Source organism: Dendrobates tinctorius, unplaced genomic scaffold, assembly GCF_039654945.1.
Source record: "Dendrobates tinctorius isolate UK_male_01 unplaced genomic scaffold, ASM3965494v1 ptg000196l, whole genome shotgun sequence".
Classification (NCBI taxonomy): Eukaryota; Metazoa; Chordata; class Amphibia; order Anura; family Dendrobatidae; genus Dendrobates; species Dendrobates tinctorius.
The window spans coordinates 10163136-10307314 of NW_027361863.1; the positions used below are offsets into that span (position 1 = coordinate 10163136).

Consider the following 144179-nt stretch of genomic DNA (forward strand, 5'->3'; position numbering starts at 1 on the left):
CTAATGTCTAAGAAGTCTAGTTTCACATAATCATATTTATGTCAGTCGTATATTGAAGGAATTATTTAACAGCCATGAAATCCTCCAACTGCCGCACCGTCCCTCGCCAAAATAACATCAATATAGCGTAGCCAATGTAGGACACGGTCGGCGGCCTCCACACCCGTGTCCCCAAACACCAACCTCTCCCAGAACCCCAAAAAGAGGTTGGCGCGGGTGCACAGGCCGCCCAACGCTTCTGCTGGTAAAACTGATCTTTAAAAACAAAAAAATTATGCATGAGGACAAAGTGCAGCAGTTCGAGGATTAGCTCACATAGAGGGCCGTCCAGGTCGGAGGCCTCGAGGAAAAAGCGGACCACCCGTAGGCCGTCTTCATGCTTGATGCAGGTATACAGTGCCTCAACATCAGCGGTCACCATTAAAGTCCCTGCATCTACACAGACTCCGTCAACCCTAGTCAGGACGTCCGTTGTGTCTTTCACAAAGGAGGGTAAGGTCTCCACCAATCCCTTGAGATAATGATTTATAAATTTACAAATAGGGTCACATAACCCATCAATTCCTGACACAATCGGACGTCCCGGAGGGTTGACGGAGTCTTTGTGTATTTTGGGTAGTAAGTAGAAGTTTGGTATTTTTGGGAAAGTAACAGTTAATCCTTCCAGCACTTTTTTTATTAATGATTCCCAAGTCAAAGGCTCTAAGGAGAATTTTTTGGAGAGCCACCGAAAAAGAGGCCATCGGGCTGTGACTAAGCTTGCTGTACACCTCACCATCCCGAAGTTGTCGAAATGCCTCCCGTTCATACTTAGCCACTGGCCAAATCATTGTAGAGCACATAAAAATGTCCCTTTTCTGTCCGCTCCCCTACTATTGGGTGAACCCACTTTTGTCTTGCTTTTTTTCTTCTCTGCTGCTGCACCTAAAAAAAAAATATAGCGTTTAGTACACAAAACAGTGATAAACCAAAGGCTGTGTTCATTTAACGCATCCAATACATAGCGGCATTACTGCTGTTACAGATGCATTTACGCACCCATATGCTGCCATAGACAAGCGCATTGCTAACGCATGACATAATTTGGCTAGGTTGACATTGCATTATGGCAGTCCTTTCAACACATGCGTTAAACTGAATGTGCTAACGCAACTTCTTTATGATTGCATTATGCGCTCACGCTAGCAGTGACGGCACAGCATTGTGAACCCAGCATTTGCAATGTTGTCATTCTGCGCCAAAACCCTCACACGCGGTCTGCAGCATCTGAGGGGCCGTATGTCATTGCTGTTGCACATGCACTAGTGGAATCACATAACGCACATATCTACTTTTGCTTATTTGCGGTGTGTGGTGATTGAAGATATTCAGCAAGGACTCAAGAATACGAATTCTATCAGCCCTGCGGAGCCGTAGAAGGGCACTGTGCGCTCTGCTGGCTGCTCAGTGCGCTGGGCGCTCTGCTCATGATTTTCCCATCCACTCATTTTGTTCGTCAAGATGGAGATTGGAAGAAGGGGCTGGACAAGGAACTGACATTTTTTTTTTCTCCAGTCGTTTGTAGAAACTTTATATGTCTTCATTCACTCAAAAACCGCTGACAAAACAGCTGGAAAAACCGCAGCAAAACCGCAGAAAGGAGACCTGCGGTTTCTGCCAAGACCTGCGTTTTTCAATGAAAAAAAAAACGCAGTTGAATCTGCACTGTGTGCACATTGCCTTAACCTGCGGATTTACCTGCAGTTTTTTTTTTTTTTACAAATTCACAGCGCTCAAAAGTACGTGTGCACACAGCCTAAAAGGTAATCACACTTCGCGATCCCGACCAGCGATATGACGCGGTCAGGATCGCTGGTGCATCGCTAAGTGGTCGCTAGTGAGCTGCCACACAGGCAGATCTCACCAGCGACATAACAGGGGTCGGGGGTCGCTACTTACCTGTCAGACGAGGAGATCCTGATGTCCACCCACCCGCGTTCACACGTCGCTCGTCTGCGCCACAGGAAGCTGATGACGAGAAACGGCCCAGGACGTTCTCGCGCGATCAGCGATAATCAGCGGGGTAGCCGGTCGGAGGTAAGTATCAGACATAGCGATATCGCTAGCAATATCGCTGCTACGTCACAAAACCAGTGACGTTATAGCGATATTGCTAGCGATATCGCTTAGTGTGACGGGGCCTTAACAGTCTGCATAGGGCACAAGTAGCATTGTATGCGAATTTTACAAAGATAAGGATCTGCAAACTTCCTCTGAAAAGCCCCCCAAATTCACAATAGTTATGTCTGTCAAAAGATCCTTTGGCATACAGTGTTCTTGATCTTCCACACTGCTTAATCCTTTGTCTACTCGTTAGGCTTTTCGGTATTCTGTTAATATACACTGCAAATATGAACTGTTGCAGTGGTGACATCGTAGAAGTTTGCTTGCTCCCCACAAAATATTCAGTGCGGATATCCTCCTTTCAGTGCTCAGAAGGAATGGACTTTGCCCTTCATAAACACTACTAATTCGTGGTGCGTCCCCTGCACTGTCATTAGCACTAGATCCTCCAACATGGGTGTACACAGTGTATGTATGAATTTTCCAAGGAAGAATGAATGAAAATCCCTCAAACAAGAATTGAAAGACTCTTTGCTGGCTACAAAAAGCATTTATGAGCTGTGATACTAATGCTACTAATGCAGGGTGCCCAAACTATTGCATCAGCCCATTTTCTTTTTTGTAATTTTTAAAATGTAAAAAATAAAAATATTTTTCTTTTTGCCTAAAATACAAAGGAAATGTGCCATCTTTAACTTAAGTAAGGCCTTTTAGAGACCATTTAATCTTCCACTCGCTTAACTGTTCACAATAACAGTAATTTTGACCAGGGGTGCCCAAACTTTTACATGCCACTGTCGCGCTAGTGAGTTTAGGCAGTGCTGCCATACAAGCTCCTGAAACTCAATACAGAGCTCAAAAATATAAGCCTTCTTACGGTTTTTTTAAAATCCAAGTGAACAAAACAGATCTGCAAAACCCTCAAATTTAGTCATCGGTCCGTAATATTTCTAATGTTCTTATTTAAATATCAGTCTTCTTGTCGCCACTAATTTCTTTTTCTCCGCATCCTATGAGTTTTTTCTAAACACTGCACTGAAGTCATATCCCAGAGTCGCTGCTTAGCCGTTTTGTGAGGACCCGGGAAACTTAAAACAGACGGCTCCCAATTCTCTCTTGCGCCAAGAGTTATATTGTGCCGTTCTGAAAAGCAAGTTGAACCCGACTCTAAAATACCTACTGTGTCAGGACAATTTGGAACATGGAAGTGTCTTTATTTTTATACAATAGACTGGTGAGTCTTGGAAAAAAGATCACTTTGAGACCATAATGCTGATGGCTGAGCTACTCAAGTAGCCTAAGTATTCTCGAACATTCTTTAACAGAATGCCAATTACCAACTATTAAACGGAGTCCTCTTCATAAAAGGTTCCTTCATCCTAAAAAAAGACACATATAAAAGCAAATTTCCAATTTAACCACATATTTAGAGTAGCAATCATTGGTACTTTGAGTTACACGAAGAGCAAACAAAACCAGTGTGTATTTTTTTTGTTTTTTACAAGCTCAAAACGTTAAAATGTTTTTCATTTGCAGATACACAAGTAAACAAAAAATCCTTTAGCAATGCATTTTCAGAAATAGGACAAGTCAATTTGGTGTTGAAAAAAAAAATCTTTATAGTAAATCAAAGCAAGGAAAAGCTTCAACAAATATATCAATTGATTTATATATAAATACAGAGTACACCAGACGTTTAATTTACTTCTACTACATTTTAAATACCCCGAATCAAAAGTCGATAAAACCTTAACGTATTTTCACAGTATCTGTACAGTCGTGTTAAAAAAAAAAACAAACAAACAAAACATCTAAAACCCACGCCTACTAAAATGACACTGCAATACAAAAATATTTTAACAGCTCAATATCCCTGAACCTTTTCTTAGAGATGGCTCTGTACACAGCATGTTTTCCATTAACATAACAGATAAAACACACAAAAAAAGGAGTTGACGATGTGCAATAGAAGGCATGTACTGCCACAATTAATACAGAACACATTATTGTCATACTATACAGAATTGGTTGTGAATAAATTAGCACAATTTTCTATGTGAGCACAGAAGAGTATTTGCACAAAATAGTGTGTCTTGCGATACCATTAACCGTTTAACCCCACTGTCAGATAATACAAAACACAGAAAAACCACGCATAAGACTGAGTAATATTGTGTAGTACATCACTCTTGTACTTCAATCTCTTCACGTGATGGTGAATCATACAAAGCAACCTCGAATGTATAGAAAGTCAAGCAAACAGAGATTATGGCTGGTAAACTGGATGGATCCTTGCCTATAATCTAACAAAATCCAAAATGGCTTGACTGGCAGCACTAAACGACCACAAAACAGTTAATCTTTACCTATTGGCGGTCACTTAAAAGTTTGTCCACCATTTTTACATTCATGGCCTAGCCTTAGGATAGGTAAAAAAAAGTCTGATCAGCCGGGGTCCTACCCTCCTGTCGATCAGCTGTTATGGATGTGGGTCCTACACCCCCCACCGATCAGCAGTTATTGGTGTCGGCCAGGGCTTGGTACTGCACAACTGCTTCCTATTCAAATCAATAGAAGACAGATGTGTAGTACCCTGCCAGCTTAGCGAGTAATTCCAGCTGAAAGTCGGGGATGGTGGGTGTCGGACCCCGGCCAATCAGACATTGATGACCTGTTCTTAAAACAGGCCGTAAAAGTAGTGGAAACCTCTTTAAGGGCATGTGCACACGCTGTGGATTCTGTTGCGGATCCGCAAGCAATGTACAGTACCATGTTAGCCAATGGGATTTCAAAACCGCAGTACCCATGGTGTGGATTTTTTCACGCGGATTTGCCGCGGTTTTAAATCCGCAGCATGTCAATTCTTTCTGCAGATTCCGCAGTGGTTTGCCACCTGTTTCATTGTCCAGGTGTCAAACCGCAAGGGAAAACTGCTGGCAAATTCGCAGTTAAACCACAGGTCACTTTACCTGCGGTTTTACCTGCAAATCCGCAGGTGAATCTGCAGCGTGGGCACTCACCCCAATAGCCTGCTTAAAGAAGACCACCACAGTAACAGTGCATAGAGCCATCTGTACTAGATCATTCAGTGCACACAGTTTGCGATAGTTCTTGGCAGCACAAGTCGATAATTTTACGATGATCTTTTGCTGCGGGTGATTGGCAGCATGTTTACACAGAAATGTTAGTGTAAATGCAAGTTTCATTAAAGTAAACAAAAAAAAAAAAAAATCTAATAAAAAGTTTCTTCAACACAATTACCCTAAACCATTCAACCTTTACATGCTAGAGTTTGTGTAATATACAATTAATTACCGCACAGGTTTATCTACACTGTTTATCCTAAATTGACCAGAAGGACAAACTAAAGAATTTAATGCTTAAAGAAACTCAATGTAAGATGTGCTAAGAAACACTACCGAGGTAAGTTAACACAGAATTTTGCATTGAGATAATGGATTTGAAGTGTGAAATTGTCTGTTTAAGAGAGTCAACATTTTGTGTTGTGTTCCCTTTTACAATTCTGATCTCTTTTGCTAATGGAACTGTAGTAACAAAAAGGAAGAGACACTTGGCAGCACTTTATTAAATGGGCTACACAGAGCTTTCTGGAGCCAAAAGTATTGCAATGATTATAAAACTGCTCCCCTAAAAAAAATAATGATAAAACATTTAGCAGTTTAAGTGCTGCAAAAAGCATTATCAGATACATAGATGCAGTCTTAAAAAAAAATAAATAAAAATATGGATCATAAAATCTCTAGTTTTCAACACAGGCAAAAATGACTGATGTTCTCAAGCAGAACTAAGCCTCTTTGAGACATTTTGTAAAAAATGTGGCAGAATATAAATGTTTGAATGGCCTAAGACTAGCAGATCACTGAATGGATGAAAAACAGAGCATAGTTTGAAGAGTCAACACAAAAAAATACTAATGAAATATCAGTTTTGTTGTTCTTTTCAATACAACTGGCTTTCTGAATATTACAATTTTCTTTATGGCTTCATTTTATCAAAAGGGCGTGGGCACTGTTTGTCTAAGGAGCGTAAAGTAGTAAGGCTCTCCAAGCAAAAAATCAAGTTTTAAAACACCAGTGCAAAGTCTGCAATTCACCAAGCACTAAGTGTCACTTTAGTTTATTGTATTGCATGTGCTCTACCTGCAGCCAATATTTGCCTGGCATAGTAAATCCACAATAAGAAAACAAGTAATTTTCCTTTACAAAAACATTTCAGTAGAGTCTGTTGGATTTACCAACTACAGTCTTTTTTTTACCCATAATAAAAAAGCCATTACTCTACTCATAACGCTTACAAAGTCTTTAAAAAAAAAAACAAAAAAAAAAAAACGGTGTTCTAAAATCCACCTTTCCTGATAAACTGCTGGATACTAAAATGTGTGCTGAGCGGGTCTAAACCTTTAAAAAAAAATTTTTTCCCCCAAAATTAATGCTGACAGATTTTCAGTTATAAGTTCATATATGTGCAAATTCAATTAAATTCAAGTGAGTGCAAATTAAGTGTACTATAAATAGAATATTAGAGACTTAGATGCATATGCGATAAGAATTATTGACCTGACAACAAACCTGTTTCAAAAAGACATACGTATTTAAAAAAAAAAAAAAAAAAAAAAAAAAATTGGAAAAACAAGTGTACTAAAAAACTAAAAGAAGCATATAAAACAGCCACTAAAATTATCTCACATGCAAAATAACGTTGAGTGAAGGGAGCTGATACCTTTTACGACCCTTTCCTATCCCAAAGATGCTTCTTTATCCAATGATTAAGCCGTTAAAAATTTGTCTCCATTTTCATTGATTTTTGGTTACCGTAATTTAGAAAAAAAAAAATGGAAGCACCGTTACTCTTTATGAGCCAAACAAACATCTCAAATTATTGCAGATAATTTTTTTTCTTATGTACACTAAAAAGCAAACATTGTGTGCCTGATTTTTTTTTTCTTTTTAAATCGGTACAAGTGCTTGTGCGTCAAGTATAATATGCAAGGCTCATCATATGGAAGGGCTTTTAAAATAAAAAAAAAAGATAAATAAGGCACTGTACTTTTAACATTCAAGGTTAAAAAGAATAAAAACCCAAAATAGAAAAATAACTTAAATCCTGAGCACCAGAGGGAACGAAACTAAAAGCTAACTTCCTTACAATCCAAGCCTCACAATGCCTATGCAATCTGGAAGATCTTTAAGGGGTTGCTACAGCTTATATAAAAGAATACAATTAATGCAAAAAAAAAAATAAAAAAAAAAAATGTACAAATGGTACGCAGCTAACAAATTCTAGTTTGTCATTTAAATTCAAGTGATCGTCTTTTGCGAGTGGAAGGCTCCGGCTGTAACCTTTGTTTGCACTGCCTTACCTGGGGTGCTACATTTGTTTTGCTTTTTACAGACACAGTGCATATTTTACGCAGTTCCTTTAGCCTATGTGAAGATGACAAACTAGCGATTTTAGTGGAATCTGAAAAATTTGGGGAAACTTGTCTTAGCTTAGCTGATCTTGTCATACGCATTTGAACAAATTGTGATTTAAGGGATTGTTTTTGCATAGGAGTTTTTGCTTTTCCATTCCTTAAACTTGTCTTAAAGACACCAGCCCTTCCCACTTGTTTCTTTGGAGCCTGTGAATTGGAAGTAATGTCCGTTTTACTTAATTTACTGACTTTTGTTTTTGGAGATCCATTTTTGTTGCCATGAAGTCTGTTTTTAAGATGTCCCCGCTTTGCTTCAATTTTTCTTTTTTTAGTCGGCTGTGGAACAGATTCGATCAAGGAGTCATTTTTGGAATGTCTTCTGTTTTTTTGACTTTTCATTTTTTTGGAGTTTGGAACTTTTTGCAAGCTCGATTCTGATGTGGATCTCTCTTTTCCGTTTTCATCATTGCCTACCTTTTTTCTATTTTTCACACACAAATTGTTTTTGTTCACTGTACAAAACTTATATTTTAAATTTTCCATCAATCTGTTGTATTTTGGTGGAAGATCAACAGGACTAGTCTTATTAGCTTCATCATGTGATTCTTGCTTTTGACCATCATTAAGTCCTTTAACAGTCCAATTGGGAACCTGATCAAGTGGTACACTGCTGTCCTCTATCAATTTCTTCACTGAATTTTCAGTTTTAGGGTCATTGCGTGCTGGACAAACTGAAGCAAATTTCTTCAGATGTTTTTTTAACCGCTGAGCTTGCAAAATGTGAGGATACAGACTTTGGCTTGGATACTTTGGTGATGGAATCATTGGCAGCTGATGTTCCTCAGGAAGGCGAGTGTTTAATTTCTTCACAATCACTAAAGACTTGGTTTCTGTGGTTTCCATGAACCACCCACAAATATCTGATAATTTAAAAGAATTCATAAACAACATTTGCATTGGAGAACATTTCTGTGCATCTTGAATGCTCTTGGGTCTCCGAACCCTTTTCTTTGTTTTCCAAATCTCTTTTAGTTTGTCTGATTTATTTTTGGATTTTACCACATTCGCCATTTCTCTTTCCAGTGGTATCCAGTTTTTGTGGACAGTTGTGTACTTATCGTTAAAACTAGAAATACGCTCCTGATTTTCTTCTTCGGAACACCAGTCTAAAAATTTGGGTCTATTTATTTGGTTATTACAGTCATCTATTTTTTTATTTTCTGTGGACAGGTTTTTTAGTTTACCAGATTTGCAGTGCATCATTTTATCCTTTACTGTAACATGCTTATTGCTACTCTTGGGTTTAGAGATGGAATTTGAGTTTTCTATAATTTCTTTTTCACATCTCTTAAATTGCAACTGACAAGTATGTTTTAAGCTTGTTGCACTAGACTTGCATTGTGTCTTCACCATTTTCAGGCAATTGTGATTTTTTTCTCTTGCTAAAGACACCATTCGCTTACCAGAACCGGTTTTAAAACATATCTTGAGGTTTTCCAATATCTTAAAGGGGGGCGAACAATTTAAGATCTTTTCATAAACTAATGGTTTTCCCTCTCGACAATGACTATTTATAGACATTGCAAAATAATTTTCATCATTAATGGTCTCATCAACAAGGGAAAGATTGGCAGTGGCACGTGGTGCATCATCTGCTCTTAATTCCACAGACCTCTGCGTGGCGTTTGTCTCTTTAGTATAGGATATTTGAACTTGAAGGGAAGAAATTTTCTGAAAATTGGGGTCACTAGCGGCTTCATGACTCCTAAGACATCTGTCAGTTGGGGCAGGTGATTTTTTGTGCCTCTTTGTTTGTGTGAGACGCCGATTTGCTTTTTTGTTGCATACTGAAGAACTGTGAATTTCATCCAGACTAACATCATCCAACTTGCTTTCCCAATTAACCACTTCGATTTTCAAGGGCTTCTTAAAAGTATAATTTCTGTTACATTCAGTTGAAGATACAGAATCACAGTGCTTAAGATCATACTTTGAATCATTTTCTTCTAGTTTCACAGTAATATTTCCATCAATTTTTAAACATCTATTTAAAGGATCATGAACATGTCCACTAGGCCGTAACGCGTCGGGTGTAGGGCACTGCAATTCATCAAGTAAAGGCTGTACAATAGCCATATTCTCTGGCACTATTTCAGTCATCTTAATTTTCACAGAATCGTTAAGATGAACACTTTGACCAACTATAACATTTTCTGATTTTTTTACATTTATGCATTCTACATTTTCTTTGACCACACCTTGGGTAGCACGGTCATTCAAGTTGATTATAATATCAGAACCAAGATCATCTTGTAAAGTTTTAGAAATTTGACTTTCAAAATTTTCTTTGGGTACATAATCTGAAGACATCTCTAACTGCTGGTCAGAAGAAAAAGCAGGATCAGTAACTTCTTCTGTAGAGTCTTCAGGTAAAATCTTAGCATCACCAACACTGGAAGAGCCGACGTTTGAGAGATTTTTGTCTGTCGTGCTATTTGGGAATGAAGATGAATGTGTGGTGGAAAAACTAGCATGACTATATTGTAACGGAGCAGAAGCTTCTTCCATTAATGTATTATGCGGAGAACACTCAGGTGCGTGGTCAGAAAGCACATGATTATTTTTTAATGAAACAATTACTTCCATGTCTAATGATGGGATACCTGAACTGTCTTCTTGGTTGCAAGAATTTATGGAATGGGAAACCTCAAAATCTGGATCTGTAACCAAGTTAGCTACATCTTTTTTAAGATCATCCACAGATAAAGAATTGTCATCTGTATTTATTACAGAATTCGGTTTCATCTTTGGAATTTCATCAGCGTGTTCATTAAAAGAAATTTCAGTGTGGTTACTGAAAACATGTGTTTTTTCAGACTCCTTTTGTTTAAGTGATAACACATCTACCAAAGAATCCGAGACCTGCTCTACTGGCTCTTTAGCCATTTTCAGACTTTGATCACAATTTTCTGTTTCACTGCTACAAGAATTGAGTGTAATCTCAGCCATTTCATGATTTTGTGGTTTAGGTTCAGAAGTCTCTATTTCTATTATTTTCTCTTCTGCATTTTTCAGTGATAAAATATTCGTGGAAGGTAGTGTCTCAATCAAGCCATTATGAATAATTAATGCTTCAGAAGTATGTAATGCAGAGTTTTCTCGGTCCTCAACTTTTGAGCTCCTCACCAAGGTGCGAACAGTCGACAATTCACAGCAGTCGCCACTGAACAAATATCCTCGGGTACTTTTTCTTGCAGTGTTCCGAGGACACGCTACAGTCTTGTGGTTTTCAAAGTGGCATTCAGTCGTAACAGGCTCACTAATGTAAACGACATCACATTGCTTGTCGCAATCATTCGTCATCAAGACTCGATTATTCTTACAGTTAATGTTATTTAAGCGTTTATTTTCGTGCAACTTTATTTTTTGAAAAGAGGACACAGAATGGCCAGCAAAATCCTGAAACGGGCTTTCGTAATGGTTTCCAAGCTTTTTTGTTGCTGCTGTAGTTGCAGAGTTATCCTGCTTTAATTTACAGTCATAGCAGTCAGAATGTGTTTGCTTAGGTGTAATGTATTGTGTGTTTTCTTTATTTGCAATTTGTTTGAGGTTTGTAGGGAGTTCAGACCCTGGGGAATCATTGAGCATGTTTAATGCAGAGTGACTATTTGAGAGAACGCAGTGTTCTAAGAAAACAGTCTGACTGACGTCAGATATTTTCGCAAAAGCGGTTTCCCTCTTTTCTTCTGTGGTTGGAATACCTAAAGGGTTATATATAATTGTTTGGCCCGTAGCATGAGATATATTAGCATGATCCTCTTTGTAATCTGAGGAAATCGGTATCTTCGAGAGATAACCTGAACAATGTGACTTCTTTCCACTGTGGTAGTCGTCCTCATGTGGATTTGTTGGAGTATTTATAGGAACTTGGCAATTTAAACAAGATTCTGAGTAAGATTTGTTTATCGCAACTAGGGAAAGGTCTGCTTTTCTATCAGAACAGGAATGATCGTAGTCGCCTATATTATCATGACTTTCAATCTTAGAAACTGAGGCATTTCGACTTTGAGATTTCATTATGGGTTCTTCAGTGCATAAATTGTTCAACACAACAATAAACTGCTTTTGGTGATGTGAACACAGCTTGGCCATGAACATTTCCAGTGATAAACTTGAATTGTTAAGGTCTATTGCTTTTTTCTCTGTATCCTGAGTGCTGGAAAAAAAAAAAAAAAAAAAAATTAAACATTTAGTGAGATTACAAATTAAAGTCAACACATTCTTAGCAAATGTTTCTGACTGGCCAAACTGCATTGCGGTAATGCTTTGTAAAGGCTTGTAAAAACACCATACAAGGATCTAACCTGCAAAATTTCAAGCTCATTTAGAAAAACATCCTTCAACATTCCAGGATCAGTAGTAGGATTCCTTAAAATAAAATTTTACAGTCCACATGCCTGCATATCATACATAAATTTACCACAAGGCATTTCCAAGGAGAACGAATAGACTAAGCAAACAGCAAAAAGCTTAATGTATACTTGAAGAATAAGGGTACGTGCACACGCTGCGGAATCCGCACGGATTTTGCAAAAACCGCAGATAATCCACAGGTCCAAAGACCTGCAGATTATCTGCGGTTTTGCCTGCGGTTTGGTCCTGCGGATTCACCATCTCCACAATGGTGGAGATAGGTTTCCACAGAAAGAATTGACATGCAATTCTTTCTGCGGATTCAAAACCGCAGCAAATCCGCGCGGATTTTTCCGCAGCGTCGGCACAGCGTTTTTTTTTTCCCATTCATTTGAATGGTACTGTACACCGCAGCTAAAACCGCTGCGGAAACGCAGCGGAATCCGCAGCGTGTGCACACAGCCTTAGAAGTCAGCTAGAGATTATTGTTGACTATCAGAAAAATAATTGGCTCCGTTTAGTAGATACAAAGCAATGCTGTTCTTTAACAAATAGAATTGGAAATGTTTTTCATACATTTTCATAATTTTGACCCCAGGCAGTAGAAGGAACACAAACACATGGCACGCTTGTGTAGTATTAGCAAGAACCATTTTACAACTTACATACCGATAGGAAATTTAATAATATATATTACTCCTTTGAAGCTCTGGTTTTTATCCAGCAACAGTGATTCCAGTGATAGGAGCACTTGGAGCAGTGACCCCTTAAGTTGCAAAAATGGCTGCAACAGATCCCAGGAGCAACATCGGAAATCTCTGTCCATAAAAGTGCAATGCTGGGAGAGAACAAAGATCCTGCGCAGAACCCTCAAACTCCCAGGCTTCTAGTTGAGGACCCGAGAATGAGAAAAGACAACATAGACCACCCCCATTGGGGGGTGAGAAGGAAGTTTTAGTACAAATGCGATTTTACCAATTTCTAATCCTTGCTTATGATAGGCTCAACATCCCAATACGCAAGAATTGCTTTTCTATGGCCAAAATAGTGTAAATGTAAAGTGAAAAATGCACAAATTGCTGTGCACAAATAAAACGTTCTTGATAGTCCAGCAATTAAGCTGTCCACCTTTGGTAACCTGACTCACACTGACTCTTCCAAGACCAGTTAGCATACAGTCTTCCTAGGTAACGCATATAAATGACTACAGGTCAATACAGTTACAGCGATACCAAACGTCACAGATTTTTCCAATTGCATGTGTGTGTGTGTGGGGGATGAACTAAAAAAAAAAAGTTCTGCTTTGTGTTTTCATTTTATTTCATTTCAGACTTATTTTTCTTTCGATGTAGCTGTTTGATGACATTTTTTGCACAATGAGCTGACTTGTTGATATAAATTGCGGGTGTGAATTTTAAATCTGTTTTTACTACATTTATTTTAGGGAGGAGGAAAGGCTGAAAAAACAATGCAATATTGGCATTTATTTTTAATCTAGTTATGGAGTTTACCGCTCATGTTAATTTTATATATTTTCGTATAGAATAAAAACATTTACAAAACATGGTCATACCCAAAATGTAGGGGGGTAAATATACAGTTCTGGCAAAAATTAAGAGACCACTTTCCAAATGTTCAGATTGTCTGATTTTTCTTTTTATAGGTATATTTTTGAGTAAAATGTTCTTTAACATCTGACATGTCTCCGAATTTCCAAGCAATAATTTTTTTTTTCTGAAAAAGAGAAATGGTCAAAATTAAAAAAACAAAAAACCCAGTGCTTTTAGACCTCAAAAGTTCATAATCATCTAGAAACAACAATACTAATGTTTTAACTCAGGATGAGTTCAGAAAACAATATTTTGTGGAATAGCCATGATTTTTAAATCACAGCTTTCATGCGTCTTGGCATCCTTTCCACCAGTCTATCACACTGCTTCTGGTGTAAAAATGTAAGCAGTTCTTCTTTGTTTGATGGCTTGTGACTATCCATCATCCTCTTGATTACATTCCAGAGGTTTTCAATGGGGTTCAGGTCTGGAGAATGGACTGCCCATGACAGGGATTAGATGTGGTGGTCTCTTAATTTTTGCCAGAGCTGTATATCTATATACACAAACGCGCAAGTTTTAACCACTTATCCCCCGGAGCTTTTTTCAGTTTTGTTTTTCGCTCCCCTTCTTCCCAGAGCCATAACTTTTCTAGTTTTCTGGCAATATGGCCATATAAGGGCTTATTTTTTCCAGGACGAGTTGTACTTTTCAACGACACCATTGGTTTTACTGTCGTACACTAGAAAACGGGAAAAAAAATTTCCAAGGTTCACTAAATGCTAAAACAGACCTGCCATTATGATTCTCCAGGTCATTACGAGCTCATAGACACTGAACATGCCTAGGCTCTTTTTTATCTAAGTGGTGAAAAAAAATTCCAAACTTTGCCAAAAATCAAACAAAAAAAAAACCACTTGATTGCGGGGTGAAGAGATATTTAAAAAGTCAAGATTGATCTGATAATTCTGCTTTTGCCAATTTGTAACACTTCTTATCAATGTAACCACTGATCTCTGGCAATTATACAAGTGCTGAAATTAAATAAAATCATGTTGAAAGATAGCAAAGTGATTACAAGCAAGATTGCTTTATTAGCCAACAACCTGTAGAATACATCTAAAGCAGCCCGCCTGCCACAGGGTGAATTCACTCCAAATATCAGTGGTTATTTTTTATGTTGTAAAAAGTGGTGTAATTTATATAGTGTTACTTTTCATTTCTTTCAAAAGGAAAAGCTTTGACGGGCTTCTGGCATGCGCTTAACACATGGTCTTAAAAGCTATGCACATTTACAATTAATGCAGCGCTCTGGTGTTTGTTCAATGCTGTATCCTCTATAGTTATAAATATATGGTCATGTCATGACAAGGAACAGTATATAAAGGAAAGGAAAGAAAGATATGTAGTCTGATTTGCCCATCAGGTAAACACATTGTTATTCTGCTCAATCTACAGATATGTTGACATTGTGGAAATGTTCTGTAATGAACATTCTTTTAGAGAAGGGGGGGGATTATATCAGCTGTCCGCCCCAAACAAAAAAAAAAAAAAAGTATTTGTACAGCATTGCATTAGTTTAGACTAAAATACATGTTTATGGGTATACACTACCTACCTGTCATACCCAGCAGAGCTAGGTATCCCAACTTATCCTGGGACAAAGTGCAGCTGACAATCTCCCATATAAACATATATAGGCAGTCCTGGGGTTACAAGTTTGTTCATAAACCAAATTTGTATGAACAGGGACAGCAAAAAAAAAAAGCCTTCAAACAAATACTGACCTCTGAAGCTTCCCCACTTCCTGCAGCATTGTCCTTGCGGTGGGCCTGGACTTCTCGCTGTGCCCAGGCCTCGGAAGTTACTGTGCGTTATAAAGTTGCAGCACGTCTTGACGTCACAATCTTGAAGTGACCTCTGAGACCTGGATGCAGCTGGAAGTACTGGCCTAAGGTGAAGAGACCGGAGATGCGATGCGAGAAGGCAAAAAAAAAAAAAAAAGCAGCCCAGACAGTGGGCAGAAGTTGTTTTTTTGGCATCCGAAGAGGTGAAAGATTAGCCATCTTACGTTCACAACTGCTTGCACCATACTATCAAATATTTTGAAAAGTCCTTCTGTACCAAGACACTAAGTCAATTACCCATTTCTGTAAAGCAGAACTAATTTGACAGGAATATCCCTTGTAATGACCTCTCATACATTTATGGCATGTGTGAATGTGAAGTAGATGTGGATCCCCTCACCCCCAGTGGGACCAGCAGATATCATGAGGCCCTGATGCACACAGCTGCCAGCTGCTCGGGAATCCTTATTCATTTGTATGAGAATTCCAACCAACTACAAGCAGCATACGTGGAGGCCCCACTCTCGAGATAGATGTGGGGGTCCAAAAAATGCAATCCTCATATACTATACATTTATTCCACATACTGTGGTGATTCCGTAAGAGTAGGATTTTAGAATATCTATTAGGTCTCAAAATATACCTTCAGAATTCAGAGTAAAGAGTTTTTTTTCTGACTGATATTCCAGTCATTGCTTGCATCGATGACGGTCAAACTGTTGGGAGCAGAAATACTCATTGGTACTTTTACGCTAAAGGCTACGTTCACATGTTCAGTATTCGTGATGAGCAAGTATACTCTTTGCTCGGGTTTTCCCCAAGCATGATCGGTATTTTGGCGTGCTCGGAGAATTAGTGTTTGTCGAAGCAGCTGCATGATTTGCGGCTGCTAGACCGCCTAAATACATGTGGGGATTCCCTAACAAACTGGCAATCCCTACATGTATTCAGGCTGTCTAGCAGCTGCAAATCATGTGCCTGAGTCGACAAACACTAATTCTCCGAGCACGCCAAAAGACTCAATCACCAGAGCAACAAGTACACTCGCTCATCACTAATTACTATGTGTAAGGCTGGTTTCACACTAGCATTTTTAGCGCAGCACATCGTGCGCGTACATGCGCATGCATCCTGAGCCCCTATCTTTAACATGGGTGCACATGGTCTAGCGTTTTGTGCATGCTTTTTTTGTAGTACGCGCCTAGGCGAGCCGGACGCACCCTGTTGCATTTTTTGTACGTCCAATCTGTGTAAAAAAAAAAATAAAAAATGCATGCGCACAAATGTGCAAAAGAAAAAAAAAAAAAAAAATCACATTACTGTCTATGGGAACGCTGGTGTGCGCATGGATATGCGCACGCCTGCGTTTAAAATCGCATGCGGTTTAAGACTTACCATGGCTAGAAACTGGTTAAAACGCATGCGCATAAAATAAGCAAACGCATACAAAACGCATGATGCGTTTTTTTGCATGCGTTTCTATTGCGCACGATGCGCAGCGCTAAAAAACGCTAGTGTGAAAGTAGCCTAAGCCAAAATCACGAGCGAAACAATCACAGGCAAAGCATAATACATGTGACTTTACTTAAGCATTTTTCATCCACTCCTGGTCTTGGTTTACAAATACTGAACATGGCCTTATACAGTTTGTAATATTTTTGGTCTTAGATTTGTCTTCCTATGATCAGAACCCATTGCCTACTAGATAGAAACGTTTTTCTGGCTGGAATATCTCTATAAAAAGGACAACGTAAGAACCATTGCTTTTAGATAAACACTTGACAATTTTCTGATACATAATATATTGTCAATAAACTATTGAAAACTTAGAAGTATTTTTTGTTGGATCAAACATCACCTACTCAAGATAAAAAGATAAGAGATTATCTGAGGTGATGTGACCCTCACTTAATCTCCGAATGAATGGACGGTTCAGAATGCTTGCTACAGTTCCATTCCAAGTCTATGTGGCTGACAAATACAGCTCTTAGCTAGCCATCTGTCAGTGCTGTAGACTGAATATAGTGGCAGCAAGAATGCTTGACCGTCATTATTTAAAGTTGGGAACATGGGGCACCATGATTGTAAAAGACCCAGTACTGGATCCTGAGGGATTAATCACTTCTCACCCCCTATGAACTAATGTGCTGATCACAAAAAATGAAAAAAAAACAAAACTTAAACGGCACAGTCAGATAGCCGTAGAAATAGGACATGGATTGGAGCAATGCAAGGACTGGCTAGCGGCTCTCCTGGTCAGTGACAGCTTCATGTATTTCCATCCAGCTGTCACACTCAGGTCGGGAGAGCTGCCGTCTAGTCTCCGCACTGTGTTCGTATCTCAGTCTGATTTACCATATTTTTTGGACTATAAGACACACTTTTTACCCAAAAAATTTGGGAGGAAAATGGGGGGTGAGCCTTATAGACCGAACACAGGCTAACCTGGGGGTGGCGGCAGTGGTGTAGCAGCTGAACCAGCGGCGGCAGACTGCACCTGAGCAGGGTCCCTTCCTCAGGATGCCGAGAGCAGAAGTGTGGCAACGCCACGGCCCGTTGTTCCCTGCAGCCATCTTCCTGAAGCCGTGGGCAGCCTGAGGCAGCACGTGCGCAGATTGAGATCTCTGCATTCCTCGGCTTCAGGAAAATGGCAGCCAGAGGCGGAGCGTGCGCAGATCGAGATTGCGGCGACCTTTTTCCTTTAGCCAAGGGACGCTGAGATCTCAATCAGCGCACGCGTGGTTTTAGGAAGATGGCCACCGAGAAACTGGTTAATGCCCTCGGCTCTGCTCGCTGTGGACACCGGGCCACGGGGTCGCCACATTTCTGCCACCAGCATCCTGAGGAAGGGACCCTGCTCCATGCTCTGCCTCTCCATCGACACCAGACCCGCACAGCATCGCACCCCTGGATTGCCCCACTTCTGCCGCCGCCGGCTCTCTGAGGAAGGGACCATATGCCTCCTGTGACCCCGCTGTACCGCCACCTCCTGTGACCCCACTGTACCGCCGCTGACCCTCAGGTAAGATACCTTATATTCGGACAATAAGACAGACCCCCATCTTATAAAAATCTTTTTTCTGCTATTTTCCACCCCAAAATTTGTGGTGCGTTTTATGGTCCGGTGTGTCTTGTAGTCTGAAAAATACAGTACATGGCAGTCAGACTGCACCCCAAAAAGAAATTTTAACATGGACTCCAAAGCAGTGAAATAAACCAGCTATCTGAAATAAACACTAAATCAAAGCATGTTAAAAATACATAAAGAACAGAGGACATTTTTTTTCACAACAAATTTATTAGAAGAATAGTGGTTTTGAAAAGTCTAGCATCCAGTGAGAACTACCATACACAACATTACAGCTGGGAATGTATTTTTTTTTGTAGTTTTTAAAATGACATGGTCAAATAATACAATGGAACCATTAAATTTTACACATGCACGACGACAGAATCAGCGCTTTCAACATACAATGCAGAAATAAAAAATTAATAAAATGAACCACATGGATTTTTTTCTTTTTTAAAGTACTTATCACATACATTAAAGACATCTTATTTAGTCCAGTCAAAATTAGAACTGCATTAAAAAAAAAAAAAAAAAAAAAAATTATGTAGTGCAATCAAACAAAAAGTAATTGTGATCATAAGTGCTCTACTACATAAGACATTGATCATAGCAAGAATGAAAAAAAAGTTAAAATCACAGTACAAAAAAAAAAAATTTTTGTAAATAAATATAAACTACAGTACAAGAGAAATATTAAATTATACAATTCTGTCAAACTGTAAACAGCATATTGAAATGAGGTCAATAAGTGTGTAGGAGGGGGTTCCTGTTTAAACACAGGTTTTCCAATTACCATAAATTAAATATATAAAAACAATTAAAAAAACTAAAAAGTAGTCATCACGTGGAAAATAAATTCGAGTTTCGTAGCAGATGTAGAGTATCAGGCCTTGCTTTTAAAGAGAAAATTGAGGAATAACTGAAATTCGTCAAGCCTTAAGTGGTTTTCCTAAGCAAATGAGTAAATTGTCAAAATAGGTTCAACTCGATTTAAATAGTTTCTCATTTGCATCGTTCAAAAGAAGCTAGACAAAAATTTAAGCTCCTTTTGATTTATGCTTACATCTTCAGATAGTCTTTTTTTTTATTTAAAAAACAGGAACCCCCGTGCTATCTGTTCAGTAGTCACTGAATATACAGAATGCCACTATACGTGTCTGAGGCACTGTGTGCTGAGGAGATATAATATGCAGCTTTTATAAACCGTTTGGCTGAGTTATACCTGGATACCTGAAGTGAGGCGGTTTTTTTTTTTTTTTTAAACTTGACATTCATCAAGGATGTGCTACAAGCACGTCAAAAGAAGGAAACAAAAATAAAAATAAAATACAAATCACTGCTAAAATTTCAGTAGAGAGTACAAGTACCTGAATCAAGTGAGTAGTGAGTAAGTAGAGTGTCCCTGAGGGTTTTAAGCAGTGTGTACATATGTTGAATTCCTAAGTTTAACATTTTAGCCTGAAAGCAACAGCAGAAAAAAGCAATCCCAGCAATCCCAACAAGCAGAGGCTACAATTTATGCAGAAAAAAAAAAAAAAAAAAAAAAAACCACGTTTATTTTGTACAAGTTGTTTCTTTTGTTTTTTTTTTTTTTGCTTTTTTAACTTCCTAGCAGCAGTCAACTGCTGTACAAATACTTCCCACCTGTAATCTCAACACATGGGAGTCAGATAAAACATTTATTTTAAAAATTATATAAACATTTATTTCCTGAAAAATTCTCAGTTTACAATCAAATGCATTCATGGGCTAGAAATACTTCTGCAACGGCATTTCTGTATGCTGGTAGAATTATTAAACTAGTCTAGTCATTACAAGAAAGGGAAATAAACAAAACGAAACTCAAAAGTGCGGGAATTTCAACATTTCATGTGCATTAAATATCAAATATTTTTTTTCCACAAAAAAAATAAATAAAACCAAAACAAGAAAATAAAAAACTGAAAAGTGGAAATTAAGAATTTTAACCGCATATTAATGCGTATAAAGTACTGGATTTATCAAGAGATATTCACTGTAATTTGGCATAAAAAGAGTTGTGCCAATACGGACATAATATCAGCTATGTACTTAAAGCTTTATATGTAATTAAAAAGGATTAAAGTGTTATTGCCAGCTCCAAGATCCTATCCCAATATCTAGTAGGAAAAATATTATATTAGCAATTGCCTTTAATTAGAAATGTAGTATAGTTCTTCTGTTCTTAATTTTGCCACAAAAAAATGGGAAACCTTACTGACTCGTGTATAAGCCGAGGGTGGAATCCATAGACTATGCCCCCATATGCTGCTCCATAGAATATGCCCCCATATGCTGCTCCACAGATTATGCCCCCATATGCTGCTCCATAGATTATGCCCCCATATGCTGCTCCATAGATTATGCCCCCATATGCTGCTCCATAGATTATGCCCCCATATGCTGCCCCATAGATTATGCCCACCATATGCTGCCCCACAGATTATGCCCACCATATGCTGCCCCACAGATTATGCCCACCATATGCTGCCCCATAGAATATTCCCCCATAAGCTGCCCCATAGAATATTCCCCCATAAGCTGCCCCATAGAATATTCCCCCATAAGCTGCCCCATATGCTGCAGAAAAAAAAAAAAAAGCCATACTCTCCTCTCCTGGGTCCATCGCCGCTGTCTGACGCTTCTTGTGTCAGTGACTGTTCAGCCAGCAGAGGGGCGGAGCGCACTAACCACGTCACCGCGCCCCCTGCTGCCTAAACGTCACTGACACAGGATGCAGCAGAGACAGCTGTGAGCAGCGATGGACCGGGGTACAGGTGAATATCGCTATACTCACCCATCCTGCCGCGGTTTCTGCAGCCTCGCTTGCTTCTCCACTGTCTCCCTTCCCTTCTTCAGCGGTCACGTGGTGCCGCTCATTACCACTCATGAATATGCGCATATTCATGAGTGGTAATGAGCGGCACCACGTGACCGCTGAAGATAGGGAGACAGTGGAGAAGTAAGCGAGGCCGCAGAGACCACGGCACGACAGGTAAGTATGATCTCTGACACCCCTGCTCCCCCTCCCCGCCGACCCCCAGGTATATGACCCGTGTATAAGCCGAGAGGAGGACTTTCAGCCCCAAAAAATGGGCTGAAAATCTCGGCTTATACACGAGTATATACGGTAACTTTCACTATGTGAGGGGAGGTAATTATAGATAGTGCAGCACGGTGGCTCAGTGGTTAGCCCTGCAGCGCTGGGGTCCTGGGTTCTATCTCAATATATGGTAGGTGTATTAAAGTACATTTCTAATTGGAACTATTTGCGCATATTAATACACCTACCACATATTGGGATAGGCTCTTGGAGATGGGAACACCCCATTAACGCGTGCATCTAATATATGGAAGTGATACTATGACTTTTTTGGCGCATACACTCAGAAGGTATGCGCTGATAACGTGAGCAATCAGAAAGAAGCCTGTTAATAGTGATCCCAATGTATTAAAAATAAAAAAATAAAAATATATACACATACTGCATTTTTCTTTGCAGTAGCTCTCTGTATAATAATGATGAAAAAAGTGCAGTCTACTGCACTCTCCTGTACATTTTGCTGGGCATACCAGCTAGACCGAAAAAACACACTTTTGGCCTTCATCTAGTGAATGGGGTCATATGGACAAGTTATAGTATTACATTATGTCAGGACAATGCATACCAGAAAAACAAACAGAATGTGCACCAAGGGCAACTTCTTTAGGTCAAATTCACATATGGTATAGCTGTTTGCGTTTTATTTTTCCTTTTGCCCAGAAACTAAAGTGGATCCTACATCATCTTCTAATATTCTTACTATTAATTATAATGGGTAATTCACATAGCTGCCCAAACTGAGTTTGGGGGGGTTCTGACGAGGTATTAACAACCTCACTGGAGGAAAATGTGGTAGGAAAACTGGTAAAAGTCAGTCATACAAAGCAGGGTTGTGGAGTCTAAGTCTGTGTCCATTTTGGTGGAGACTAGAGATGAGCGACTTTGCCTTTTTTAGGGACGAGTCGGGTTTCATGAAACCCGACTTTCTCAAAAGTCAAGAAATCGGCCGACTATCGGGAAAAGTCGAAGGTCCCACTGAAACATGAAACCCAATGCAAGTCAATGGGGAAGTAAAGTCGGAAGGGAGAGGAGGAGGACAGTAAACACACCTACATGCCGGACCGCTTTTTTAAAGTGCGCAAAATCTCTCTCTCTCCGTTGCACATGTCATCTCGTTGCCCACAGTGTACGTCCTTGCTCAGTGGCTGAAAAAGAGTCACGTGCAAGCATTCTGGGAAATCAGACTTTGGCGCTCGTTTTGCTGACAGCATGGCCAACTTCACGCTGTGGTCGGGTTTCGGTCGGCGAAACCCGACCTTGCTATAAGTCGGCGACTTATGAATCTGGCCGACCTGTTTCGCTCAACTCTAGTGGAGACTGTATAAAATAGACAGACTTAAAATATATAATAATTTGGGTATAGTAGTTCAATCCAGTATGTGCTGAATATTTTTTCAGAAAAATTTGGTAAGGTTAGGAAAACATCCTATTCCTGATCTAAAGATTTTAACTTTTAGTTGATAAATCCGTTCTACACTTTATGCACATAATCAGTAGTGAAGCATGTATGAGGGAGTCGGAGTCCGGGAAATTGAGGAGAAGGAGGTTTAGCTTACCAACAAATATTGAAAGTCATACCAAAGAGCCCACACAAATTTGATACGAATCGGGAAGAAGAGAAAAAAAGAAAAAACTACTCAAAGTTTTATAAATAGGGCATTCAGTATGAATGAATTCAGTATGCTGTACTATTCAATTGCACCACAAAGTTTGGGGCATATTTAAGAAAGTAAATACACCAATGTATTTGGTGAACTTCTAGATTATTACGTTTCAGGCTTGGACTACATTTCTCCACTTGGAAAGGATACGGCTTTTGCAGTAGAAATTACAAAATTATGCCATTTTGGGGTTCTTTTTTAAGGAAATTAAACAAGTTAAGTATTCAAAAAGGTACAGCATTATAAAAACATAAACCTGAAAATTTTACTTGTGGGTATTTATCAAAGAAGTAATTCTTACAGTATTCAAACAATCAAAAAAAAAAAAAAAATCAAGAAAGGATCTAGACAATTAAATATAACAGTGATAATCTCAGTGATAACTCCAGTGAAGAATATATATTAGAAAAAGGTGCTTCTAAATCTCCTCTCTAATGCAACAGGAACTGACAAGTGCTTTCTAAAAACCATCTAAAAATCCTTTACACGAAAACGGGAATGGAAAAAAAAAAATATAAAAAATATATATATATATATATATATATATATATATATATATATATATATATATCAGCATTTATTAAACTTGTTAGTAAAATGCCATACAAGATTGCAGTGTTATTTTCTTCCTGTGCACATGATACATATTCATACAACTGCTGAACTGCCTTACCCCCTCACCCGCTTTTTCAAAATGAGTACAAATATTAAGATTATTAAACACTTTACATAAGCGTAGCGCAACAAGCTGCAATCTAGTAGTAAATAGACATTTTTTTTGGCAAATACACCTGTGTAAGCACATCTAGCATTGGTCCACTGACAGAATCTGAAGAAAAATTTTAAAAATAAAAAAAAATATAAAATCCTACCGATTAAATAACCAATAGTCCATAATTAGGAGGATGAGCTGATGCGTTAATACTTACATGCTAGACAATTCAGTGACACAGCAATACATTCCCTTGCCTGCATATGGCTCTGTCGTAAAAACGGCTTTATTGAAATTGCACTGCTCTCCCTTTAGCAAGAGATTTAATTTTTTTTTAATTTATTTTATTTAATTTTTATTTTTTTAAAACAACTCCATTAACTTGTTCACTTGAACTAAACCTAAGCTACAGGTTTTTAAAAATAAAGTTAACTTTGAGGTATGGAATTTATCTGTACATAAAAATAATTCAATTTAGTGATTTTAAAGAAAACAAACAAAAAAAAGTGACAGTACGGAACTAAAATATTTACAGCAGGTTGCTAACCAGTAAAATGATCTATCGACCACAATAACCATCAATGAATGGGGGAAGGAGGAAAAAAAAAATCCTACAACAAAGGCATAGTAGGCATTGCAAAACTATATACTTACAATTCACAGGTAAGATGGCAAAGCTGATGTGGAATTAGTCATACAATGTTGGACACTGCAGACAGACATTATCAAAAGCAGAGTATGAACAACTATGTACTCAAGAGGTATTTGGTGTTCCAATATGGTGGTTGTTGTCATACAGTAAGCCAGACTCGTGCATCACTTATGAATCACTTAAAAAGGTCAAAAAGGTAGATACTGTTGTAATTTAAAAAAAAAAAAAAACAACTATATAATTAGAATTGGGTCTATTATGGCTCAGAATAATAATTTAAAAACCCTTTCCACTGTTGCAGTTACATTGCATATTTCAGTCACACTGATTTAAATCAGTGTTAAAACTAAAAAAAGATTATTTTTTTAGGGGGGGTGAGGGCTACTTCTAGAGAAGTACTACTTTGTAATACAAAAAAGCATTGCAAGTAAACAGAATCCGAAAAGGTAACTATGTTATGAATAAGATTTGTGTACAGAATTCCCAAGATCGGAGCATTATAGGGACGAAGGGATGGGGGGCGCATGTACATTGAAGTAGGAATGTTTAAACTAATGTGTCATAAAACAAGGTGCACCTGAATATTAAGACTGAAACTTTACAAAGTCTACAAGATAAAATAGAATTCTTTTGAAATAAAATCAGCAGCTTTTTTCTTTTTAAAAGGGTTATGAAATATTAAAGGGACCATTAAAACTCATTTTACAGAGAAGGGACTTGATGAATTTTTTCATAAAGCATTTGCAAAAAAAATAATCCATACACTACCATTAGGTTTATGACTATGAAAAGCCACGGCAGTATGGCAAGCAAAACACCCCATATAATTGGTCTTCCACGTGATGTCCGTTGAACGCTTATTGGGTAACCGTGTGGTACAAGGATGTTTCCAGACACCGCCATTACTGCATACAGTCAAATTACTGTGTTTTAACACGTTTGATAAAGGGGCTTAATCCAAGCAGAAAATAGATAGGATTTATTTTATTTTGCAGTTATTTGAGCCCTGGAACCCCCTTTAACTTTGCTTCGCAAATTAAATTAGTGCTTAAAAAAAAAGTTTATATATGCATCTGCAAAAATCAGAAGTGCCCTGTAAATAATCGCTTAGCTTCTCAAACAAGTTTACCTGAAAGTTTAGTTTCATATCCTAGTGGAATGCTTATAATCAGACAAAATGCAATACAATCTTCAGGTCAAAGGATAGTTAAGTGGTATTGAAAAGGTTTTACGTGTTTGGTATACATGTTAGACAAAAAGACCCAAATGAGCTAGAGATATATCTATCTATATTCTAAACTCCAATTACTACACATGTATCATTTTGACATTGAAAGGTAGGCACACAGTTTCGCCAGGGCTCGATTGTCAGAGTATCTTGTTGGCAGTAATGTAAGTAAAGTTAAGACTTCCTGAGGTTAAACTATTGTAGTGAAGTTCCAATTAACAGTTAAGAAATCGCAGGATTTGAGTGATTTTTCTGCAGTTCAACAGGGCAGATAAAGTTGAAAAAATGTTTAAGCAAGTAGCAGCTCAAGTGGTAAGTTTTTAATTTTCTTTTAGGACATCTGAATAATGTAAATTTATGAGAAAGTGAGATCCTAGCAATATGCTACTGCTGGGAGTCTGACTTTGGAATCCAAACCTGAGAATGAAGGGGCCACAAATGCTGGTTTAGTGCCAGACCCCTTCACTGTACCGCTGGGTCCTGGCTCCTTGCGTAGCTAAGTGGCTGGGACTGAAGCTAGGAGTGGCACACACAAATGTAACATCATATTTGAAGATGGAACTTTACCTCCTAGAGGAGTTTCAGTGAGGTTTTTTTTTTTTTAATCATCACTGCTGTTTTGAAGCAGTTCATGTCAAACATGAACCAAGGGGGGGGGAAAGGATGGATAAGGCCTTTGACATTTTTAATTCATTTTGAATACACATGAGGCTACAGTCAGTGTTTCCAGTTTTTACATCAGTCACAAAACCAGTCTGTGTCACCCGTTTGGAGAAACCCACCTCCCCCTCAAAGACAGTAAACTGACCAAACCTATTTTCCACCAATGACACCTCACAACAGATCAGTTAAAAACAGATGAAAAACTGATAGAAACTAGATGTAAATTTAGCTTTTTATCCAATTTTGAATGATCCTCAGATTGTCCTATTCTCATCAGATTTGGCTAAATGCTGCGGTCACACTATCAGTATTTGTAAGTCAAAACCATGAATGGGTCAAACATGCAAAATTTGTGCACGTGTTTTTATGATACTATTGCTATGAATGTTCCACTCCTGGTTTTGGCTTACAAATGCCGATGTAAAACACTGGCCAAATACGGAGCGTGTTACCGTCTGCCAATACACACAAGACTAAAAAAATAAATAAATAAAAAGGATGTGTGAATGGTTCAGTTACACTTCATGGTTCAGTGTGCTGCCCGTTTTATAAACCAGAACACAGACAGATGGGGAGGGAGAGGTAACATCCCAATGCATACAGTTAAGGATGTACTTTATGTTTGACGCTTCTACAAGAAGGTTTGCCAATTCTTATAAGCCCTAAGTTAAAAACTATTCATTGCACATTTCAGTGGATGGTATCAGGCAGGGGTTCTCACCAAATTAGACCTCAAAATCACCTTCCTAATCCAGACTAAGCACTATACCCTATACAAGTCAGTCGAGACCCAATTGAGCCTAGGCAGATCATTGTAAATAATGTGATGGAGGTCTTGTTAGAAAAGACCCCTTTTAAATTTATAGCATTGGTATTAGGTAAAAAAACAAAATGTGAGCCTACCCTTTAATGTATAATGTACAAGGATAAATGTTAACATTACAGTGCAGTCATTACGTGTCAACGTAAACTGCCTATTTTTTTTTTTTTATAAAGAATAAACCTATTAAACATTTACCACTGCATACGAGTATAAAGCATAGCAACTGAAGGAAAGAAAAAGAAATCTAGTGTTAATATAAGCTTTTACAAATGGTGCAAATCTTTACAGAGCAGTTTTGGTGAGAAACAAGCTCAGAGTGGAGTGTTTAAAACGTATGGAGAGCAGAGAGTAAAAAAACAAAAACGTATCTCTCTAATATATATATATATATATATATATATATATATATATATATATATATATATATATATATATATATATATATTACAAAAAGTACAAAACTGTGTGGTTCATGGAGGAGTGCTTATAAAGAACAGTTACCTGAAGAGGCTGTAAATGCTGCAGCTCAAGATAATCTACACCGGACAATGATTGACTCAGCTTACACAATGAATATTATACAGTAAAAATCAATCCTAGCAAACATGCTAGACCCAAGGAGTGCCCATCATTCCTGAAATCTGAGGAATAATTATGAGGTTGTACTGTTATGAAACGATATGCACCAGATAAATATCACAGTAGTTAAAAGTGTGTATGAGACCCCTGAAACCTACAAATGTAGAAACCACACAGTTTAGTAACTATAAATCAGGTAGGAGTGTACATATCCGGATATTTAAAAAAAAAAAAAAAAAAATATACAAAAAAAATAATGAGGACTGTGGGTAAACCAACATCTCCAGAAAGAGCTAGTCTCTGTGATAAGGCTACTACAGAAAAACTCTACCATCACTTTGCCACATAGATTTAGTGTTCATCTGGCAACTGGTATAGTTTTGAAGGTAGTGTGTACAAGATCCTCCCTGTAAGTAATATGGCAGGTAAGCCAAGATTGGGGGTAGGGGGAAAGCAGTGTAGTGTAAAATTAACCATGTAATCTATCTAAACCTACAGAAGAAAAATTCCATCTTCAGTTGCAATGAAATGTTTTCAATGGTCATTGCTGGAGTGTTATGAGGATATATGTGTACTGACACATACATAAAATTTCATTTCACAAGGAAAAAAAATTTTTTTTCTTGTTTTCAAAAAACACACGCACACCTGTTCAGATGCCTCCATGCTTCCTGGCTGGACAGGACGAGCACTGCCCTGATCAAGGAGAATCTTTAAACTTAAGAAATGTAAAGCTCTAGTAATACTCTCATTTGTAGGTTAGAAACGTACTGCCGTGAGGCCTACCCATACCCACATGTTGTGCTCTCTGCACACTGCCACTTTGAACTAAAGCCTTTCCTTTTGCATTCTCCGAAAAAAGTAACAACCTCCAAAAGTTACGCGAGGTACATTCAATTTTTCAGAAATAATCATTTTGGCATAAAACACTTAAAATCAGACTTCTAGGAAATGAATTGTTTAAATATCTTTAGACTGCTTTTTTTACCCCTAGACATTGGTAGTATATATTTAAGTAACTCCTGAAATTTTTAAAGTGGACTTGTGTTAAAATAAAAAAAAAAAAAAAATTTTTTTTTTTTTTTAAATAGACATCAAGAACACAATACATGCAGGCTCCATAGCAACGAGTCCATATTCACATGTATAGGTTCTCTTGCTGAGGTAACAATTCGCTATTGAAAATAAAGAGCATGCGTAAAGGCCAAATAAAGTATTCGAGGGTTGTACCGGGCATGAGGAATTGACAAATCTGCCTGATTTTTAGCACTGAATTTGCACCTGTAGAGGTCTGTTAGGAAACTGCCTTAACGTTTCACACAATAAGTTAAGCAGGTGTAAAGTGTGCTGTGCATCAGAAGACAGAAGTGCAGGCCCAGTTTGGTTACAACTCATTTCCTAAACTTAGGACTTTACAACATGCCTATTCATCTTTAGATTCATTTGCACTTGGCGATGTCTCCACCTCTTCCTGAGGTTCCAGTTCACTTTTTACTACAACATCTTGTTCTTCCAACCTCATTAGTTTCAGCTTTTTCTTTGGAGGATTTTTTAATGTGCCTAACCGCTCTTTAACTTTGTACTCCAGTGTGCTATGAGGAATCCCATAAATGCTTTGAGCTTTGGAGACACTCATTTTGCCATTCATGACCACGGCAATCGCTTCCTCCAGTATCTCACTGTTATACTGTCTGTATCTCCCTCGTTTTTTTCTTGGTTGTTTAGAGCCAGGGTCTCCTTCCTGATCTGAGGTGGAATATGGCTGTCCAGAGGTAGACTGCTCAACATCTGAGCTCCAGGAATCAGTGGTAGTATCCAATAAATTCCTTCGATTTTGCTTTGGAAGGATAGTCCTTAATTTTTTGCTAAGTGCACTCTCAGTTTGTGAACCCATAACCAAAGAGTTGTAATTGTAAAGATCCCCACTGCGGGACTCCCAAGACAAATCCATGCCTCGGACCTGTGGAATTTTTAAATCAACTGGTGAAGAAAGGCCCAATTCCTTTTTAATTTCATGCTTGTTGTGAACATTTTTTTGAAAAGCATTTGCATTTTCTGTGAGAATAGGCAGGTCACTGATGTTGCTGAGTGCGCCATTACCCCTATACTTCACACGGCCAAAATTTAATTCGTAGTGCGGTTTTGCCCAAGAAGCTTCCCTGGATAAGATCAAATGTTGTCCTTGATTCTGCAGTCCAGACGAACCATGGCTGGCAGCTGCTGAAAATTTTCTGCTATGCAATTCCTCACTAATCTGCAAGGAGCGAGCCAATGGCACTTTTAGAGGTGTGGAGTGGCCATAAGTTTCCCTGGTTGCATCCAGCAAACTTCTTGGAGGCACCCCATCACCACTGCGCAGAAGTCCATCTGGACGGTGCAGGCTGGGTCTCCCAGGTCGCCTAATTGGATGGAAGGAAACTGATGTGAGCAGAACTTGCACAGGTAAGGAGGGATGGGTGAATGGGGCCACTCCTTTATTAGAAGGCCTTGCTTGGGTAACATCACTTTTTTGTATTCTAACATTATCTCAGCATCAGTGTGTGTTTAACAAAAATAAAACTAGGTTCACAGAAAATAAATGAAATTTTGTGGGCAACAAAAAAAACAAACAAAAAAAAAATCACTTGATCTTTGGTTGGGTTCACAAATTGTTGTAGGAAAAAGGAAAAAATAAAATCAAAAAGATTTTGCGCAACGGTCTGTGAGTAGCACTTTAGTTATCAATAAGAAGGTAGTGGTCAATCCCTTTAAGGTGTATACACAAGTGATTTATGTGACGTTACCACTAAACAAGTACAGTAATAAAAGAGTAAGCCACTTGGTACATAATGCAATCTTCTAAAATAATACTAACACAGTGCCTGCTGCTCACATCATCTTACAGAAAACCAAAAAACACATTAATAGCCCATGTGTAAAGACAATGGGGCTTCAACTACTTTAAAATGATTTTATTCTCAAGAATAAAATAAGAGAAAAAATGGCCTTACAATTTGAGGTCTGCACTTTAACATGTGCTATTTATAGTCAAATATTGTGCACTGGGCAGATCTATAATTTGGGAAAAGCAAACAAACACCAAAAAACCAACAAATCATTAAGTCTAAGTTGTGCTTACTGCATCAGTCAGACCATTTTTCCTCTTGACAGAACAGATTTGATAGGTGACAATAGGCATGATTTAGATGGTGATTGATTATAGATTTTAAGATGTGATTTAAAACATTGAAATGTAAGATACATATTTGGATAGAAAAAATATATATAGAGCATATGGATGCTTTCTACAGCCACATCTAAACCAGTTACATGCTGTCCCAATTGAATCCCAAACACATGGCTAAAATACCACAGCTCTATATAGTTAAAAAAAAAATGTAAAAATGAAATTTTATTTAATACAGCTAGAACTATAAAATCTGTACAAATGATTTCTAAAACTTGATAAAAGGTTATGAAAAAAAAAAAGCCACACTAAATATAATGAAAATGCAGGGTTGAATTTCCGGATTTAAAAGTTATGAAACCACAATTATTTGGTAAAATAGTTAATAAAAAAAAAAAAAAAAAAATTTTTACAAAATAAAAATAAATGGAAAATGCTCATTAAAGTGCTTAGGCAATACGAAAATTCATAGATATTAAATCTGTCAAACCCAGATTTCCTCCTTTTTTATAAGTGCCCAAACAATTCTTACAATCATTGCAAGCTTATCCTGCAGATTTATATGAAATTGGTCATACAATGAATGGGAACAAAGTATATGATTTCATGAACACGACACTAATTTAAAGAGTGAATTTCATTGCTTTAAAAAGATGGAAGGTATAATCACTTTAGTTTAGAAATTTAATATGATTTAGTTCAGAGCAATTAAAAGAATATAGTGTATGTGATGAGTTGATGATGCTTACCCATTCCCTATATTGTTTGAGGTACTTGGAGAAATAGAGGAGTTCAGGCTACCAGAACAAGGACTCTTTTTAGTGGACAAGTCAAGCACTCCATCTGCTGAAACAGAACCAAGACAAAACAACATTAACTTTTCTTTATTACTATAGGTGATTGCCATCATTACTAAAGGCAGTAAACAATGAGTCATTGCTAGAGAACAAGTAGAGAGAAGGGAACACCTAGCATTAACCGGTCTTATTTATTGTGAATTAGCCACACTCCACGCACTGTAGATAATCAAGTGACATACAGGAAAGTTTCACTAATTTATTGCACACAGTCTTGTTTTATTATTGAATACTTTTACACATTTAGGTTTATACAACATTTGAGTAAAGCAGAATTCACACCTGCATTTGGAACACAAACCGATTTCATGTCCAAAACGTATCTGTTGCATAACTGATGCAGAGGCAAAAGGGCTTGATTGATTTCCACGGAGATGGGGGGGGGGGGTGTCATAATTTTGTTATGTGTCCACTCTTTGAATGGAATAAAAAGTTTAGCCAGAACTTTTTTTTCCCCCCGTTTTAACAACGGACAGTGGACTTCAGATGCACTGTATAGTAGCCATCTGATCATTTGCATCAGTCATATAAACAATCTCATCTGGATGTCAATTCTGTTTGTTCCTGAACCAGGTATACAGACGTCCCCAATAGATGTGAAACCCATCTAACTTCACCAACTCCATCATATACCTCTGACAGCATTTAGCATCAATTACATAACAATACTAATTATATTAACTAGTCAGACACATTAGATTTTACACCAAAACAAAAAGCAGGTAAAACTTAGAATCATAACAGAGGACCACAATTTGCAGGGAGCTCAGAAGCGGTTTTCATATTGTTAGGCAACACAACAACTTCATTTCTGCACCTTCCTATTTGTTGCAAAAATTCCACACACCTGAAGCTTGCAAATTCCATTTATATGTATGCAAATCTCAAACCTGCCCAGGGTGAGACTACTTTTAGGGGACCACCAGTGCAATACACATATATTGTTTTAGTGGGTTTAAAGTGCAGAATTTTGGTTAGCGAAAAATAGTTTTGCTGCAGCTAAAGAGCAATAAAAACCAGACACTCGAGACGTGAAACCAGAGTCATTGAAACAAATCTATGCAAACTAAGATACCTTGCTCACAGGGTTCTTGCAAATGGGCCTTCTTGACAGTGAGGTCTAAGGGAGAATCTTGGTCAGCCATCAGAAGCTTGCTAAGCACAGGATTCTGGGTAGTGGCAGGGGGAGGTGAACTTTGTCCGGAGGGTGATTTCGGCAAGCTTTGGTTCTTTGTGCTGTTGGGCGAGCTTGAATCCTGAGTAGAGCTATTCTTTGAGGTATATTCAGCAGCAAACTGTCGAATCATTCGCTGCATGATCTCACGAGCAACTAGGGGAATATTGGGATCAGAGATCTTAGGACTGTCTAGATTTATCAGGGGAAAGAAAAAAAAAAAAAAAATTTAGAGACTTTAATTTACATAGTTTCTAACATTAAACATGTATGAAAATACATTTTATAGTGCAAGTCTAAAAATTATATATGACAATTTTTGCTCATTTTTAATCTAATGTTTAAGACCTAAGATTATTTTAAAATATTAATTCTCTTAAGCATGATATCACTTAAACTTCCTAGTGGAGATTCAGCCATGAATTAAAAACCTATACAGTACAAGGTAGGACTGGTTACTATGGATGCACTACTTGACAAAGCTGATAGTACTGAAGATTAAAACTACAAATCGCCTCAAATGACTCAACTATTCAGCTTAAATTGGCCACCAGCCATCGTATAAAATACTAGTACGATTGTAGTAAGAACAGAAACTTATATAATCAAATTTATAGCCGAGAAAGAAGGTTTATCCATAAACACCACAAACCTTTCTTGTAGAAGACTGCATTGATGAATTCTTCTGCTTGCCTTTCTAGTCGAATTATCTTTGCTTGCTCTTGTTTCAGAAAGTTTTCTTGGCCTGATTCATTAATTGGTTTATGAAAGCCAGCTAAATGCTCCTAAATAAACACATAAGAAGGCACCCTGTTAGGAGAGTAAGTCTACATTAAAAATTACTGTCATATCACAAAGAAAAAACAAAACAAAGAACTTTCCATCCTGCTCGATAACAGCAGTGTCTTAAATATTGCAACTTTGATCTGCTTTATCCATTTTCTATTTATGGGGCTGTGGGGAGAAAAAAAAATGCAGCACTTGTTAGGTCCATATGGGATGGCACTGCAGGTTATGTGACCCCTGGTTAAAGTGTTGTCCGCCTTTGAGCTAAAGTCGTGATGTATTACCCATGTCCTTGACATTTAAAGGGTTACCTCAAATAAAACTTAAAATGAATAGTTTGTACAAGGCTAGACCCGGACAACTTATGACCTCTAGCACATGACAGCGGATTAAGGGTGTGCAAACGCCGCGGATTCTGCTGTGGAATTTTCTGCGCGGATTTTCCTAAATCTGCAGGTAAAACCACAGGTCAAAAGAACTGCGGGTTTATCTGCAGATTTTCTGAGGTTTAGCATGCGGGTTTCCCCTGTGGTTTGACACCTGCCATGGAGCAGGTGCCAAACCGCAGCGGAATCCGCACAAAGAATTGACATGCTGCGGATTTGAAACCGCAGCAAATCCGCGTGGAACATTCCGCACCGTACGCACTGCAGATTTCATTTTCCATTGATTATAATGGTACAGAAACTGCTGCGGATCCGCAGGACCAAATCCGCTGCGGATCCGCAGCAGAATCCGCAGCGTTTGCACACGCCCGAAGAGTACACTGTAAAAAGAATCAACAAAAAGTGTTTGATTTGTGAATAAATATTCACACACGGTATATTATCTAATATTTCCATATTGTAAAAACTGCTTTATTTACAGGAAGAGGATCAATAACAGGAATGGCTATATAGCTAAAAATGAGAGGACATCAAATTTAAAAGGGCAACTAAAGATTTTTTGGACATGTTATAACATCATATCTCAAGTTTTGATTTTTCGGGTTTCCAATCCTTATCACTGAAAAGAAGAGGCAAAGTGCTCAGCTGACTTGGATCATTTCTGCCCTTTGGATACAGTGATCGGAGAAGGTCAAAGGATTCAGATCGCCACCAGTGAAAAAACTTCAAAAACTTGGCAATAACAAGTTTATTGCTTGTCATAAAACGTTACTGTAGTGCAGTACTTATACTGTATCTAGCATACTTTAGCTTAATACTTTTACTATCCATTAATTTTTCTAGAGCAAAACAAAGTATAGTTGCAGATTATTGAATATTTGTTATAACATTGCACCAGTTCTGTATAAAAGAAACACATTTGGCTGTCTCATGGGTATATGCATATTATGGGGCAGTTAGCAATGCATAAAGAGATGGCCCACTACTTTTACAAACGGGGAAGGGGGGGGGGGGAATTTCCAAAAATTGGTTTAAAAAAAAAAAAAAAAAAGGCCATTTTCCGAGAACTGTAGTGTCTCTCGTGATTTTGGGCTGGCTGAGGGCCTATTTTTCTGTACGCTGAACCAACGTTTTTATTGATAACATTTTTGTGTAGATACGATCTTTTGATCGCCTGCTATTGCAATGTAGCGACAACCAAAAAACGCAATTCAGGTGTTTTCATTTTTTTTCTCATTACGCCCTTTAGCATTAGGGTTAATTATTTTTTTTATGTTGATAGATTTGGTATCGCCCAATGTGTGCATTTGACTTTTTTTATGGCTTTATTCTGAATGGGACATAGGGGGGGTGACTTGAACTTTTATATATTTGTTTATTTTTTAATTTTAATTTTTTTTTTTACTTTTTGCACCCTTCAATAGCCTCCATGGGAGATAAGAAGCTGCAGTACTTTGATCGCTTCTGATACACACAGGCGATGATCACAGCCTGTGTGTAGCAGAAATGCTCACTTGGTATGAGTGCCGACCAGAGGGTGGTGCTAACAGCAATCTGGCAATGTTATGCCGACCCATCAGTAACCCGTGATCATGTGATGGGGTCACCGATGGGCAGGATTAGCAATGAGCTTCAGGTAAGCGCAAGTTAAATGTGTCTGTAAGAGATGACCAGTGGCATTTAACTAGTTAACAGCGGCGGGTGATCGCGATTCCACCTGCGGATGTTCCGGGCACATCAGCTGTATAGATCAGCTGTCAGTTGCCCGGAAATGTGTAGGCTCAGCGCTGAAGCCCACACCAAACGGGAGAGTCCAGAATGGGTGTATTATTACGCCCAATGATGGAAAGGGGTTAAACGTTGATCTTGTCAGATTTCATCATGGCTATGAAAATACAGCATGTCGGTAATGGTCGAAATCCAGTGTACCAGTAATGGTTGTAGTGCTGATTTTCAAAATCCATAACATGCCCTCAAATTCATGCTGATTTTTGTTTTATGTAACAGAACCCATCTATAAATATTGTACAGTAAACTACAGATGTGCTCAAAAGTTTACATACCATAGCAGAATTTTTGCTTTTTTTTTTTTTAGAGAAGATTTTTATTATTATAGCACCATTTATTCCATGGCGCTTTACATGTGAGGAGGTGTATACATAATACATACAAGTACAGTAATCTTAAACCATACAAGTCACGACTGGTACAGGATGAGAGAGGACCCTGCCTGCAAGGGCTCACATTCTACAACGGGATGGGTGAGGATACAGTAGGCGAGGGTAGAGCTGGTCGTGCAGCGGTTTGGTGGATCGGTGGTTACTGCAGGTTGTAGGCTTGTCGGAAGAGGTCGGTCTTCAGGGTCTTTTTGAAGGTTTCCATGGTGGGCGAGAGTCTGATATGTTGTGGTAGAGAGTTCCAGAGTAGGGGGGATGCACGGGAGAAGTTTTCTATGCGATTGTGGGAAGAGGAGATAAGAGGGAAGTAGAGAAGGAGATCTTGTGAGGATCGGAGGTTTCGTGCAGGTAAATACCGGGAGACGAGGTCACAGATGTATGGAGGAGACAGGTTGTGGATGGCTTTGTATGTCATGGTTAGGGTTTTGAACTGGAGAATATGAATGATAACAGCAAAACTTTTTCTCCACTCATGGTTAATGGTTGTATGAAGCCATTTATTGTCAAACTACTGTTTTTTCTTTTTTAAATCATATTGACAACCCAAAACATCCAAATGACCCTGATCTAAAGTTTACATACCCTGGTACTTTTAGCCTGAAAACATGCACAGAAGTTGACACAAATGGGTTTGAATGGCTACTAAAAGGTAACATTCTCACCTGTGACAAACGCCAGGAAAATTGTTTGGGATGCAAAGAAAAACCCACAAACATCAGCTGAAATAATGGACTCTGAAAATTAGCTGTGTGGCTATGGGTTGCATGGCCGAGGCGCCAGAAGAAAGCCATTACTGCGCAAATACCACTAAGTATCTCGCCTACAATACGCAAAACAAGCCTCAAAACTTCTCGAACAAGGTAATTTGGAGTGCTGAGACCAAAATTGAACTTTTTCCCCCAATCATAAACGTTACATTTGGAGAGAGGTCAACAAGGCCTATGATGAAAGGAACACCATTCCTACTGTAAATCACAGAGGTGGATCGCTGATGTTTTGGGGATGTGTGCGCTACAAAGGCACAGAAAACATGGTCAAAGTTGAAGGAAAGATGAATGCAGCAAACTATCCGCAAATACTGCTAGGCATGGGACGTACTTGGACGTTCCTACATGACTATGACCCAAAACACAAGGTCAAGTTGACGTGTCATTGGCTACAGCAGAACAAAGTGAAGGTTCTGGAGTGGCCATCTCAGTCTCCTGACCTCAATATCATTGAGCCACTGGGGAGATTTCAAGTGTACAGTTCAAGAACCTCATCCACAACTACCACAAAAGACTTCAAGCTGTCATTGATGTTAGAGGGGGCAATACACAGTATTAAGAAATGGGGTATGTGAACTTTTGATCAGAGTAATTTGGCTTTCTTCTGGTGACTCGACCGTGCAGCCCATTTTTTTTTCAAGTGCCTCCTTATCGTGCATCTTGAATCAGCCACACCACTAGTTTTCAGAGAGTCCAGTATTTCAGGAAATGTTATTTGTGGGTTTTTCTTTGCATCCCAATTTTCCTGGCATTTGTCACAGGTGAAGATGTTACCTTTAGTAGCCATTCAAACCCATTCGTGTCAACTTCTGTGCATGTTATCAGGCCAAAATCACCAGGGTATGTAAACTTTTGATCAGGGTAATTTGGATATTTTGGGTTGTCATTAGGATTTAAAAAAGAGAAAACACAGTAGTTTGACAATAAATGGCTTCATACAACCACTAACCATGAGTGGAGAAAAAGTTTTGGCGTTATTCATATTTTCTGAAAAAAAAAGGCCAAGAAAGCAAAAATTCTGACGGGGTATGTAAACTTTTGAGCACAACAGTATGGCTCTGAATTTTGGTGTTAAAACCGCAGACTATTAGGATACCTTAAGGACTCCACAACATGCTCACACTTAGGCAAAAAGCCTGTGGAATTGTGCAATGCAAAAGTTGAGAACAATAATCCACACAAAATATACCGATTTTGCCACAGTTTTGAAGGGCAGAATTCTCCATGCCTCGACATGCCTTTAAATCCAGCAACAATTAAACAGCATAGTGACACGTGATAAAAAGATATACATTAAAGATAAAGAAGAGCAGCATCCAGTCCAGGTGAAAGAGTATATGAAAATTTATTCAGCCATGAAACTGCGACGTTTCGGCCATCAAATGGCCTTTTTCATGCTTGAAAAAGGCCATTTGATGGCCGAAACGTCAGTTTCATGGCTGAATAAATTTTCATATACTCTTTCACCTGGACTGGATGCTGCTCTTCTTTATCTTTACTGGGATTTCTGATGTCCAACTGGGTCTTTGGACTTTGAGCGTGCATCCCTTGGATCCTGGAAGTGCTGTTAGCCATTCTATTGATATTTAAAAAGTTATACATTATCATACAGGAAAATAAAGGTTATATGGGATCAGGAGGGGAAAGAAAAGCTCTTTTAGGGCAGACTGGAATATACATTATGTTGTACATATACCCCATCCCTTTACCATTTCACCAGGGCTGTTGAGTCAGTAATCCAAACCTCCGATTCCCTCATACATGGCTCATGTTTAAGTGACACATTTAGTGTATTAAAATGGTAACATCAAGTTTTAATCATTATGATACAATAATCAAGCTATTTAGATAGAACATAAAATATATTTACTGGAATACAACTTTAGAAAACAAAAAACGTTAATAAACTGTAAATGTACAATACACTATGCAGCAATGGGGAAAATGGTTTTCAAAAAAAATGTACTTAAAGGGAATCGGTCACCCAACTGTGGGCAAAGCATATAATCAGTACTGCACAGGCGCCAGTATTTTTCAGTGCGGTCTATGCCCCGGAAGTCTTCACATGCAGGACGCACTTCCGGGGCATAGACCACGCTGAAAAATACCGGTGCATGGCAGTACCGATTATATGCTTTGCCCACAGTTGGGCAAAGCATACTGCGCAAGCGCCGGAGGCCTTTTCAATGCTCAAGCGCAGAAAACTACAGCATCTGTGATATTCACAGATGAAGACTACATTCAGCAAGCCGAGGAGGGGGGCGAACAAGCCACGCCCATCGGACCGCAGCGATTTCCATACATCTCCACCGAGATAAAAAGTATTTATGCATCAAAGGTGCGGGGTCGGGGGGAATCAAAAGTCCTAATAGAATCCTTATGGGATGCACAATTGGGTGATATCTTTACATGATATCACTAAAAATGGGTGACAGATTGTTCTTAGAAATAGTATCGCCTCCATCAGATCCTCCTTCATAAAGCAAGTGAAAAATTTTGCTGCAATATGGTGAATCTGTTTGCTATGGGAGTGGAATCTTTTTCCCTGCGGTAACACATTGCCTGCTCTATGTCGTCCAAATACTTCTCAAAATTAAACTCAACTGATGAAGCTGAAGATATGGTTGCAGTAGCACTGGCAAGACACAAGTCCTCTTGCTATTGGCAATCCTGTAGCCCATTTACCCTAACCGCTACTTCAGTCAGAGCTTCTTTTCCTTTAGTAAGCTGTCCAGCAATATATGATGACTCGGGTCTACAAACAGCTGTTGGATGGATTTTATTTTCTAATAGCAGTGTCTCTCCTCTATGGGACAAGCAAAACAAGTTCTTCCACTCCTTTAGGCTGCTTTCACACATCCGGTGTTAGGGGTGTGGCGGCGTGCGGCAAAAAGCCGTACCGCCGGATCAGGCCTGCAGTGGTGACACTGGATGCAGATGCGGCGCCTGATCCAGTTGGAAAGCATTTAAAGGAGCTGCACCGGGGACGAGAGAGGCAGCGGTATGCGGGGAGGGGAGAGATACACGCTTACTCGCCGGGCACTTGTGGGTTAAACCTCAGTGTCCGCGCATGCGCTGTTAAAAAAGCCGTTCCGGCGCTGCAAAAAAACGTTGCAGGCAACGTTTTTTGCTGACACCAGAGATTTTACGCTTCCTGCTAAAAACGGAGGCGCCGCATGTCCATCCGGCACGATGCGGCGATCATTAAATTCTATGTGCCAAAACCGGATCCGGTTTTCACACTTTTCGCCGCATCGTGCCGGATTCAAAAAGCCGGATGTGTGAAAGCAGCCTTATGAAAATGCCAGGAATTAAATCCTCAGCTTGCAATTTTTTTAGTCACTGCAAATGGGTGATGAAGCAATTCCTTCAATTCAGCCATTGTGTCCATTGGCCTTCAATTAGTGTTACCTGACGGTTAGCCATGTCTACAAGAAAGGGTTTCAGCTCAAGCATTAAATAGGTGCTTGATCCACAATTGCCCATTTTCCAGCACCTCTTCAAGATGGAATCAATTTTAGGGGTTCTGGCAGCAATCACCAATTTCCTCACTTTGCCAGAGTTCCAGCACGACCCTCATGCAGACTCTCTCTTATTGCCAGCTGCAGCACGTGCACAACACAGGGCATGTGATGAATATGAGAAAATCTTGTTGAAGCCGCTTCAAAGCTATCTAATTGTGAATCATTTTGCTGTTCTTCTGTAGTAATAATATCTGTTTGTTCCTGAGCTACAGGACTGTGGCCTTCCATTTCAAACATACTGAATCTGATGTTTTCTTCTAGCTGTTCACCTTCATTATTCTCATTCTTCAGTTTAATTTTATTTATGTTTGAAGCATTATCAGTTACAATAGCAAGAACCTGTTCTTATTTGAGCTCATAATCTTGCAGAACTTTCCATTAAGGCCTGGAGAAACTGTCTGGTGTGAAAAGCTTTATTATCTTACTGCCAGTGTCTTGGTAAGAATTTTCTTGTTGTCACAAATCGAACCTTGATCACAAAATAGTTCACTCTGACATGTGGAGGCATCCATTTTGAGAAATATTAAGTGTCTTGAGTCTTTAAGATCTTCCTTTTGGTTAAGGGCTTCTTCAATCACTAATTTTCTAATACTTTCGCTTTCCAGAAAAAGACTAAAGGCCCCATTACATATAACGATGCCCCAGCGATCCCACCAACGATCCGACATGGATGGGATCGCTGGGACATGTTAGACAGCCCCTCCTGCAATCAGGACCAGCGCGACGTTGGTTTCCAAGGTAAACATCGGGTTTCTAAGAGCTGCGCTGCTCTTATAAACCCGATGTTTACCTTGGATACCAGTGTGCAGCGTAGCTGCTCGCTGGCTCCCGATGCCACACGCAGCGATGCGCGCTGGCCAGCGGGAGACCAGCGATGAAAAAACGGCCCAGGACGATCCAGCACGATCAGTGATACCCGGCAGTGTGGCCGGGAAATGCTGGATGTCACACACAGCGATATCGCTGGAGAGATCGCTGATGTGTCACAAAATCAGCAATCTCGCTGTGTGTAACGGGGCCTTAAGTTTGTGTGCCATTTCTCCATTAAAGCCCCCGTTACACACTGCGATATCGCTAGCAATATCGCTGTAAAGTCACCGATTTTGTGAAGTTGCAGCGATACTGCTAGCGATATCGCTGCATGTGATACTTACCTCCGACCGGCTCCCCCGCTGGCTATCGCTGATCGCGCGAGAAGCTCCTGGACCATTCCTCGTCGGCCGCTTCCTGTGGCGCCGACGAGCGACGTGTGGAGCCGGGCGGGAGGACGCAGGATCACCGCGTCTGACAGGTAAGTAGCGACCCCCGACCCCAGCGATGTCGCTGGTGAGATCTGCCTGTGTGGCAGCTCACTAGCGACCACCTAGCGATGCACCAGCGATCCTGACCGCGTCATATCGCTGGTGCATCGCTATGTGTAACGGTACCCTAAGAGCTGTAAAAGCTGATGGTGTACCATTATCATTTGCACAATCTTGTCACAGCAAACTCTATGAGCTGTCTCTTAAACATAGCTGCTGTCATTACAGTAACTTTGTCACTTACAAAATATCTTGTAAGTAATGATTGAGATGCTCTTTGCTTCTATGCATGGCGGGAAGTGCTGGGCACTTGTTTCTTGCTGTTATCTTTCTCAGTAACAGCTTTGAAAACTTTTGGGTGTAAGTATGACGCGGTCAGGATCGCTGGTGAATCGCTAGGTGGTCGCTAGTGAGCCTAAGTGGCAGATCTCACCAGCAACATCGCTGGGGACGGGGATCGCTACTTACCTGTCAGACGCGGCGATCCTGCGTCCTCCCGCCCGGCTCCACGCGTCGCTCATCGTCACAGCAGGAAGCGCCGCAGGAAGTGACCGACGAGGAATGGTCCAGCAGCTTCTCGCGCGATCAGCGATAACAAGCGGGGGAGCCGGTCGGAGGCAAGTATCACATGCAGCGATATCGCTAGCAATATCGCTGTAACGTCACAAAATCGGTGACTTTACAGCGATATTGCTAGCGATATCGCAGTGTGTAACGGGGGCTTTAGGCATTTTGTAACTGGTCGCTCTCAAAATATTTTTGTCTTACAAAGAAAATAAGTTATATTGTAATTTGGTGAGTTCTCCTTCAATGGAAGTCTTCAAACAGAGGCTGGACAGACATCTGACTGGGACGATTTAGCGAATCCTGCTTTGAGCAGGGGGTTGGACCAGATGGCCCAGGAGGTCCCTTCCAACTCTACGATTCTATGATTCTGTAAGAATAGGGAATCATGCATAATTTTGGATAGGAAAAATAAACTTTGCATAAATCAATAGTACAGATAATGACAAATAAAAAAGTTCATAATATATTTATAGCTTTACTCTGAACTTTCAATCTCAGGCGTGTCTCAGGGTACAGCTCAGTAAATGTTTCACATCATGATGCTTCACAGTCTATGAAGAGGGGACGAGGGAGGGAGCACATTTGTGCTAAATCATAGCCCAGAAAAAAACTGATGCTGCTTGCAAAGCTAATAACATGAAGCGCATAAGAGAAGCTGACCTCTCCAAACATGAGCTCAGAGGGAAAACAAACTAAAACATCAAGCATACAGACAACACATACATTGGACTATGGATTTATGCATCGTTAATTGAAAGTTTAGATATGCTTTAAGAAGTACTTGCCTTAATACTGTGTTTCTGTTCAACCTAGCAGTTGAGATGAGTGCAGGGCTGCAGGCATTCATTATCAATGCCTTTCTGCTCTGATCTGTAGAGGAGGAGCTTTACTACTGAGCATGTGAATAAAGTGCAGTACAGATACATCTCAACTAAAAGCAGAGATCCTTAGATCAAGAATAGAAAAGAACAGATTTATAGGACATTTCATAACTTTCCCAAATTTTTCTGAAAAAAAATATTCATCACATACTGCATTTAAATACTGTACCCAATTATATATTTTAGGAATCAGACCATTTTATACTGACTCCACCAAAATGGACACCAACTCTGACTCCACAGTCCTGCATTTCACATCTCAATTGTTTTTTCAACCATATTAACTAAGTAACTAATATAATAGTTATATGGAATAAAAAAAAATAAAAAAGTAAAAATGAAGATAGGACTCAGTACCTTCACTTTTTCTCTTCTTAAGCAGCAGAAAAGGCAATTCTCATCAAAGGACCAATCACATACTGCTGTAGGTTCACAGTCTAGAATAAAAGGCAGGGATGGAAAGAAAAAGCCAAATGTTACCCAAACATTGACTCCTCACACAAACCTAAACCAAACAGGTTACCAGATGTAAAGTCCATAAAGAAGAAAGTTGTGGTAAAATTAAATGAAATTTCCTTTTCTTGGCATCATTCTAAAGAATATTATATTAAGTTTTCTTCACTTTTTAGACATTTAATTTGCAGAAAAGTAGCAAAAGGAATTGAACGTGGTCAGTGTTTGCAAGCAGCTCAATCAACTCCTTACATCCCTTGGTCTATCTTAACCACCATATGTAAGGAGTATGACCAAGTGAGATTGCTCTGTTTGTCACGTCATCTGTTTCGTGCAGCACCCATAGCTGTTGGTGATCAAAGTCCTACTCTGGGCCGGCCATATACGAGAGGCGTCCATTAAAGATTTCCCCTGACCCACTTCTATTTTTCACAGGATGCTGAAACTGCACATGTGTAATGGTATAAGTTTCTACAGGTTACGTGCTAATTTGCAACTCAGAACTGATAACGGTCTTTATTTCACAGGTGCTGAAGTGGTGCGAGGTTAAATAATGGACCCAGTGGAATACAGAGCAGTCATCAAGTTCCTTTACTTTTGCAATATAATGCACCAGTTCACAACTCACATGTTGCCCAAATGGAAGCATGCTCCTGTGGCTTTGAAATTCTACCGCAGTCCCCTTATTCGCTTTATTTACTCACTAGACCTCGCACCATCGGACTTCCACCTCTTTCCAAAAATGAAGTTATTTTTGAAGGGCAAGCATTTTTCAGCTGATGAGACTCTGATTTCCGAAGTCACAACGTGGATTTTGGAGCAGCCAGTCAACTTCTACAAGCAAAGTGTTTACAGTTGCTTAAAAAGAGATGGGAGAAGTGTGTGTCACTAGGTGGCACCCATGTAGAGAAGGACTAACTGTGCCAAGTTTCATTATTCTCAGTCCACAGGAAGTGGATCAGGGGAACTCTTTAATGAACGCCCCTATCAAAGTCTAGTCACTGTCTAATTAGGCTGCCTATCCGTGTAACAGTGACAGGCTTGATAATGCTCTGCACTACAAAAGCAGTGCAATGTACCAACATTGGGATGAAGGGATTGCGTGCCCAAGACCTCTTGTAGAATTACAATATTTTTTCTTTTTGAGGGGGAGGTGGGGGTGTGTTGAAGTGTATAAAGAGGGGAAAAAAAGACAAAAATAAGAAATAAAGCAGTTTAATCTAATTTTAAAAATTGCCAAAAAAAGGACATCTGGTATTACTGGAATCTAAGAACCAGAGAAACCAGGAGTACAAGGTGATAATTGTATAAAAATGGTATATCAATTTTATTAAATAGAAAAATACATATATGAAAACATCACACAATAGGGTAACCATAATGCACCAAGACAGTACAGGCAAGAAAAAGGAGGGACCCCCCTACATAATGCCACCACTAGGTATAAGAAGCCAAGGCAAAGTTGCCAGTAAGTAAAAGTAGTGCCGCTGGCGGTCTGGTAGCCGCATTCACACCAAAAGCGCCATAAAAATGAGAAAGCAGAGTTGTGCCAGCGAAACGTGCGTCGGGGTGGAATTTTGGCCCTTGGATCACCTCTCCTATGCCCCTATTATCGTGGTAAGCCTCTTTACTATACATTTTATGATGCTTTTGGTGTGAATGCAGCTACCGGACCGCCAGCAGCACTACTTTTACTTACTGGCAACTTTACTTCTGCTTCCTATACCTAGTGGTGGCATTATGTAGGGGTGTCTCTCCTTTTTCTTGCCTGTACTGTCCTGGTGCATTATGGTTACCCTATTGTGTGATGTTTTCATATATGTATTTTTCTATTTAATAAAACTGATATACCATTTTTATACCATCATCACCTTGTACTCCTGGTTTCTCTGGTTCTTACATGCTATATGGAGTTGGTATGGCTAGTCTTAAGGGAGATTCACCACTGGGTGATTTTCTCCATAGCACTAACTAATATGCTACTGGGTTAGTCATTAATTATTACTGCAATCTGTAGCGACCAGTACAAAAGAAACATTTATTCAGCAAGGCTTGACATAAATAGGAAAAAATATGTATAAGTTATATGTATCACAAAGTAGGTAGCGATAAAATTTTGAGCTCGATCTATAAATATAAAACACATGCCTCATGCAGCTTTGCAGAAAAATTATTGCTTTAACAAAAACAATATGATAAGTTATTTTCTTGTGCAAAAATAGTGAAACAATGAAGAGGACCATTTACAAAAAATTTTAATTTTCAGCTGGACACAATATAAAAGTGGCTGCACAGTAGAGCAAAAAGGTTTTTATAATTTCACCTCTATAATGCAGAGATATTAGCAGTAGAGTTGAGCGACTTTGGTCGGATCGGGTTTCATGAAACAAAATTTGTTTCAGATGAAACTGGTCCGACTAGGGCAAAAAAAGTCGGGAGTTTCGTCCGAAACCCGACCCCAATGCAAGTCAATAGGACATAAAAGTCGGCATTGAGTGGATGAATGTCATCCGCTCAATGCCGACTTTTATTCCCCATTGACTTGCATTGGGGTCGGGTTTCGGACGAAACTCCCGACTTTTTTTGCCCTAGTCGGACCAGTTTCATCTGAAACAAATTTTGTTTCATGAAACCCGATCCGACCAAAGTCGCTCAACTCTACTACTCTACGGTGACTTCATGTGGCCCGCAGGCAGGTCCCCGGAGTGCCCAATACTCAGGCGGCAGCTGTATCCTGTCGGCCCTTTAACCCTCAAGTGCACGGCATGCAGCGTTCACTACATAATGCTGGCTGCCCTGCACATGAATGAAGTCAACTGGGTGGGCAGGGTTAGAGCCCATTGCTCTCCCGTCTGTGTCCCCTAGCTATAGGTTCCCCATGTGATTTCTGTGCCCCCAGGTATGTGCACCCATGATCTGTGGCTCTCACCTTCGTGCCCCCTGTGATCTATGTGCCTCCTTGCTATCCCTGTGCTCCCCTGCTATGTACCCCTGTGATATTTGTGCTCCCATGTGATCTGTCCCCTCCAGCTATGTGCTCCTCAATGATCTCTGACACCCAGCTATGTGCACCCCTGTGATCTCTGTGCTTCACCCGTGATCTTTGTGTCACCCCGGTGATGCCTGTCCCCCCTCCCCCCAGTGCTGTATATCCCCCCTTATGGCTGTATGTGCCCCCAAGTGGTGTATATTCCCCAGTGCTGCATTAACCCCAAAAGTGCTATGTATCCACCCGAGTACTGTATATCCCCCCACCAGTGATAGATATATATATATATATATATATATATAACCCCCTGTGATGTACAGTATGTGACTCCACCAGTGATGTATATTCCCCTCCAGGGACATATATACCCCCTGTGCTGTCTGTGCTTCCTCGTGATGTATATAGCCCTTCAGTGATGTCTGTTTCCCCCAGCCTCCCCGGTGATGAATATGTCCCAGCATCTCCTGTGGCGTCTATGCCTCCTCCAGACCCTCCTATAATTTATGACCCCAGAGTCTCCTGTGTGATGTATATACAGCAGTCTCAGCGTCTCCTGTGTGATGTATATACAGCAGTCTCAGTGTCTCCTGTGTGATGTATATACAGCAGTCTCAGCGTCTCCTGTGTGATGTATATACAGCAGTCCCAGCGTCTCCTGTGTGATGTATATACAGCAGTCCCAGCGTCTCCTGTGTGATGTATATATAGCTGTCTCAGCGTGTCCTGTGATGTATATACAGTAGTCCCAGCGTCTCCTATGTGATGTATGACTTACAAAACTTATGACAAAGTTAATTGCTCTCCTGGTCGCCACAAACCCGAAAAAGCAGCTGTGAGAAGCAACATGATCATTATCACCTAACATCACAGCTGCACCAAAGAGAAGCAGCTCCAGCCATCACATTAAGGGTGAGTAAGTAATTGTTTGACTAAATACACCGGTATAATTTTCAAGGTGATCATTTTTGTGTGCCGAATAATGGTAGAAATTTCCAATTGGCCCCCAGCTGGAAAAAGGTTCCCCTCCCCTGGGTTAAAGCGAACCTGTCAGCAGGATTGTGCACAGTAAGGCCGGGGTCACATTGCGTTATGGCAGTCTGTTATGTTAGATGGACTGCGCTACACTGCGGCATAACGCGGTGTATTGACCCCCATTATCGGGCGCATCGCGACACATGCCGTAAAGCGGCATGCGTTTGCGATGTGCCGTCATTCAGTGACGGAGCTTCGGACGCGGGCTGCAGCGTCTGAGGCTCCGTCACCGCTAGCGCAGCTAAATCAATTGCACTAGCAGGTATAGCATTATGCGATCGTCTTATTCTATACCGTTAACGCAGCCCGTCAACGCTATGCGTTGAACGGGCTGGTTAACGCAATATGAACCTGGCCTAACCTACACCCAGTGGCAAGTCGGCGTCGTTATACTGAATACACTAGTACCTTGTTTGAAGAAATCCGTCTTGTTGTAATTTTGGAAATGGCGCAGTAGCAGTTTGTATAGCAATCCGATAGCTGCTGTTGCGCAGGCAGTGCCATCTTGTTAGTGAAGGAAAAAAAAAAAAAAAATGTCCTCGTCTAAGATGGTGCCGCTCGTGCCTGCAATAGCAGCTGCGGGATCGCAGAGCTGCTATTGTGCAAGCGGCGCCATCTTGGATGAGGAATTTTTTCCTTCTCCAGTAAGATGGCGCCGCCTGCGCAACAGCAGCTATCGGATCACAAAAGCAGACACTGATAGCGCGGCGGGCGTTTTCAAATTGTTTTTTTTCCCCTCTAGCTGAATAACCTGGAAAAAAATGTATTATTGGCACACAAAACATTAGATTTTGCTGCAGAGCAGGTGACATGGCTGACAACTGCATGCAGAAGCAGCTTTTTAAAAAAATGAGGGATCAGTGACCTGTCAGCAGTCTGCATTATGAATATTTACATAGGAGCACCACATGCTCAAACCCTGCCTTAGGCAACGAGAATCTCTAACACAAAACTGACAATAAAAGATTAAAGAAAGAACATCCACAAGATGGATTTAATCAACCTTGGTATTAATTTCATCAGTATAATGGTGCCGACCTGACACTGTCTGTAGGTTACTGTGCACAATCCTACTGACAGGTTCCCTTTATATGTTACTGTGGTCATCATAGAGTAGATGGAAGGATAATGTTTCCAGCAACTAAATTCAATCAACCAAGAGCTGATTTCTAACCTTTTCCCCATTTAGCCATTTTCTATAGGTGTGCACCATGTAACTGAACCAGTGTCTTGTATAAAATGCTATATGCTAACAATAGTTTGTGAAATACATTTGTTTTAAATAATTCCATTGTAATACCTTCCATTCGTTAGGTTGATGCATATATTTGTGTGTGATAAGCATACTTTGCTCAGTGTAAAAACACAATATGAATAAAAAGGTATTGTCCAGTTAAGAAAATTCTTTATCGTATATCCTATTGGAGAATTCTGCGTTAGTAAAGATGTGTGCCATGTTCAGATTCCCTATTTTTTTCCATGGTGGTTATAAGAAGCATTTATTACGTCTGGTGGTACTGCAGGAAAACTGACTACGTATGACCGGTCACCGCAGCAGATTACAGCTGATCAATGACATCAATAGGGATTCTTACATTCCTGATTATAGTCATGGCATTGCCCAAAGTAGCTTTAGGCATAAAAGTGCTGTTTATGAAGAGAGAAGAAAAAAAGAAACGCAAACAGTAACTTTAACATTTATTAAAAATTCTCTCAGTTCAAAACAATGAAGGGGTGTGTGTGTGTGTGATTTTAAATTGTGTAGGATGTAGTTGTGGCCGGTAGACTATCAGTCGTGGGTGGTCTCAAACAAGGTGCAGAACGCTTAAGGCCCTTTTACATTTAGCGATGCACCAGCGATCCGACCCGGTCAGGATCGCTGGTGCATCGCTAAATGATCGCTAGTGAGCTTTCATACAGAAAGATCTCACAGCGATGCAGCAGCGACGCAGCGCACGATACTTACCTTTCACACACAGCGATCCTGCGTCCTCCCGCCCGCGTCCAGCGTCGCTCGTCGTCACAGCAGGAAGTCTCAGCAGGAAGCGCCCGACGAGAAATGGAGCCGGACATTCTCGCGCGATCAGCGATGGACAGCGGGGGAGCCGGTCGGAGGTAAGTATCACACATAGCGATATCGCTAGCAATATCGCTATAACGTCACAAAACCAGTGACGTTTTAGCGATATTGCTAGCAATATCGCTTAGTGTAAAACCCCCTTTAGGGTATGTGCACACGTAGTTTTTAGGTGCTGCGGATTTCTCCCAGCGGATTTTGTAAAATCTGCAGGTAAATTTCAGATCAAAAGACCTGCGGTTTATCTGCGGATTAGGCTGCGGTTTATCACCTCTACAATGGAGGAGATTGTAAACCGCAGCGGAATCCGACAAAAAGAAGTGACATGTCATATCTTTCTGCGGATATGAAACAGCAGCAAAACCGCACGGAAAATTCCGCAGCATGTGCACAGCGGTTTCCATTTTACATAGAGTAAAATGGTACTGTACAACGCAGCAAAATCCATAACGTGTGCACATAGCCTTAGAGGCTCTTGGCTACAAAGCTTGAAAGCTCAGCAGCTTGCCGGATAGTGGGATCTGGCCAGACTGAGCGCTTAATGGGGCAAAGCGAAAGCTGCCTCTACCTGCAGCATGGGAAAGTGTACAGTTTAGACCAGAGGAACGGACCTTACTGATGGTCTAAATAGTTAATATGAGCACCCCCCCCAGCCCAATAACCTCATTTGAGACAGCCCCTGTAAATAGTCATCTGGCATTTGTCAGAAAAACATTATTATAACTACAACTGAACTGGAGTTTAAAGATTGGAGTGTATGTTTGATTGTTGTAGTGATGGATTTATCTAAACAATGCCCTTCCCAAGCCAGTTTGGGTCACAGGTCTTCTGATTGCGAGAGATACAGTTTCATACACTGTACACCTATGAAGCTATGACACTCAGGTCAGGAGAGCCATGGCGAGTCCATGCTTAGATCGATTTACAAGTGCATCTAAAGCAACCCTTAGGGTTGCCATAATATAACTGACTGGAAAGCAACATTAGACTAACAGTCACAAACAAACTTATGAATCAACATTATGAAAAAAAAAAAAAATTGTGCATGGAAACATTACTACATATTGTACAGCTTTTATTCATCAAATAATTTTAACTCTAAAAGTAAACTGTCTCCCTTTCCAATTGTAAATTAACAGCATGCAACAAAAAATAAAATCTAACAGTATGCATGACATTTGTATTTATTACAAAATGCATGACAAATACACAAAAGTGTAGGAAAGACCAGACACTGCACAGAATAAAGGACAGTAACATCAATAAAGTTTGGTAAAAATACCGCAAGAAACTTTGCATTTAATTTTTAAAGTGTTTTTTCCAGGATTTTTTTTTTTTTTTAATTAGCCAAGTGCTGCAAATGTTTTAACATATATAAAATATACCTATTGAATTCAAATCACTTAAAGTCTGCTTCTCACACAGAAAATATATGTCTCATTTACATGGTTGCTGCAATCAGTCGTCATGTGTCGAACATGCAAAAATCACAACTAAGCCCAAGCAACTGGCTGTAGCGGTCACTTGAACAGACGTAGTTGCTGCAGCACCACTGGCGTGTGGCGCTTTAGCAATGGAGTATTGAATAGGGGAGTTATGGTCATTTTATTATATTAAACATACTTCCAGTTCTTGATTTCTACAAAAGACAAAAAAAAAAAACCAACAAATACCTTTATAGGGAAACGGTCACAATGTTTTTGCTACTCCATCCGAGAGCAGCATGATGTAGAAAAAGGGTCTAGCTAATCATACAGCACATTTGGGGTTTGGGTGCAGATAAATTCCACAATAAAGTACATGTAAAACCATGGACAGCATGAAAGCCCTGGCTGCTCGACGGCAGTCAGATATTACCTGAATCGCCAAAGCGTTTCAAAGAAACTATACTTTGAAGATCCATCCAGGGACTGTAGTCTGACGCTGCTTATGACAAGGGTTTCAAAAGTGCTGCTGCAAGTGATTGACCGATCTCTAATTATGCGCACATACAAGTAAGTGCGTCTCACTAAATTAGAATATCAAAAAGTAGTTTATTTCAGTTCAATATAAAAAGTTAAAAACTCATTCTATAAAGGCATTACAGAGTGATTTCAAGTGTTTATTACTGCTAATGATGTTGTTTATGGCTAACAGACAACGAAAACTTAAAAGTCATTATCTCATTAAATTAGAATTAAGAAAAAATACCTGCAAAGGCTTCCTAAGCATTTAAAAAGGTCCCTTAGTCTGTTTCAGTAGCTCCACAATAATGGGGAAGACAGCTGACTTGACAGATGTCCAGAAGGCAGTCACTGACACACTCCACAAGGAAAGCTAGCTACAAAAGGTCATTGCTAAAGAAGCTGGCTGGTCAAAGAGTGCTGTATCCAAGCGTTGGAGAGTTGAGTGAAAGGAAAAAGCGTGGAAGAAAAAGGTGCACAAGCAACCGGGATAACCGCAGCCTTGAAAGGATTGTCAAGGAAAGACCATTCACAAATTTGGGGGAGATTCACAGAGTGGACTGCTGCTGGAGTCATTGCTTCAAGAGCCAACACACACAGACGTATCCAGGACATGGGCTACAAGTGTCACATTCCTTGTGTCAAGCTACTCAAGACCAATACACAACGCCAGAAGCGTCTTACCTGGGCCAAGGAGAAAAAGAACTGGACTGTTGTCAGTGGTCCAAGGTGATTTCAGATGAAAGTAAACTTTACATTTTATTTGGAAATCAAGGTCCCAGAGTCTGGAGTAAGAGTGGAGAGGCCACAATCTAAGCTGCTGGAAGTCTAGTGTGAAGTCTCCACAATCAGTGATGGTTTGGGGAGCCATGTCATCTGCTGATGTAGGTCCACTGTGCTTTATCAAGACCAAAGTCTGCGCAGCCGTCTACCAGGAAATTTTAGAGCACTTCATGCTTCCCTCTGTCGACAAGCTTTTTGGAGATGGAAATCTCATTCTCCAGCAGGGCTTGGCACCTGTCCACACTGCCAAAAGTACCAATACCTGGTTTACAAACAACAGTATCAATGTACTTGATTAGCAGCAAACACGCCTGACCTTAACCCCATAGAGTCTATGGGGTATTGTCGAGAGGAAGACGAGAGACACCAGACCCAACACTGCAGACGAGCTGAAGGCTGCTATCAAAGCAACCTGGGCTTCCATAACCCCTCAGCAGTGCCATAGGCTGATCGCCTCCATGTCACGCCGCATTGATGCAGTAACTGATGCAAAAGGAGTCCCGACCAAGTATTGAGTGCATTTACTGAACATACATTTCAGTAGGCCAACATCTCGGAATTTTAAAATTATTTTTCAAGCTGGTGTTATAAAGTATTCTAATTTACTGAGATAATGACTTTTGGGTTTTCATTGGCTGTAAGCCATAATCATCAACATTAACATACACTTGAAATAGATTACTCTGTTTGTAATGACTATATAATATGAGATTCACTTTTTTATTGAAGAACTGAAATAAATTAACTTTCTGATGACATTCTAATTTAGTGAAAAGCACTTGTAAGTGAGGAACCTAGAGCATGGGAAGAGCATGCCGGGGGCAGAGACAATTTAGTCTCGTCTCCGGCTATGAATAAAGTAAATGCTCCAGTGAGTCAGAGAAGAATATACCTTGATTAAATCATGTAGCCAGGACAACTCACGTTGCCCGTGGTTTGGGGAGCATGAATTAGAAGACATTTAATTCCCTTTAAAAGGGAACCTGTCAGCAGGATTGTGCACTGTAACCTCTACATAGTGTCAGGTCAGCGTTGTAATACTGATTAAAATGATACCTTGATTGATGAAATCCGTCTTGTGGTTGTCGTTTAATCTTTATTTTCTGTTTTTAGTTAAGGACATGCTCGTGCTCTGGGGCAGGCCTGGGGTGGTCTTTAGGTGGTGCTCTGATTAGGTATTCATAATGCAGACTGCTGACAGGTCACTGATCCCTCAGTGACCTGCGATTAGTTTGCATAATGAATACCTGCACATACCGATGAAAAAAAAAAAAAACCCCTTCTGCAGGCAGGTGTCATCCGTGGCACCTGCGCTACAACATAATCGCATGTTTAGCTTCCTAGTAATAACCATTATTGATGTTACTGAGCAAGTAAAAAAATAAAATAAAATTTGAAAATTAAGCCCACCGCACCTGCGCAGTAGCAGCTATCGGTGTGTATAGAGATCCCATGTTATTGCGCAGGCGGTGCCATCTTACTGGAAAAAGAAAAAAAAAAAATCCTCCTCCAAGATGGTGCCGACCCATGCCAGCGCAGTAGCAGCACTCGATCTCAGAGATTGATTTGATCAGAGATTGATTTTTTTTGTACTTGCTCAATACCATCAAGAACAGTTTTTACTAGGACACTAAACATGCAGTTATCCTGCAGTGCAATCTGTGCACAATCCTGCTGACAGGTTCCCTTTAAATCTGTTGCAAACTGTTGCCTGAGCAGTAAATACAGTTTTATGTGTTATTATCATAATATATTTTATATACTTTGTGTGAACCTTAGGGTATGCAAGGAACTCACATGGATGTTTTAAAGTAATAATACATTAAAAATACCTTTAAATAAGCTGAGATCATCAAGCAATGCAGGTCCAAACAGCCCTTCTAAAATAGTCTCAAAACCTAAAAAGAAAAGAGTACTCAGCCTTAGTCTTACAGAATTATACAATCTTACATAAAAGCGAATGGAAGGAAACAAAAAATTTAGAAAAGTTATATTGTGCTTGTTTGTTATTAATAAGTATGTCTGTTCAGTTAAATTAACATGACATGAAAGCTACTCCTACGATAAACAAATCTCAACATCCATACTATTTTATATACCAAGCCCAATTTGCCATTTATCTTGTACACATATTACCTCTTTTCAATAAGATGTTTAAAAAAAAAAAAAAATGTACCATTGATAACACTGACTATGGATGGAGGATTTCTGGGCAATCAATCCACTTTCACGGCAACTAACAATACCATTATTAAACAGGGTTGGTTAAAATTAGATAGGATGCTTTTCCTTTAGGAACCATACTTTTCTAGGTTTGCAGTCCAAGGACTGGATCTGGTATTATCAGGTTACCGCAATTGAATACTGCAGTTTACACACAGACTACAGCAGTAAAGGCACGGTGTGTAGAAAAGCAGTTTTTTTATAATATCATACAACTTATTGGACAATTTATCAATGCTACTGTAAAGTAAAATATTTGTACAAAAAGCAGCATTTAGCTCTAAACTGGGTTTACACCAGACGACCGACATCATTCAACGACCACCGTTCGGAGACATGTTGGCCAATCGGCAGTGGTTCAAGTCTATTTAGACAGGCAGACTGTGCTTCTGATGAGTACTGAAGGATCAGTAATAGACCATTCAGTTCTATACTGTAACATTATTCTCAGCAGAAGTCGTTTAACACAGGACGATGAGCTGCTGAGAACGACGATCTTTTAAGCAAGACCAAAAATAATTTCTCCCAAAGAACTAGTCTTTTCCTTGTTTGCTGTGCAATTCAAAGACTCTACACAGCAGAATCTTTAGCAAATGAGTGATCCTGGGAACATTACTTTTCAATAATCCAGCAGTGTAAATGCAATGGATGACCAACAGGTTCAAGTTCCAAATGAAGCATCGGACTTAAAAGCGAATTTGTCACCATGTTTGGCAGATATGAGGTAAGGTCACCACCTTTCAGGCCTGATCTACAGCATTCTGTATATCTGCCCCCAACCCAAACTGAAAAAGAGCTTTTATTATACTTGGTTGTGGGCCGATCCGAGGGATGTTGATGTTGTAGGTCTGGCGCCTCCCATCTTCTTGAGATGCAGTTCTCCTTCTCTGTGCTTTGCAGGGCTGTTGAGTCGGTAAGCCAAACCTGCGACTCCGACTCCTCAATTTCCCTTACACCGACTCCGACTCCAACTCCACGACTCCCACACATATTGCTTATATTTAAGTGAAAAATTTATTGTAGTACAATGTGAACCTCAGACATTTAATCATTTTTATGATCCAATAATCAAGATGTTTAGATAGAACAGAATATATATTGGTGTACTACCCGGTTTTCATTCTTTTTGGTACAGATACGATATGGATAGACAGATATGGATAAATGGATAGATAGAGCAGATTTCTAATCTGCTTTTGCTATTGAAAACATTATCTATGAGCTCAAAAACCTTTCAGGTGATGCAGTTTTTTAAAAAGATGATCAGCTTTTGCAGCTGAAAAACGTATCCTCAAAAAACACAGGAAAAACGTTGTGTGTGAATGTAGCCTTAGATCAGGAATATAACAGCCATTTATAGGACATTTCATAACTTTCCCAAACTCCTATGAAAAAATATTCAGCACATCCTGCATTGAATTACTGTACCCAATTTATTATATATTTTAGGAGTCGGAGTCGGTCCATTTTATACCGACTCCAACTCCGACTCCACCAAAATGAGCTCCGACTCCACGACTCCGACTCCACAGCCCTGGTGCTTTGTGTGGATGATGCGTCCCTATGGCGTACTTCTCTGCCCTGTTGGGGGCACAGTAAAGTACTGCAGTGCGCAGGCCCTGGGAAAGATCAAAGAGCTGTAGCGCATGCGAACTGCAGTACTTTACTCTGCCCTAGTCAGGGTAAAGAAGTACGCTTGCGCAGGAGCGTGATGCCACAGAGATTGGAACATGACATAAGGAACCGGGGAACATTGTGTGGATGACGTAGGGACATGTCATCCACACAAAGCAACGAGGAGGACATCTCAAGAAGATAGGAGGAACGTACCAAAAACAGACAACCTTCAAACCAGACCGCTCCGCAGGAGAGTATAATAAAAGCTCTATTTCAGGTTGGGGGGCAGATATGAAAAAATCAAAAAAGAAACAACAAAAATATATAATATAGATAATTATACAGCCAAATAAAAATTGAAAATTAATAAATTAATAATTGACCAATGTGTTTCTTCCAAAGAATGGATGGCAGACCATCCGGTATGTATGAAAAAACCAACTACTGATGTAACAAAGAGAACCAGAATAATGGGAATGTATATATAAACACGAAAATAGAGGCAAAATATATATAAAATAAGCCTTTATTAAAATTATGGCCAGACAACAACAACGGCAATATATGAAAAAACGTATAAAAAAAATGGCAAAAAAAACGCATAATACATAAATGGTTAAGTGTCTGTACTTATAATAATATCACCACTATAGAATAGAAAGTGTTAAATGAGTCATATATAATGATCCCTATATATAGCAACCAAGAAACATGGTAGGCACAATAAAACCAAAAATAAAATATAAAGGTCAATAGTGAAAAATGATATGTATATACCCAGGATTAGTGAGAAACTAATATATACAAGTGTATACATATATAAAAGTGATTAATGTGCACCAAAAAAATTATATATATGTGTATAAACAGATAATGGTAAAAAGGAAAAGAAATAATGTGCGCCAAAAGGTAGCTATATAAAAGCTTATCATGAAAAGCGCTATATGGCAGAAATAAACCAGGGACAGAGGCCAGACAGCACATGCGCTAAACAATGGTAAAAAGGCCACAAAAAACACCATGAAAAGCGCTATATGGCAGAAATGGGCCAAAACCATAAGCCAGACAGCACATGCGCTAAACAATGCCGCATAAGTAAAATGGGCCACATTAAGCAAGACCGAATATACCTGGCAATATACCTGGCAATGGCTAATAAAGCGCTTGCACAGAAGATGTGTGCCCAAACTATGCAGCACTATACAGCACAATGCACTGCTTGTAGGACAAATGCTGAGGCAATAATCAGAATAATGAGCTACAAGGGCACACCGCAATGGGACGCCCATGCAGCAAAGACTGTCCTGAAAATATAATGCAATATAGCACGATTGGTTACCTAGAGAGTGAATGACCAGAGAGTGGTGAAGGCGGTGTGACAAAAAGAACGCGCCCCGACGCGCGTTTCGGAAAAGCTCCTTCTGCCATATAGCGCTTTTCATGATAAGCTTTTATATAGCTACCTTTTGGCGCACATTATTTCTTTTCCTTTTTACCATTATCTGTTTATACACATATATATAATTTTTTTGGTGCACATTAATCACTTTTATATATGTATACACGTATATATATATTAGTTTCTCACTAATCCTGGGTATATACATATCATTTTTCACTATTGACCTTTATATTTTATTTTTGGTTTTATTGTGCCTACCATGTTTCTTGGTTGCTATATATAGGGATCATTATATATGACTCATTTAACACTTTCTATTCTATAGTGGTGATATTATTATAAGTACAGACACTTAACTATTTATGTATTATGCGGTTTTTTTGCCATTTTTTATACGTTTTTTCATATATTGCCGTTGTTGTTGTCTGGCCATAATTTTAATAAAGGCTTATTTTATATATATTTTGCCTCTATTTTAGTGTTTATATATACACTCACTGGCCACTTTATTAGGTACACCTGTCCAACTGTGTGTTAAGACTTAATTTCTAATCAGCCAATCACATGGCGGCAACTCAGTGCATTTAGGCATGTAGACATGGTCAAGACAATCTCCTGCAGTTCAAACCGAGCATCAGTATGGGGAAGAAAGGTGATTTGAGTGCCTTTGAACGTGGCATGATTGTTGGTGCCAGAAGGGCTGGTCTGAGAATTTCAGAAACTGCTGATCTACTGGGATTTTCACGCACAACCATCTCTAGGGTTTACAGAGAATGGTCCGAAAAAGAAAAAAAATCCAGTGAGCGGCAGTTCTGTGGCCGGAAATGCCATGTTGATGCCAGAGGTCAGAGGAGAATGGGCAGACTGGTTCGAGCTGATAGAAAGGCAACAGTGACTCAAATTGCCACCCGTTACAACCAAGGTAGGCAGAAGAGCATCTCTGAACGCACAGTGCGTCGAACTTTGAGGCAGATGGGCTACAGCAGCAGAAGACCACACTGGGTACCACTCCTCTCAGCTAAGAACAGGAAACTGAGGCTACAATTTGCACAAGCTCATCGAAATTGGACAGTAGAAGATTGGAAAAATGTTGCCTGGTCTGATGAGTCTCAATTTCTGCTGCGACATTCGGATGGTAGGGTCAGAATTTGGCGTAAACAACATGAAAGCATGGATCCATCCTGCCTTGTATCAACGGTTCAGGCTGGTGGTGGTGGTGTCATGGTGTGGGGAATTTTTTCTGGGCACTCTTTGGGCCCCTTGGTACCAATTGAGCATCGTTGCAACGCCACAGCCTACCTGAGTATTGTTGCTGACCATGTCCATCCCTTTATGACCACAATGTACCCAACATCTGATGGCTACTTTCAGCAGGATAATGCGCCATGTCATAAAGCTCGAATCATCTCAGATTGGTTTCTTGAACATGACAATGAGTTTACTGTACTCAAATGGCCTCCTCAGTCACCAGATCTCAATCCAATAGAGCATCTTTGGGATGTGGTGGAACGGGAGATTCGCATCAGGGATGTGCAGCCGACAAATCTGCGCCAACTGTGTGATGCCATCATGTCAATATGGTCCAAAATCTCTGAGGAATGCTTCCAGCACCTTGTTGAATCTCTGCCACGAAGAATTGAGGCAGTTCTGAAGGCAAAAGGGGGTCCAACCCCTTACTAGCATGGTGTACCTAATAAAGTGGCCAGTGAGTGTACATTCCCATTATTCTGGTTCTCTTTGTTACATCAGTAGTTGGTTTTTTCATGGGGTGCAGATATGCAGCATTACAGAATGCTGTGTATATGAGGCCTGAACAGTGGAGGCCTTATCTCATATCGGCCAAACCTGGTCAACGGTTCCGCTTTAAAAGGAGTTTTCCCACGAACAAAAGTTCATTTTAATCAGTAGATCATTGAATGATAATTTCCACAATTAGATGAATTTAAATAAAATGTTCCTGTGCTGAGATAATCTTATAAATGTATCCCGCTATGTACTGTGTAATGGCTGTGTCTGACCAGGGGAGGATGGATGGGGGGGGAAAGTATACAGACATTAAAACAGGGGATCACAGCCGAGTCTCTCTTTGATGTAAAACTTTGTTTAAAAACAGGCGGGAAAAGGTTTTGCAGAAAACAAGGGTATTTTGTATACCCAGCTTGTTGCCCGAGCAGCATGCACAAGACCTTCAAATACCCACACACTTGTCAACCGTTGTCTTCATATTTAAAGGGAAGGTGACATCCAAAAAAAATTTTTTCAGCATTTGAAAAAATGTAAAGAATTAATGTTTACATTTTCTTAAAAAATATTATCATTTGTTTTTAATTTTGTAAAATATGAAAAATAATTTTAAAAAGGTTGGCATTTCCACTTGTTAACACTAGGGGGAGCAGCTACTGAAGTTTGGCACAAAAACCTAGTGCAACTAGCTCACATTACTGCACTGGAGTAAATATGGGTGGAGTCTGCTGACATGTGTGTGATGTCACTCCTCTCCTCCCCTTCTGGGTGTTTGCTAAGGGAAAAGAGAGGATGACATCTAGGAACACAGTGAGCCGCCATTTTGATGGGGCCTGCAAAGTTACTGACTGTCTTTTCATGTAAAGTCTGGATCAGAACAGGCCATCAATCAGCAGAAATGTTTCCTGGATTTCTGTGGAGCAGACAAGCAGACGGTCCATCCATGTGTATAAAACACAGCGCTCTATGTACAATCCCTGGCACCGATCAGGGTGCCCCCCATAGACCAGCACACTGCTCTCCTGAAATACTCTGTGCTGGTGTCGCCCTGCTCCTTCCACCATACATCAGGCCCCTGTCGCCTCTCTTTCACACATCGCCAGGACAGGATCTGAGGAGAGGTATGGGGTCTTCGGTCACTGAGGATGGCAGGCAGCAAGGATTCTGGGAGCAGGGAGACAGCAGCACAGAGTATTTCAGGAGAGCAGTATCACACGGGATAGGATTAAGGGCCTGTCACACTAAGAGATATCGCTAGCAATATCGCTATAACTTGTGACATTATAGCGATATTGCTAGCGATATCGCTGTGTCTGATACTTACCTACGACCCGCTCCCCCGCTGCTCGCGTGAGAACGTCCTGGACTGTTTCTCGTCGTCAGCTTCCTGCGGCGCTTCCTGCTGTAACGACGAGCGACGCGTGGAGCCGGGCGGGAGGACGCAGGATCGCCTGGTGTGACAGGTAAGTAGCGACCCCCGTCCCCTGCGATGTCGCTGGTGAGATCTGCCTGTGTGGCAGCTCACTAGCGACCACTTAGCAATGTACCAGCGATCCTGACCGCGTCATATCGCTGGTGCATCGCTAAGTGTGACAGTACCTTCAGATACATGGCTCAGCAGTCAGTATCACACAGGAGAGGATTAGATACACGGCTCAGCACACAGGAGAGGATTAGATACATAGCTCAGCAGTCAGTATCACACAGGAGAGGATTAGATACACGGCTCAGCAGTCAGTATCACACAGGAGAGGATTAGATACACGGCTCAGCAGTCAGTAACACACAGGAGAGGATTAGATACACAGCTCACCAGACAGTATCACACAGGAGAGGATTAGATACACAGATCAGCAGTCAGTATCACACAGGAGAGGATTAGATACACGGCTCAGCAGTCAGTATCACACAGGAGAGGATTAGATACACGGCTCAGCAGTCAGTATCACACAGGAGAGGATTAGATACACGGCTCAGCAGTCAGTATCACACAGGAGAGGATTAGATACACGGCTCAGCAGTCAGTATCACACAGGAGAGGATTAGATACACAGCTCACCAGACAGTATCACACAGGAGAGGATTAGATACACGGCTCAGCAGTCAGTATCACACAGGAGAGGATTAGATACACAGCTCACCAGACAGTATCACACAGGAGAGGATTAGATACACGGCTCAGCAGTCAGTATCACACAGGAGAGGATTAGATGTCCAGCAGATTGCCAAGTGTTTTGAAACAGCAGGGAGCAGCTCCTCCTATGTTTTGCAGGGGCAGCAGCTGGTCGGGTGATTTGGAAAGAGCAGTTCGGTCTCCAGGAGCTCGTCCTGGTTCCTCTTACAGCTGGTATGTGCAGAGTGAACATCCAAGCCCTGTTATGCTGGAACAGTACAGCATCCAGGGCTTGCAATAGAGTTTAACTGGAGCTAACAGGAAAGCACTGGGCTCTAATAAGATGGCGCCTGGCCACACCTACAGCTGTGAATTGAGCCACCCACAGAGGCGTGTCCAGTTCCCTCCTGATGCAGCTGCAATGATAGAGATAGGGGTCGGGAGCCGACCGTTATGTCTTATGCCCAGGGACTGCCGTAAATGAGCATGGAAAGTGTCGTTCAGCAGCCAGAGAGGTAAGATGGCAGCCCCCAGTGGCTGCATTACTACAGAAAAAAAAAATCCATACACACCACTGAGTCAAGCTTAGGGGACAATATCTTTTTAAACTATTTTCTTTTTTACATTCAATTATGAAAAAACACGGCACCTTCCCTTTAAGTTTACAAAGAACGAATTGCAAGTCCTCGTAGGTTTCCTTCAGGCGTACAGAACGACCTACAGGAATGGAAGTGTAAAAACCGTCGATGTGGAGTTAAACTACTTTTTGAAGAATCTATACGAAGATACCATTGCGCTGAATCATATTGGATTTTGAACTGACCCATCAAACCTTTAACATCGATGCAATAAACCAACTTATCCTTCTGGGTAAAGTAAGGAACGAACTCCTTTTCCCAATCTCTGAACCATGAAAAAGACACTCCTGGTAACATTAAATTCCTGCTTTTGAGTCTTGATCTGAGTAACTCAGCGGCATCTTTGGGAAGATTCAAGTCTCTTACTAAATCCTTCAACTCTCTCCTGGGAAAAAAATTGGTCTCGTATCATTTTCAAAGTCAGAACTTGATTCGTCATCTGGTTCAGGCAGGATTCCCACCTTCAACGTAGTTAGGTATCTCTTCCAAGTTAGCAGTGGCCTTGGGTCAACTGGTATATCTGTGCCATGGGGGATGGGACAAATTGCTGAGTGAAGATTGGGGTATGAAATGGAATGCTTCCATTTGGAATTCTATCTTTTCACATTGCATGAACAAAAGTAACAGTCGTCACTATGGTTCTTTTGCTCTTGCCATACCATAGGAATCCCATAACGGAAAGCTTTTTTTCTTACCCTTGAACCAATTTCGGCGGTCCTCAACACACCGTTTGCACACTATGAGGCGCTCATACTTTATGTTGATCTCCAAGTTTTAGTCCGAAGTATGCAAAAGTATAGTTTTTTCCACAAAGTCCGTAATATTCAGCTGTTGATTCAACAATGTATATTTACCACAAATGAAGAACGGTCAAGCAAATTAATACACTTCCGCAAAGCCATAACGCTAATTTGGGAAAACACAGTTGAGTAATGAAATTACAATGCAAGTTTCTTGAAAGCATAAGGACCCTTTGTTACGTCACTAGCCACCTGACTGCCCACAGCCAATCACGCAGTTCCTATTGATGTTAATGGGGAAAGAAAATAAGCTGCCTGTAGATGATTCACACCAGAGTTTGCAGTAGAACATAGGTTTGTGGAGAGTCCTGATGTTTATTTTTTCAATAATTTTTTCGTTATCAAAACACCAAAATACATGGAAATTATATAATACAGGAAAGATGTATATCTTTGTACCGTGTTAGCCAGTAGATAGAAAAATATTCAGAATTGAGAGTCCTCAGTGGTTGATCCCTTTTAATGGCTAACTGAAAAGATGGTAACACATTGCAAGCGTTCGAGACTACTCAGGTCTCTTCAATAGTCAATGCCTGATGAAGAGACCTGAGTAGTCTCGAAAGCTTGCAATGTGTTACCATCTTTTCAGTTAGCCATTAAAAGGGATCAACCACTGAGGACTCTCAATTCTGAATATTTTTCTTGGAAATTATATGAAAATAATCAAACAGCTTAATAGTCGCAGACCTGTGTAACTGAAGTCACAACTGCTAGCAATCTTTCATTATTATGCAGCCTTATGCCTAAGATAGCCATAAGTCAATGGTTAAACAATTATTCGTCCACCAGCATTCTCCCAGTACACGAGAACGTTCAGCACGGACAAGCTTTCCTGTATCCTCTATGAGAGCCACTGACTGACTCCTTTGGAAGATACTTATGTAGTCACTATATAAAAAGGATCAGTCATTGGATACCCTTCTCTACTCCCCTGACAGAATCAGGGACCTCCAAACACATACTGTTGCATGACTCCACCAATATCGTGACCACATGGTGATCCCCAAAAAGCAATACTACAAGCATACAAACCACAAACATTAGGCAAGCATATTCGTTTCTACAGTTACAACCAATGTCTGAAACATTAGTTTTTTTTTTTTTTATTATTCACACACATCCTGACAGAGGCTGTCAGTCAAGTAGGAGGTGGTGGCCACAAATAGAGCTGGAGTGACAGAGCCTTCAGCTCTACATACTTCATTTGCATTTCAAATGCTGATTTCTCAGTAATGGCACAACAGACTGGCCATGTAATGCTATTGCTGGACTTGTCTTTGAAAAGATATACATATAGGGGGGATAGGGTGAAGTCCTGCTGACAGATTCCCTTTCACTCCAGCACCAATAGCAAAAGTGCCTTAACTGTTCAGATATCCCACAGTTTGGAGACTTTCACCCATGACACTAACATCTCAAAAGAATTATCGCTCTCCTGGCATCTTTTCTTCTCTGCAGTGTTGACGTCGTATCAACATCACTGCAGCCAAATATTGAATTCGGCAGCTGGTGCCGTCTACATAGGAGTTGCCGCAGAGTCCAGTGATCGGTAGCAGTGATCAAGTGCCTAAAAGTCGTGAAGTAATCACTATATCCATGGCATAAAATATCGGGCGCAGCAGCGAAGAGGCAGTGATGTAACGCAAGATAGCAAAATTGAGGCTCATTTTATTATTTTTACATAGGCTTGCTCCATGTAAAGTTTTTCACATTGAAAACTTTTTAGTCATGACTATTGGTAAAAATGATGAGATCGGCTAATCACTGGCTGCATTAGGCTGCAGTTCAGGCATGTCAGCTTTCAGAGGAGTATCAAAAAAGGACATTGTAGAAAACTGTAAAAAGATGAAGTTTGTATAGCTTTATGTCTCCGGATGGAGAAAATCAAACATGATATACACTAATTCCTGGCAGACAAAAGCTATTGACTAATGGGGTTTAGCTAGTTTCAGAGATTGGTGAAATGACACACAAGGAAAAAAAATAAATAAAATCTTGCAGCATCCAGAGCAACAGTGCCAAAGTAAGCGACCAAGCCTCCAATGCAGATGTAAACTTTAACCATACAAGAAGAATGTGCTTGTTTAATGAACTGAAACAAAATACAATGGAAAATTGCATGTTTTTAAAAAACAAATAAGTTACATTAAACCAGTAAAACATGAGGAAAATCCCACAATTTAAAGTTTGTAAGTGTTGTCCAGAAGTACGACATTGCTGAGCTATCCAAACATTAGAAAGTACCATGTACTGAACTGGAACCCCACAGCTCTACACTATGGTGGCCACTCCAGTGCTGCGGGCTTAGCTTCTAAAGAGGTAGTGAATGGGAGCTGTGACACAGTACCTAAGATATCGTAGTCCTGGATAACCCCTATATAAAAAAAATAAAAAATACGGTAAATCACTGCACTGTATTAACTTTTTTTCCTTTTTTAGTAACCACAATTTGCGATATAAACAGTTGCTGTAAACTTGTATTTCATCTTCGTCAGTATGAATCCACTGCATATTAGTGGCTGATTAACAACCACCACTAACATTATATGGAAGTATAAAAAGCAGAGAATGTGGAGTGCTTGGTGATCTGTGCAAGGAAAAGGGTAAGTTCACACCAGGCTTTTTTCAGCCACAAAATCTGATCTCATGGCAGTAAAGAAGCTGCAGAAAAAGAGAAAGTTTTCCTTGTTTTTTTGCTACATTTTTGGCATGCTAGATATATCTCATGTGCATGCTGATAAAGATTAGTGTTGAAAAAGTCCAATTCTATAGAATTAAGGACCTGTCGGAGCATCGCGGAGGCCTGCGGACGCTGCATGGGACGCCGGAAGGTGAATATAACCCGATTTTTTATTTTTATTATTTTTTAACATTAGATCTTTTTACTACTGATGCTGCATAGGAAGCCTCAATAGTAAAAAGTTGATCACACTAGTCAAACACTATGCTTGAAAGTGTGACCAAACTGTCAATCAGTTCTCAAAGCGATGCTACAGATCGCTTGGAAAACGCTAGCATTCTGCAAGCTAATTACGCTTGCAAAACGTTAGTTTTTCTGCAGGAGAATCGTGGGAATTTAAAATGCGATTTTCCAGCGGAATAGAAATCCGGAATTCTCGCGGTAACTTCCACAGGAATTCCGCTACGTGTGAACGTAGCCTAAAATGCAGCTGAAAATTTACATTAAAAAATGGAGAGAAAAAAACTGCACAAATCCCTAGTGTGAACTTAGCCTTATTGTAAAGTAGAACACTTAACGTGGTTTTCAGGAATCAATATATTTATTACCTATTGTTAGTATTGATCACTAATATATCAATGGTTGAGCTCTTCATGCTGCTGCCATCATCAATACAACAGTATGGAGGCGGGAGTGTTGGTTACATTGAAAATGTGGACAGTGTAGGCAAAGTACATAAAGAAAGGATAGTTATAGTTTATAAAGGGAGGACAGTGTGGAGTCAAAGTATCATAAGAGGAACAGTGTGGGGTCAATTTGTGCAGGAAGTACATTAACGGGGGAATTTAATCAGGAACACAGCATGGGGGATATTTTAATGCATGGGGTACTATAACACATTTTTAAGGGAACTGTCAAAATGTGCTGCTGGATAAGAGGGATCTCTGCAGAGAAGAGCCGTGGATATGAAATCTCATCATGGCGTCTGTACGACATGAAGACAAAAGGGATGCAAATGACTCAGCAAATGTCACCTGTAATGTACCTGGATGTAAATATTTGTGGTACTGACTGCACATTTGTGCTGTGGTTTCTGTAAGAACCACAGTAGGCCGACAAACCCCCCCACTATATACACTTGTATCACATGAACATGCAATTGATAACTACTAAATTTGGAGCTCAATTCATGTACTAACTGTGGTTCTGGTGCTGTGTTCATGTTCTCTCAGTTCATGGATTGGTTCCATATGACAGTATTGGATCAGAAAAGGTAGTGCACCAGTGTGCTACAGGGATTTCAACTTAATAGTATTTTTTTTCTATTAGTTTTTTGTGTTGTGGTTTGCTTTTTTTTAAAGAGGGAAAATTAAAACTGAACTGCATAAAGCTGCCCCAAACGGTAGACCTTTGGTTATCCAGGAACTAGCATCAATTTAGGATCTTCCAGTGCTTATAAATATTAAAATTGTTGCTAGATAATAGATGAACAAAAAAAGTTTACTAACAAGTAAAAGAAAAAAAAAAAAAAGAAAAAAAACAAACATGTACGGCAGCGTTATGTAATTTATTGCAAATTTTTCATAGGAAAATAATGCTATTTACTTGAAATCCTTGTCGAAGATATGCATTGATTTCTGTGTGACTGTCTACTTTCATAGGCTTTTTCAACACTGCAGCCTAAATTCTTTGAAGTGCAAGAATATTTTAAAGAGGTCTGACTATATGTAAATGAACGCTTGGAATTTTATAATGAAATATTGGATACATTCCCAATACACTGTGTTTCAGTCAACCACTTTAAAGTATTTTCTCATCTGCAAATACCGTAAATAGAACATTTTAACATCTACGGACTGACAACCTGTCCATACTTCTGTCTAAACTCACAAACTTGAAAGACATTTCCTATTTATTTCCACTGTAACGCCACTTTGCCGTTTATATGTTCTGCCTTTTGTGCGTTTTTATTTTCTTTCTTTGAAGCAGCTCCTGATAGAATCTGCTGTAAACTAGCATGGTGGCTCAGTGGTTAGCACTATCTCTCTGCAGCACTGGGGTCCTTGGATCAAATCCCACCAAAGACAACATCCACAAGGAGTTTGCATGTTCTCCCTGTCTGTGTGTGGATTTCCGCCAACACTCCAAAAACAGTGATAGCACCCACAATCTACATTCCCCAACATGTAACTGATTGACAGGATATAGAACGCAGTTAAGTGCCAGAAAAAAATAACCTAATAAAATATATATAGCCTTTATTGATATACAATTAGGCTGCGTTCACATGTCGCTTTTTTTTGCGTTTGCGCGGTGGTTGTATACGCGCGATTTTGACGCAAAAACACGAAAAATAAGCATCCCATGCAATCCTATGGGATTCCGCAATGCTATGCTAATGCTGCGTTTTTTTCCACGGTGGAATCGCTTCGCGGTAAAAAACGCAGCATGCTCATTAATTTAGCGGAATCGCGGCGATTCCACCCACATAGGAATGCATTGTTCTGCTTACTTCCCGCATGTGGCTATGCCCACCATGCGAAAAGTAAGCAGAACATTTGCGGCTGGTACCCACGGTCCGGAGGAGAGGAGACTGTCCTCAGGGCTGTGGGTACCATATCCCTTTAAAAAAAAAATAGAATTAAAATAAAAAATATTGTTAATCTCACTTTCCGGCGTCCCGCGCAGCCTTCCCGCCTCTCTCCACGCTCCCGGCATCTTCCGGTCCCAGTAATCCTTTGCGAGAATGACTGCGATGACGTCACGGTCTAGTGGTCATTCGCGCAAAGGATTACTGGGACCGGAAGATGCCGGGAGCGTGGAGAGGCGCAGGAAGGCTGCACAGGACGCCGGAAGGCGAGAACAATTTTTTTTTTTTAATTACTATTTTTCACATCCTATCTTTTACTACTGATGCTACATAGGCAGCATCAGTGGTAAAAAGATGGTCACACTTGTCAAACACTGTTTGATGAGTGTGACCAACCTGTCAATCAGTTCTCCAAGCGATGCTACAGATCACTTGGAAAACGCTAGCATTCTGCAAGCTAATTACGCTTGCAAATCGCTAGTTTTTCCGCGGGAAAATTGCGGGAATTTAAAATGCAATTTTCCCGCGGAATGGAATTCCGGAATTCTCGAGGTACCTTCCATGAGAGTTCCGCTACGTGTGAACGTAGCCTTAGGGATGAGCGAATAGCCTCGGATAAGTGGTTATCCGAATAGCTCAATCGGGAACCCGGATACCTGGAGCACGCCCGATAATCAGAAGTTCGGTGCTGAACCGCTGATTATCGGAAGCGCCAGGTATCCAGATGCAGCTATTCGGTAACCGCTAAAACTATTCGGCTAACCACTTATTTGACGCTATTCACTCATCCCTATGTACACACACACACAATTAAAATACCACACCCCAAAGGAAATATTTTTCAGAGAAAAACTAAACAGACAGACAACCATATTAGGATAAGTCCCAGTAAAATGCGTAATAAAGCTGCAAGATAAAGTCCTAGATACATTAAAATAAGTGAACATAGGGGAACACCATACAGAATCAATGAGAAGGAAAGACCATAAACATAAATGACCACATAAAGGAAGGTATCCTGTTGAAGGCTACCCCTATTAGGATCCTATGAAATTACTTCCTGCCTGTTCGTGGAGGTTGGCATCTCAATAGCGATATGGCACCGCCCCCCCCACTCAATGATGGCTATCCCCCCTAAGGACTTTCCCTAAAAACAAACCTTGCTATATATTAGTCACTATTGGAACATATAGATAGAAAGGAGTAATAACATTCAGAGACATGAGTGTGTGATCATTGAGCTTTCATTCCTGCTGCTCTGAAAATATCCCTTAATCCAAGTGGCACAGAGTCCTTGTAGGTTCAAGGTCCCCCTCCAACTATGGTTGTGAGGGTTCCTCAGAGGACAGCAATAAGATGCTGCCACAATCACCGTTCATGCCGGCCTAATAGTAATGACAGCCTCATCGTAACATTGTGAGCCCCAATGGGGACAGCGATGAGGTCTGATAAGCGCTGTGGAACATGATGGTGCTATACAAGCATGATACATAAACTAGGGATCTATCCATTTAGGGAAACGGGGACAACAAACACTCTTCCAAATATCTTGAGTAAATGAATATCTACTCCAAAGTTTGACCGTGTCAAAGAAAGAATAAAACCACCAAGGTTTTTTTTTTTTATCATTTGCAAGGGTTGTTGCTTGTTTTGTTTTAACCCCTTCATGTTGCAGCCTATTTTTGTTTGTTTTTTTCCTCCCCTTCTTCCCAAAACTCTTAATTTTCTGTCCACACAACCATATGGGAGCTTGTTTTCTTCGAGGGACGAGTTGTAGTTTTGAATAACACCATTCATTTTACCACACAGTGAACTCGAAAATGGGGGGAAAAAAATTCCAAGTGCGGTGAAATTGAGAAAAAAAAAATTCTGACATTGTTTTCTGGGAACTGTTTTTACAGTGTAGATTTGGTGGTAAAAATGACCATGCAATAGGATTCTCCTCATCAAAACAATTGCAGCGATAGCAAACGTCAATTTTTAAAAAATATTTTAGCGGTGAAAATAAATCTGAAGTGTGAAAAAAAAGAAAATGAGATAATTTAGAGTTGTGTCGCCATTTTCTGAGACCCATAGCATTTTTATTTTTTCGTCTGATGAAACGGTGTGATGGCTTATTTTTTGTGGGGCAGAATGGAGTTTTATTTTGGGATTGATGTGACTTTTTAATCTCGTGTTACAGCAATTTTCGTGGAATTGTTGTGACCAAAAATACGTAATTTTGGAGGTCTTGAATTTTTTCAGTTCACGGTGTTTATCAATCGAGTTAACCATTTTCATATTTTGATACATCGGACGTAGCAATACCAAATATGTTCTTTTCAAAGATTTTTTTTATATCTTTATTTTCACTGTGGGAAAGCGAGGTGATTTGTACTTTTTTTGTTAGCTCCCTCTTGAAGATGCGACCGTCTGATTGCTTGTGCTATATGCAAAGATGCCACAGCATCACTGCATATAGCAGAAATCACAGTGTCCTTTGAAGCTCTGCCACAGGCAGGGTTTCAAATGAGTTGTGTAATGAGTTACAGGGGTCATCAGCTGACACTCAGCTGTCATGACAACCCATTGGTGACCTGAGATCATGTCACCGATGCGCTGATTAGCAGAAGTAAGGAAACGTGCGTTTGTCGACGCAAGTTAAATGCCGCTGTCAGAGATTGACAGAATTTAACAAGTTAACGATCGGGGGCAGAGTCCCACTCCACCAGCAATTGCTAGAGAGAGGAAGGTACTGGTTCTAATACTCAGCCATCGTCTGCCAGGTATGGGACAGGCTCGCTGCCTGAGCCCGCTTCCGATTTTCGCAGTACATATACCGCGCATGTGGTCAAATGGTTAAATCACTTTTTGACATTCTTACAACAACCTAAAAAAAAAAATCTTGAAACACCAAATCACATCCACTATGACAGGAAAAAAGTCTGTTACTTACCAGTAACTGTATTTTTCGGAGCCCATGACAGCACCACGAGAGAGGGGATCCTCCCTTCAAGGACAGGAAAGCCTACAAATACAAAAGGGCGGCACCTCACCCACGCATCAGTTGGATTACAGCTCGAGAGGACCACCATGGTTAATGGCAAATACATGTACAATACTCCAAAACCAAACAACTTCACACAAGTGAAAACTTAAGAGGAAGAAGTGAAGAAGTGCGCACCCACACAAGAAAGGGAGGAAATCTAAGGGTGCTGTCATGGGCTCCAAAAAATCCCGTTACCGGTAAGTAACTAAGACTTTATTAGGTCTCCCCTGACAGCACCACGAACGAATTACAGAGAGGTAATAACTGCCTTAGGGAGGGACTACAGCACCCTTATACCGAAGGGAAGATCTGAGGAATCACGCATATCCAACCTGCAATCATTATAAAAGGTAGAAGGAGAAGACCATGTAGCTGCCTTACATATCTGGTCGATGGAAAATTCCGATCTCTCTGCCCATGAGGTTGCCATGGCTCGAGTGGAATGCGCCCTTAGCCCCTCTGGAGCCAGCCTGCCACTCGATGTATATGCTAGAGAAATAGCCTCCCTAATCCACCTAGCTAAAGAGCTCTCTGACACTAATCCCTTTCCTGGTACCCTGGAAGGATACAAACAAGGCATTGTCCTTCTTCCAAGGGTGAGTGACTGATAGGCGATGCCTGCTAGAGTACCTAACATCTAAAGTGTGAAGCTTCCCTTCCTTTTGGTTAGTAGGATTGAGGAGAAAAGAAGGAAGACCTATCTCCTGCGACCTGTGGAATCTTGAGGCAACCTTGAGCAAGTAAGCTGGATCCGGCCTAAGCACCACTCGTCATCCAGGAACTGCGTATAAGGAAGTCTAGCAAGAGCCTGAATATCACTCACCCTCCGCGTGGACGTTAGCCTTCTTAGTCGCACTATCTTGAGGGACAACACTTTTGTTGAGGCAGATACCATGGGCTCAAACGGGGCCTCAGTCATGGCTGTGAGCACCAAGTTCAAGTCCCATGGCATAAACCTCTCTATGTATGGGACTAAATCTGCCTGCAGCTTTAATAAACCTGGAGATCCAGTAGTTACCAGCGATGTCGCAGCTAAATAAGTCCCCCAGAGCTGACACCTGCACCTTAAGGGTACTAGTGGAAAGACCCATCTCCAGACCCTTCTGAAGAAACTCCAGAATTAGGTCTATTGGCACCCCTCCTTGGCTCTAAATTTTGAAGTAGCTAGAAATTTCCTCCATGTCCCAGCGTAGATCTTGGTCATAATTACCTTTCTACTTTTTAGAAGGGTGACTATTAAATTGGGGGAGAATCCTCTATCCCTCAGTAACAACCTTTCAAATTCCACGCCATCAGGTGGAGCCCCGCCACTTGTGGATGGTAGAATGGACCCTGGAAGAGGAGATCTGGGTGTTCCGGTAGCACCCATGGATCGGAGACTGACATGGTCCTTAACCATGAGAATTTTGCCCTTCTGGGCCAAAAGGGGGCAATTACTATAATCCTTGCCCTGTCTTCCCTGACTTTCCTCACTACTAGAGGCAAGAGAGCTAAGGGAGGAAAGGCATAACCCAGGATGAAGTCACACTTTATCAGAAAGGCATCTAATACCATAGGGCTCTCTCTGGGGTCCAGAGAAAAGAACTGTTTCACTTTCCTGTTCTTCCTGGTGGCAAAGAGGTCTACATCCGGCCGACCTCACATCCGCACAATCTGGTCGAAGACGGCACCTTTCAGCGTCCATTCTCCCTGCCTTAGTACATTGCAGCTCAGAAAGTCTGCTCTGATATTGTCCTTTCCCTTTATGTGCAGCATTGTCAAAGATTAAAAATGTTTCTCTGCTATCTGAAACAGGCGCTATGTTACTTCCATTAGGGGCCTGGATCGAGTTCCACCTTGGTGGTTGATGTAGGCCACTGCCACCTGATTGTCGGAGAGGATCCTAACATGATGATCCTGCAGGTATAAAAGGAGTCCTTTAACTGCCAGTTCTACCGCTGTTCGTTTTTTCAGGTTAGATGAACTTTCTACCTGTTGACCCCATAGGCCCTGGACTATGATCTCTCCCATGTGCTAGCGTCCATGGTGATTACTCGGGATACCCGATTCTTTCAGGGAACACCTAGACAGGTTACCCCGGTCTAGCCACCACCCAAGGAAACGTAAGGAAGCCGGGGACAAGGTCAGCCTCCCCTGCAGGAACCCCTCCAAGTGCCCCATTATTAACAAATACGTCTCTTTGTAGGGTCCTTGTATGAAACTGCGCCCATCTAACCGCCTGGATGCATGAAGTTAGGGAACCTAACAGGGACATAGCTTGCCTAAGAGACATGGTGGGATTGTTTGATGCTTCAAAACCTGATGACAAAGACGAATTAGCTTGTCAGATGATAGGCAGGATTGTAGTCTTTCTGAATCCAAAATGAGACCCAAAAACTGCTGCACTTTTAAGGGTTGTAGCAGCGATTTTTTTTTAATGTTTAGTAGCCACCCCCGAGTGCTCCAGAGTGGACATTGTCCTTTCTACTTAAACTAGACAATGATATGCGGACCTGCCTACAGTCAGAAAGTCCAAGTAGGGAATAATTAGGATGTCGGTCTCATGTAGGTTGGCCATGACCTTGGCAACTACTTTTGTAAATACATAAGGGGCAGTCGCAAGGCTAAAGGGCAGAGCTCTTAACTGGAAGTGTCGGACTGTGCCCCCCATGATTACTGCCACCCTAAGGAACAGCTGATTATCTGCGTGGATAGGCACATGGTAGTATGCATCTCAGATCTAACACTGCCATAAAAAAGTTTTAAAATGTTAGTTTTATTGCCGAGTCTAATCGATTCCATCTTGAAGGGGCGCACTATCAAAAACGTATTCAGGGCTCTAAGATTAATGGTAGTCCTGAAGGAGCCATCCGGTTTACGAACCAAAAATAAGGGAGAGTAGAATCCTCTACCCCAATCCAACACCTCCATCAGGACGTCCTTATGGCATAGTTCCAGAACCTCCGCCTCTAGGGCCACCTGCTCTGAGAGGGAAGGGGTTACCATGAAATTATCCCGTGGAACAGAAGAAAATTCCAATCTTAGTCTTGACGATATTAGACAATGCACCCAGTCACTGTAGGTAAATCGTGACCAGACTGGGTAAAAAGCAGACAGAAATCCATCCGCCACAAGAACCACCAGTTTTTGTGATTGCTTCTCATATTCTCGCGATGAGCCTCTAAACATGAACCCCGTACCTTTTTTTATTCTTCTTATCCCACTTGGCTCGGTCCTTGGAAGACCTCCCACGACTGAACCTTGTTCCGCTGAAGGGATGCCGGTAGGAAGGGGTTGACAAGCTGGAGAATTTTTTGTCATCCCCTGCCTTGTCCAGAAGCTCGTCCAGGACCGGACCAAAGAGGTACTCTCCCCCACATGGGATGGAACAAAGACTGGACCTGGCCTGGATATCCCCGAGCCAGCACTTTAGCCACAAAGCCCTCCGAGCTGCATTGGAAAGACCCGCTGCTCTAGCAGCCATCCTGACTGAATCTGCTGAAGCATCAGATAAAAACGTTGCGGCACTCTGAATCACTGGTAAAGCGCCCAGGATACTTCATGAGAGGCTCCCTCCTTCAACTGAGTCTGGAGGTGGTCCAGTCAGACCATCATTGACCTTGCCGTACAAGTGGAAGCCACTGCTGGCCTCAGAGATCCTGCCGACATCTCCCACGTCCTTCAGGGTCCCCAGGTCCTCAAAGGGTAAAGAGGACTTTGATGCCTTGGCCACTGCTGCATCGTTTCGGGGCTTTATCCCAAGTATTTACTACGGGGTCCTCGAAGGGGTACCTTCGCTTAAACGCCAGAGGCAAGGAGCCCCTTTTTTCCGGCCTCTTCCATTCCCAGAGTACCAGGCTCTGAGTTTTCTCATTTAAGGGAAAGGACCTACACTTCCTCTGATCTAGTCCCTCAAACATGACGTCCTGGAATGAGGGCTGTGGAGTCGGAGCCCATTTTGGTGGAGTCTGTGTCATGGAAATTGAAGAGTTGGACGTTTGGCTTACCGACTCCACAGCCCTGCACAGAACGCTCCAGCCTGGACTGTACCACCCCCATTGTTCCTCTGACCGCCTTTACCAATTTGTCCACGCGGTCTAAGGAGAAGAAGCATCCAGAGTCCTCCTCCGAGGAAGATTATTGTTATTTATTTATATAGCACCATTAAAAAAGCCATACACCTGACAAATGCTACTGAAGATTCTGCTATTAGAAGCGGGAGGAAAGAACAAAGACAAAAGAATCTAAATAATAAAAATATTGGAGAAAAAGAAACAAATCACAAACTGAAATGTTTCTATACTAATGCACAAAGCATGGGCAACAAACAAGGAGAATTGGAACTAGTAACACAGGAAAAGAAATATGATGTCATTGGAATCACTGAAACTTGGTGGGACAATACACATGATTGGAATACAAGGCTAGAAGGATACAACTTATTTGCAAGAGACAGACTTGATAAACGAGGAGGAGGTGTCACATTGTATGTTTGAAGCTTCAATCTCTGAGCAGTTATACGCGTTTTTGAGACTGGGAGTTCTGTGGAAACTGTTTGGGTAAGAATACAAGGACATAACAATGGAAAGGACACCATTGTAGGCATTTACTACAGGCCGCCTGTGCAAGCTGAAGATATGGATGAACTCTTTATGCATCAAATGGCCAAGTTCTCCAAAAAATATGACATAGTTGTCATGGGAGATTTCAACTATCCAGACATTTGTTGGGAATCTCTCTCAGGCAAAACTAACAGGTCAAGGAAATTCTTATCCTCTCTTGCTGACAACTATCTTCCAAAAGGTAGGGGAGAAAACAAGGGGAACTGTTACCTTGGATCTAATCCTTATAAACAGGGAGAAAATGGTTGAGGAGGTAAAAGTGGCTGGGACCCTAGGAGGTATCGACCATGCTATTTTAGAATATTGGAAACTAGAGGAGGAAGACCTGTGAAGACTCAGACATCAAGGTTAGATTTCAGAAAGGCAGATTTTAAGGGACTCAGAAAGAGAATTGGAGGAATCCAATGGCTGGATATCCTTAAAGACAAAAATGTACAGGAAGGAGGGGAAATCTTGAAAAATGAAATTCTCAAGCCACAATTGTTAACAATTCCAAAAAGAGGGAATAGGAAGCATTTAAGGAAACCAGGATGGATGAACACAGAACTCAAGCACATGCTAAAAAGGAAGAAAGGTTTATAAAATGGAAAGAGGGAGGCATATCTAAAGAAGAATATAATGCTGTCTGCAGAACCTGCAGGGCACAAATCAGATTACTAAAGCTGACAATGAATTGAGGCTTGCAAGAGACGTCAAAAGCAATAATAAAGGAGGAGGAATCCTCATTCTTCATGTAGTCAGCAGAGGAGTCCAGAAAGTCTGCTTTACATTCCTTCCCCTTTCCTTTGGAACGCTTTCCCTGGGATAGGGACCTCATGGATGGACCTCCCTTCTGTCCTAATGATCTCCTTCAAATGGTGAAGTTGGGCGTTTCTTCTGCTACCTGTGTGTGGGGGGTTAAGCATGAGGTAGTGTAACCTACCCTAGCGGTCCCCCGCCCGCCGGACACAGGAGCTAATCATTTCGGACATTAGACCAGCAGGGGGCACATTCCCTGTGCCTTGACTTTCCTGTACATTTCTTCCCCTGTGCAGGACAAGAAAAATAAAGGGAAGACTGTATCACCGTGTGAACATCCATGAAGATCACTTACCAGTGAATGCAGTAAGTAGGTACCGGATCACGAAGGGGGGGGAATATCTCAGCCGATGCTGCTGACTTGTCCACTCTGGAGGAGCTCCTGCAGCTGGACCGACCACTCGCCTGGCCACTACCCGCATTGTCAAGGGTCTTATGCCGGGCAGTACATGGCTTCTGAGTAGTGTGCTTCTGTGCAGGGTTCTCCTGCTGCTGATCACCAGTCTCCATTGCAACCAATGGGCTCAGAAGCATGGCAAGCATGTGCATATTTCCTCTTATGCACATCTCTCCCCACCCCCGATATCCAGGTCGACAGGTTATGGCCCGGGCGCCTCCCTCCCCTGGGACTGCACGCCCCCAGCATCATCTGCAGTCCCACTCCTCAGCGGATGCCGGGACATCGAACCTACTCTAGATCACGTCGCCCCGACCCAGGGCGCAGTCCTAGGCCCCGCCGTGCGCGACCTTCCCTCTATTATTCAGAAGCCGGATGGCACCCAGGATGCACCCCCCGGCCCCGCCCCCAACGCCTTGCCATAGCGATCTCAGCCGAGGACGCCGACCTCGTCAGAGGACCGCTCAGGACGGGTCACTGGTCGATTCCCCGGCCCCGTCACCCAGCATGCTGCCAGACCCGTAAACCCAGAGCCCCAGCAGCACGTTGTGCATGCTGGGAGCCGCACGGATCCAAGGGGACTACTTACCTTCCGATGCTGGCCCTTCAGAGACCGAAATCCTCTGGACACCGCTCCACCTGCTCGCTCACAGACGTGCAATCCATCCTGGACCACCGCGGTGTTTCTAGAAAACCCACATCGGCCAAGTGAGGGAACATCCACTACCTGAACTGACCGGTCGGCCAGGGATAAGTTGACTCCTCACAGGTATCTGTAAGAACAGGGTCCTAGTCAGGGACAGAAACCAACTGATGTGTGGGAGAGGTGCCGCCCTTTTGTATCTGAAGGTTTCCTGTCCCTGAAGGGCGGATCCCCTCTCTCATGGTGCTGTCATAGGATACTGAATAAAAATTATATTATTTTTATTATAGTCATAGTGGGCGTGTTTATTTGTTTGTTTTTGAAAAATAAAAAAGCAGACAAAGTAGACATTAAAAAGGGTGCAAATTAAGAGGAAACATGGCGCAAATGAGAAAACATCTGAAAAACAGCAAAAAACTTAAAGGGGTTGTCCAGGCTTTTCACAATCTCAGTACATATCTGGGCTGCAGAATTATGACCATAAGTAATTTACTTTCTGTCAATAGTTTGCACGGTTTTCTAGATATTCTGAACAGAACGTCCAAGGGGAGTGTGTTATGGCATTGAAATGAGAACTAGTCGTAACCTCCTACTCTACTCCAAACATGCCCTCTATAGCAACAACCCCTCCCTCCATAGCTACAGGCCCTCCCTGTCCACATGAAGAAGCCGTCATCACACAGTAACGAATTCTTCCCCTCCAGCAGCCTCACTGCAGAGAGCTGCTCCTCCCCCAGACACACACTGAACAGTTATCTATGGAAAGTGAAACTAATGAGGAGTGAAAATCGTTCTGTATTCTTGGGCCACTCCATGATTACAATACATAACTCATTATCAGTAAATTCCTTCCCTCACTGTCCCAGGCTGCTGGCAGCAGTGAGAACAGACTGTGTGATGGCCAGTGATGGGGGTCTGCAGCTTCTAATCTGCACAGGGGATGGCAGTCACTGATGTACCGTATTTTTCGCTTTATAAGACGCACTTTTGTTCCCCCAAATTTTGGGGGAAAGTAGGGGGTGCGTCTTATAATCCGAATATACGGGGGAGGGGGTGTATATATATATATGTACTGCAGGGTCCAGGGGAGGTGGGGGCAGCTTTGGAGCGGTGCTGTGAGCTGGTAAAAGCTGCCGAAGGGAGCCTTTGATCTCCTGCTCCCGCTCATATAATATGCACTGCCGCTGTCCATCACCATGGTGCGGTTTCCATGGTGCTGAAACCGCACCACGGTGACTGGCTGGGGGAGCGGTGCATATTATAGCTGCCTGCGCCCTCCTTTGATCGCACATGATCCCCTGTGTTAGATATCGCCCCCATGCTGCTGCCCATAGTAAAATAAAAAACTCTTTCCTTACCTCCTCCAGCGCTGATCTCCCGGTGTCTCTGCTGCTGCTGTCATCAGCACTCTGCTGTGCTGATCACATGACCGGCTCTGAGAACCAGGAAGTGGAGGAGGAGCTCAACCACACTGAGGGAGACACGAGGAGGGACAGCGCTGAGAAGGTAAGGAAAGAGTTTTTTTTACTAAAAGCAGCAGCATGGAGGCGATATCTAACACAGGGTGATGTGTGCCAGCCACAGGGGGGCCAGTGTGCCAGCCAAGCCACAGGGTGATGTGTGCCAGCCACAGGGGGGCCAGTGTGCCAGCCACAGGGGGGCCAGTGTGCCAGCCACAGGGGGGCCAGTGTGCCAGCCACAGGGGGGCCAGTGTGCCAGCTGCTGCTGTCATCAGCACTCTGCTGTGCTGATCACATGACCGGCTCTGAGAACCAGGAAGTGGAGGAGGAGCTCAACCACACTGAGGGAGACACGAGGAGGGACAGCGCTGAGAAGGTAAGGAAAGAGTTTATTTTACTAAAAGCAGCAGCATGGAGGCGATATCTAACACAGGGTGATGTGTGCCAGCCACAGGGGGGCCAGTGTGCCAGCCACAGGGGGGCCAGTGTGCCAGCCACAGGGGGGCCAGTGTGCCAGCCACAGGGGGGCCAGTGTGCCAGCCACAGGGGGGCCAGTGTGCCAGCCACAGGGGGGCCAGTGTGCCAGCCACAGGGGGGCCAGTGTGCCAGCCACAGGGGGGCCAGTGTGCCAGCCACAGGGGGGCCAGTGTGCCAGCCACAGGGTGATGTGTGCCAGCCACAGGGTGATGTGTGCCAGCCACAGGGTGATGTGTGCCAGCCACAGGGGGGCCAGTGTGCCAGCCACAGGGTGATGTGTGCCAGCCACAGGGGGGCCAGTGTGCCAGCCACAGGGTGATGTGTGCCAGCCACAGGGGGGCCAGTGTGCCAGCCACAGGGGGGCCAGTGTGCCAGCCACAGGGGGGCCAGTGTGCCAGCCACAGGGGGGCCAGTGTGCCAGCCACAGGGGGGCCAGTGTGCCAGCCACAGGGGGGCCAGTGTGCCAGCCACAGGGTGGCCAGTGTGCCAGCCACAGGGTGGCCAGTGTGCCAGCCACAGGGTGATGTGTGCCAGCCACAGGGGGGCCAGTGTGCCAGCCACAGGGTGATGTGTGCCAGCCACAGGGGGGCCAGTGTGCCAGCCACAGGGTGATGTGTGCCAGCCACAGGGGGGCCAGTGTGCCAGCCACAGGGGGGCCAGTGTGCCAGCCACAGGGGGGCCAGTGTGCCAGCCACAGGGGGGCCAGTGTGCCAGCCACAGGGGGGCCAGTGTGCCAGCCACAGGGTGATGTGTGCCAGCCACAGGGTGATGTGTGCCTGCCACAGGGTGATGTGTGCCTGCCACAGGGTGATGTGTGCCTGCCACAGGGGGGCCAGTATGCCAGCCACAGGGTGATGTGTGCCAGCCACAGGGTGATGTGTGCCAGCCACAGGGGGGCCAGTGTGCCAGCCATAGGGGGGCCAGTGTGCCAGCCACAGGGTGATGTGTGCCAGCCACAGGGGGGCCAGTGTGCCAGCCACAGGGTGGCCAGTGTGCCAGCCACAGGGTGATGTGTGCCAGCCACAGGGGGGCCAGTGTGCCAGCCACAGGGGGGCCAGTGTGCCAGCCACAGGGGGGCCAGTGTGCCAGCCACAGGGGGGCCAGTGTGCCAGCCACAGGGGGGCCAGTGTGCCAGCCACAGGGGGGCCAGTGTGCCAGCCACTGGGGGCCGTGTGCCAGCCACAGGGTGATGTGTGCCAGCCACAGGGGGGCCAGTGTGCCAGCCACAGGGTGATGTGTGCCAGCCACAGGGTGATGTGTGCCAGCCACAGGGTGATGTGTGCCTGCCACAGGGGGGCCAGTGTGCCAGCCACAGGGGGGCCAGTGTGCCAGCCACAGGGTGATGTGTGCCAGCCACAGGGGGGCCAGTGTGCCAGCCACAGGGGGGCCAGTGTGCCAGCCACAGGGTGATGTGTGCCAGCCACAGGGGGGCCAGTGTGCCAGCCACAGGGTGGCCAGTGTGCCAGCCACAGGGTGATGTGTGCCAGCCACAGGGGGGCCAGTGTGCCAGCCACAGGGGGGCCAGTGTGCCAGCCACAGGGGGGCCAGTGTGCCAGCCACAGGGGGGCCAGTGTGCCAGCCACAGGGTGATGTGTGCCAGCCACAGGGTGATGTGTGCCAGCCACAGGGTGATGTGTGCCAGCCACTGGGGGCCGTGTGCCAGCCACAGGGTGATGTGTGCCAGCCACAGGGGGGCCAGTGTGCCAGCCACAGGGGGGCCAGTGTGCCAGCCACAGGGGGGCCAGTGTGCCAGCCACAGGGGGGCCAGTGTGCCAGCCACAGGGTGATGTGTGCCAGCCACAGGGTGATGTGTGCCAGCCACAGGGGGCCCGTGTGCCAGCACAAGGGGGCTATATTCAATATAAGGTGGCCATATCCAGATTAACGGGGCTAATTTTAGGGTGGGGGGGCTATGAGGGACATATACCCTATATGATTTGTTAGACGGACACTGGCATTATAAGACGGACCCCATTTATTAAAAAATTCTCTATTCCTTCACCACATTTGGGGGTGCGTCTTATAATCAGGTGCGTCTTACAAAGCGAAAAATACGGTAATTTGTTCTGTGACAAAGCCTCTGCTGTGTGAATGAGACAGCTCTGTGTCACTGATGTCTTCACACAGCAGCAGATTTGGTGCAGTGTATATGTGAGCACTGTGTCTCTAATGACAAATACTGATGGGAGCAGCCTGCCCAATCAGCAGCTGTAACAGTGTGAAGTGTTGGGGGTGTATGTATGTATTGTGCTGCTGTCACAAATACAGGATCATTGTTGTGTTCTTTCCAATGCTGGAATGATGATAAAGATGAGTGCTGGTGCAGTTTACTGCCAGCCAATGAGTGGGCAGTGGGTGGTGCTGGTCACTGGAGCTTGCTGGGAGTTTGGTGAAGCTTCGCACATACACTGCACCAAATCTGCTGCTGTGTGAAGATATCAGTGACAGAGTTGTCTCATTCACACAGAAGAGGCTTTGTCACACAACAGATTACCTCAGTGACTGCCATCCCTTGTGCAGATTAGAAGCTGCAGACCCCCATCACTGGCCACCACAGTCTGCTCTCACTGGTGCAAGCAGCCTGGGACAGTGAGGGAAGGAATCACTGATAATGAGATTATGTATTGTAATCATGGAGTGGCCCAGAATACAGGACCATTTTCCCTCCTCACTAGTTTCACTTTCCATAGATCACTGTTCAGTGTGTGTCTGGGGGAGGAGCAGCTCTCTGCAGTGAGGCTGCAGGAGGGGAAGAATTTGTTACTGTGTGATGAGGGCTGCTTCATGTGGACGGGGAGGGCCTGTAGCTATGGAGGATGGGGTTATTGCTATAGAGGGCATGTTTGGAGTAGAGTAGGAGGTTACGACTAGTTCTCATTTCAATGCCATAACACACTCCCCTTGGACGTTCTGTTCAGAATATCTAGAAAACCGTGCAAACTATTGACAGAAAGTAAATTACTTATGGTCATAATTCTGCAGCCCAGATATGTACTGAGATTAGGTGAAAAGACCGGACAACCCCTTTAAATGCAATAATGAACTGGGCCCCTGAAATCTCCAACGTGAGCAACTATCATGTATTCTACACTACAAGGGATTGCAAAAAACAAGATTTTGATTCCCGCAGCCAAGTACTTCCATACAATATAAAATGTGGTCTAACTGCATAGAGATCTATTATTCCTGCAGTGTAGAGTTATTACAACAGTGGTTATAATGACGGTGCAATGCTACTTCAGCAAATTGTATAATCTATGTCCTGAGAGTAGAGAGTAGGACAAACTTTATATCAATTTAAACATATGTATCAATTTAAGAAGCATTTCTTCAAAATAAGCAATATTTGAGTTTGGAATAGGATGTTGCTACCATAAGAGTAATAAGATTTCAAGCAATTTTTTTTTTTTTTTTTCATATTCAAAATGTATGCATCATTGCTGTGGGAAAATCTAGGATTGGGTCTCTGATGATGCAATATATATATATATATATATATATATATATATATATGATAATGGATCATCATAAGGAGAAAGGATTAAGTCTTCATACAGCAGCATTTATAAATGTTTACAAGAATACAGTTGCCCATGTTATTGAATTGCAATGTATCCGTAAAAATTGCATGTTATACAATGGGTCTGTATGGAATACAAATTTTTTAGACGCACAAAAAAAATAAAAATAAAATAAAAAAAAACTACTACAATCTGACAATGGATGGTGGTAGCTGACGTTTTGAAAAATTAACACACTGCCCCACATTCCAGCAAATTTTCTCCTTCTAATGGCCATAACTATTTTCTCGTCAACAGCTGTATGAGGACTTGCTTTTTGCAGGACGAGTTGTAGTTCTGAATTTATACAATATGGTGAAAAAGGAGTAAAATAACCTGGCAACACAATTTTCCAGGTCAATACAATTATAGCAACGCCAAACTTAAAATTAACCCCTTAGTGACGGGGCCAATTTTTTTTAAAAAATCTGACCAGTGTCAATTTATCTGGTAATAACTCTGGAACGCTTCAACAAATCCCAGTGATTTTGAGATTGTTTTTTCGTGACACATTATACTCTATGATAATGGTAAAGTTAGGTTGATATTTTTTTTTTATAAATAAACACAAAACATATCAGAAATTTGAGAAAAATGTTAAAAAATTAGCAGTTTTCAAACTTTGAATGATTATCCCTTTAATCCAGATAGTCATACCACAGCAAAACATTAATAAAAAACATTTCCCACATGTCTGCTTTACATCAGCACCATTTGTAAAATGTTATTTTATTAGCCTTTTAGGAGGTTTAAAAATGTAGCAGTAATTTTTCATTTTTTCAAGGAAATTTACAAAATTTATTTTTTTAAGGGACCTATCCATGTTTGAAGTGACTTTCAGGGTCATATATATTGAAAACCCCCAAAAGTGATACCATTTCAAAAACCGCACCTCCTGACATATTGAAAACTGCAGTCAGGTAGTTTATTAACCCTTCTGGTGATTTTCAGGAATTAATGCAAGGTGGCATGTTAGGAATGAAAAAGTGTATTTTTACCACCTAAATGTCACTAACTTCTGAACAGGTTACAACAGCCATCAGACTCTAAGGCCGCTATTTGGTCGTGAATTGCCATGGCAAACATGAGGACCACACAGTCATGATGTCAGGGTGCCGATGGGGATAAAGAGGAAGAAGCCACACTCTGTTAACCATTTATATGATGTAGTCTCTATTGACAGCAGCATCTAAGGGGTTAAGCAGATTTGGACAGTGAAAACACTGATCGTGGCTGATGCAGCAAGTTGTCAGCTAGAGTGTACAGCCAATAGCTGCTGGATAGTCCCCTGTATGGGAATGCTATTCTTGCATATCGCAGGTCAGTTAAAAGACGTATTGGTGAAACAGTTATATGTAAAAAAAAAAAAAAATATATAATTTTGCATGTGCCACCACTTTGAGACTAGTAACCATTTTTCTGTAGATGGAACTGTAGGATGCCTTGCTTTTGCATAGCAAGAGATATTTTTTTTTTTAATGGATAACACTTTATATAAATATTTTACATTTTTAGCTATTTGAATTCCCTTAAGAGGACTTTATATAAAAAAAACAAACAATAAAAAAAAAAAAAAAAAACACACCTGGAAATAGTTTTATCATTTGTTCTATATACTGCAATTACAGTATGGAGAAAATCATGGCAGTACGCGCAGGGCTGTGAAGTCTGAGTCGGAGTTCATTTTGGTGGAGTCGGTATAAAATGAACCAATTTCTAAAATATATAATAAATTGGGTTCAGTAGTTCAGTGCAGGATTTTCGTAATTATTTGTCAAAGTTATAAAATGTCCTACAAATGTCTGCTCTGTTCCTGATATAAGGCTCTCGGCTTTTAGTGGAGATGAATATATGTTGTACTTTATGTACATGCTCAGTAGTGAGGCAGTGCTGTGGTGCCGGAAGTCAGAAATTGAGGAGTCAGTGGCTTACAAGATGGCAGATGATCAGTTAGCTCCAGTCGCTGTTGCAGAATGTATTACACAGCCAGGATCTACTGAACATTGTGTGTTCTCAGCCCTTGAGACTGCTCCATACTCCTGGGGTGTACAATAACATCCTGCAGGATGTAAAACTGAATCTTCCAAGACTTAAGGTACTGTCACACTAAGCGATATCGCTATAACTTGTGACGTTTTAGCGATATTGCTAGCGATATTGCTGTGTCTGATACTTACCTACGACCCGCTCCCCCCGCTGGTTATCGCTGATCGCGTGAGAACGTCCTGGACTGTTTCTCATCGCCAGCTTCCTGCAGAGACACGAGCGTGGACGCGGGAGGGAGGACGCAGGATCGCCTAGTGTGCCAGGTAAGTAACGACCCCCATCCCCAGCGATGTCGGTGGTGAGATCTGCCTGTGTGGCAGCTCACTAGCGACCACTTAGCAATGTACCAGCGATCCTGACCGCATCATATCGCTGGTCGGGATCGCTGGTACATCGCCAAGTGTGACAGTACCTTTAGGCTATGTGCACACGCTGCAGATTGGTCTGTGGATTTGTATCTACGGAACCGCAGGTAAAATGACCTGCAGTTTTACCTGCGGATTGGCCTGCGGTTTATCACCCAGGGCTGTGGAGTCGGTAAGCCAAACCTGCGACTCCGACTCCTCAATTTCCCTTACACCGACTCCGACTCCCACACATATTGCTTATATTTAAGTGAAAAATTTATTGTAGTACAATGTGAACCTCAGACATTTAATCACTTTTATGATCCAATAATCAAGATATTTAGATAGAACAGAATATATATTGGTGTACTACCCGGTTTTCATTCTTTTTGGTACAGATACGATATGGATAGACACATATGGATAAATGGATAGATAGAGCAGATTTATAATCTGCTTTTGATATTGAAAACATTATCTATGAGCTCAAAAACCTTTCAGGTGATGCGGTTTTTTAAAAAGCTGATCTGCTTTTGCAACTGAAAAACGTATCCTCAAAAAACACAAGAAAAACGCTGTGTGTGAATGTAGCCTTAGATCAGGAATAGAACAGCCATTTATAGGACATTTCATAACTTTCCCAAACTCCTATGAAAAAATATTCAGCACATCCTGCATTGAATTACTGTACCCAATTTATTATATATTTTAGGAGTCGGAGTCGGTCCATTTTATACCCACTCCAACTCCACCAAAATGAGCACCGACTCCGACTCCACGACTCCGACTCCACAGCCCTGTTATCACCTCTACAATGGAGGAGATGGTAAACCGCAGCAGAATCCGCAGAAAAGAAGTGACATGTCATTTCTTTCTGCGGCTTCGAAACAGCTTTTCCGCAGTTAAAAATCCGCAGCATGTGCACAGCAGATTGTAAATCACATAGATTTACATGCTACTGTATACTGTCTGCAGAACTGCTGCAGATCCGCAGCGGCCAAAACCGCAGCGTGCACATAGCCATAAAAAGTGACTGCGAGCACAGACTGACTTGTTCAAACTAAGTATTGTGCATTATGGCAGAGCCAACCATTTAAATACACTTTCCAGCTGCTTGTTTTCCATCTATTTCCACCCTTCTGCGCTATGAAGCCAGAGTGGTCAACCAAAAAGGTGGGGGTGGAGATAGAGGGAAAACAAGCAGGTGAGAAGGTGTATTTAAAGGATTGGCTCCACCATGAAGCCCAGAGCGGCAGGACTTAGTTTGATCAGCTATGCTTTGCTCCATAGGATAAATGCAGTGTTATCCAACTATTCCTCAAGAGCCAGCAACAGGTCATGTTTTCAAGATCTCCTTAGTATTGCCCACATGATAATTACATCACTTCTGAAGTACTAAGAAAATCCTGAAAATATGACCTGTTGGTGGCTCAAGGACTAGAGTTGGGGGAACACTAGGATAAGGCATAGCTTAAGGACCCCGAATACAGACTAATGTCAGCCGCACCAGCAAATATCAAGAACTTAGTCCGATACGCTATACCGTGCCAACCGACTGATGATTGGGCATGATGTCGATCAGGCATGTCCAATTCCAGATTGCCAACCCGCTTTCTTCTCTTCGAGAAGCCACCGACTGATGTCTTCGCCTGTGGTTTTTTCATGAAGAACACATGTGCATGAAAAGGTGAGCCGAGCTGGCCTTCGGCCAAATGACTGACTGAAGCATTGTTCAACTGACAGCCATCTTAATCCGTATGGCACTCTGCAGAGTTAGGTCTGAATGGAGTGAAGGTTGAGCAAATTCATTCCATTCATTGGCTATAGGACTGTCAGAAAGAGCAGAGGGCTATACTCTGTCTCTGGAAGTCTAAAAGACAATAAAGTGGAGGTGCTTGACCTCTGCTGCATTAAGAGTCTTGCTCTCAGGATCAATGTGGACCACTAGATGGATATTAAGTTTCAACTTTAGCAGTGGGGATTTCATAAGGAAAGATTGCCTCTGCTGAAAATCTCAGTACTGTGGCATCCTTTGCAACAAGTAGCAAAAGATTGTATCATTTCCACTCTCTTACCATAGAGAAACAGGTTTCTGTGATAAAATGTCTAACTTTATAAAAAAAAAAAAAAAAAAAAAGTCTTACTTTTAACCCTCCCCATTATGTTTTCACCACTCGGAAGCAGGGCTGTGCAGTTGGCATGCCAAGCCACCGACTCAAGTCTCCTCAATTTTCCCCAATTCAGTCTTCACAGCACTACCTCACAACTCAGAGTGTACATAATAAAGTGCAGCCCAGATTCAGCTCAACTAAAAGCCTAGATCACTAGACCAGAAATAGAACAGACATTTATAGGACATTTCATAACTTTCCCAAGTTATTATGAAAATAATTGCAGCACATCCTGCACTGAACCCAATTTATTACATATCTTAGGAGTCGGTCCATTTTATACCACCAAAATAGACACCAACTCCACAGCCCTGCTTAAGTATTGCATGGTGTAGCTTTGGTAATACAATAAAACAGCAAATTCAACTGACACTTTACCATATAGATTAAAGGGAATCTGTCACCCCTTTTTTTGAGATATCATATAATGATATCATTCAATTGTGTGTCACATAAGGATTCTCTTAGTACTTTTGCTTCCCCCTGACCCCGCACCTTTCATGCATAAATGTTTGTTTATATCGGTTCAGATGTATGTAAACAGCCACGGTCCGGTCCGATGGGCGGGGCTTATTCAACTGCTCCCCCCCTCCCTGTCTTGCTGTACACAAGAAGAGCAAGACAGGGAGGGGGGGGGGGGGGGGGGAGCAGGTGAATAAGCCCCGCCCAGCGGACCGGACAGCGGCAGTTTACATACATCTGAACCGATATAAACAAGGTATTTATGCATGAAAGGTGCGGGGTCAGGGGGAAGCAAAAGTACTAAGAGAATCCTTATGTGACACACAATTGAATGATATCATTATATGATCTCAAAAAAAAGGGTGACAGATTCCCTTTAAATAAATGTTAACCAGGGCTGTGGAGTCAGCGTCCGTGTGTATTTTAGTGAAGTTGGAATAAAATGGACCGACTCCTAAAATATATTGTAAATTGGGCAGGGTGGATAAAAATCAATGTTTTTTTAAAAAAAAAAAAAAAATCTGATTTTTTTTTATTTAAATCGGATTTTTTTCAATAAACTGCTTTTTGAGGAAAATATTTTACCATCCAAAGGTTCTTCCATCATGAGATAAAGCTGAGTTGTTTAACTCAGTAGAATAAAGGCTGTATATGTGTAACATTCACAATGCCATGCTCTTCCAGAGGTTTCTGTAGGATTAGTGGGCAGTTTCTCTCCTATATTATCACAGACGCTCGCTTTACTTACGCAGTTCTCAAAACTGAATTTGACTCCGCAGAGGTCCCAGCCTCTTCTTCACGGCAAAAATGTTACAACATGAACAGAGTTGAGAAAAAGACCTTAATCCTATTGTTCTACAAACCTATGAATACAGAATCAACCCCTTCAGTGCCAAGTCCAAGAAGTTAGACAATATGTTTCTGATTGTTTGGAGTGGAATAGATCTGCACAACACAAGAAGAATGTGACTCTAAGTGTGAGGAGGAGGAAGGGCAAGCAGACAAGAAAATGAAAGTGAAACTTTGAGCACAATACTGCAGCATAGCCACAGACAGACAAGTCTGGATCTGTTTGTGTGTACGATCTGAGGTTTATTACATTCTTTCCTTATAATGGCAACAGGCCGTAAGAGAGACCCAGTTTGGGAATATTTTAATGAAGCTCATTCGCCTATCGGTAAGGCTACTTTCACACATCAGGTTTTCGGCGTCAGGCGCGATCCGGCGTCGTGCCGGAACGCCGGATCCGGCAAATGTTTAGTAAAACCTGATGTGACGGATCCGGTTTTCTGCCGGATCCGTCTTTTTCTTGACAGACAAAACCGGATCCGTCTCATCCGTTTTTCGACGGATTATGCCGGATCCGGTTTTTAAAATTGACCCTTGTGGCCTTCCGAACGGGATTGGCTACTGGAAAACTATATATAGCATGTTCCTACAGCCCTTCTTTGACAGGTTGTAGAGGAGAAAGTGCAGGTTGGAGAGAAGAGCAAGTACTGGCGAAGATGGATGTTGTCATTGGAAATATTTTGAAGAATTTGGCGGATTTTACAGCGGAGGCAAATCGTTTGAGGGTGATTGTTCTGGAGAAGGAGAGAGCGAGACAGCAGCGCACCAGGCATCGTAGACGACGTTTGTGGATCCACCCCATCACAGCCAAGAGAATGACGCGTGGGGTCTATTCTACACTATGCATGGACCTTCGACGAAACCCGGATACATTTTTTGGATATGTTCGGATGAAAATGGAGAATTTTGATTACTTGGTGGAGCGCATTGCACACCTCATAAGAAAAGCGGACACCTATTGCCGCTTCTCAGTTTCACCCGCAGAGCGTCTGATGGTGACTTTAAGGTAAGCCACATTTATTGGATATGATCGCATCAGAGCACACTTTCACTGCAATCTTGTTGGTGGTAATTTGTATCTCCAAGTGTTATAGGTCAGTTTTGGTATGTAATGCTGTGATTTAAAACTAATTTGTTTGTTAATTCCCCACAGATTTCTTGCAACTGGAGAATCCCTTTCGTCACTGCATTTCCAGTACAGACTCGGGATTTCCACCATATCTGGAATTGTGAAGTACACATGCCGTGCACTGTGGGACTCCTTAGCTGAAGAGTTTTTACCAGAGCCCACAACAGAGAGGTGGATTGAAATTGCTGACAAGTTTCAACAGATATGTCAGTTTCCAAACTGCTTGGGCGCTGTGGACGGGAAACATATCCGCATTGTAAAGCCAGCTGGATCGGGATAGGAATATTTCAATTACAAGAAATATTTTTCAATTGTCCTCATGGCCATCGCTGACGCGGAATACAAATTTATTGCGGTTGATATTGGGGCCTATGGCCGCTCCAATGACTCTCAAGTTTTCAAACTGTCTGCCATGGGGCGTAAACTGTATGGAAACACCTTCCAGTTCCCACCACCTAGACCGCTGCCGCAAACATCTGGTCCACCTATGCCATTTGTCTGTGTAGGGGATGAAGCCTTCCAGCTGTCAGAACACCTTTTGAAACCGTACTCTAGCAGAGGATTGACAAGACCAAAACGCATTTTTAATTACCGCCTCACAAGAGCAAGAAGAATGGTTGAATGTACCTTTGGTATTCTGACAGCCAAATGGCGGGTCCTATTGACTGCGATCAACCTCAAGACAGAAACTGTGGACGAGGTGATCAAAGCGTGCGTGGTACTCCACAATTTTGTTATCTGCAAGGAACCCATTTCCATTGAGGACACCTCTGAAGAAACCACCTTGCAAGATTACCATGACATTACCACTAGAAGTTCTGTGACGGTTTCAGTAATGAGGGACAATTTTGCACTATACTTTATGTCACCTCAAGGCAGAGTACACTGGCAGGATGACAGAGTGTGAAAGATTTGTGCCCTAACCAAACTCGTGTACCTTCTGTACCAACAGTATATACCTTTGCCAACCAAAGTTGGCTATCTTGTCATGGTCTCTAATTTTAGCTTTAGGCCACAGGTGTGTACCTGGTTGTGTTTTATGCAAAGTATTTCACCTTTTAACAAAAGTTGTGTACATTGTTAGGAAATCACCAACAATAAACACAACTTTTTAGGTGAAATACTTTGCTTCAAACACAACCAGGAACACAACTGTGGCAAAAAGCTAAAATTTACCCACAGTTATATACCTAGTTTTGAATACCATTTCACCTTTTAAATACCCTGTATTTAACCTTTTTCGCCGCAGAAAGAAATGACAGACAACCAGTGTAAAATAATTTAACTTTTATTGAAAAATGTTTTTTTTTAGTAAACTTTTTTAAAATTTTAATAAACATGTTTAATAAAAATTTGAAACTATAAAACTGAAACCATAAAACTGGTCATTTTTATTTAAATACACACATTATAATTCGGTGTAGTGTGTGGTGGAAATACTGCTGTAGGGGCTGCGGGACACTTCGACACTGGGAGTGTGGAGAGAGGACTGGGATCGTGGTGGGGAAGGAACAGTTAGAGGTGAAGGTGTGGAAAAAACTACAGAATGGGTGGACATGTGGGAAGCAGAAGAGGTGGTGTGTGGTGGAGTGGAGGGTTGGGCAGGGACTGTAGGAGCAGATGATGTTGATGGCAAGTTGTATTGGGAAGGAGTTTGGTACGGGGCAGGTTGCTGGAAGTGGGGAGATGTCTGGTACGGGGCAGGTTGCTGGAAGTGGGGAGATGTCTGGTACGGGGCAGGTTGCTGGAAGTGGGGAGATGTCTGGTACGGGGCAGGTTGCTGGAAGTGGGGAGATGTCTGGTACGGGGCAGGTTGCTGGAAGTGGGGAGATGTCTGGTACGGGGCAGGTTGCTGGAAGTGGGGAGATGTCTGGTACGGGGCAGGTTGCTGGAAGTGGGGAGTTTGCAGGTGCTGGGGAGGTGGCTGGTGCTGGGGAGGTGGATGGTATGTAATAGGAGGGGGAGGATGGAAAGTGGCTGGAGGTGGATGGTATGTAATAGGAGGGGGAGGATGGAAAGTGGCTGGAGGGGGTGTAGATGTAATAGGAGGGGGAGGATGGAAAGTGGCTGGAGGGGGTGTAGATGTAATAGGAGGGGGAGGATGGAAAGTGGCTGGAGGGGGTGCAGGTGGAGGAACTACTGTGGTGGGAGGAGGAGGAGGTTGGGAGGTAACTTGCTGGAGAGCAGCGTGGCATGAATGCATTACATGCATCTGCTGGGCAGGAGAGAGCGTTTCCATGCGCTCCACAACAGACCTGAAAAGGGTGTGGTTTGGCGAAGATCTTGCTTCTGAATGCATGGTTTGCAGAAGTGTCTTCACCTCCAGAATGCTGGAGTTGATCTGCTGATAGCCTGCGGAGATTTGCTCTGACAAGACTTTTAGACAGTTCTGGAAAGATGCATTCAGATGCAAGAACTCTGGCGCATAAGTCTTTTCCTGACCCCTCTGCCGCTGCCACCCAGTACCCGCAGGTGTACTAGAGGTGGCAGGGGCAGAAGGGTGGGGTAAAGGGAAAGCGATCTCCTCACCAGCAGCTTCATGTAATGTAGGCGGCCACGATGCTCCTGTGCTGGTGGATGGGACAGATGGGTCGAATGTGTGGGAAGGCTGGGAAGGTGCAGATGTACCGGGGCGGTCGAAGTGTCCCTCGGTGCCGGTCTCCTCAGGGATCCCCTCAGAAGGGTCCAATCGTGCCGGCTCCCGAGTGCTGCTCACCGTGCTGTGGAATAAAGAGAAAAAAAAACAATTAAAATACTGACATGGTATGGCCCTGGCTGAAAAATTTTTTTACATCTAACATTTTTTTTCACATGTGGTGTGTAATATTTACCTTCTGGTGACCATTGTTTCCCGGAGGAACGACAGGGCTTCTGCGTACTTGTACTTGCTCCTGTGTCCTCCAGATCCACTCGGGGCCCGCATCTCTTTATTGAACTCCTTCTTGAAACGATCCCTCACAGACCGCCACCGATTCACAATTCTGTTCCCTGAAACGAGAAAGGAGTGGTTAGTATACAACATCAGTGTTTCCCAAACTCCAGTCCTCATGGTCCCCAGGGGTCATGTTTTCAGGATTTGCATAGTAAATAGAAATCCTGAACACATGATCCGTGGGGACCACGAGGACTGGAGTTCGGGAAACACTGGTTTAAATCAAGCAACCGGTACTGTATATACTTACGCTCTGTAATCTGGGCCCGAACATCGAGGTCCTCCCAGCGGCCCACAAGGAGCGAACAGATTTCCTCCCAGAGTCGTCGTGTAACGATCAGGTCAGCGTGGCGGCGGTCAGCCATATTCCAGAGCGGCTCCCTTTCTCTGACGAGATCGATGAGGCGGTCCACATCAATCCCTCCATCCTCAACGTCAGAGTCGGGAGCACGCTGTGAAGGATGTTAAAGAAAAAGACAAAAATAACAATTAGCCTCCACAAAAGAAATGAAATAAAAAGTGCAAAAAACAAAGCAAAAATATTTATACTTACACGCTGGTGACCGCCGCGTTGCTGTCGCCGACGACCCTGGGAGGCACTGCGAGGACCTCTTGGCCGAGCACCAGATTGGGAAGACTAGAGAAGAAAACAAAAAAAGTTATGTCTTTGGATGTAGGCATTTGTTTGCTGTGTGTGGTCTGCAGAACATTGTTTTCTATGTGTTGTGTGTAGTGTGATGTTGTGTTTCTGCGTTTGATGCAAAAAAACTTACCAATTGTGAGCCCACTCCAGGTGTCTGTCCACCCCTTCCTTCTTCTGGGAGCTCCTCTTCATCTTGTGATTCCTGTTTTGAAATAAAAGGCCATGAATAGACATATATTACAGAGAAGATGGATTTTGGAAATAAAAACTTACCGTCAAACGCTGACGATGCGAGGGAGGGCTCCCAGAAGATGATGTGCTGTCTTCCTGGTGGCCACACTCCATGCCTGTGGGTGGTGTTCCAGCTGCTGCCATTGCTGCTGCTGCTGCATCTATTGGGCGGCTGTTGAATAAAGAGAAACAAAGGGCCAATGAATATCTTGATATTCAATAGCCCTAGTTTGGAGGAATGGGTGATTTGATAATTACCGTCTCTCATCTGCTGCTGGACTCCCCTCCCGTTGTTCAGCATGCTGCTCCAATTGGGGTGGTGCTGCTGCAGATGTCTCCTGCCTTCTCCTGCGCCTGGTTGCTGTCTTGGGTGGCATGTTGGGTGTGGCTGTCGGTCCCACTGTCTTGCTTTTATATATGTCTTGTGGGCAGAGCTACGGAGCATGCTCAGACCAAAAAACCGGATCCGGCCGCCGGATCAGGCTTTCGCCGGATCCGGCGCATTGCGGCGCTCATAGGCTTTCATTGTGTGAAAAAGCCGGACCCGGCGTGTCCGGCTTTTTCGCCGGAGACAAAAAACGTTACAGTAGACGTTTTTTCCAGACGCCGGATCACGACACATTGCCGGATCCGGCGAAAACCGGATGAAACGCATGGCCATCCGGCGCAAATGCAAGTCAATGGGGGGGAAACCGGATCCGGCATTGCATTTCGCCGGATCCGGTTTCTGTCAAAACCGCCGGATCGCGCCTGACGGCGAAAACCTGATGTGTGAAAGAGGCCTAAGGCAGGCATGCGTGCAAAATGCAAACGATGCAACAAAGAGATACAAGGCCTGGTGGCGCGAATGAGGCAACATCATGAGAAGTGCGGTGATGAAGATGACCAAAGAAACACTTCTGAACAGGCAGGATCTTCAGGTTGGTAAACATTTTTATTGAATCCTATTTCTAAAGACTGAACTGTCATGTGTGAGAAAAATTATATTTCTTATTATTACTGCATGTTACTGTCATTTGGTACAGTTATGAAGAAAAACAAATATTCCTTTTGGGGCAGGGGCAGTGATGTGTTGTGTACAATAAGCAGAAATTGTATAAACAATAAAATAACAGCATTGACTTTTTTTGTTTAGGGGAATTCATGGATTCTGGAAACTATCCACCTCCAAGATCACCATCATCCTGTTCTACAGTTTCAGAGTTATCCATCCAGGATAGTGCTTCATTAGCAGCAGCAGCATCATCAGACACCCACAGCCACATATCACCATCACCCAAAAGGAAGAAAAAACCTTTACCTCCTGGAACCACCATAGATAGGTTTGTGATAAGAACTAGCAGATTAGAAAAAGAGTTGATTGATGAAAAGATTGCCCAGTTTATTTATGCAACGAACTCTTCTTTCCGTCTGACTGAGAACCCACATTTCATTAATATGGTTCAGTCACTGAGACCAGGATACAGTCCACCCAGCAGAGCTGATGTTGCAGGGAAACTGCTGGATCAAGTGTATGACAGAGAAATGGAGCAATGTGTAACAGCTCTGGAGGGTAAAATTGTTAACCTAAGTATTGATGGGTGGAGTAATGTCCACAATGATCCTATTGTATGTGCTTGTATAACAACAGAAGAAGGTAAAGTCTTCCTTGCACAAACAACTGATACATCAGGAAATGCACACAGCAGAATACTTACAAGAAGTGGCAGTAAAAGCTATAACGACATGTGAACAAAAATTCAAATGTCTAGTATGTAGTTTGGTCACTGACAATGCTGCAAACGTATCCAAGATGAGAAGAGATTTAGAAGAGCAGGGAGGGAATACAAAGCTGCTAATAACATATGGTTGCAGTGCTCATTTGCTGCACCTCTTAGCCAAAGACTTAAGTGTTCCAGAAATAAAGGCTAATGTTGTTGAAATTGCTAAATACTTCCGTAATAATCATTTTGCTGCAGCAGCTCTGAAAAGGATGGGTGGAACCAAGCTAACGCTCCCACAAGATGTTAAATGGAACTCTGTGGTGGACTGTTTTGAGCAGTATATCAAAAACTGGCCTATTCTGATGACACTTTGTGAAGAAAATCGAGATAAAATAGATGGCACTGTCACGGCCAAAATCCTCAACATTGGGCTTAAGAGAAATGTTGAACATATGCTGAGCTTCCTGAAACCCATCTCTCAAGCTGTAAACAAAATACAGAAAAATAGCTGTTTTATTGCAGATGCTGTTGAAATTTGGAAGGAACTGAGTGAACACTTAAAAACAGAACTACACATGGACAGAATTAAATTACAAGCAGTAAACAAACGAATGGGACAAGCACTGACTCCAGCTCATTTTTTGGCAAATATTGTCAATATCCAATATCAGGGTCAAAACCTAAGTGCTGAGGAAGAGGAGTTAGCTATGACATCGGTATCCAGCAATCATCCATCTTTAATGCCAACTATAATAAACTTCAGAGCTAAGGGGGAACCATTCAAGAAATATATGTTTGCTGAAGATATTTTAAGGAAGGTCACACCAGTAAACTGGTGGAAGTCACTTAAGCGCTTGGATTTAGAGACTGTTCAAGTAATGATTTCACTTTTAACAGCAGTAGCTTCTTCTGCAGGCGTTGAAAGAATATTCTCTTCCTTTGGACTCATTCATTCTAAATTGAGAAATCGGTTGGGACCCAATAAAGCAGGAAAGCTTGTTTTTCTTTTCCAGATTATGAATAGGAACAAAGAAGAAGATGACGACAAGTGAGCTACAGAGGACAGCAGGGACAGTAGTATTTAAGTTTTTCATGTGTCGGCTGGGCTGACAGTCTAAGTTTCTTAAAATATATATATATTTTGTTTAGCCAAATTAGTTAACAAACATGGATGTTTGTTTAAGCAAATAACTTATGCTGTAATGTTGTTATTGTTTCAGTTGAATAAATCTATTTAAATTGTTATTAAGGTCAGGATTATTTTTCTCCTTCCTAAGTACAACAGAACAGTGGTGTCCAAATATGAATGATTAACCCATTAAACTGGGGAGAAAAAAGTAATATAAAAAGTGATTCTAAAAATCTTCATCTACTTGCATGTTAAAGTAGCAAGAACTAGTTTAGGTAGAAACTTTGATTTAAATCACTGATTTAAATCAAGCCTTACTGACTAGTGATTTAAATCGTGATTTAAATCAGTTAGATTTAAATCAAATCCACCCTGAAATTGGGTACAGTAGTTCAATGCAGTATGTGCTGTAAAGTTTTTCAGAAGAATTTGGGAAAGTTATGACATGTCCTATATACAGGGCTGTGGAGTCGGAGCCCATTTTAGAGTTGGTGTCATGGAAATTGAGGAGTCGGAGGTTTGGCTTACCGACTCCATAGCCCTGCCTATAAATGTCTGTTCTATTCCTGATCTAAGGATTTCAGATGTTACTTGAGAGAAATATGTGCTGCACTTATGTATATGCTCAGTAGTGAGGAAGCATATGGAGTCGGAAGTCAGAGAAATCAAGGAGTGGGAAATTTGGTTTACCAACTCCATAGCCCTGGTGTTAACTTAATAAAAGATTTTGTCATGTGTTAGTTTACAATTGTAAAAAAGTTATAGACAAAAGTTATAGCACCATTACATTACCATCAGGTAATGCTACTTTATTCTACCATCTCTATGTAAAGCCACTCAACAATACGCAATATAAAAACAGCATTTTATTATAGAAACTCCAACTCCACATGGAGCGCTGTCAGTAGAATAAAAGACCTGTTTATGGAAGCCTGGGTACGCCAAGGCACATGCCTCAGTGTATTTTAGAAAATTATATTCATACAGTTCCCCATTATAAGGGCTTAATAGCTTATTTTTTGGAAGAAAAAAATATTTTGACAGATTTTCAGATGTAAGACATTGTGAGCTGCATCTTTGATCTGCATGAAAAGATCTCAAAAATCAATGAAAAACCACCCCCACCCTTCTGCCCTCTGAGGTTATTTGATCCTATTTGCTAAAAAACAGGGAACAAAGACATCATAAGTCAATCCCCAAAGTACATGAAAAGGCGTCCAATAAAAAGCAGAGCAGCCAGGAAAGTGTTGTTATTCAGTACACATACAAATTAACGCAGATTGAAGGGCATCTGCACAATGCGCTAGGGATACTATTGCAGTACTACTCTCTCAAAGTGTAATTGAAGTGGACAGAAGATGGGAGCACCCCAAGCAATGAACAAAAAAAAGCTATACTAGAAGATATGAGAAAACTCCTTATGTCAATTAGGCAGGAAAAACCATTCACAATGCCCCAAACAAGACCCCAGTGAGGCTATGTTCACATGTCCACTATCCAGAAGTGATCAGTTAGAACAGCTCCAACAGCAATCTACTGGCAAAAACGTTGCACAGACACAACTTTAGTTTGTTTTTAAATAACTGATTTCTGCTTGGATCTGTTTTTTAACATTGAAGTCTAAGAAAAACAAACCCAGTAATCAGCCATCAGTATTTCATTTGTAATGGATTTGTCATTTGCTTACTGGATTCAATGTTTATAAAAATAAAAAAAAACACAGATCCAGCAGAGTAAAAAGTTGTGTCTGTACAACTTTGACAATGAATTGCTGAGGGATCCGTTCTAACTGATCACTACTAGACACACGAGCATAGCCTAAAGGTACTGTCACACTTAGCGATGCACCAGCGATCCCGACCAGCGATATGATGTGGTCAGGATCGCTGGTGCATCGCTAAGTAGTCGCTAGTGAGCTGCCACACAGGCAGATCTCACCAGCGAAATCTAAGGGGTCGGGGGTCGCTACTTACCTGTCACACTAGGCGATCCTGACGTCCTCCCGCCTGGCTCCATGCCCGTCTCTCCACAGGAAGCGCCGCAGGAAGCTGACGACGAGAAACAGTCCTGGACGTTCTCGCGCGATCAGCGATAACCAGCAGGGGAGCGGGTCGTAGGTATCACACACAGCGTTATCGCTAGCAATATCGCTATAACGTCACAAGTTATAGCGATATTGCTAGCGATATCGCTAAGTGTGACAGTACCTTAACCCAGGGGTCTACAACCTGTAGCTCGGGAGCCACATGTGGCTCGCGGTCCCATGAATTGTGGCTCGCGACTGTCTGCCAGCTTGGTATTAGGTCCAGGTCTAGCAAACAAGTATGAAGAGTACATTTCAAAATGGTGAATTTTGTGAGTAGCCCTGCACAGAAGTGCAGATATGGATGCATTTTACTGGTCTTAGTGGTTTAGAGATGTTTTCGGTATGGTACTACCTGTTAGAGGAGGTGCTCAAAGCTGGCTGTGACAGTGTGATGGGAAAATACTGAATGGGGGTATTGTGGGAACCCCTGGATCTGAGTGTACTGGTTGGAGTGATTTCTACCTGTTGGTTGGAGATATCATAATACCTGTAATAGGGGCTTTGGTTGATACTACTTTGAAGGGGGTGGGAGCTGGATGTAGATTGCGACCCCTCTCTCAGTGCTGAATGTGGCTCTCAAGGTCAGAAAGGTTAGGGACCACTGGCCTAACCATTTCAGGACATGGAACTAACTTTGCGAAGGCTCCACACACAGACTAAATGCCAGTCACAGAAAAGTAAATGGTGAACATAATGGGTAATAAACTTACAAGAGCCTAAGGTCAAGTCGACACAAGCGTATGTATTTTCAGTATGTGAGCTGTCTAACAGCCACAGGACATGAAGCCGTAGGAACTCGAACATTTTACTCGAGCATGCCGAAAACATACACCCGAGCATGCTCAGATAACACCTTATCTAAGCATGTTCGCCCACCACTACTGTGCATCTCCTTCAACTGTCTGCTACACTGACAAGCATGTGGATCCAGTCATGTCCACAATTTGCAGATGTGACTTGTACACAGTTCAGCGCTCGTCTGAACTTACCATTAGGGTGAATCCACACATTGCACTTCTATCATAGCTCTGCTGTAATATTTGTAAAATTGCAGTGTAAGGGAAGAGATCAGCAGTAAGATCACTCCCTCATCCCTGCAGTCAGAAATTCACAGAATTTGTTAGTAAGGTTCTCCCACTTAGAAACAAGATTTCTTGCTGTCAGCTAAACACAGGGAGGGTGGAAGGGAAAATTGCACACATTCTAAAAGCCTATTAATATTCCAATAGATAAAAAGGTAAAACCTATTTCTAAACCCAAACACAACAATTTGTTATTCAGCATTGGGTTGGTTTTTTTTTCACATTTAAAGCATGGGTTTTTTTCTGTAATTTTATTTCATCTAGACAAGCCCATGTGAAAAACTTCTGACATGCTGTATTTATAATTAAAGCAAAATCTCCCCCCAAAAAATAAATTAAAAGCATGCTTCCATTAACTACTTAACTTGTAACATCTGACCAGGGCTGTGGAGTCGGAGTCGTGGAGTCGGAGCTCATTTTGGTGGAGTCGGAGTCGGAATAAAATGGACCGACTCCGACTCCTAAAATATATAATAAATTGGGTACAGTAATTCAATGCAGGATGTGCTGAATATTTTTTCATAGGAGTTTGGGAAAGTTATGAAATGTCCTATAAATGGCTGTTCTATTCCTGATCTAAGGCTACATTCACACACAGCGTTTTTCCTGTGTTTTTTGAGGATACGTTTTTCAGCTGCAAAAGCTGATCATCTTTTTAAAAAACTGCATCACCTGAAAGGTTTTTGAGCTCATAGATAATGTTTTCAATAGCAAAAGCAGATTAGAAATCTGCTCTATCTATCCATTTATCCATATCTGTCTATCCATATCGTATCTGTACCAAAAAGAATGAAAACCGGGTAGTACACCAATATATATTCTGTTCTATCTAAATATCTTGATTATTGGATCATAAAAATGATTAAATGTCTGAGGTTCACATTGTACTACAATAAATTTTTCATTTAAATATACCGTATTTTTCGCTTTATAAGACGCTCCGGATTATAAGACGCACCCCAAATTTTGAGGAGAAAAATAGGAAAAAAACTTTATTTTTAATAAAATGGTGGTGCATCTTATAATCCATGCGTCTTATTGCTTTCCAGGGGTGGTGATGGAGGAGGCCGGAGTGGAACATTGCTGCTGGGATGAGGGGGTGTTTTGATGTGCAGCGTGCCGCTGCCGGTGTCTGTTACTGCCGCCGCCCTCTGTCCCCTGATGCTTGCCACCACCGCCACGCTCTGTCCCCCGGTGCCTGCTTGCCACCACCGCCGCACTCTGTCCCCCAGTGCTTGCCACCACCGCCACGCTGTCCCCCGGTGCCTGCTTGCCACCACCGCCGCGCTCTCCCCCGGTTCTTACCGCCACCACCGCGCTCTGTCCCCCCCGGTGTTTGCCGCCATCGCCGCGCTCTGTCCCGTTCTGAGGGTACTTGCCGCGGCACTCTGTGCCCTGATGCTGCCGCTGCGCTGTCCGCCACGCTCCTGTCCCCCGGTGGTTTCTTCCGCCCCACCGCCGCGCTCTGTCCCGTTCAGCGTGGGGGGGGGTCTCTGTCGCTCCATGCCTGCTTTCTTCCTGGAAAATGGCCGCCGCGCATGCGCAGACGGACATCTCGGCACTGAAATCTCGGGAGATGAGATTTCAGCGCTGAAATCTCATCTCCCGAGATTTCAGTGCCGAGATGTCCGTCTGCGCATGCGCGGCAGCCATTTTCCAGGAGGAAAGCAGGCATGGAGCGACAGAGACCCGCCCACGCTGAACGGGACAGAGCGCGGCGGTGGCGGTGGGGCGGAAGAAACCACCGGGGGACAGGAGCGCGGCGGTGGCGGACAGCGCAGCGGCAGCATCAGGGCACAGAGTGCCGCGGCAAGTACCCTCAGTGGCAGCGCAAATGTATATCCTCTTTGTAAGACGCACCCCCTTTTTCCCCTCAATTTTGGGGGAAAAAAAAGTGCGTCTTACAAAGCGGAAAATACGGTAAGCAATATGTGTGGGAGTCGGAGAGTCGGAGTCGGTGTAAGGGAAATTGAGGAGTCGGAGTCGCAGGTTTGGCTTACCGACTCCACAGCCCTGCATCTGACTAGTTTTCACATAAAAACCCAAAGCAGCAAGTAGTTAAAGGGAATCTGTCACCCCTTTTTTGAGATATCATATAATGATATCATTCAATTGTGTGTCACGTAAGGATTCTTAGTACTTTTGCTTCCCCCTGACCCCGCACCTTTCATGCATAAATACCTTTTTTAGATCGGTTCAGATGTATGTAAACTGCCACGGTCCAATCCAATGGGCGGGGCTTATTCAAGTTGCTCTCCCCCTCCCTGTCTTGCTCTACACAAGAAATGCATAGAGCAAGACAGGGAGGGGGAGAGCAGTTGAATAAGCCCCGCCCATTGGATCAGACCGTGGCAGTTTACATACATCTGAACCAATATAAAAAAGGTATTTATGCATGAAAGGTGCGGGGTCAGGGGGAAGCAAAAGTACTAAGAGAGTCCTTATGTGACACACAATTGAATGATATCATTATATGATATCTCAAAAAAGGGGTGACAGATTCCCTTTAACAAAAACACCCTGAAGCACACCATTTGAACGCAGCCCGAGGCCTCATTCAGACAAATTTTTTTTTATTTTCACGCCCGGGCGTTATAAACTTTAGTGAAACACCTGGGGTTCAACGTTCTTGCCACACATATAGTTTTCAAAATGGGGTCACTTGTGGGGGGTTTCCACTGTTTAGGCACATGAGGGGCTCTCCAAACGCGACGTGGTGTCCGATCTCAATTCCAGTCAATTTTGCGTTGAAAAAGTAAAACGGCGCTCGTTCCCTTCTGAGCTCTGACATGCGCCCAAACAGTGGTTTACCCCCACATATGGGGTATCGGCGTACTCAGGACCAATTGCACAATAACTTTTAGGGTCCAATTTCTCCTGTTACCCTTGGAAAAAAAAAAAAAAAATTGGATCTGAAGCAATCTTTTTTTGTGGAAAAAATAAATTAAATGTTTTTTTTTTTTTTTTTTTTTTTTACACATTCCAAAAATTCATGTGAAGCACCTGAAGGGTTAATAAACTTCTTGAATGTGGTTTTGAGCACCTTCAGGGGTGCAGTTTTTAGAATGGTGTCACTTTTGGGTAGTTTTTATCATGTAGACCCCTCAAAGTAACTTCAAATGTGATGTGGTCCCTTAAAAAAAAAAAATGGTGTTGTAAAAATGAGAAATCCCTGCTGAACACCCTTATAACTTCCTAACAAAAAACATTTTGGTTCCAAAATTGTGCTGATGTAAAGTAAACATGTGCGAAATGTTATTTATTAACTATTTTGTGTGACATATCTGTGTGATTTAAGGGCATGAAAACTCAAAGTTGGAAAGTTGCAAAATTTTCGCCAAATTTCCGTTTTTTGGTTTTTTTTCTCAAACGCATTTCATATCAAAGAAATTTTACCACTATCATGAAGTTCAATATGTTACAAGAAAACAATCTCAGAATCAGAATCACCGGGATCCATGGAAGCGTTCCAGACTTATTAATTCATAAAGGGACAGTGGTTAGAATTGTAAAAATTGGCCTGGTCATTAACGTGCAAACCACCTTTGGGGGGTAAAGGGGTTAAATTTCAGGAGACTCTTATGACTTAAACCACAGATCAAAGGCTCTTGCAGTGATATGAGCAAGGATAAAGACAAAACTACTGAAAAAGTTGGGCATAAGAAGCAAATCTGATGCATTGGCAATAAAGTTTTACTTGGAACCTGGCATCCATCTACAGCAGGGTTCCCCAACTCCAGTCCTCAAGGCCCACCAACAGATCATGTTTTCAGGATCTCCTTAGTATTGCTCAGGTGATAATTGCTTCACCTGTGCAATACAAAGGAAATCCTGAAAACATGATCTATTGGTGGGCCTTGAGGACTGGAGTTGGGGAACCCTGATCTAATGGCATGTTTGTATGTGTCAGATTTGTTACAGTATTGTCTGTGAATGTTTTACACCTCCATGAAACAGACTGTTCTCTGATCCCATTTCCCAGCCCATCCGCTGCATCTCCTGTCCTGACTTATTTGCTTCATAGAGCTGCAGGAGGCAGTTAGCACAGGTCAGGAATCCAGGTAGCTGGGCCCGGGTATTGTGATCCAATGTGTTGGCTGCCAAACAATCCTATTCAGGTGAACTATTTTGCAGTTGCAGCAGTATTCAACAAATTTGACATTTGTGAATATTCCCTAATAAGATTTTGTGCAAATAATTTTATCTTCATGTTGGTTTATGAAAACCAGTGGCCAGTAAATAGCGCTGTAGCCTTAAATTCTTAGCATTCATAATTTAGGCCTTGGAGTGTTTTTGAAATATTTTGTTTCTCTTCCAGCAAATCCAGCATTCGAGCTGTTCATTTCATCCCTTAATATGCATGCTTTTGCATGATTTGGCATCAAGTTAATTAGTCATGGGGTTTGAATCACTTTTTTTTTTTTTATTATCTGGATTCCTTGATAGAGGGCACATGCAAATACATTTTGACAAATTGCAAGTGCAGTAATGAAGATTACTTTTATTGTAATGCTGCCAGCCTGGCCATATTAGGATGCACAGCAGCCAGTGATGCTAAAACATTCAATCACTTATAACTTTAGGGAGAATTGCTCTGATGTGATTCCCTAAGTGTTCCTGAATGAATATCATGAATTATATATTCTTACCCTTCCAAGTTTTGTATAGCTATTAAAAGCTCCAACATGTATTTGGAGTTGACAAGCATGAAGCATAGTGGATAAATGTTTGAGGCTGAGTGCTTCCTCAATCTGCTTTCGTGTAATCTTGAAAATATATTTGATCTAATTGTCACATTTTTTTTTTTTCCTGGCTTCTTGTAGTAATTATTTTTTTTTTTTTTTTTTGTACTACAATTCCACAATTCCTTTTATGTCCTCATGCAGACATCTATCTTTCATGGATAGCGCACATACCCATTAAAGTCTATGGTGCTATTTAAAAGTTAGAGACATGTCTGTTTTTGATCAGAGTTTCAGATCAAAATTACCCATGCAAGTTTATGGGACAGTGAAAATCATGGACAGAAGATGGAGGCCATCAGATTGAGTGCTGTTCAAGATTCAGTACGCAGTATATAGCAGATTCTCTGCAGTTCATTTTGTTTATCAGTAAAAAATCTCAATTGTTGATTAAATACGGATAGTAAAAACTGGAATAGTGATGAAACCCATGCTACCGAGATTGCTTAGTGAGACGGGGCCTTAACTGCAACACTTCTTCCCTGGCGCCCGTCCTTGTGGTACTGATGCGGCCCACGCATGCGCCGCAAGTATTTCGGACACTGACAACTCCAGTACCGGAAATATCAGGACGTGTGAGAGGCCTTATAGCGGGTGTTTTAGGTTTGGCTGCTGTCACACACTAAAAGATTCTTTTATTGCAAAAAATAATTTTTGCATTCATACATTTTGAGAGCTATAATTTTTCCATATTTTGGCCCAGAGAGTCATGTGAGGTCTTGTTTTTTATGGGACGAGTTGACGTTTTTATCGGTACCATTTTAGGGCACATGACATTTTTTGATCACTTTAAATTCCAATTTTTGGGAGGCAGAATGAACAAAGCAGCAAATCATGAATTTCTTTTGGGGTGGCGTTTATACCATTCCACGTATGGTAAAATTGATAAAGCGGTTTTATTCTTCGGGTCAGTATGATGACAGTGATAACTCATTTATATTTTTTTTATTTGGCGCTTTTATACAATAACTATTTTATCTAAAAAAAAAATATTTTAGCATCGCTTTATTCTGAGAGTTAGAACTTTTTTTTTTATTTTTTCTGGTGATAGAGCAGTATGGGGGCTTGTTTTTTGCGTGACAAGATGACGTTTTTAGCTGTACAATGTTTATTTATATCACTCTTTTTGATCGCATATTATTCCACTTTTTGTTCGGCGGTATGATGATAAAGCATTGCTTTTTGCCTTTTTTATGGTGTTCACTAAATGGGTTAACTAGCGGGACAGTTTTATAGGACGGGTCATTACGGACGCAGCGATACCAAATATGTATACTTTTATTGTTTAGATTTTTTTCATTCAACTATTTGATAGAATAAATATTGATTTTTTTAAAAATATTTTTACAATTATTTAATTTTTTAACAATCATTTTGTGCAGGCTGATCGCTTCTATAGGATGCAGATGAAGCAGTAATTTACACTGACCTGAGAGACTTCCTGATCATGCACTGCGCATGACAGGAAGTTTATCAGCTCTGGAGACTCGGATGTCGTCATGACGATATCAGGTCTCCATGGCAGCGATCGGGACCCCGCGTCACGTTACAGAGTCTTCTATCCAAAGGCAGAAGGGCTGTCAGCCCTCTGCCTGCTCAGGAATGCTGCGATCATGTTCAATTGCAGCATTTTGGGGTTTAAAGTGCCAGGTGTCAGCTGTGAGAATCAGCTGACACCCGGCCACACACCACCCGATTGCGATGACGTACTATTCTGTCCATAGGAAGTAAAGCCCAGGTCACATGGACAGAATAGTACGGCGGATGGCAGAGAGGGGTTAAGGGTATGTTCAGATGCCATTTTGTCAACTTGTCAGTGGCTACGTCTGAAGCCCTGAAAAACGGGATTTGGACGTTTGCGCTGTTGGGTCCCAGTTACTTTAATGATGCAGATGAAGTCACTATGTGCTTTTTCGAACATAATTTAAGGCAGCAGTCGCCTATTTGACGCCAGCACCAAAATGTGGTCGACTGCAATATTGGGCTCACCTCAAAAAAGCGGATACTGAAATTATATCCGACAGAGAACAATGTCACTCCATCTTCATCATTAAAGTAAATGGCCCTATCAGCGCAAACGTCTAAATCCAGTTTTTGTTTTGGGACTTCAGATGTAAGCCCCGATGGGAGTCCGTTACTAGTGGATAAAATGTGATGTGAGCTCGGCCCAAGTGCTCACTCAGTCGTCCGTGCAATATGGTCGAGCATGGGCCACAATGCACGAACTGGCCGAGGGTCTCCCAACTGTGACAGTCTCATATTTCTATGAAGCTGTCTTCAGTCAGGAGACCCGAGGCCAGTCCACACTGCACGGATGTCTGAATGAGCCAAACTACAAAATACACTCTTGGCATATGCTTTGCGATACCTTGGAAGTTGTTCGATACATGCGTCAAGCAAGTTACAAACAGGCTCTTAAAGTACATGGCAATATTTACTGCCTGGCTAAGAGAAATTTTAAACTAATCCCTTAAAGTTTGTCCGGCACCACAAGCCCACAACCTACTGGGTCTTATTCTAACAGACAAAACATGTGTACAATACTAGCTGATCATGTGCCTACTCTTGCAAGTATCTGTAGACAACTAAATCTATAACAATTTTTCTAGCTCAATACTCACTCTGACTATTTTAGGATAAAAGCGATCGACATAACAAAAAGAAAAAACGAAACACATTATAGCAGTCGCACTCGAAGGGAAAAAAAAAAAAAAAAGTTATCCAAGTCATAAAACGTTAAAATTTAACAGGAACAAAAAAAAAAAAAAAACTTCCCTAAATACATATAAGGTAGACAAACCCAAGTTCAACACGCACTGCCATACCATAAAAGCAATCAATTTCAGGTTTGTGTCATTGTTGTAAAGATAAAATAGTTGGCGATTCTAAACTTTGGACCCCTTGTTTAAAAAAAAAAAAAATTTGTACTTTAACTTGCCTGCGACACAAAGTCATAAAAGTTATTTGATCTTAGGGTGGGAACAATGAGCTCTAAATATTCAAATTCTCTCTAAAAAGGCCCATTAATTCACTGAGGGGTAAATGTAACATAAGACTGCACAAATGTATGATATCTAGCCCACACCTAATAAAAATAAACTATTAGTTTAAGTATTTGGTGCAGAAATTTTGTATCTCTTGGCTTTGTAAAATAGGAGTGTATGCCAATTTTTTTTTTTTTTTTTACACTAGTTTTTGCTGAATATTTTTACATGCTCATTGGCATGAGTGAAATCTGCATCAAAGAACGCAGAAAGGATTGACATCCTGCAGATTTAAGGGTATGTGCACACGCTGCGGATTGGGGTGCGGATTTGGCCGCGCGGATTTTGTAAAATCCGCAGGTAAATCTGCAGATCAAAAGACCTGCGGTTTTGCCCTGCGGTTTTGCCCTGCGGTTTTTTATCTCCTCAATGGAGAAGGCAAACCGCAGCGGAATCCGCAGAAAGAATTGACATGTCAATTCTTTCTGCGGTTTAGAAACTGCAGGAAAACCGCGAGGAAAAATCCGCACCGTCTGCACTGCGGTTTTTAATATCCATAGGATATTATGGTACTGTACACCACAGCAAAAACTGCTGCGGTTCCGCAGTGGCCAAATCCACTGCGGAACCGCAGCAGAATCCGCAGCGTGTGCACACACCCTAAATCTGCAAGTCAAAAATAATCAGTGTGTGCATGAGACTTCAGGATTTTCATTCACTTTGCCGGCCATCATGAAAACCTTCAGGTTTTGCGACAAGTCTGAGCAGAAACAAAAAGCGACAAATCTGCAATGTGTGCACAGGCCCACAGTTCACCTTTTGTTCTAGGGCCAGAACAGTCTACCCAAACCTGTGGCCCCTCAAAGTGTTGCAAAACTAAATCTCCCAGTATGCCCCTGACACTTACTGCCAAGGAATGCTGACCACTGTCAGGAAACCATTTACATCCTAGAAAACCTCTGTTGCAGCCCAAGTGAAAATCTCAGTACAAACGCTGTGTGCAAACAGTTTTAGGGTCAATTAACTGCTTGTGTGCGATTTCAGAGCCTAATAATTACTTCTTAGCATTAAATTTTGCACAGCAGTAATCATAAATGGAACGTATTGTCTATCATGAACCGAAAATCCATGGCAAGCTTAGGGTTAACAAGTCTTAAAATTTACAACAAAGCCAAGAAACACAAAAACAAACCCCTGAGCAGATCCTTTTTGGAAACACACAAGCGTTATTCCTAGACGACTGTTCATCCTGCCTTCTTTCCCCCATCCTATCGCAAAATTGCACCGAGCCTCCGAAATGTGTCAGGGTTAAAAGCGTTTAGTCAACTCCTATCAATCATGTGCAAACTGTAAACCTACAGATTTTTTTTTTTTTTAGCCCTCGCCGCCCTCCTCATGTAATACGTGCTCAGTTACTGTTTCAGGAAAAGGGACAAAGAAACGCTATCGCAGCATGAAATTACATCTCGACCAAAGCACAATTTGCATAATGGGCTTTACTAAAATAAAAAAAAATTATAATCAAAGGAAAAGGCTTAAAGATAAATTAAATCAACTTTCCACCAGGAATAATAACAGCAGCAACCCCCCCCCCCCCAAGGAATAACAGCAGCACCCCCCCCCTTTTGCTGGGATCTTACATACCAAATACTCCCCCCCACCGAAAAAAAGGCAATTGAGGGTGAAATTGAACTAAACAATCCCATGAAAACAAGTGAGGAGGGGATGCAAATCTTCAATTAGAAAATACAAAAGCCTTGCAACTTTTTTTTTTTTTACGGTGGGGGCGAGAGATTAAATAGCTACCGATTGCCGCCCGTAATTTAAGGCTTTTATTCCTGTCGACAACCTTAAAGTGGAGAAAGGAAAAAAAAAAAAAACCACAAAAAAGCAACCTACTGTATAATAGGGGAGTTTTCATTCATCCCATGCCCATCCCCCAGCATTCTGCAGCCACCGAAAACGGATCGCCTCTCATGTTCCTCGTATGAAGGAGAAGAGGGGAGATAATGAGGGGGTGATCCTTAATCATGGGGTGAGGACGGGATCCTTCGGGGAAAAGGGCAGCAGCGAGCGAGAGCTAGGCCTCAAGCCCCTCTCACACCCCCCTCTCCTCCTGAGCCTCACCCCCATCCCTGCCCACCATTCAAGGAGCATACACACACAAAAAAAAAATGTGTTTGCAGAAAGAAGGGAGGGGGAGAAAGGGCCAAGCATCGAGTTTCTTTAATTAAGCAAACAGATTTCTTAAAAAAAAAAAAAAAAAAAAAAAAAAGGGCCTTTTTTTTTTTAAAGTCAGATCCAGGCAGTAGTAAATAAATAAAGAATAATACAATTACCTACAAAGCTAAAGTGTGAACATGGACATAAGACAAGACCCCTGCAGCACTTTTACATGGGGAGGTAGAAGGAAAAAAAAAAAAAAGTCAAATTTTTTTGGGTAATTAGTGGGTTGGTTGCCGGGAGCGCGCATGAGGAGCGCGCGTGCGCGCACAGGAGTCGTCGTGCACGCGCTCGGCATTCGAAAAGGCGGCCGGAGCGGCGCGAGTTCCCCTTTCTCTCTCCCCACCTCCTCCTCCCTGACCAAAACTCCCAGCAACAGCCGGAGGAGAACCGAGCCCCGGGGCCGTGTGACTGGCCTCTCCCTCAAAGGAGGGAGGAAAAAGGAAAATCAAACCCCGGGTGCGGAGCCATGCTCACTGCCCGCCCAGAGCAGCAGAGGGGACGGTCGGGCTTGTTTTGTGTGAGGGGCGCAGTCACATGACCGTTGGAGCCGTTGCCCGCGCTCTCCCCTCACGCCCCTTTCCCGCCGTTTTCTTTTTACCTCAGAGCGGGAGTCGCCGCCGCGGTCCGCCCGGACACTACTGCACACCACACCGGTTCCGGGTTTAGTCGTCGTCTCTTTCCTCCTCCCCCTTCTCTCAGTTACCGGGCGGTAAGTTGTGAGGTGACCCGTCGGCTGTGAGGTGAGGGTGTGTGTAAAGAATTAGAGCTTACCTACACAGTGAATGAGCTTGTGCCGCCAAGAGTCAAGTTCCTGTCGAAAACCGCGCCTCTCGATAGAGCATTGCTGGCTCTTACACAGACTCGCCATTTTCTGCTGGCCCCGCACGGAGCCTCCCCCTTCTCTCCTTCCTCCCTCCCATGGTCCTCCCGCCTCCTTCTCTCTCTCGCTCTCGGTTACGTCGTTCTCGGTGACGTCAGCACGTAGCGCTCTGTGTGTGTGAGGTGAAGGCCCCGCCCTGGGCGGCCGTCTCCATGGCGACGCTACACTGACAGAAAGCGGCGGACAGAGACCCCCCCCTCACCAGGGCCACAGCAGCAGCGCCCCCTCCTGTCGTCACAGCGTGGGGACTACAAGTGCCAGTGCGGAGCAGCCGTCTTCTGGAGTGCGAGAGAGGGGTGTGTCTGAGCCTGTGGAACTACAGGTGCCAGCATCTCCTCACTATGATACAGTACCTCCACCCTAAAAAAGTACATTCTGTTCGGTATTCATGGGGTTAATGTTTGCCACAATACTGCCACAGTGTGAATAACGACAAAGGAGAACAGTTTTGTGCAGGATTTTGGTGTTTTATTTCTTTTTTCTTTATTTTTTTTTGTGCATTTGCTGCCGTGGATGTACTAAAAATAAAAAATATATATATTTATAAAAAAAAAAAATGGGGCCAGCGTCCCAAAGTCAGCGAAGAAATGAAATTTAATCAGCCCCCCCCCCCCACTAATGTTTATGCTCAAAACATCACTGCTTGTTTTTAAGGGCATCTGACTTTTTAATGTGTTTTTCCCCATTTCCGGGGGATTTTTTATACAAGAGTAGGGATGAGCAGACCCGTGGAAGTTCTGGTACCCGCCGCGAGCTTTAGTTCAGAGTTCAATGTAGTTACATGAACCCTCGCTTCGTTGACCTGTATGGGGATGAGCGAATGTGCTCGGATATGGTGTTATCCGCCCATGCTTATGTCCTAATCGTGTATTTTCGCGGTACCCAAAAAATATGTTTGAGTCCCTGCTGATGCGGCTTAAGGCTGTGTGCACACGCTGCGGATTTTGCTGCGGTTCTGCAGTGGATTTGGCCGCTGCGGTTCCGCAGCAGTTTTTGCTGCGGTGTACAGTACCATTATTCCCTATGGGAATAAAAAACCGCAGTGCAGACGGTGCGGATTTTTCCGCGGTTTTGAAACCAGAAAGAATTGACATGTCAATTCTTTCTGCGGAATCCGCTGCGGTTTGCCATCTCCTCCATTGTGGAGATGAAAAACCGCAGAGCAATCCGCAGGTAAAACCGCAGGTCTTTTGACCTGCAGATTTACCTGCAGATTTTACAAAATCCGCATCCCATTTCGCAGCGTGTGCACGTAGCCTCAATGTCTCGAGGCTGTTACAGCCAAAATACATGCAGGGATTGCCTGTTTGTTAGACTTAGACAATCCCTCTGTGTTTTTTTGCACCTGCCTTTTGTTTTTGTAGGTGGTATATTTTCTAGCAATACATACTTTACACTGTAATTTGTATTTTGTGGTTTATTTTACTCACTCTAGAATCTTTTCTTTTTTTCAGCACCCTTTCCCTTTTGTAGGTAATTCACACTCTTCTTTGCCCTCCGGTTCTTTAGAAGGAACGTAATGCGTTCGATGGCATTTTAGGCACCATAGGGTCTGAGTTGCCATCTTCTAGTTTTTGTTTATGCAATCTCTTCTCACACAGGAACCACTAGGGACTGCGGGGTCAGGGTCTCCAGTCTGTACAGGAACCGGCAGGGTCAGTTGCAGTATTTAGATTTACCTATTATCTCAAGTGAGTAGCTCGTCTAGCGTAACAGAAATGCTATGGCAGGAAACCCAGGCGGAACCTGTTGCTGACACAAGCATAACAAAGCTAGACTGCAGTTTGGCAAAATGTATATTAGTAAGCCAAAATCCTTCTCGGAAACCGTCTCATGAACAGATTAGATCAAGATCACATCATTCTGCTGTTCACTGAAAACAATGATGCCTATAAGGAAAATAACACAGTACCTACAGTCAAATACTGTGGAGGGTCAAAGATGTTTTGCGGTTTTGTTGCCTCTGGCACTGGGTGACTTGACACTGTACCAAGGCATCATGAAATCTGAAGAATCACCAAATGATTTTGGGTGGCAATGTAGGGCCCATTGTCAGAAAGCTGGGTTTGCGTCATGGGTCTTCCAGCTGAACAATGACCCCAAACATACTTCAAGAAGCCCACAGAAATGGATGGAAACAAAGCGCTGGAGAGTTTTGAAGTGACCAGCAATGAGTCCAGATCTAAATCCTGGGGGGAGCGGCGCCGATTGCGGCCGGGTGTCAGCTGATTATCACAGCTGACACCCGGCACTATGTGCCAGGAGGGGTCACGGACATTAACCCCTGGCACATTGCGATCAAACATGATCGCAGTGTTCTGGTGACATAGGGAAGAATCGCGCAGGGAGGGGGCTCCCTGGGTGCTTCCCTGAGACTCTCAGAACAACGCAATGTGATCGATCGGTGATCGCGTTGTTCCGAGGGCCTCCCCCCTGCAGGCCTCTGGATCCAAGATAGCCGCGGGGTCCTGCAGGGAGGTGGCTTCTCAGTGCCTGCTGAGAGCAGGCGCTGACAAGCCTCCCACACTGCCTGTCAGATCGCTGATCTGACACACTGCTATGCAAAGTGTCAGATCAGCGATCTGACTTTGCACAGTAATGTCCCACCCTGGGACAATGTAAAAAAAAAAAAAATTAACGTGTAAAAATAATTTTAAAAAAATTCCTAAATAAAGAAAAAATATTCCCCAATAAATTCATATCTTTATGTAAATAAAAAAAAACAAAAGTACACATATTTAGTATCGATGCGTCCATAATGATCCGCCCTATACAACTGTCCCACTAGTTAAGGCCTGTTTCACACTTCAGTTTTTTTCCATCAGTCAAGATCCGCCGTTTTCCTAAAAAAAACGGATCCGCCACTCTGGCCATTTTGTTTGGCGGATCCGTTTTTTTTCCCATTGACTTGCATTACTGGCGGATCTTGACAGATGGCCATCCGTCGGATCCGTTTTTTTGCGGATCCGCCAATTTTTTTGCATCCGCCGACATGCCTGGACGGAGCTTGTAACGTTTTTTTGGCTGAAGGATCCGCATTTTTGTACTGTACTCTCTCTCTCTCTGTCTCTCATCCCCGGACTGCGGTTCCTTTAAAATTCTTCATCAAAAAACGGTCTGCTGGCATCCGTTAACTTCAGTTACCAACGTAATTGTTTTTTATATAAAATTGTTTTTATTGTATAACAGCGCCAAAACATAAAAAAATATATATAAATGAGGTATCGCTGTAATCGTACTGACCCGAAGAATAAAACCACTTTATCAATTTTACCATACATGGAATGGTATAAACGCCCCCCCCCCCCCAAAAAAAAAAAAAAATTCATGAATTGCTGGTTTTTGTTCATTCTGCGTCCCAAAAATCGGAATAATAAGCGATCAAAAATGTCATGTGCCCGAAAATGGTAGCAATAAAAACGTTACCTCGTCCCGCAAAAAATAAGGTCTCACATGACTCTGTGGGCCAAAATATGGAAAATTTATAGCTCTGAAAATGTGATGATGCAAAAAAATATTTTTTGCAATAAAAAGCGTCTTTTAGCGTGTGACAGCTGCCAAACATAAAAGTCTGCTGTACATAGTAAATCAAACCCCCCTTTATCACCCCATTAGTTAGGGAAAAATAATAACATTAAAAAAATGTATTTATTTCCATTTTACCATTAGGGTTGCGGCTAAGGTTAGGTTTGGGGCATAACGTTAGGATTAGGCTTCGGATTAGGGTTAGAGGTCCGTTAGGGTAAGGTGTGTGGTTAGGGTTGGGATTAGGGTTATGGGTGTGTTGGGGTTAGGTTTGTGGTTAGGATTGGGATTAGGGTTACGGGTGTGTTGGGGTTAGGGTTGGAGTTAGAATTGGGGGGTTTCCACTGCTTAGGCACATCAGGGGGTCTCCATACGCGACTTCGTGTCTGATCTCAATCCCAGTCAATTCTGCACTGAAAAAGTCAAATGGTGCTCCTTCCCTTCCAAGCTCTGCCATGCGCCCAAACAGTGGTTTACCTGCACATATGGGGTATCAGCCTACTCAGGACAAATTGCACAACAACTTTTGGGGTCCAATTTCTCCTGTTACCATTGGGAAAATAAAAAATTGGGAGCGAAAATATCTTTTTTGTGGAAAAAAATGATTTTTTTATTATCATGGCTCTATGTTATAAACTTCTGTGAAGCACTTGGGGGTTCAAATTGCTCACCACACATCTAGATAGGTTCTTTGGGGGTCTAGTTTCCAAAATGGTGTCACTTGTGGGGGGTGTCCACTGTTTAGTCACATCAGGGGCTCTCCAAACGGCATGACACCCGCAGACCATTCCATCAAAGTCTGCATTCCAAAACTTCCGAGACCCGACGTGTCATACAGTACTTTTCTCCCATATATGGGGTACTAGCGTACTAAGGACAAATTGGACAACAACTTTTGGGGTCCAATTTCTCCTGTTAACCTTGGGCAAATAAAAAATTGGGGACTAAAAGATCATGTTTGTGGAAAAAAATATGATTTATTTTCACGCCCGGGCGTTATAAACTTCTGTGAAGCACTTGGGGGTTCAAAGTGCTCACCACACATCTAGTTTCCAAAATGGAGTCACTTGTGGGGGTTTCAACTATTCAGGCACATCAGGGGCTCTCCAAACGCGACATGGCGTCCAATCTCAATTCCAGCCAATTTTGAGTTAAAATGTCAAACGGCGTTCCTTCCCTTCCGACTTCTGCCATGCACCCAAACAGTGGTTTACCCCCACAAATGGGGTATCGGCATACTCAGGATAAATTGCACAATAACTTTTGGGGTCCAGTTTCTCCTGTTACCTGAAAATTGGACCTGAATTAATTATTTGGTGAAAAAAAGTTAAATGTTCATTTTTTTAAACATTCAAAAAATTCCCGTGAAGCACCTGAAGGGTTAATAAACTTCTGGAATGTGGTTTTGAGCACCTTAAGGGGTGCAGCTTTTAGAATGGTGTCACTTTTGGGTATTTTCTATCATATATACCCATCAAAGTGGCTTCAAATGTGATGTGGTCCCTAAAAAACAAATGGTGTAAAAATGAGAAATCACTGGTCAACTTTTAACCCTTATAACTTCCTAACATAAAAAAAAATTTGGTTCCAAAATTGAGCTGATGTAAAGTAAACGTGGGAAATGTTACTTATTAAGTATTTCATAGAATCGTAGAGTTGGTAGGGACCTCCTGGGCCATCTGGTCCAACCCCCTGCTCAAAGCAGGATTCGCTAAATCATCCCAGACAGATGTCTGTCCAGCCTCTGTTTGAAGACTTCTATTGAAGGAGAACTCACCACCTCTAGTGGCAGCCTGTTCCACTCATTGATCACTCTAACTGTCAAAAAGTTTTTTCTAATATCTAATCTGTGTCTCCTCCCATTCAGTTTCATCCCATTGCTTCTAGTCTTTCCTTGTGCAAATGAGAATAAAGATCATCCTTCTGCAATGTGACATCCCTTGAGATATTTGTAGACAGTTATTAAGTCTCCTCTCAGTCTTCTCTTTTGCAGGCTAAACATTCCCAAATTCTGCAACCTTTCCTCATAAGACAGGGTTTGCAGACCGGTCATCATTCTGGTCGCTCTTTTCTGAACTTGCTCCAGTTTGTTGATGTCTTTTTTAAAATGTGGCTCCCAAAACTGGACACAGTATTCTAGATGAGGTCTGACCAAAGAGGAGTAGAGGGCAATAATGACTTCACGTGATCTAGACTGTATGCTTCTGTTAATACATCCTAGAATTGCATTTGCCTTTTTTGCTGCTGCATCACACTGTTGACTCATATTCAGTCTGTGATCTATTAGTATACCCAAGTCTTTTTCACATGTGCTGTTGCTTAGCCCTATTTCTCCCATTCTGTATATGCTTTTTTTCATTTTTATTGCCCAGATGTAATACTATGCATTTTGCCTGTTAAAAACCATTCTGTTAGTTGCTGCCCACTGCTCCAGTTTATTTATATCTTTTTGGATCTTCTCTCTCTTCTCTAGAATTAGCTATCCTTCCTAGCTTTATGTCATCAGCAAATTTAATCAGTTTACCCTCAATTCCTTCATCTAAATCGTTGATAAAAATGTTGAACGATACAGGGCCCAGGACAGAGCCCTGTGGTACCCCACTTGAGACATTCTTCCAACTGGATGTGCAGCCATTTATGACCACTCTTTAAGTCCGATCACTAAGCCAGTTATGAATCCACCTAACAGTTGCCTTGTCCATTCCATACCTAGTCATTTTTTCAATAAGGATTGTGTGAGATACTTTGTCAAATGCTTTGCTGAAGTCAAGATATACTATATCAACAGCATTTCCCTGATCCACCCAATCAGTGATTCTGTCATAGAAGGAAATGAAGTTAGTCTGACATGACTTATTAGTTACAAACCCATGCTGACTCTGTTTAATCACTTCATTCTTATCCAGGTACCGACATACATGTTGTTTAATAATTTGTTCAAAGATCTTTCCTGGTATAGAAGTCAGACTCACTGGCCTATAGTTGCCTGGGTCCACCTTCTTCCCCTTTTTGAAGATAGGAACAACATTTGCTCTTTTCCAGTCTTCTGGGCCTTCTCCTGTTCTCCACGAATTTTCAATTTTGTGTGCCATAGCTCTGTGATTTAAGGGCATGAAAATTCAAAGTTGGAAAATTGCAACATTTTCAAAATTTTCGCCAAATTTCCATTTTTTTCACAAATAAACGCAAGTGATAAAGAAATTTTACCACTAACATGAAGTACAATATGTCACGAGAAAACAGTGTCAGAATCACCAGGCTACTTGAAAGCGTTCCAGAGTTATTACCTCATAAAGGAACAGTGGTCAGAATTGTAAAAATTGGCCCGGTCATTAACATGCAAACCACCCTTGGTGGGTTAAAGGGTTAAGTTGAGGGTGCCAAATTTAACCTTGAGATTCTTCATATTTTTCACAACAATTTTGGTTCTAGAGTCCTCAGACAATTCTCTTTCTGTTCTCCATTCTTTGAGCGGCACACGCAAACACAATGCAAAGACTGAGCCAACTTCTCCCCTTTTTATCTGATTTCAGGTGTGGTTTTCACATGGCCCCCACCTGTTACTTGCCACAGGTGAGTTTGAACGAGCATCACATACTTGAAACAAAGTTGTTTACCACCATTTTTGTAAAGGTGCCAACAATTTTGTCAGGCTTATTTTTTTTTGGACGTGGTTTGTGTGAAATTATTATGTCCAATTTGCCTTTTTTTCTTTTATGTTTTATTGTTTTGATACAATACACACAATGGAAATAAATGTGTGTGTAATAAAACGCGTGATTGTAATAATTTTATGTAATACTTCATTTTGTGGAACAATTTCAAGGGTATCAACACTCAGCCGTCTATATGTCTACAAAAAATAGTAACACTCCAAACATGAGATTGTAAAAAAACTGGTCTTTATTCACCCATGTATGTGCGATGCTTCGGCTCTTCAAACTGTGAGCCTTTGTCAAGCTTTCTCTTGTTTCTTCTATTTATCTACTGTATATCTTTCATAACTTCTATCTATATTGATCTATTTATCATCTATCTATCCTCTGTTTTAAATGTATCCTATATTTTCTATCTATCTGTTATTCACCAGTCTTTTGCGTCTTTCAACTGACTGGTTACAGACACACATTGCCACGGGCCTGGAAGAGGATTGGTAAGGTCGGAAAAAGGAATGCTAAGACATAAGAGTTTGCAGAGTTTTTCATCTGGATTAAAAGGAATAAAATGTTAGTAAAGTGCTTGAGATTATTCTTAACGCATGGATATTATGAGCCAATTCATTCTTTTTTTTGCAATTTTTTTTTTAGTCATTTCTCTTTTTTTTTGTCTTGAATATGATGACGTTTTGTTTGTACCAAAATTCAACAAAATGGCCCACACTGTTCATGAGATCGTAGCAAAATAAAAAAAATCTGCTTTTATTTTTGTCTTGAACTGGATTTGTGACTTTTTTTTTTTGTGAAAAAAGTCACAAAATCTTTAAAAATTTCCCCGACTCCAAGCTGGGACTGCTAATGGGACGGCCCGAAAATTACAATAATTTTGACAAAATCGCATGTCATTATTCTGTCTAAAGACATCTGGGTAAGCAAAGTTGTTCAGGAAAAATTCAAGCACCAGGTGAGTATGAGAAAGGGGGCCTGGAAGTTATATTTAAGGCACCACTCCAGCAGTGCAATAAAAAAAAAAGACCTTCACCCCCCCCAAGCCCGTTTTCACTTTCATGACCAGACCAAATATTATTCTAAGCAGTATCACTTTGAGGTAATTATTCTGGAATGCTTCAACGGATCACACTGATTCTGAGATTGTTTTTTCATGACATATTGTACTTCATGATAGTGGTAAAAATTTGTTCAATATGACTTGTATTTATTTGTGAAAAAAAAACATTTGGCAAAAATGTTTCAATTTTCAAGCATTTAATTTTTATGCCCTTAAATCAGAACGTTATGTCACACAACATAGTTAATAAATAACATTTCCCACATGTCTACATCAGCACAATTTTTGAAAAAATATTTTTTTGTTAGGAAGTTGTAAGGGTTAAAAGTTAATCAGCGATTTCTAATTTTTCCTACAAAATTTACACCACCATTTTTTTAGGGATCACATTGCATTTGAAAATATTTTGGGGTGCCTATATGACAGAAAATATCCAAAAGTGACACCATTCTAAAAATTGCACCCCTTAAGATGCTTAATACCACATTCAACAAGTTTATTAACCCTTCAGATGCTTCACAGAAATTAATGGAATGTGGAAGGAAAAAAGAACATTTCACTTTTTTTCCCCAAAATTTTACTTTAGACCCACATTTTTTTATTTTCATATGGGTAACAGGAGAAAATGGACTGCAAATTTTGCTGTGCAATTTCTCCTGAGCACGCCGATACCCCATATGTGAAGGAAAACCACTGTTTGGGAGCATGGCAGGGACCTCAAAATTTGTTGTGCAATTTTTCCCAAATATGCAAATATCCCATATGTGGGGGAAAACTACTGTTTGGGGGCACGGCAGGGCTCAGAAAGGAAGGAATGATGTTTTGGAACGCAGACTTTCAAGGACATGGTCTGCGGGTGTCATGTCGCATTTGGAAAGCCCTTGATTTGCCTAAACAGTGGAAAAACCCCACAAGTGACCACATTTTGAGAACTAGACCCCTCAAGGAATTTATCTAAATGTGTGGTTAGCACCTTGAACCCACAGGTGCTTCACAGACTTTTACAACATGAATCTGTGAAAATGAAAAAAAAATAAATTTCCACAAAACTGTAGTTTTAGCCACAAATTTGTCATTTTTACAAGGATAAGAGAAAATGGACCTCAAAATTTGTTCAATTTCTCCTGAGTACGCCGATACCTCATATGTGGTCAACAAAACTACTTTTGAGGCACAGTGCAAAGCTCAGAAAGGAAGAAGCGCCATATTAGAGTTCAGATGTTGCTGGACTAGTTTGAGGGTGCCTTGTCACACTGGCAGAGCGAGTCCCTGAGGTGCTAGAACAGCAACTCCCCCCCCCCCCCCATAAGAGTCCCCATCTAACAAACTACACCTCTCAATGAACTCATCTAGGGGTGCAGTGATCATATTGACACCACAGGTGGGTCATAAAATTTTATACCGTTGGGCTGTGAATTAAAAAAAAATTGCATTTTTACCACCAAAATGTTGTTTTAATCCCAGATTTTACATTTTCACAATGGGGAAACTGGTAAAAATGGCACCAAAATTTGTCCTACAGTTTCTGCTGAATCTAGAAACACCCCATGTGTGGCTGTACAGTGTTGCTTAGCCATATGGCAAGACTCGGGAGTGACATAGCGCTATTTGCCTCCTGGAGCTCAAATTTTTCTAGAATAGTATTTTGACTCCATATACAGAGCTCCTAACTGCTAGAAGAGCATAATCCCCACCCTCTAAAGTGACCCCATTTTGGAAATTATATTTCTTTTGGAATCTATCTACAGATGTAGTGATGATTTTGACTCTGAGTGTTTTCCAGAAACAAGCAGCAGTGCATGTTGCTGAGTGAAAATTGCAAACTGCTGTTGCAGTGACCAGTACGTTGCAGTGACCAGTGCGTAGTAGTGCCCAGCTCTTGCTTCTGGAGACATGCAGCTGTAAACTAAGCGGGCTCTCATTGCTGCAGAAATGCCAAACATGTAGACTCTTAACTGCGGTTTAGGCACACTGATGCTCAGAAGGGTGCGTTTGGATTTGAAAGCACAAAATTTGATGAATTTGTTTTGGGGGTGTGAGGAGTCATTTCCGTTTTCTAGATAGCCTTTGTTCTTCAAGTAACTTGGAACCCCCCTATATTTCCATTAACAGATGACGGACTTGAGTGGGGATTTACTTTTTTTGTGGATTGAGTTGGAAGCTTTTATTGGGAACATTTAACATAGTTTTGGATCACATTTATCTGGCGCTCTACACTGAGCACTTATATTGGGGTTTCCATCTAAATCTCCAAATGACGTGATTCAGATGAAACTCCCGAGGGATTCAATCACTATACTGAGCAGAATTATGCTGGACTCCATCTGACTCTGTTCAGCATTGTCTATTTTTTTCATAAGTGCACAAGACTGTGGCCAACAGCACTTTTATGCACACCTAAAAAGACTTACACCCCCGGATCATAGGCCAGACGGCATCCGCGTGCCTCCATCTGCATCACTATAGGGAATCTTCTGCTGGGAGTTCTGTCTGAATCATTTCAGAGATTTACTGGGAAACCCCTTGTGTAAGCGCTCATTTTAGAGTGCAGGATAAATGTAAGCAGAGTCTTACTGCGATCTTTGGGAGGCAGAATGAACAAATGAACAGCAGTTTAATAATTGGTTTTATTTATTTTTTACACCGTTTCTCGTGTGGTATAAGTGATTAGACGACTTTATTCTTCTGGTCAGTGCGATTACAGCAATACCAGATTTATATTGGGTTTTTGAGTTTGGCTGCTGCCACACCCTAAAAGACGCTTTTTTTTTGCAAAATCTAGTTTTGTGTCGCCATATTTTGAGAGCACTAAGTTTTCTATATTTCCACCGACAGTTTAGTATGGGCTTGTTTTTTGCCAGGCAAGTTGACATTTTTATTGGTACCATTTTTGGCCACATAACATATTTTGATAGCTTTCTATTCCTATTTTTGGGGGGCAGAATGAACAAAAACCTGCAATTCCTGAATTCTTTTTTGGGGTGTTTCTCTTCATGCCATTCTGCATGTTGTAAAAGTGATACCACATTTATATCATTTTTTATGTTTTGGTGCTTTTACATAAAATCTATATTTTATGGAAAAAAAACATTATTTTTCCATTGCTTTAGTCTGACAGCTATAACTTTTTTACTTTACAGCTGATACAGATGTATGTCGGCTTGTTTTTTACGGGACAAGATGATTTTTTTTTAGCTATACCATTTTATTTGCATTCGTCTTTTTGATTGCGTTTTATTCCACTTTTTATTTGCCTGTATGATGATAAAGCATCGTTTTTTGCCCTTTTTTTTTTTTTTTTTTTTTTTTTTTTTACGGTGTTCACCAAAGGGGTTAAGTAGTGGGACAGTCTTAGGCCGGGATCACACATACGAGAAACTCGGTTGAGTCTCACATCCTAATAACCGGCACTCAGGAGTGGAGCGTGCGGTTGCATGTATTTCTATGCAGCTGCACGCTCCACTTCTGAGTGTCGGCGGCAGTGTCAGATATTAAGAAGCAAGACTCGTCCGAGTTTCTCGCATGTGTGATCTCGGCCTTATAGGTCGGGTTGTTCTGGACATGGCGATAACAAATATGTGTACTTTTTTCATAAAAATATTTATGGGAACAATATATTTTTATTTTGTTATATTATTTTGTGTTTTATTTTTTACAATTTTTTTCACTTTTTACTTTGTCCCACTATGAGACTTTCACTTTTTGCTGTCTGATTGCTAATAAAGCATAGCAAAGCAGGAACTTTGCTGTGCTTTACAAACTATCAGCGCTGCACTGACAGACAAACTTACTACACCATGATCTGAGCAAGTTTTCTAGCACTGGTGACTACACAACTTAGAATAAATAAGCAGATTATTTGAATAATCGAAGAATGAAGGATCATTCCCCCCTCCCCCCACCATCCTCCAGTCCTTTGGAAGAATGTCCTGAATAGGAACTGTGGAAATCAAAAGTCTCTGGCTCCCTCTGCAAATAGACCCTCTTCAGGAACAGCCCAAGGAGCCATGGCTCCATCTGGTGGCATACAGATCTGCTCCTCTGCCCACTATAGAACCCATAAAGACGTTTGGAGAACCCTGATTTGGACTGTACTATATGTTGTTGCCTGCTGAAGCTTGATACACGTACTACGGCAGCGATATCTACTAGATGTGAGGAACTATCTTAAGGACTTGTTGCCAACTAGAGCAGGAGACGTTCTATGGTCGTGGTATGGAGCATGAACGGTGACTATAGACTATACTGGTGGGAGATACAAATGCTATGGGCCAACCAAAAGTTGTGAGACAGTGGGTATCGCTTGGTATGGGGGCAGTGGAAATATTGGGCCCAGGATGGGATCTTTTGGACTGGATACATTGCATTGTTACCATATACCCAGAATTGCTGTAAGACCATGGATGTAAGGAATAAAAAATAGCTGCATTGTTAACCTGCTTAGGTGATTATTGCAACCCACAGCCTCAGATCTTCACATTTCCCTCCACTTGTGATATATCTTGCCCCTTCTAAACTTGAATTCCTGTCTTTGCTCTTCCCAACCTCTTGTGCAGTTGTTTCGTCCCATGTGATGGCTAAAATCAGTCGGAGACTGCAGTAGTCACATTGGACAGAACCTTTAAACAGGAGGCCGTTATGCAATGAGACCAAAGAATCAACTGCAGAGGTATCTCCTTTTTTTTCCCAATACTCTGATATTCTGCAGGGACTTCTGCAACTACAGTTAGGTCCATATATATTTGGACAGAGAAAACATTTTTCTAATTTTGGTTCTAGACATTACCACAATGAATTTTAAACAAAACAATTCAGATGCAGTTGAAGTTCAAACTTTCAGCTTTCATTTGAGGGTATCCACATTAAAGTTGGATGAAGGGTTTAGGAGTTTCAGCTCCTTAACATGTGCCACCCTGTTTTTAAAGGGACCAAAAGTAATTGGACAGTTTAAATAATTGTAACTAAAATGTTCATTTCTAGTACTTGGTTGAAAACCCCTTCTTGACAATGACTGCCTAAAGTCTTGAACTCATGGACATCACCAGACGCTGTGTTTCCTCCTTTTTGATGCTCTGCCAGGCCTTCACTGTGGTGGTTTTCAGTTGCTGTTTGTTTGTGGGCCTTTCTATCTGAAGTTTTGTCTTTAACAAGTGAAATGCATGCTCAATTGGGTTGAGATCAGGTGACTGACCTGGCCATTCAAGAATATTCCACTTCTTTGCTTTAATAAACTCCTGGGTTGCTTTGGCTTTGTTTTGGGTCATTGTCCATCTGTAGTATGAAACGACGACCAATCAGTTTGGCTGCATTTGGCTGGATCTGAGCACACAGTATGGCTCTGAATACCTCAGAATTCATTCGGCTGCTTCTGTCCTGTGTCACATCATCAATAAACACTAGTGACCCAGTGCCACTGGCAGCCATGCATGCCCAAGCCATCACACTGCCTCCGCCGTGTTTTACAGATGATGTGGTATGCTTTGGATCATGAGCTGTACCACGCCTTCGCCATACTTTTCTCTTTCCATCATTCTGGTAGAGGTTGATCTTGGTTTCATCTGTCCAAAGAATGTTCTTCCAGAACTGTGCTGGGTTTTTTAGATGTTTTTTAGCAAAGTCCAGTCTAGTCTTTTGATTCTTGATGCTTATGAGTGGCTTGCACCCTGCAGTGAACCCTCTGTATTTACTTTCATGAAGTCTTCTCTTTATGGTAGATTTGGATATTGATACGCCTACCTCCTGGAGAGTGTTGTTCACTTGGTTGGCTGTTAAGGGGTTTCTCTTCACCATGGAGATTATTTGCGATCATCCACCACTGTTGTCTTCCGTGGACGCCCAGGTCTTTTTGCATTGATGAGTTCACCAGTGCTTTCTTTCTTTCTCAGGATGTACCAAACTGTAGATTTTGCCACTCGTAATGTTGTAGCAATTTCTCGGATGGGTTTTTTCTCTTTTTGCAGCTTAAGGATGGCTTGTTTCATCGGCATGGAGAGCTCCTTTGACCGCATGTTTCCTTCACAGCAAAACCTTCCAAATGCAAGCACCACACCTCCAATCAACTCCAGGCCTTTTATCTGCTTAATTGAGAATGACATAACGAAGGGATTGCCCACACCTGTCCATGAAATAGCCTTGGAATCAATTGTCCAATTACTTTTGGTCCCTTTAAAAACAGGGTGGCACATGATAAGGAGCTGAAACTCCTAAACCCTTCATCCCATTTTAATGTGGATACCCTCAAATGAAAGCTGAAAGTCTGAACTTCAACTGCATCTGAATTGTTTTGTTTAAAATTCATTGTGGTAATGTCTAGAACCAAAATTAGAAAAATGTTGTCTCTGTCCAAATATATATGGACCTAACTGTAGATCCGTTTGTGCTGATCTACTGCTGACTTTCCCATGGATTAACTGCAAAAATTGTGCACAGCAAATCCACCATGTGTGAACTTGCACATATTGGTATATTTCTTTGTTTTTGACGTTATACCAGTATGTGCACTTGAAAATTTGCATTGCTGGAAAATTATCAATATTAGGCCCCAATTCATCATATGCACTTTTTTTAAGTCACTTTTTTTTTTTTTTTGCCTTGTGCTATCCTTTGACTTTATTTGCGTCAAATGGGGGTTCATGAATTTTGTGCAAAGTAAAAAAACGCTCTTTATTTTTGTCAATGCTAAAATGTTGGAAAAATTTGCTAAAAAAAATAAAAATATCAGGAGTACATAAAATCCCTCTTGGGAGGAGAGTACATTTACCCCCAAATTTTGTGACTTTTTAAAAAGTCGCAATTAATCAGGCAAAAACATCTTAAGGCTACGGCCACACAATCAGTAATTAGTCAGTATTTCACAAACATGCTGAATTGGTGCACTTGTTTCTATTATACCTTGTCCTCTGATTGTTCCTCACCTCGTTTTGGCTTAGAAATGCTGAGAAAAAATACTGAACAATTACTGATAGTGTGGCCGTAGCGTAAAAATCTAAATCACACCCATAATGAATAACATAAAAAAGCCACATAAAATAGACTTTAAAAAAGGAATAATTGAAAAATGGCAAAAAAAATAGTAAAAACCCACAACGTGCAATATGGAATTGGGCTTTAGTACATGATTGTGAGTTTCTGCTTTATCAATTTCATGTCCTCAACACAGTGTTTTTGATTTCCGCGCTGTCAATTTCTAAATCTGCATTGCAGGTTCATTTCCATTTGGAACTCTCTACAACATATGGATTTGTTACAGTATTCCACTGTGGATTTTTTGCGTGTAAAACGTGTGTGAACTTGTTCAGATAGGGTGTATGCACTTTATCCGTATTTTCAGATGGGCACGAAAACAGTCATCTATGTTTTTGTGCCTATTTTGAAAAAATAGACTTTGTGGAAAAAAAACACAAACAGTTCATTTTATGTTGCGTCACAGCAGACTATGACTCCAGCAGGGTTTTTACCTCAATCTCGTTTGCAAGAGATTTAGATGGAACCCACAGATACAATTCAGAAATGTAATGTGAATTCGGTCTTATACTGTTGCCAAGAGTAAAGGTTTTAATACTAAAAGTTAGGACCATCCTGAATAGGGTCACCTTGATGTGGTGGGATGGCTTTTATGTTTTTTTTAATCAAAATTATGTCAACTAAGTATCCTATATTATTTTCATGCACTATTGCTGTTTATTTATTTACTGCACAGTGCTTGCTTATTTTGTTTTTATCTTAGGTTTTGTCTTACTTGTGGACAATGTTAACATGCCCTACTCGCTGCATGCACATCGACTTATATTCCAGTTCATCTCTTTAGGTTTTTGTTGCCAAGGGTAAGTAATGCTCTTTGTATCCGAAATAAACATAGAGAAATCCTCATGACAAAAACTTTCATTGTACATGGCAGAAACAGTTTAAATAGACCCTTGAAAGTGTTAGAATGCTGGTATACATGTGTTTTATGGCATAGGGATGTTATTGACTTTTAGGCAGTAGAGAGAACAACTTTCTTGATTCGGCTCTTTCACTCACTACACTCCAAAGACATATCGATAGTGAATTTAGATTGTGAGCCAGATAGGGACAGTGATGTTGTCTATAAAACGACATTAAGTTAATAAGCAAGTAAAAGAAATATACGCTTGACAGTTTATATGAATAGATTATAATACAAAAAATGACCTAAGTCCATCCGATTCAGTTTTTTTTATCCTATAGCATTGATTCAGAGAAAGGAATGAAGCAAATAAAAATTATCTTAGAGAAAAAAAATTCTGACTCCAAATACGGTAATCTGAATAAATCCCTGGATCAGCGACTTCTCTCCCGAAATCTAATACCCATAGATTGCGATATTGTTACACTTTAGAAAGGAATCCCAAGCCTTTTAGTACTCTTTGTGAATTTCCTTGGACCACTTTCCACAGCAGAGGGAAAATATTCCTTTAGTGTAGAAACCTTTCCTCCTCCAGCTGTAGCTAATGTCTCTACCTTGTAGTTGCCATGTAGTATTAATAGATCATAGGAGAGATCTCTGAATGGCCAGACATGATTTACCCAGATGATGACAGCTTATCGCAGTGGATCACAGAAGCTAAAAAGAGTTTTATAGGAAAGGCAACATATTTCCAGTTCTAGAGTGACCTACATTGACTGACACAGGTAGCTGCAAGGGATTACCTGTATTTTTATAGAATAAAAACTAGGCGCTATCTTGTACTGTTCATCAAAAATCCAACCTGGTTAACTGTTTTTTTTTCTTTGGTTTATTTGTTTTCTTAATATGGAGAAACCACTTCAAATTTGTTTTAACTCAAGCCTTTCACACAATCATATTGGCACGTTTCTGCACCTATATACAGCGATAAGTCCCTAGTCTGTGGACAGTTTATAAGGTTGGCCTGTACAACTGCTTGTTAAGCACCATACAAATTAAACTAATGTCGGTCAATTCTGCCAAAATCCCTAGGCTCGTTCAAGCATCGTTCGACAGCCGTCTCATATATATGGTGGACTTTAGAGCAAAATTGATTGAACATGCCAATTTTGCTGGAACTGGTCAACCACCTAATGTGTATAGGTGCCTCCAGACTCTTCTCTGACAAATGATGTTGGGGAAGATAATGATTGATTTCAAATGCAGTGCCTGGCAATGGCTTTCTTCCCATTGACAACACAGAACCAATCATTAATGTGTATGGGGAAGTCATGCAGGATATTCTGAAATTAAAGGGGTAGTTCATTTTTAAAGGACGTAGGGAGATGAGAGAAATAAAAAAAAAATTTGATCGACTTCTTGATTGGTCTCACTTGTCTGTAGTAAGCACTATATATTCTGCCAGTCTACTGGTATCAACAACGGGGGAGAAGGTGATGAGTGTTCCTGCATTAACATTTTGTTGAAGCAGAAGGAACATATTGGTGATTGGCTGCAGCCTCCGCATTCTGTCTGAGCTGGCTTCTTCCGCACAGAAGTTGAAGGGCTGCAGCAGCCATGTGACACTTCCCCTGTATGTTGATGCCCGAGTCAGGCAAGGGACACAGCAGCAAGACTGGAGGAGCAGCGCTGGCCTGGGAGGAGAGTATCACATTTTTGTAATTATTACACCGCCCTTTCGACCCATTGATCATAACTTTTTTAAATTGGGGAAACTTTTAAAATGACACAAAGTTTGGATACTGAGAAATGTGTTCTCAAGAAAGATTGGCTATTATGAGTTATGCATTGTGGCAAACAATTTGCAGAATACAAATTAAAGTATACAAAAGCATTGCTTGGTTACACACATTGTCTAGAAATAGAGACAATTCTTGTCTTGTGTGGGACCTGTTAAAATTAATCTAAGAGCATAATGAAAGAGGTGAAAAAGAACTCAAGGCAAAAAAAACCTATAAAAGTCTCTTTTTATGTGTCCACTGTTAAAAAAAAAAATACTTTAACTAGATTGATTTTCATGAAAGGACACCTGGAAGGAAGCTTCTGCTGTCCAAAAAGCACCGTAGTACGTCAAAAGCATGCTTAAGAAAACTTGGATGTTCACAGTGCTTCTGGGAAAATGTTCTATAGGCTGATGAAACCAAAGTGGAACTTTTTATCTCAAATACGCAAGGCTATGTTCAAAAGAAAATGAACACTGCACACCAAGTTGTTACTCCAACTGTGAAGCATGGTAAAATGAGCATCATTGTTTAGGGCTGCTTAGTTGCTTCAGTGCCTTGACATCTTGTGGTCATTGAGGAAACAAAGGTGAATCAAAACATGTTATAGGGGAAAAAAAAGTCAAAATAAAAAAATAGAACGTTTTGGTACAGTGTTAGCCAGTTGAGAAAAGATTGCTTGTTCTCAGTAAGAGAAACAAAATAATAATCTTATAGCTATGATACCTTTTAATAGCTAACAAAAAATAAATTATGTTTTAAAGCAAGCTCTCAAGACTATTTGGGTCTCTTCATCAGCTATGGTATAACAAAGTATCTGGAAAATGTTAGGGCAGCAGTCTATTATTTCATGAAGAAATGTCTGAAAAATGTTACAAGTAAGGCTAGTTTCACACTAGCGTTTCCTGGAGCTGTGGAGGGATGCGCACGGCCACCGTGAATCTCCGCCGCCTGCCGCGTCTCCTCCGTTAAGCTCCACCTATATTCGTATGACGCTGCATGCTACCTGTGTACTCTATCTTTAGCATTGGGTACACAGGCCATGCGCAGGTATGCGTTTGCCGGCGCATGCGTCCTTTTGACGGTGCACTGATCACACAAAAAAATGCAACAGGGTGCAAACGCATAACTGCGCACGGCCTGCGTACCCAATGCTAAAGATATGGTACGCAGGTCACATGCAGCGTCATGCGCCCATAGGCGGAGCTGACCGGAGGAAACTAGCCTAAGTCAACTTATGAATGGTTGAAAATAAGATTTGTGTTTCAGACTGTACAGGACTTTTAAGATCCTAACATGACTTGAAAAGGACTGTGCACTGAAGGCTTCCAAAGAAAAAAATTACGATCTGAAATACTGCAAGGATTGGACAAAAATTCCTCTTCAATTTGAGAACACAAGTGGCAGCTGAATTCAATTGATCAAAACTGGTTACGTGATTTTGTTTCACAATTGCACACCCATCGGCCAACTGCGAGTGTGTGGATCTTGACCCTGTGGTCAGTAGCAGCGTGTAGCCAAACATTTGATGCTATGCAGATTTTATTTGCAGCTATAGGAAATATTTGGTAGGGAGATTGATATTAAATGGGAATCTACAGTTTATTAAATAGTAACTGTGATCTTACCGTAATGGTTTTAATGTTATTCCCTCTTAACATTGTGCAGATCCTGAGCCCCTCACCAATCATTTAAAGGATATTTCTCTGTTGCTCAGATCTTACATTGGAATATGGACACAGCAATGTATGGGCTTTATAGCAAGTATAATGCTGTTCAGATGGAGTGTTTTAAGGTGGTCAGGAAATGCCCTGATTTTGGAAGGGTTTTTCCTGAAACTTTTTTTGCAGCCTGCCAATCAGACAAGTGCCTAGTTTGTACTGAATTCCATCCTGAGCTGCTTCATAGACGTGATATACACTTTATTTTTACTACCAGAAACCTGAAGCAGAAAAAAATTCTCGAAACAATGAACATATGAACAGCAAAGTAGTTTCACAATAAAAATGAATAGGAGAAATCTTTCAAGTGTTTTTCTTTAGTATCCAAACTTTAATTTTTTTTTGTGTTGTCTACCAGTTATGAAACTTCAAAAATCACGGAGTTGTCTAGGACTGGGATGTCAAACTCAAATACTCATAGGGCCAACATTAAAGGGAATCTGTCACTTATTTTTTCGCATATAAGATGCGGCCATCTGTAATGCTGTAGATAAGCCCCCGATGTAACCTGAAAGATAAGAAAAACGAGTTATTTTATACTCACCCGGGGGTGGTCCGGTTCGGGTCCGTTGGGTGTCGCTGTCCGGGTCCTGCGCCTCCCATCTTCTAGCAATGACGTCCTCTTCTTTGCTTCCCGTTGTGGCTCCGGCGCAGGTGTACTACTCTGCCCTGTTGAGGGAAAGGTCAGAGAGGTCCGGCACCTGCGCACTGCAGTTCTCTGCCCTCAACAGCGTAGAGCATTACGCCTGCGCCGGAGCCACGACGGGAAGCAAAGAAGAGGACGGCATCGCTAGAAGATGGGAGGCGCCGGACCGCGACACCCATCGGACTCGGACCGCACCAGACCGCCCCCCCTCCTTGGTAAGTATAATATAACTCGTTTTTCTTATCTTTCAGGTTACATCAGGGGCTTATCTACAACACTACAGAATGCTTTAGATAAGACCCTAATGGCGGTGGCCACATCTTATATGCGAAAAAATAGGTGACAGATTCCCTTTAAAACAAAGTCGCTGGCCAACCTTGATATTTATTAAAAAAATGTCTACAATTGAGGAAGTTTTTCCTTATCAAATAGGATGAAACCTTTCATATGTAAACAAACTCAAATAGGTTGTCCTACGAAGAAATATTGTCAATATTTGTGATTCTGATAACATTTCAACCACATTTGTTTTAGTAATTAAAGAAGAAATAAGAGTAATTGCAAAGGGTTCACTTAAGGGCCTGTCACACATAGCGATATCACTAGCAATATCGCTATAACGTCACTGGTTTTTGTGACGTAGCAGCGATATTGCTAGTGATATCGCTATGTCTGATACCTCCGACCGGCTCCCCCGCTGGTTATCGCTGATCGCGCAAGAAGGTCCTGGACCATTTCTCATCGTCAGCTTCCTGCTGGGCTTCCTGCTGGGCTTTCTGTAGCGCCGACGAGCGACGCGGGCGGGAGGACGTCCGGATCGTCTAACAGGTAAGTAGCGACCCCCTACCCCTGCTATGTCGCTGGTGAGATCTGCCTGTGTGGCAGCTCACTAGCGACCACTTAGCGATGCACCAGCGATCCTGACCGCGTCATATCGCTGGTCGGGATCGCTGGTGCATCTCTAAGTGTGACAGTACCTTTACTTTTTCTTATAGGATGTCTACATTTAATCTATATTTGTGTTTGCAACATAGAATATTGATATTGTACGTGTTTGTCTCGTCATTTCCATTAATTAAACCATAAACACGTTACATGTTGTATTTGTTCCATATTTGAAGTGTGCTTGAATATGCTGTAAAAGTGATACTAAATATTTAACATGTTTTTTTGGCAGCTCTTTCATATTGACTAACTTGCATTTTTGGTTGTCAATCATCTATGTCAGCATGTAGAGCCATTTATTCTAAATGCTGCTGTGACATTGAGATGTCAGTCTACTGTGAAAACCTTTGTTGCCTTTGATTAGAAAAGCTGAAGGGAGCAAAATCACTATAGAAAAGTTCTGTTTATCTAATCTAGAGGGAGGGGGAAATTCTCTAGATGCTTGAGATTTGGCTACGATTTTTTTCTTCTCCTAAACTATACTAAACTGTAGCATGACAAAAAAAGCAGAATAACTTCTGAGGACATTTCAAGTTCTTGAACGTATAGGTTTATACTCAGGTATGCGCTGGCCATGATCTTCAGATAATTGTTAGAGGATATTGGGCTCATCCTAAAATTCCTGTAATATATTTCCACAGGGTGAAATAAATATCTAAAAGATTTAATTTAATCTTTGTTTCACTGGACTTGAGGTCTGACAATTTTTTTCTACCCTCAGGGTGTGTGCACATGTTGCGGATTCTGCTGCGGAACCGCAGCAGATTTTGCCCTGCGGATCCGCAGTAGATCTGCAAGTGATGTACAGTACCATTTTAGCCTATGTAAAAAAAAAAAACCGCTGTGCACATGCTGCGGATTTTTCCGCACAGATTTGCTGCAGATTCAAAACTGCAGCATGTCACTGCTTTTGTGCAGATCCGCAGCGTTTTGACACCTGCTCCATTATAGGAATCTGCAGGTGTCAAAATGCAGGGGAAATCCGCACAAAAACTGCAGAAAATCTGCAGTAAATCTGCACTAAATCCTCTGCACTAAATGACCTGTGTTTTACCTGCGGATTTCGCAAAATCTGCGCAGAAAATTCCACAGCAGCATCTGCAACGTGTTCACATACCCTCAGACGAAAGAGATGCTCTTTTGGTCAAGATAAGTGAGCATTTTAGGGCTCATTCAGAAGTCAATTTTTTACATCCAAGTTTTATCTTATTTTTCACTGATAAGTCATACCCTCTTATATTCTGTGGGGATGTGCACTGCACATGATAGGTTTTTTTTTTGTTTACTTAGGCCTGTTTCACACTTCCGTTTTTGACCATCAGTCAAAATCCGCCAGTTTTTTAAAAAAACGGATCCGCCATTTTTTTTTTTTTTGCGGATCCGTTTTTTTCCCCATTGAGTTGCATTACTGGCGGATCTTGACGGATGGCCATCCGTTGGATCCATTTTTTTGCGGATCCGCCAAATTTTTTTCGTCCGCCAACATGCCTGGACGGACCTTGCAACTTTTTTTTGCTGCAGGATCCGCATTTTACAGTGCGCATGTCCGGAGGAAGGAATTCAGCCAGAATTTTAACCCTGAAATCCTTTCTGGCGGACGGAAAAAATTCTCTCTCCCTCTCTATCTCCCTCTCTACTTCCCGGACTGCGGTTCTTTTAAAAATCTGCATTCAACAGATCCGTCAAAAATACGGCATCAGTTTGCATCAGTTACAAACCGATCCGCTTTCCGCCATTTTGGCGGATTTTAACTGACAAGAAAAAACGGATTTGTGAAACAGGCCTAAGAGTACACTCACACTGGCGTATGTTCTGTCTTGCAAGATAATCAGGCCGATTATGCTAATGACACTCAACTCAAATCTTGTCAGTTTGTGCCGAGTGTCATCTGAGTGTGATCCGATTCTCGCACAACAGATTCAGAGCACAGGTGGTGGAGTAGAAGGAGAACTTCATTTCAACTTCTCCATTCTATGGGTCTACAGATGTCAGACGGCACATCGATGACATCTGAGTGCAGTCCGAAGTTTCACATGCACTCATTGACATGTAAGGGTGCGCGTGATCTGAGCATGCTGCGATTCGGCCAAGTGCTATTCATTAAAGCCGCATAGCACCTTGTTATTCGCTACTCTGAGTGTACCCTAAGTGAATCCATTGTGATTCAAGTTGCTTCAAGTCTATCTATCCATGGCAAATATCAAACCACATTCAGATGCCGTTGTGCAGTCCAATTTTCAAGTTTGTTTGATAGAAGCTTGAAAAACTTTTCATGTGCAAACAAAGCTGACAGAGTGACCAAACATTGGTGAAAATCTGGTCCTAAACCGTGATGAAATTGGGTCTATTATTTGAGTACATGATGATGTTTGAATGAGCTCTTAATAGAGCAGTCAAGGTTCTCATGGTTGATTCACATAATCTCGGTTATTACCTTTTATTTGCTTCCACTTGAATATGCTGGCCATTAACACCCATAAAAAGTGTATATGTTGAACTATGTTGCATATAGTTTTATCTGCTGCACTTTTCAATATGGCTGGCGCAAATAGCGTTCCATTTATCATTTGTTCTAAACATACTGCCAGACTGATACATGAGCAAAATGCTTGGTCACCTTGAAAAATTATTTTTAAGCTTACTTACCGTATTTTTCGGATTATAAAACGGCACTTTTTTTCACCCAAATTTTGGGGGAAAATGGGGGTGCATCTTATAATGCATATATACCTTACTGGTACCATTGTTGCAGGCCGCAGGCTAGGATGAGGGGGTGTCGGACGCTGCAGGGGTGTCCGGCGGTGCTGCTGCGGTGTCTCCGGCGCTGCCAGGGCTCTGCCGAAATTTTATGAATGGCCAGAACCCCCGCAGTTCCATGATTTCCTGTGCGGTGGTCTGTGGGAAAATGGCCGCCGGGGGCAGCGCATGTGCAGATGGAGATCTCGGCACCAAGATCTCGGGAGATGAGATCTCAGCTCTGAAATCTCATCTCCCGAGATCTTGGTGTCGAGATCTCCATCTGCGCATGCGCAGCCCACGGTGGCCATTTTCCCGGAGTCCCCCCGCACAGGAAACCATGGAACTGCCGGGGCTCTGGCCATTCACAAAATGTCGGCAGAGCCTCGGAGACACCGCAGCAGCCCCGGACACCCGCAGCAGCATCTTGCAGCAGCGCCGGACACCTGCAGCAACACTAGACACCCACAGTGGCGCGCCGCACATTGGAACACCCCCCTCATCCCAGCCGGCGGCCTGCAGCATCACCCCACTCCTGCCTCCACCGCAGACACCACCCTTGGTAAGCAATAAGACACATAGATTATAAGAGGCACCACCATTTTATTAAAAAACAAAAATTTTTTCCTATTTTTCTCCTCAAAATTTGGGGTGCGTTTTATAATACGAAGCGTCTTATAATCCGAAAAATACGGTAATCATCATTCTTTGCAGCACATTGTCCTATGTAAACAGGGAATGTGTTAGGAATTTGTGGTTCTGTGATCCCATCATGCAATGGATTCAGTCCGGTGCTAAGCTACTTCGGTTGCAAGTGCTGCCAGTGGCCTGACCCTAGAGGCAGAGCTACCTCACGCACAGGGAAAAAGTCCCAATCTTATGGAGTGTAGCCTACTGGAATAGGATGTATGGAGGCATGGGGCGCCGTATCTCCCACGGACTTCCTTCCGGGGAACATGGGTTTCTATGTTTCCTGGTTGACAGGTAACACAGGACACCGTGTCTGGTACAAGGCAGTGGTGGGATTGTGTCCATTCTGCTGTGCAAGTTAGAAGGGAGTGGTTTTCTGGGGGTGATTTAGGAGGTTTTCATCACCTGATCATTTCCTTCAGCGAACCTTGCTCCCAGCTCAGGTCTTTGCTGTTTACTGCAGTTTTATGTGTTGTGGTGAGTGGTGCTTGCAGTATTAGTTGCTGTCTTTCAGGGTTGGCCTTAGGAATTGTTTCCCCTTGTCTTCATGCTACACTCCCAGGGTTTATCGCAGAGGTATCTACCTATTCTCAACTAGGCTGTGGTCACGTCACCAGATGCCACCTGCCCGGTGACAGCGGGCCTGGAAAGGATTTTGCTAAAGTCGCCCTCCCATTTACTGGGAGCTGGGTGAAGAGTATCCCAGCTCTTTAAGGCTTAGCTTGGACAGCTTGCACCAAATGTATCTGTGGCTACGCCTTTGCTAGTTTGGTGCAAGTCTTGCTGATTTTCTCTGCATAACAATGTTTTATGCTGAGATCAAGATATTATTCATTCACAGAAGGGTCAAATTAACAATAGTTCTGTGTGCATGAAAATTGGTTGGCCTGTCTAAAGAGACTATTAGATGAACATTGATTGGCTTGCTGTTGTTTAAAGGGGTTTTCCAGAAAAGATAAGTTATCCCCTATCCACAAGATAGGTGACAAGTTGTAGATCATTTGGGATCCAAATGCTGAGACCCACACGAATCAGCAGAATTAGGGCAATTTTCTATTTGTTCTTCTACTAGCTGTGGGTCCCCGCAGTCACAACCATCTTTGTTATCACCCATCTTGAGGATACGTGACTACTCCACTGGATAACACCTTTAATGTTTGCAGTCGAGCAGGGTAAATGCAGCATTAACTTATGCAGAAAGGACACTATGGAGGCTGAAGGGTTGATATATACAGTGGGGAAAATAAGTATTTGATACACCACCGATTTTGCAAGTTTTCCCACCTACAAACAATGAAGAGGCCTGTAATTTTTTATGTAGGTACACTTCACCTGTGTGAGACAATCTATAAATAAAATTAAAAAAAAGAAAATCACATTATATGATTTTTAAATAAGTTGCATTTTATTGCTTGAAATAAGTAGTTGATCACCTGCCAACCAGCAAAAATTCTGGCTGTCACAGACCTGTTAGTTTTTCTTTAAGAAGCACTTCCAATCTGCACTCATTACCTGTATTAATTGCACCTGTTTGAACTTGTTGACTATATAAAAGACACCTTTCCACACACTAAATCAATCACACTCCAACTTCTCCACCATGGTCATGACCAAAGAGCTTTCTAAGGATACCAGGGACAAAATGGTAGACCTTCACAAGGCTGGGATGGGTTACAGGACAATAGGAAAGGAGCTTGGTGAGAGGGCAGGAAAATGGACGAAACACAAGATTACTGTTAATCTTCCTTGGTCTGGGGCTCCATGCAAGATCTTTCTTTGCAGGGTAAGGATGATTCTGAGAGAGGTCAGAAATAGGCCCAGAACTGCACAGAATGACCTGGTCAATGACCTGAAGAGAACTGGGACCACAGTCTCAAACATTACCAATAGTAACACACTACAACGCCATGGATTAAAATCCTGCAGGGGATGCAAGGTCCCCCTGCTCATTCCAACACATATCCAGGCCCATTTGAAGTTTGCCAGTGACCATCTGTATGATCCAGAGGAGGCATGGGAGAAGCTCATGTGGTCAGATGATGTGAGCATAAAACTTTAGTGCAACACTACTTGCCGTGTTTGGAGAAAGAAGAAGGATGACTATAACCCCAAGAACACGGTCCCATCCATGAAGCATGGTGGAGAACACTGTCCCATCCGTGAAGCATGGTGGTGGAAACATCATACTTTGGGGGTGCTTTTCTGCAAAGGGGACGGGACAACTGCACTGTATTGAAGGGAGGATGAATGGGATTATGTATTGCAAGATTTTGGCCAACAACCTCCTTCCCTCACTAAGAGCTTTAACCCCTTCCCGACCAATGACGCCACAAAGGCGTCATGAAAACCTGTGCCATTATGACCAGTGACCTATGTGGCATCATGAATTTAAAGCCCCCCTGCGGGTCGGGTGACCGGGGTCACTGAAAAGTCAATCGGTGCTCCCTCCCTTCCAAGCCCCGACGTGTGCCCAAACAGTGGTTTACCACAACATATGGGGTATCAGCGTACTCAGGACAAATTGCACAACAACTTTGGGGGTCTAATTTCTCCTGTTACCCTTGGGAAAATAAAAAATTGGGGGCTAAAAAATTATTTTTGCATAAAAAAAATGATTTTTTTATTTTCACGTCTCTGCGTTATAAACTTCTGTGAAGCATTTGGGGGTTCAAAGTGCTCACCAGACATCTAGATAAGTTCCTTGGACGGTCTAGTTTCCAAAATGGGGTCATTTGTGGGGGGTTTCTACTGTTTAGGCACATCAGGGGCTTTGCAAACGTAACGACGACCGCAGACCATTCCATTAAAATCTGCATTTCAAAATGTCACTACTTCCATTCCGAGCCCTGACGTGTGCCCAAACATTGGTTCCCCCCCACATATGGAGTACCAGCGTACTCAGGACAAATTGGACAACAACTTTTGGGGTCCAATTTCTCCTCTTACCCTTGTGAATATAAAAAATTGCGAGCTAAATAATCCTTTTTTGAAGAAAAAAATTATTTTTTATTTTCACAGCTTCTGTGAAGCACTTAGGGGTTCAAAGTGCTCACCACACATCTAGATAAGTTCCTTGGACGGTCTAGTTTCCAAAATGGGGTCATTTGTGGGGGGTTTGCAAACGTAACGACGACCGCAGACCATTCCATTAAAATCTGCATTTCAAAATGTCACTACTTCCATTCCGAGCCCTGACGTGTGCCCAAACATTGGTTCCCCCCCACATATGGAGTACCAGCGTACTCAGGACAAATTGGACAACAACTTTTGGGGTCCAATTTCTCCTCTTACCCTTGTGAATATAAAAAATTGCGAGCTAAATAATCCTTTTTTGAAGAAAAAAATTATTTTTTATTTTCACAGCTTCTGTGAAGCACTTAGGGGTTCAAAGTGCTCACCACACATCTAGATAAGTTCCTTGGGGGGTCTAGTTTCCAAAATGGGGTCACTTGTGGGGGGGGGTTCCACAGTTGAGTCACATCAGGGGCTCTGCAAAGGCAACATGACGCCTGCAGACCATTCCATCAAGTCGGCATTTCTAAACATCACTACTTCCCTTCCAAGCCCCGACGTGTGCCCAAACAGTGGTCCTCCCCCACATATGGGGTACCAGCATACAAAGGACAAACTGGACAACAACTTTTGGGGTCCAATTTATCCTGTTACCCTTGTGGGAAAAAAAGATTGCGGGCTAAAAATCATTTTTTGGAGGAAAAAAAAGATTTTTTATTTTCACGGCTCTGCGTTATAAACTTCACATATGGGGTACCAGCGTACTCAAAACAAACTGGGCAACAACTTTAGGGGTCCAATATCTCCTGTTACCCTTGGGAAAATAAAAAATTGCAGACTAAAAAATAATTTTTTGAGGAAAAAAATATTTTTTTATTTTCACGGCTCTGCTTTATAAACTTCTGTGAAGCACCTGGGGGTTCAAAGTGCTCACTATGCATCTAGATAAGTTCCTTAGCGGGTCTAGTTTCCAAAATGGGGTCATTTGTGGGGGAGATCCAAAGTTATGCATACAGGGGCTCTCCAAACACGACATGTGTCCGCTAACGATTGGAGCTAATATTCCTTTCAAAAAGTCAAATGGCGCTCCTTCCCTTCTGAGCCCTGACGTGCGCTCAAACAGTGGTTCCTCCCCACATATGGGGTACCAGCGTACTCAGGGCAAACTGGACAACAACTTGTCATCCAATTTCTCATGTTAGCCATGTGAAAATAAAAAATAGCGTGCTGAAAAATCATTTTTGAGGAAAAAATAATTTTATTTTCACTGCTCTGCGTTATAAACTTTTGTGAAGCACTTGGAGGTTCAAAGTGCTGACTACACATCTAGATAAGTTCCTTCGGGGGTCTAGTTTCCAAAATGGTGTCACTTGTGGGAGTTTTTCACTGTTTAGGCACACAGGGGTCTCCGAAACACAACATGGTTTGTGATAACGATTGGAGCTAATTTTCCCATTAAAAAAGTCAAATGACCACATATGAGGTATCGGTGTACTCAGGAGAAATTGCCCAACAAATTTTAGGATCCATTTTATCCTGTTGCCCATGTGAAAATGAAAAAACTGAGGCTAAAAGAAAATTTTTGTGAAGAAAGTACTTTTTTTTTTTTTATGGATCAATTTGTGAAGCACCTGGGGGTTCAAAGTGATCACTATGCATCTAGATAAGTTCCTTGGGGGGTCTAGTTTCCAAAATGGGGTCACTTGTGGGGGAGCTCCAATGTTTAGACACACAGGGGCTTGCCAAACGTGACATGGCAACCTCTAAATATTCCAGCATATTTTCCATTCAAAAAGTCAAATGGTGCTCCTTCCCTTCCGAGCCCTGCCGTGCGCCTAAACAGTGGTTTATGACCACATATGAGGTATCGGTGTACTCAGGAGAAATTGCCCAACAAATTTTAGGATCCTTTTTATCCTGGTGCCCATCTGAAAATGAAAAAATTGATGTTAAAAGAAATTTTTTGTTCGAAAAATTAAAATGTCCATTTTTTCCTTCCACGTTGCTTTAGTTCCTGTGAAGCACCTGAAGGGTTAATAATCTTCTTGAATGTAGTTTTGAGCACCTTGAGGGGTGCAGTTTTTAGTTCTCGCGCGATCAGCGACGCGTGGACGCGGGCGGAGAACGTCAGGATCACCTCATCTGACAGGGAAGTAGCGACCCCTGACCGCTGCTATCTCGTTGGTGAGATCTGCTTGTGTGGCAGCTCACTAGCGACCACTTAGCGATGCACCAGCGATCCATATCGTTGTCGGGATCGCAGGTGCATCGCTTAGTGTAACGGTACCCTTACTTTGACAAAGAGCGGCCAGAGGAACAAGTAGCATTCCGAAAAGGCAGAGAACCAAGACTTGTGATAGCTAGCATTAGATGGATATTGGATAAGGCTAAAGAATATAACAAGGGGATCTATTTTTGCTTCATCGAATATAACAAAGCTTTCAACTGTGTTGATCACCAAAAACTTTGAAATACCATGAAGGATATGGATGTGCTGAACCATCTAACCAATTTCATTATGAACCTTTACATTGACCAAGAAACAACAGTCTGAATGGAACACTGCGACACTGCATGGTTCAGTGTAAAGTTTGGCGTCAGGCAGAGCTGCATATGGTGACCTTTCTCTTCAATTTATGAGAATAAACAATTTTCAGGAAGGTTGGAGTAGCAAAAAAAGAAGGAATCTAAATTGTTGGACAAATCCATCTGCAATCTTAAAAACGCAGACAGTACAATATTGATAGCAATATGTGTAGATGGACTGAAGGACTTATTACAGAGTGTCAAGATGGAAAGTTCGAACATGAGACTGCTTCTCAACACAAAGAAGACAAAGATATTGACTACTGCCAGGTAATACTGGGACACAGAACTGGAAGTTGTAAAGGACTTTAACCTACTCAGCTTGATGATCACTCAAGATGCAGCGATGACACTTGAAGTCAATAGCAGAATGGCTATAGGTTAATCAACAATAAAGTCACTGGACAAGGTCTTCAAATCGAGGAACATTTCACTGACGAAGAAGACACATAGTTTGTTTTTTTCTATGGTTACATATGGATGTGAGACCAGGACGATAAAGAAACAATACAGAACAGGAATAAACACCTTTGCATTATGATGCTGGAGAAGAATGTTATCAAAACCATGGATGACAAGAAGAACAAACAAATCAATTTTGGAACAAATCAAGCTAGACCTATCACTGGAAGCAAGGATCAAAAAGCTACAACTTGCCTACTTTGGACACATCATACAAAGAGAGCAATCACTGGAGAAGGATATCATGATCCTAAAGGTACTGTCACACTTAGCGATGCACCAGCGATCCCGACCAGCGATATGACGCGGTCAGGATCGCTGGTGCATCGCTAAGTGGTCGCTAGTGAGCTGCCACACAGGCAGATCTCACCAGCGACATAGCAGGGGTCGCTACTTACCTGTCAGACGAGGCGATCCTGATGTCCTCCACACGCGTCGCTCATCGGCGCCACAGGAAGCCCAGCAGGAAGCTGACGACGAGAAACGGTCCAGGACGTTCTCGCGCGATCAGCGGGGGAGCCGGTCGGAGGTAAGTGTCAGACATAGCGATATCGCTAGCAATATCGCTATAACGTCACAAAATCGGTGACGTTATAGCGATATTGCTAGCGATATCGCTTAGTGTGACAGGCCCCTAAGAATACAAGTGTTACACTTAATGGTGGGGCAAATGAATTTGTGGACCTACTGTGCCACCGGATCGGGTTTGCCCAGGAAGGGGCATAGCGGCTACCTGGTGTTCACTGGAGTGCCTGATGATGGAGACAGACTGGGCTGCAGGTAGCCACCAGTTACCACTCCTGGGCAAATCCCAGTACTGCAGCTGCAGGCTTACTGACACTGATTAGGACTATGTTCAGACACCCGAGGACAACGTTCAGGCAATGGCCGCACAGGGATTCGGATTCAGAGCTCTGGCCGCATTGGGACCAGGGATTCGGGATCAGGACCCTAGCCGCATCGGGACCAGGGATGTGGGTTCGGGACACCGGGACCAGAGATGCGGGTTCAGGACAATGGCTGCATCGGGACCAGGGATTCTGGTTAAGGACCCTGGCCGAACCGAGAACCGGGATTTGGGTTCAGGACACTGGCCAAACCGGACCCAGGGATTCGGGTTCAGGAGCCTGGCAATACCGGGATACCGGGACCAGGGATTTGGGTTCAGGACACTGGTCACAACTGAACCAGGGAACCGCTCAACTGTACTTGTAGAACACCAACTACCTAATGACTAAACTCATTGGTGTTTCCCTAAAAGAGAGGGAGTCTTTTATATTGTACTGCGTGCCTCTCAGCTATAAGCTGAGGGCATTTACTATATGTGCACACTGCCCCTTTAAGAGCAGGGGAGTGTGCTTGCACACTAGGCACGCTGCCATGAGCTATGGCACGCACAACAGCAGGAAGCAGGAGTACGCTGGGGAATCACACCAAGGGCAGTGAGTAAGCCAGCATCCCTGCATGGAGGGAGAAGGGGACACCATGCAGGGGAGCAGGCCATAGCAATACAGTAAAGCTGGAGTCACACATAGTGACTTACCAGTGATCCCTACAATGATATCAACGTGTCAGGATCGCTGGTAAGTCGCTATGTGATCGCTGGTGAGCTGTCACACAGACAGCTTCACCAGCGATCAGCACAGCGATGCCGAGCGCCCGGCATCGCTGTGTTCGTTAGCGCTGATGCCATATCCCTGTAAAAAAATAGAATTAAAATAAAAAATATTGTTATTCTCACCTTCCGACGTCCCGAGCAGCCATCCTGCCTCTCTCCACGCTTCGGTCCCAGTAATCCTTTGCGAGAATGTCACGGTCTTGCGGCAGCGCGACGTCTCGCGGTCATTCGTGCAAAGGATCACTGGGACCAGGAGCGTGGAGAGAGGCAGGATGGCTGCGCGGGACGTCGGAAGGTGAGAATGACAATATTTTTTATTATTTTTTACAGCTGATCGCTGGTCTCCCGCCTGTCACAAGCAGCGATGCGTACTGGCCAGCGGGAGACCAGCGACGAAAAATATGTCCAGAGGTTTCTTGCAGCGATCAGCGATACCGGCAGGGGGGCCGGTCGATGATCGCTGTCACACACAGCGATCTCGCTGGTGAGATCGCTGTTGTGTCACAAAAGTTGTGACTCAGCAGCGATCTCGCTAGCGAGATTGCTATGTGTGACTCCCGCTTTAAGAACAAGACAAAGAAAATGACCAGCAACCCAATGGCTTGATACAATCAAGTAACCGGCGAAGACCCTGGTGGACTTATATAAGCTTGCAAAAGATCGATCTTCCTACTGATCGTTCATCCAGTCACCACAGCTTGAGATCGAGCCAAATACTGTTAAAAAAATACCTA

At 42.0% G+C, this 144179-nt stretch overlaps 1 protein-coding gene across 7 annotated transcripts; it reads right to left on the reverse strand.

Moving 5' to 3' along the window:
* Positions 1-3768: 3768 nt before the first annotated feature.
* LCOR (ligand dependent nuclear receptor corepressor) lies at positions 3769-111180 on the reverse strand. 7 transcript variants are annotated; one of them, XM_073552872.1, is made up of 7 exons: positions 111023-111180; positions 54552-54617; positions 43800-43879; positions 33706-33838; positions 32955-33245; positions 31772-31865; positions 3769-11753 (listed from the first exon to the last, which is right to left on the reverse strand). In XM_073552872.1, exons 1-7 carry the CDS (start codon positions 111117-111119, stop codon positions 7412-7414), a joined length of 5103 nt encoding a protein of 1700 aa, XP_073408973.1. In that variant the 5' UTR covers positions 111120-111180; the 3' UTR covers positions 3769-7411. The 7 variants fall into 7 exon arrangements, with proteins under 7 accessions (XP_073408973.1, XP_073408972.1, XP_073408976.1 ...); XM_073552871.1 differs by having other exon boundaries at positions 31772-31868; XM_073552877.1 differs by lacking the exon at positions 3769-11753 and adding an exon at positions 28547-30255.
* Between the last annotated feature and the right edge of the window lie 32999 nt (positions 111181-144179).

What these genes read in the sequence shown, in the direction of transcription:
- LCOR (XM_073552871.1), bottom strand. Translation starts at nt 111,119, where the DNA reads ATGGCGAGTCTGTGTAAGAGCCAGCAATGCTCTATCGAGAGGCGCGGT. An exon ending in TAAGAAGAGAAAAAGTGAAG is followed by an intron (nt 33,839 to 43,799) that starts GTACTGAGTCCT and finishes GTGTTTATTTAG; the next exon opens with GAGCATTTAGCTGGCTTTCA. An exon ending in GCAAGAACCCTGTGAGCAAG is followed by an intron (nt 31,869 to 32,954) that starts GTATCTTAGTTT and finishes GTTCTGTTTCAG; the next exon opens with CAGATGGAGTGCTTGACTTG.